Below are 144179 nucleotides of genomic sequence, written 5' to 3' on the forward strand. Positions count from 1 at the left end.
ACATCAAACTGAAAATGTGATGAATGTTAAACTGAAATAATGTCACACTGGGGGGGGATATCTGGTGGTAGTGGTGGTGTGGGTGGTGAGGTTTAGGTAGAGATGATGGTGATGATGATGACGTGGGACACTGAAATATCACTAGCAGTTGAATACAAACAGTAAAATCAAGGTATATATCCACAAAGATGTTGGCGCGTTCTTTCCTTCGTTTGTCAATTCAAAACAAACATTAACAAGTCGCGTGAGGCTAAATTACTACATTTAGTCAAGCTGTGGAACTCACAGAATGAAACTGAACGCACTGCATTTTTTCACAATGACCGTACTCCGCCGCTCGTGCAAAACGCAGTGAAACTGACGAGCCTGTTTAGCGCGGTAGTGGTTTCGCTGTGCTGCATAGCACGCTTTACTGTACCTCTCTTCGTTTTAACTTTCTGAGCGTGTTTATAATCCAAACATATCATATCTATATGTTTTTGGAATCAGGAACCGACATGGAATAAGATGAGATGAAATGGTTTTTAAATCGAAATTGAAAATTTAATTTTGATCATAAGTTTTATATTTTTAATTTTCAGAGCTTGATTTTAATCCAAACATAACATATTTATATGTTTTTGGAATCAGGAAATGATGAAGAATAAGATGAACGTAAATTTGGATCGTTTTATATAAAAAAATAAATATAATTTTCGGATTTTTAATGACCAAAGTCATTGATTAATTTTTAAGCCACCAAACTGAAATGCAATACCGAAGTCCGGCCTTCGTCGAAGATTGCTTTACAAAAATTTCAATCAATTTGATTGAAAAATGAGGGTGTGACAGTGCCGCCTCAACTTTTACAAAAAGCCGGATATGACGTCATCAAAGACATTTATCGAAAAAATGAAAAAAATGTCTGGGTATATCATACCCAGGAACTCGCACGTAAAATTTTATAAAGATCGGTCCAGTAGTTTACTCTGAATCGCTCTACACACACACACAGACAGACAGACAGACAGACAGACACACAGACAGACACACACACACACACACAAACACACACACACACACACACATACACCACGACCCTCGTCTCGATTCCCCCTCTATGTTAAAACATTTAGTCAAAACTTGACTAGATGTAATGTAGCCGTGTGGCGATTTCATGTACTGTTGTCCCTCTCTTTTACTCCCTGTCTATTATCTTCCCCTGACCCAAGTTGTGTCTCCCGCTAGGATTATTGTGTGTTGTAGCTAATTGTAGGTGTGTATGGAGGCTGGTTTCTTATTGGTTGATTGTTTGAACGGGTGCGCGGGTGAGTCAGAATAATAGTGTGGGCTAGAAGAGTACCCGGTGTGATTTCGAAGTGTGAAGACGTGCCAGTGTGTGTATCTTGGATTGTGATGTTTTAGTTGTAGATGAACGATGTTTGTGTTTCTGTAATAATCAATGCAAGTAGTGTAGTTTGGGCCATTATAACTGTATTTTGGCGAAGGAGTGATTCGAGGATTGTTTAGAGAGACTTTGTGTGTGTGTTCAGTTGAACAAACGTTTTAGAGCTGGGTTTATATCAGCGAGGTGACTTTCGACCGGGATCGTAATTCAAGTTCCGACGAGTTGTGTGCGGCTGTATATTGAGGAAGGAACTACAATGCTTTCTGGTGTCAGCTTTCTGGTGTACGTTAAATAAAAGTCACGTTAGCGCAACCTCTGTCTTGGCGTCTCATTTATGCTTCCTGGCCTATTTTCCCCCTTCCACTCCACCCTATCACAGTAAAAACGAGACTTACAGAGAATTTCTCAAAAATGATCAGCATTCAGCCGCCGGCTCATGCTGTGCTCATTTCTCATATTTCCTGGACATTGTCTGTTATCATGTGCTAACAGTCAGCATATTAGAAATAACTTTTATGATTGTGTAAGCTGAGAATATAGTCTTCTTTCATTACATACCAGAAACATCTCTGTGCTGTTACTGTTTTACAGTTACTACAGTACATACTAGTTTTCATTAATTATTGTACAACCTGTATGTCTGCAATCACGCTTTGTCTCCTTCGTGTTTCAGTGTCGTCAGTGAGTATGACGTAGGCGAAGTGTCACGATGGTACAGAAGTAGCCAGTGCAGCGGACTGCAGAACGTCTTTGTCGGAGATCAGCCACTCTACCCACCATGTCAGCCAGATACCCCACCAGGCATACCCACCTTGGGTAGATACCCGTTTGTGGTGAGCTGCAATTGTGTGTGTGTGTGTGTGTGTGTGTGTGTGTGTGTGTGTGTGTGTGTGTGTGTGTGTTTGTATGGGTGGATGGGAGGACGGTTGGGTGTGTTTGTCATATAACAGAGGACGGCGTGAGAAGATAACCAGCACTTTGTCCACTGACAGTATCCAAGTACGATGCTCACAGCATTCTGCAGACGTCTTAGAAACAAGACTGCAAATAATACAATATACTTCTTCTCAGTCGTTCGCTCAGACAACTCCGTATTCCGGTATCTACTGGCATTATATTGGTTCAGGGCGCACGTTACCAACCGGGTTGTAGCCAGCCCAGGTGTTGGATTGGTTGAAACTGAGATTTGTTGTGATTTCAATGAATCAGATTTGTTCTCTCCCGTTTTGGATGGCACCCACTTTCGCGTCGTGCACCGCAGCCCAGGTGGCTCCACAAAGGTCCGTGTGTCAGCAGGCCAGCGCTGGTGTGCACGAGAAAGTTACCAGCTGGGTGGGAGCCTAACACGTGATCGGATTGCTTGAACTTGAGGTTTGTACATGTTTATCATTTCAACCAGTCCGACTCCGCGGCTGGCTCCAACCGGGGTTGGTAACTTTCTCGTGCACACCAGCCCTGGTCTGCTGACACGCTGAGATCTTTGGAGAGTCACCTGCGTGCTGCTGCAGTCATCAGGGTAACCGCTTGCTCGTGAACACCATCCCTGGTCTGCTGACACGCTGAGATCTTTGGAGAGTCACCAGCGTGCCGCTGCAGTCATCAGGGTAACCGCTTGCTCGTGAACACCATCCCTGGTCTGCTGACACGCTGAGATCTTTGGAGAGTCACCTGCGTGCTGCTGCAGTCATCAGGGTAACGTAACCGCTTGCTCGTGCAATTTAGCACTGGCCACTGCTCGTAAGTTTCGGCGTGTCGATTCACAGTGATCGTCTTTTATACAGGGTCCGTTCCCATACGTGAAGAAGAGCAAGAACCCGTGCTGGCGGCAGGGCGGCAAGCTGACGTGCGTTCCTTACTTCTTTCTGGTGGGGGTGAGCAAGAGTGGCACCACGGACCTCATCAGCAGAATCAACAAGCACCCTGACGTCATCAGCACTGTCAAAGAGCCGCACTGGTTTGACAGGATGCGCTACCACACCACTTCCTATCATTTCGGTGAGCTTGCAGCACTCCAAAGTCACAGTCTTTCTCGCGTCAACAGTTAGGTTGGGCCTAACTATCTCACATCTCATGTACTACAGTGTCGGTGAGCTCGCACTCTTAAGACACAGTTCTTCCTGTGTCAACATTTAGGTTAACTATCTCACGCCCTACAGTGTCGGTGAGCTCGCACTCTTAAGACACAGACCTTCCTCTGTCAACATTTAGGTTAACTATCTCACATCTCACGCCCTACAGTGTCGGTGAGCTCGCACTCTTAAGACACAGACCTTCCTCTGTCAACAGTTAGGTTAACTATCTCACGCCCTACAGTGCCGGTGAGCTCGCACTCTTAAGACACAGACCTTCCTGTGTCAACATTTAGGTTAACTATCTCACATCTCACGCCCTACAGTGTCGGTGAGCTCGCACTCTTAAGACACAGACCTTCCTGTGTCAACAGTTAGGTTAACTATCTCACGCCCTTCAGTGTCGGTGAGGTCGCACTCTTAAGACACAGACCTTCCTGTGTCAACAGTTATGTTAACCATCTCACGCCCTACAGTGTCGGTGAGGTCGCACTCTTAAGACACAGACCTTCCTGTGTCAACAGTTAGGTTAACTATCTCACATCTCACGCCCTACAGTGTCGGTGAGGTCGCATTCTTAAGACACAGACCTTCCTGTGTCAACAGTTAGGTTAACTATCTCACATCTCACGCCCTACAGTGTCGGTGAGCTCGCACTCTTAAGACACAGACCTTCCTGTGTCAACAGTTAGGTTAACTATCTCACGCCCTACAGTGTCGGTAAGCTCGCACTCTTAAGACACAGACCTTCCTGTGTCAACAGTTAGGTTAACTATCTCACATCTCACGCCCTACAGTGTCGGTGAGCTCGCACTCTTAAGACACAGTTCTTCCTGTGTCAACATTTAGGTTAACTATCTCACATCTCACGCCCTACAGTGTCGGTGAGCTCGCACTCTTAAGACACAGTTCTTCCTGTGTCAACATTTAGGTTAACTATCTCACATCTCACGCCCTACAGTGTCGGTGAGCTCGCACTCTTAAGACACAGTTCTTCCTGTGTCAACAGTTAGGTTAACTATCTCACATCTCACGCCCTACAGTGTCGGTGAGGTCGCACTCTTAAGACACAGACCTTCCTTTGTCAACAGTTAGGTTAACTATCTCACATCTCACGCCCTACAGTGTCGGTAAGCTCGCACTCTTAAGACACAGTTCTTCCTGTGTCAACAGTTAGGTTAACTATCTCACGCCCTACAGTGTCGGTAAGCTCGCACTCTTAAGACACAGACCTTCCTGTGTCAACAGTTAGGTTAACTATCTCACATCTCACGCCCTACAGTGTCGGTGAGCTCGCACTCTTAAGACACAGACCTTCCTCTGTCAACAGTTAGGTTAACTATCTCACATCTCACGCCCTACAGTGTCGGTGAGCTCGCACTCTTAAGACACAGACCTTCCTGTGTCAACATTTAGGTTAACTATCTCACATCTCACGCCCTACAGTGTCGGTGAGCTCGCACTCTTAAGACACAGACCTTCCTGTGTCAACATTTAGGTTAACTATCTCACATCTCACGCCCTACAGTGTCGGTGAGCTCGCACTCCTAAGACACATACCTTCCTGTGTCAACAGTTAGGTTAACTATCTCACATCTCACGCCCTACAGTGTCGGTGAGCTCGCACTCTTAAGACACAGACCTTCCTCTGTCAACATTTAGGTTAACTATCTCACATCTCACGCCCTACAGTGTCGGTAAGCTCGCACTCTTAAGACACAGACCTTCCTGTGTCAACATTTAGGTTAACTATCTCACATCTCACGCCCTACAGTGTCGGTAAGCTCGCACTCTTAAGACACAGACCTTCCTGTGTCAACAGTTAGGTTAACTATCTCACGCCCTACAGTGTCGGTAAGCTCGCACTCTAAAGACAGACCTTTAAGCTTCAAGGCCAACATCTTTACCACAAGGCCATTTCTTCTATTATTCTTTGATGATGTGGTGTTTCTGAACAAACTGGGAGCGGAAACTTACAATCTGTGTGTGGTTCAGGTGCACCTTCGCCCCAGGACTTCGGAGTCTACACTGGACACTACACTAAAGTGTCGGCCGCAGTTGAAAAAGACATACACACATCTGGAGAGAGCGTCAAGATATGCGGTAATACAATAGAGATAGGCTGTACCTTCATTGTGCCTTAAATAGTTAAGCATGCCCTGTAAGCATACAAAAAAAAATGACAGTTGGACAGAGTCGAGATGTGCGATAAAGGTATTCTTCTAAGAGACTGAATAAGATGTACTTTTATAATTATGAGCTTATCGTAAGAATGTGTTTGTCTGTGAGCAAGTGTTTATAAGCAAACGTCTGATGACGAAGCAGCTGGTATTGGTTAATTGGGTCTATGAATGATGCTCGACACGTGCTTTGGTCAGATTTTCTTTCTGTCATGTTTGCCGACTGTAGACTTTGTGAGTTTGTGAAAGTGTTGCTTTCTACGTGACACTGTTCTCTCACAGGTGACGCAAGCCCAAGCCAGTTCTATGACAACAATGAATGGCCTCTCTACTCAGGGAACGAAGGTTGCACTGAACCACGAATTATTCTGGCCAATCATTTACATCATCTGAATCCTGACGTCAAGATTATTCTTATAATACGACATCCTGTGGAGAGGTAAGGCTGCGCACACTGACGAAAACACTACTGTTTTATTGAACTCCTCAATAAATTGATACCCGTATGCAGGTATAGGCTGCGACGCCAAATATAAGCCGGTAGGGCCAACATGAATTTGTGTGTTAATATAACATTTCTCTCAGTATGCAGCAAGATTCTTTTTCTGTGAGGATTGGGATGAGAAAAGGGTTGTTGCTTAGCCCATTTTTCATCGTAAAAAAAAGAAGGAAAAGAAAAAGAGTTCGGTTAACAGGACATTAAAAAAGTATATTTGCTCAGATTGGTCATATTTTGGGACTTCTTCTTCTTTGTTCATGGGCTTAGACTCCCACGTACAGTCGTGTTTTTGCACGAGTGGAATTTTACGTGCATGACCGTTTTTACCCCGCCATTTAGGCAGCCATACGACGTTTTCGGAGGAAGCATGCTGGATATTTTCGTGTTTCTATAACCCACCGAACTCTGACATGGATTACAGGATCTTTTCCGTGCGCACTTGGTCTTGTGCTTGCGTGTACACACGAAGGGGGATAAGCCACTAGCAGGTCTGCACATAAGTTGACCTTGGAGATCGGAAAAATCTTCACACTTAACCCACCAGGCGGCCGCGGCCGGGATTCGAACCCTCGACCTTCCGATTAAGAGGCTGACGTCTTACCACCCCGCCACAGCGCCCGTCATATTTTGGGACAAAATGGATACTTATCCTATCATGCGTTCAAAATTAAATATCCAAATGTGCGAGGAGATTTTGTATTGTATCAAGGTGTAATCCAGGCTGTTAAAAAATATCAGAGAAAAATCGGCTTAGAATTTGATAAACATTTTATTATGACAGAGCCCATTGTGTGGAAAATGTATTTGTAAAGGTAAGACACGACTTATTTACAAAAAAACTGATTGAACATGTTACGGTCCCAAAATATATCGAAAAATGGTCTGAATCTTTAGACTGTTTGTTAGATAAGAAGGCTATTTTTCAATATGTTTTTAAAACAACAAAAGACACTTGTCTGAGATGGTTCCAGTACCGATTATTGTACAGAATTTTGCCCACAGAACGGTTTCTATTTTTGCGAAAAATTGTGGATACGTCATTGTGTACTTTTTGCGGTAGAAATGAAGAAACCCTTTTACATATGTTTTGGGAGTGTGATAAAGTGCAGACTTTTTGGATAGAATTCGTAAATTGGCTAAAGGTGAACTGCACCCATTGTGACAATTTAAAACTGTCTATAGAACTGGTTCTTCTTGGAGTTGCGAACAATGTAGTCACCGATAAAGCTTTTGATGTGTTAGTAATCTGTGCCAAACACCACGTATATATTTCCAAAATGAACAAAAAGACCCCTCATTTTCAGACATTTAGTAGAAATTTTAAGCAAAGATTTATTTGTGAAAAGTATAATGCAGTTGTGAATAATACAGTAGATAAATTTTACAAGGATTGGCGCCTGTATATACATGTTTTGGTGTAACCCTTAGGTTTTTTCCTTCTTAAATCCTTTTGATACGGCGACCACCAAGCCCTGAACATCCCCCCTCCCCCACCCACATGTATGTTGTATTTGTTCAAGTGTTCTTCTGTTGTATGGTTCTGTCCCTTTGTTTTGGTGATGTCCTGTAATGCACAGTGTATACAAAGTATATTTGCTTATAGGTCAAATCCATTTCCTTTGAAAATACAGAATTTCTCGACAGATTATATTCGCGTTACCTATTCGACAACCAGCCTCCACGACTGAGGAGAGATCCGCCTAGTCCCGAGAAGTTCCACAACTACGTCATTGATGGCCTGCGCAAGTACCGTGACTGTTTCAATCGGTGGTCGGCTGCGTCACTGTGTCTATAACAAGTCGCTCTCAGAGTCTGTGCATAAGGTCCGCTTCAATTTGGATGTTGAGCTTGTCAAGTACAGAAATTGAATTGGCTCATCAATTATGGTTAACAGAAATGAATTAATCATTGCTCTAAAAACACAAAACAAGCCAATCAGCGGGCTCGATTAGTTTCCAAATTCAACCAATGCGGACACGCACCTTATTCTCGAATAGTTAGGTCACAAAGAACTTAAGTGTGTAAACTAGATAATTCAAATCATCCAAATGCTTGGGATAATCAAATAAGACGTGTTCTAATTGGTTGAATTCTAAAACAGAGGTAGCTGGTTGGCTCGTTGTGCATTTTACATAGAACGCAGTGCACATGCACCTAATTAGTTAATGTTAATAATAACTGATGAGCCAACTCGCTTGGCATAGACTGAGGGGTGTTCGGTTTAAAGGGGCAGGGCTGTGGGTCGAAGTGAGGGATAAACCATTCACCCCTTCCAGTGTGAATGATCATGACAACCATAACACAATAAAAACCCAAGCATTTGTAAAAAATATGAAAGGGTAATTTCACTTGAACGCACACCAGAACTCAACAGTCTGGCTTGGCTCTTTGTGGAGTGGGAATGCTATGCTGAATGTATTCATATCTTGACACTGGTGTCAGTTACAAAATTTATTCGACGAAAATATATCGCTCTGCACAGAGCATTGCGAAACTTTTGAATGTTAGTATTTGTTCAGGCTGAAGAATGAATTTGTCTGACGTAGAAGACTAATGGTTAACATGATAGGTTACATTACAAGGAAGGTACCTTTACAGGGTGAATTTACTGTGTCATTTCTAACAACTGTCCAACATATTTGGGGCGTTTGTTATCATGATAATAATAAACATACAAATAATAATGATGATGATCGATGATAGCACATTTATACTAGTGCTTCCCTAGCTACAGCTCGGAGCGCTTTATAATTGTTCCGTGGAAGAGATTAAACTTTGCTATCCCACAACTTAAATCGTAACATATGGTGATTTGTTGTGCAGAGACTGGTCTTGAACTTACACTATGCAAGGTCTTTTTTTAATCGCTTTATGATGAAAACAGTATATTTTGTCATTTCGGGATAGGGCCTACATAGAATATATTGGTACAGTTGTGTCTGCGTCATTTTCTGTATCTTTTTCAGTAGTGCGTACTAAACAGCAAGTATGTTTTACCATAGACCAAATAGCCTGGACCGCCAACTCGTCACGTGACCCTTCGAGGTTACGACTCTCGACTTTCAAGGGCGCGTCGCGTCCGGTTTGAAAGGCCAGCGATTCGAAGACAGTGAAAAGAAAGCACGCTCCAGTTATTTGTGACAATGGGAGGTGACAATGAACTGGATTTTCCAAAACTCCAAACTAAACTTAACAAAACTCATCGAAAAACATGTTCCATATGCACTTTTGCTGAGTTTATTTTAACATTTTCAGAACTTACCTCGGCAACTTCGTCCATGTTTACAATCGACACCGGATATCACGTGCCCCTGATTTCTGAAAGGCTTGTAAGCGTAGGTTCGTAAATGCGAGAGGCCGCTACCTCGTAATAGAGAGAAAGAGCGGAGAGAGAGCTAGTTGTCGGTCCAGGATAAATGGTCTTTGGTTTTACTACCTTTTTTTTCCCCAGCTACGAATCCAAGAAAGCTTATACCCAGTGTTCCTAGAAGACTGGCTGCGAGTGATACCACGGAAACAAATGCTCCTTATTCGCTTCGAAGACTATAAACAGAACATCACGAAGGAGCTGATTAGGACATATCAGTTTCTTGGGCTTGGTAAGCAGGGTCTATTATTTCTTCACCTATAGTCAGTGCGAATGAAAACTTTCAAGTAAAATGTGCAAGATGGATGACGAAGGAATATTTTGAAAGAGAAAGAGAGGGCGTATGTTTCGAACTTACTGAAATTCGAAACAAAACACCCACACAAACAAATTCAAACGATGTGACATGGAAGTTACTGCCCTCATGTTTAGTATAATTGACTTGACTACATTTTACTGTTCTTTTCATATTTCATATTCTTATATTTTCGTTGTTGTGCATCTTCTTTTTTCGTTTGAGGGCAGCAACTTCCATGTCACATCGTTTGGATTTGTTTGTGTGGGTGTTTTGTTTCGAATTGTTGCAAGAGTGGGCTTTCAAATTCATGTATAGCCTTTTCCTACGCCATGTTGGGCAGTCGTACTCCGTTTTCATGTTTGTGTGTGCGTCTGGGGTTGTTTTCCTCGAAAGTAATAATGTGGCAGAATAGTTTGAATCCTGGTCAAGAGTGAGGCGTCTTCTGCACATTGCTTAGAAAAAAACGTGCTCTATTTTGAACTTGAATAGGAAGGTTTTATCTCACAAAATAATGATCCTTTCTTTGATATTTGATCACGCTTTCGATTTACAGACCTCGGTTCATTGATTTTATATTCAGTTGAGAGACAGACAGAGACAGAGAGACAGACAGAGACAGAGACAGACAGAGACGTCAAGAACTGCTGCTGAGCTAAATATGTCCCTCTCTGTCTCAGATACGGGAGTTGTCAGCAACAGACTTGATGGAATCGTTTCTCAAGAAATCAAAAACCAAGGAAAACTCAAGAAGAAGGTCGAGCCAATGCTTGAGAATACGGAAAGACTTCTCAGCGAATTCTATCAACCCTTCATAACTCGTCTTTCGGGTCTGCTGGAGGACAACAAGTTTTTGTGGAAGGATTTGAAAGCTGGGACGTGAACTATTGTTTCCTTTTGGGAGTGTGTGTGTGTGTGTGTGTGTGTGTGTGTGTGTGTGTGTGTGTGTGTGTGTGTGTGTGTGTGTGTGTGTGTGTGTGTGTGTGTGTGTGTGTGTGTGTGTGTTATTGCGGGCGCGTGCTTGCGTGTTTGTTTGTGTGTGCGTGTGTGTGTGTGTGTGTGAGAGAGAGAGAGAGAGGGAGAGAGAGATTTTGGAACAATTGTCTTATAATGTAAGAGTTCCTGTTTTCGTGTTTGCATGTGTCCTAAATTCCCTATGATTAGGGTGAACGGGTTGTTAGCCCGATTTCTGTTTGTTCTCTCAGGACCGAGCGATATGTCTTTCGCTGTAACGGCGAGTTCTGCATTTACGTATGCTTCTCATATCAAGAGCGGTCTGTACAGTCATGTACGAGTAACATGACCATTGCTGGTCGTTGGGTTTTTAAAATCAGGGTTACCTGGTTAACGTCTTGAGAGAGAGAGAGAGAGAGAGAGAGAGAGAGAGAGAGAGAGAGAGAGAGAGAGAGAGAGAGAGAGAGAGAGAGAGAGATTATGTAAACTTCTAAAGTTTTAACTGGTAAAAAGTGTGCATTGTCATCTGTGCCAGTGACAGATAACAGAAAGTAGTCCGTGCTTGTTCTTCCAAAATTCCCTAGCAGAAGTGCTCCATTTTGTGTCCATTATATGTTGTGCATTACAGCGAAGAAAACGGGTGATATATTGAACGAATAAAATCAACGAAAGCTCATATGATTTTTATGTGTCATTGATTTATTTGTTCCTGGCTTCCTCTTCTTTGTGTTTGTCTCTGAAGATGTTACCGTTTTAATAAGAGGAAAGCGATTGATGAAAGTTCTGTTTGGAAGGCACATTGCTTCACGTGAAAACTGTTCAGCTCACCATCGCAGACAGGGCTCCCCACGGACGCCCCTCCTAGTGCGTCCCGGGACTCCCACTTTCTATTTTTAGAGGGTCCATGGACCCCCACTTCAGAATTGTAGAGGGTCCCAAGGGTCCAAAAGCTGAAAAGTTCCTGTGTACTTATAAAACATTGTGGTCACGCATAGTGTACTGTAAAGTGTCTTTTTCATTGAAATATAGGTTGACACGACAATCCAACAATACTTTGATGAATGGAACACACACACACACACACACACACACACACACACACACACACACACACACACACACACACACACACACACACACACACACACTTTCCAATTAACTTCCTGTCCTTTTTATATTTAGTCAAGTTTTGACTAAATATTTTAACATCGAGGGGGAATCGAAACGAGGGTCGTGGTGTATGTGCGTGTGTGTGTGTGTGTGCGTGTGTGCGTGTGTGTGTGTGTGTACGATTCAGACTAAACTACTGGACCGATCTTTATGAAATTTGACATGAGAGTTCCTGGGTATGAAATCCCCATACGTTTTTTTCATTTGTTTGATAAATGTCTTTGATGACGTCATATCCGGCTTTTCGTGAAAGTTGAGGCGGCACTGTCACGCCCTCATTTTTCAACCAAATTGGTTGAAATTTTGGTCAAGTAATCTTCGACGAAGCCCGGGGTTCGGTATTGCATTTCAGCTTGGTGGCTTAAAAATTAATTAATGACTTTGGTCATTAAAAATTGGAAAATTGTAAAAAAAAATAAAAATTTATAAAACGATCCAAATTTACGTTTATCTTATTCTCCATCATTTGCTGATTCCAAAAACATATAAATATGTTATATTCGGATTAACCCCTTGACTTCCGGAACTATTTGAGGATATTGGTAAAAAAAGAGTGTTTTGATTTGAGAGTGCATAAAAACTGTTAGGATAACAGTAGGGGAAAGAAACATATATGTATGTGTAGGTATATGATTGGAGATTCCAATAATACCACAAATTACTCAAAAGGGGCAGACAATGTTTTACGCAAGGGGCGGATAATCCAATTTATTCAGTTTATTAGTGAAAATATAGACAAAATGCTATTTTATGCTTGTAAATATTAAAAATATCCAGTCAAAACTAATGTAGACATTTTTATTGGCCTTTTGTCAGCATAGTTGAATGATTTTAGTTTTGAGATATGCCTTATTCATTTTTTTTGTTTTTGCAACAGGTTAGTCATAATATGAGATTTTTGACGATATTTCTAAAAATAGGGTGTGTTGAATTGAGATTGCATAAAAACTGTTAGGACAACAGTAGAGGAAAGAAACATCAATGTACATAGAATACTCACGAGGAAATGTTGGATCTTCCTGACGAGAATTATCAACTGTGTCGGTTCTTTTCCTACCTGTCCCACCCCTCCCACCCCTGCCTTGTCCCCTTCTGCCACGCCCCCTTCCACGCGACGTGGATGGTTGTACAAAATCATCATTATCACTCTCACTTTCGTCACTTTCAATTTCCCTTTCATTTTGAACAATGTCTCCCTCGCCTCCCACCACATTTTCATCTTCACTTTCATCTCCATTGCCGGGAATATCCATCAAAATACGAACAGCTTCCTCAACAGTATAGCGCCGATTCGCCATGTTAGAGAATCGAACCAAAGATGTCCAGAAAAACGCAATAAAATCCGTCAAAATCAATCGAATTCACTCAAAACAGCACCCACATGGAGGCAGACATCTTGGCTATCGAAAACGAGGCAACTGCGGACTCTCGGTTGTTTCCCCTGAGTAACAGGGCGTCCGACTGCTGTGAGGGTCCGACCGCGCTTAAATGCGCGGTCGGAAGCGAAAGGCTTAAAAACAAGCTCAGAAAATTAAATATATAAAAATTATTATCAAAATTAAATTGTCCAAATCAATTTAAAAACACTTTCATCTTATTCCTTGTCGGTTCCTGATTCCAAAAACATATAGATATGATATGTTTGGATTAAAAACACGCTCATAAAGTTAAAACAAAGAGAGGTACAGAAAAGCGTGCTATCCTTCTTAGCGCAACTACTACCCCGCTCTTCTTGTCAATTTCACTGACTTTGCCATGAGCGGTGGACTGACGATGCTACGAGCATACGGTCTTGCTGAAAAATGGCAGCTACTTGACTAAATATTGTATTTTCGCCTTACGCGACTTGTTATTTTTTATGTTTTCTTTCTTTCTCAGTAAACATAATGTCAGAATAAGATTTCAAAATCCAAATACACGATGTTAATGTTCAAATATGAGTTGTGCTTGCTATCGCTACCTAGGTGTAGTGATCGTCAACAAGCTGTCTTGGCATGCCAACACTTGACTAAATATTTTAACATCGAGGGGGAATCGAAACGAGGGTCGTGGTGTTTGTGCGTGTGTGTGTGTGTGCGTGTGTGCGTGTGTGTGTGTGTGTAGAGCGATTCAGACTAAACTACTGGACCGATCTTTATGAAATTTGACATGAGAGTTCCTGGGTATGAAATCCCCATACGTTTTTTTCATTTTTTTGATAAATGTCTTTGATGACGTCATATCCGGCTTTTCGTGAAAGTTGAGGCGGCACTGTCACGCCCTCATTTTTCAACCAAATTGGTTGAAATTTTGGTCAAGTAATCTTCGACGAAGCCCGGGGTTCGGTATTGCATTTCAGCTTGGTGGCTTAAAAATTAATTAATGACTTTGGTCATTAAAAATCGGAAAATTGTAAAAAAAAAATAAAAATTTATAAAACGATCCAAATTTACGTTTATCTTATTCTCCATCATTTGCTGATTCCAAAAACATATAAATATGTTATATTCGGATTAAAAACAAGCTCTGAAAATTAAATATAAAAATTATTATCAAAATTAAATTGTCCAAATCAATTTAAAAACACTTTCATCTTATTCCTTGTCGGTTCCTGATTCCAAAAACATATAGATATGATATGTTTGGATTAAAAACACGCTCAGAAAGTTAAAACAAAGAGAGGTACAGAAAAGCGTGCTATCCTTCTTAGCGCAACTACTACCCCGCTCTTCTTGTCAATTTCACTGCCTTTGCCATGAGCGGTGGACTGACGATGCTACGAGCATACGGTCTTGCTGAAAAATGGCAGCTACTTGACTAAATATTGTATTTTCGCCTTACGCGACTTGTTATTCGTATGTTTTCTTTCTTTCTCAGTAAAGATTATGTCAGAATAAGATTTCAAAATCCAAATACACGATGTTAATGTTCAAATATGAGTGGTGCTTGCTATCGCTACCTAGGTGTAGTGATCGTCAACAAGCTGTCTTGGCATGCCAACACTGACCAAATCTTGAAGAAAGCGCACACGCGCATGTACTGTCTAAGGAAGCTTAGATCGTTCTCTGTTCGTAATGACATCCTGCAGATGTTCTATCTGTCCACTGTTGGTAGCGTGTTGACATATGCATGTGTGTGCTGGGGGGGTAACCTTAGTAAACAGGATAGTGACAGGCTAGAAAAGCTAGTCAAGAAGGCTGGATCTGTTGTAGGCAGGAAACAAGAGACCATTGAATCAGTTTGCCAGAGACGACTGACTGACCGACTGACCTCAATTTTGGCTGACGAGACACACCCACTGAAACCTGAATTTGACTCTCGACGCATTGACAGGAGTGGTAGACTGAGGGCTATGGTTGCTAGAACGTCACGTTTCCGCAATTCTTTTGTTCCCAGAGCTATCCATGCTTTCAACCAATCACATGTTAGAGGCCTCTATCATGTTTCTCTGTCATAATTATCACTGTACTCTGTTGCTGGGTTATCTGTAATGTATGTATTTTTAGTAACTGTATTACCGTACGCACAATAAAGGAAATCGAGTCCGTCCCTGTAAGAAATGTTAAGTCCTTTGTACTGGAAACTTGCATTCTCCCAGTAAGGTCATATATTGTACTACGTTGCAAGCCCCTGGAGCAATTTTTTGATTAGTGCTTTTGTGAACAAGAAACAATTAACAAGTGGCTCTATCCCATCTCCCCCCTTTCCCCGTCGCGATATAACCTTGAACGGTTGAAAACGACGTTAAACACCAAATAAAGAAAGAAAGAGTCCGTCCCAGGACCCGCTCTTTTAAAGATTAGTACGTCCCGGGACCCCCTCGATACATTTCTAGTACGTGTTTTCGGCTTCTAGGGCGCAGGGACGCGCGCTATGGGGAGCCCTGGCAGATCTAGCAAGGCTTTTATTTGGGGTAAGTCGAACCTTCCTTTGGCCACATACCAAAAACGAACACCCTGACTGCTTGCCGTAGTGAGTTGACATTTTTAGATGAATTTATTTCTTGAAAAGCCACTGGTTGCATACATTTTACAAACTTAATTCATAAAAAAAATCCCGCTGTGCATCCATGGTGTTGATTTTGGTACGTGACCAAGTGGAGGATAGTCTTATCCCATTTAAAAGCCAGGCCAAATCTGAGACGTTGAGCCGAGGTTGGTTTGTTTGTTTGTTTGTTTGTTTGCTTTACGCCCAGCCGACCACGAAAGGCCATATCAGGGCGGTGCTGCTTTGACATATAACGTGCGCCACACACAAGACAGAAGTCGCAGCACAGGCTTCATGTCTTACCCAGTCACATTATTCTGACACCGGACCAACCAGTCCTAGCACTAACCCCATAATGCCAGACGCCAGGCGGAGCCGCCACTAGATTGCCAATTTTAAAGTCTTAGGTATGACCCGGCCGGGGTTCGAACCCACGACCTCCCGATCACGGGGCGGACGCCTTACCACTAGGCCAACCGTGCCGGTCTTTGAGCCGAGGTGTTTTCACCAGAAGAAGTGTGCCTTTCAGGGCCGGACCAAGTTCGTTTGAGGGGAGGGGGGGGGGGGGTTTCCAACTGAAGGCAGGGGTCCAAAGTCCACATTTTTTTCTCTCTGAGAGGTACATTGGATGGCCAGGGGGGGGGGGGGGGGGTCAGGAACCCCCCCCCCCCAGATCCGGCCCTGCCTTTAAACACATTCGCCCGGGTCTTATCAACGGTGCCTTCTCTGCCGTGTAAACAGTCAAGTGCATCACGTCAGATCTGTCATGGCTTTTACACGAAGAGTTAGCTTCTATTTGAACACATGCAAGAAAACAATCAAAGCTTCCTCAAGTGCAGCGAGGATGCTTTTGTTGTTGTAATTAAATTAATTTAATAGATTGACATTGGTGACTGTTCAGAAATTAGTTCATAACTTGAAAAATCCCAACTCGGTACGGACAGAAATTAGCTTGCTGTGCATGTTTGCTATGTGTCCATGAGGCGGACGGATGCTTGTATTTAGTGTACTGCGCGCATCCGTGATGTATTCACAATTCAGGTCTGGTGCATCATAAATGTTCAACGACAACGTAAAAGTCCGAGCTGTGAATAAAGCTGAATCATTGCTTCGAGTGCTTGTGGGTGAATTGTGCCTCTGACGTCACACAGAGAAACACGGCTTCCGAGAGCTTTCGCTTTGAAGAGCTTGCACTCTTATTTCACGTTGATTTTAACTACAATACTGCTGTTAATGCCTATGTATAATACATCTAGTTCCTATCTAGCTAACGGCCACGAACAACATTCAACCCTGGGTGGTGACAGGTGCGGGTTGTCCCGTCACATCAGTGTCACCACCCAGGGTTGAATGTCGCACTTACTGGATTGCATCGGTAGTTTTGTCCTAATTACAATGCTATAGTAAATTAATCATGATAAAACTGCCGATGCGTTGATTCCTTTCAGGGCAATGGACCAGGGCTGATACCGTTTAGCCTGGGCTAAAATTAATGATCTTACCTCGATCAACTCGTGCATCCGTGGCGCATCGACACATCATTATGGAAAGCCGTTTGGCTCATAACCTATACGCGCGTAATAAATAATTCATACGCGCGTAATAAATAATTCATACGCGCGTAAGAAATGATTCATACGCGCGTACTAAATAATTAATACGCGCGTAATGATTGATTCATACACGTGTAATAAATAATTCATACACGTGTAAGAAATGATTAAATACACGTGTAATAAATATTTCATGCGCGTGTAAGAAATGATTAAATACACGTGTAATAAATATTTCATGCACGTGTAAGAAATGATTAAATACACGTGCAGGAAATAGTTTATACGCGTGTAAGAAATGATTAAATACACGTGTAGGAAAAGATTTAAATACAAGTGTATTTTAATCATTAGATACACCTGTAATAAATTAAAACTTGAATCGGAAAATATACGACTTGCAAAGCAACAACTCTCGTCTATTCTACTTCCGGTTCGCGCGCGATTGATCTCTCAAAATGGCGACGCCGCTAGAGGGGATTTTTTTGGATCAGACCCGCCGAAAGGTGAACCATTGCATCAATTTGTTGCAAACCTTCTAAAGTGACATTGACGTTTGCTGCTTCCGCCATCTTGAGCTGTAAGCGTGCAAAGCGAGGCGATGAAGACGCATAGAGTGTTTTTCATGTGGATTCCCAGTCCGAGTTTTTAAGTCGCTTAACCACGTGACTCCTGCATTTTTAACGCTTGTATGAAATATTTATTACACGCGTATTTATTCATTTCTTACACGTGTATGAAAAATGTATTACACGTGTATTTAATCATGTCTTACACGTGTAAGAAATGATTAAATACACGTGTAAAACATTGTTCATACACGTGTAAGAAATGATTAAACACGCGCGTAATAAATAATTCATAACGGCGCGTAATAAATAATTCATACGCGCATAAGAAATGATTCGCGCGTTATAATTAATACGCGCGTAATGATTGATTCATACACGTGTAATAAATAATTCATACACGTGTAAGAAATGATTAAATACACGTGTAATAAATAATTACACGTGTATTTAAACATTTCTTACACGCGCATGAAATGTTAATTACACGTGTATTTAATCATTTCTTACACGAGTATGAAATATTTATTACACGTGTATTTAATCATTATAGCATAAGAAAAAAGATAAATTACACGTGCAATAAGAAATAAATACACGTGTATTAATCATTTATTACGCGTGTATTTATGTTTTATTACACGTGTAATGGTTATGAGCCAAACGGCTTTCCATACATCATCGACGTGTCACGCTGGTTTTCATACCCATTTCGTTGTTCCGCCTGATTTCATGTCAATCAGTAGAAGGGTTACTCTCCAGAGCTGGGTACCCTTTGGTGACATGTATTCTCAGTCCTTTAAACAATTATAACATATATCAATGTAGCAAAGTGCACTTCGCTACCCTAAACACTCTAATCATCGCATAGCGAAACAGCCTTGTGTACAGTACAAACGGGATAACCCATCCCATAGCAGACGATACGATGATGCGCGCGCACCTTGCCGGCGCAAATTCTAATACAATACCTTTCTTTATATATCTACCTAACTTCTATCTTTCAAAGTCCCTTTTATCTTTGATACGGTCCTAATTATATTTAGGTTTGCATCGAAGTCACTGATTAGGCTGGATGGCTGCATATTATTGTGTTATTTACGATAATGCTTCGAACTGACCAAAGCGTCACTCTGACCTTGACCGGTTTTCATGTATCGTTGAGAGAAATTGATTCTCACAAACTCATCTTTGTCTTTTCAATCATTGTTTTGTCATTTTTGTATCACTATTACATATCCCGTACCTATGTTGCATATGATTTTAGTTTGTTTATAAGGATTTGGTTGTAATGAGTGATGCTTGGTTCCTCTGCAAAGATTGCTAATTTATGCAGACAGGTACTCGCGCAGGAATTTAGCCGATTCCATTTACTTTCGGACTTTACCGCTTCGTACTAAGTCAATGTATAATTTTCCCCCAAGTAACGCATATCATGATGTTTGTCTAGGGTTCTTCTTTTTATCTGTATGATTTATGAGTTTGTCCATTATTCCAGTTTAGAGAGTTTTGTAATTTTCCGCACTGAAGTTGGTTCAGTGCCTTCACTAGGACCATTGTTTTTGCATCCTACTAAATAAATATAAGTTTTTACGAAATGTGATCTATTGCAATGGAAAGCTAAAGGTCGTAGCTTTAATTTGATGTATTGTTTGTTATGATTGGTTATGTATTTGTTTAAATAACGTAGGGTAAAGCAAGTGTAAGAAACACAGATTCCGTGTTTCTGGCCGTATTCAGTCCGATTTTCATCGCCGCCGGACGGTGCTTTCTGTGCAGTCCGCGCCGGGGCTATAAGTATAGGCCGGACACCGGCATGAGATGCATTCGCTCCTAGCAGCTGAACACGACACTACACTTGCTTTGCTGTCTACGGGTTTCGCCTTCGGCCTCTACGTTTCCTTGCATTGTTTTCTTGATTAAAAAGTTGAAACAAGACGCTTGGACTTGGGCTTCGTGTCTACTACTACCCTTCCACTCCTCCACTACATTTGGCGCTGCGCAGCAGGGTACAGAAGCATCAACTGAAAGAAGACAGTACAGGCAAACATGGCGGACGAGGCAAACACCCCCAACCTGCGGCTCTGCAAGCTGAGGCGTTTCACCGGCGAGGGCGACTGCGCCGAGACTTTTATTCAGGAGGCCAAGCTGATCCTGCAGCTACAGACGGTCCCTGCACTTGCTGCAGCGGCATGGATCCTTGGAGCGCTGGACGGAAGGGCTCGACAGGAGGTCATCAGGCGACCAGCAGCAGAGGTCAACACGCCGGCCAAAATTTACGCCATCTTGGAGCAGACGTGGGGCGACCAGCGAGATAGTGTCGCACTGGCTGCCGCTTTCCACAGGCGACAACAGGGTCTCGGCGAGTCCGTTAGCGAGTACGCCAGCCACCTACGCGCTGCGTGGGCCAAGACCAATGCTGCCGAGGCCAACACACTGAACGACAATACGCTGCGCAAGACCTTCGCCACAGGACTCCACCCACAATCCCTGAAGCGTGACATGTGCCGCTTCCTGCGAGAAAAGCCGGCCGCCACCTTCGACGAGGTCACCAGCGAGGCCATGCGATGGATGCGGGAAGATAGCCCTGCTGAAGCAACAGCTGAACAAGTCTTCGCTGCACCGGACCCCTCCATCGCAAGGCTCGAAGCACGCATCGCTGCCCTCACCACGGAGACAGAGTCCCTCAAGCTACAACTGGCGTCACAACCACCACCTGCTGCACCGACGTACCACCATCACCAACAGCAGAACCATCAACCCCAGTGCAACTGGTGTGGCAGAGTCGGCCACCGGGAATCCGACTGCTTCCAGAAACAGCGGTACCACAACAAACAGCGGCATCGGCCCCGACCACAGCAACAACAACAGCACCAGCAGCATGAAAAACTTTTAACCCCCGCTGTCACAAAACATTCAGCGGGGGGTAGGAAGAAGAAGACATCACTCACCGGCCAGTGTCCAACTGCTGAGATCTCAATCAACGGACGCCCGGCCGAAGCTCTACTCGATACAGGCAGTGAGGTGACAACCGTCACCGACACATGGGTGGCCCAGCATCTCGCCCACTGCGACATCAGTGCCTGCCACGTCACCCTTCGAGCTGTCAACGGCGCTGAAGTTCCTTACTCCGGGGTCATCGTCGTCGACATCTCCATCCTGGGCCACCTCTGCAAGGATGTTCCAGTCCTTGTCGTCAAGGAGCCCACCGAGCCGTTCATGCAGAACCGCAAGAAGCGACTGCCGGTCTTGGTGGGCATGAACGTCCTTTCAACTTGCCTGCCCCAGATGTCCAACCTCCCTCCTTCCCTGCAAGCTGCTGTCCGGGAAGTTCGACTAGATCGCAACTCAACACGTGGTCTAGCTCGGACTTCTACTCCCTGCTCAATCCCTGCCTACTCCATGGCCACAATCCGGGTTACCAGCAACCAGAGGTACACTCGGCAATTGCTGGCTTCTCCTCTTTCCCATCCCCTTCCTGGCGGTCTGCTGACTGTCCCCACCTTGGTCGCTGGGGACCCCTCCTGCCGGTTCATCAGGATTGCAAACCTCTCTCCTGAGGACAAGACGCTGCCTGCCAGAACGCCGATCGCCACAGTGCACGCCACGGACACAGTCGAGAGCCAGTCCGACGTCACCTACAGCGCTACAGTCAACGAGCTAGTCATCTCCACGCAGCGCCTGTCTTCAGGAGACACGAAAACACCGGCACCAGCTCCATTCCATCTGCCAGACTTCGATGGAACCAGCAGCCAGAAGCAACGCCTCGAAGAGCTGCTGAGCAAACGAGCTGACGCGTTCCAGACCACCCCAGCAGACTTGGGCTACTGCGACGCCGTCCACCACAAATTGAGGACGACAGACTCCAAACCTGTCGCCCAGCCTTACCGCCGCATTCCCCCAAACAATTTCAAGGAGGTGCAAGAGCATCTGAAGGAGCTGCTCGACCGCAATATCATCACAGAGAGCCATAGCCCTTACGCTGCCCCAATCGTCATCGTCAGGAAGAAGGACGGCTCCATCCGCCTCTGCGTCGACTACCGCCGGCTCAATTCCAAGACAGTCGGCGACGCCTACCCGCTGCCACGAATCCAGGAGTCCTTCGACGCACTGGTGGGGTCTCAGTACTTCTCGACCCTCGACCTGGCCAGCGGCTACCACCAGATTGCGATGGACCCGGCGGACCAGCACAAGACGGCGTTTGTCACCCCCATGGGCCTCTACGAATACACACGCATGCCCATGGGACTCATCTCTGCCCCAGCCACGTTCCAGCGTCTTATGCAGACCACGATGTCAGAGTTCTTGTTCCAGTTCTTGCTCGTCTACCTGGACGACCTCCTCGTCTACTCCAAGACCTTTGACGAGCACCTGGAACACCTCGACCGCCTGCTGGAACGTCTCGTCAAGACAGGCCTCAAGATCCGACCAGACAAGTGTCAGTTTCTTCGCCGCCAGGTCACCTATTTGGGCCACACAATTTCGGCAGAGGGCATCAGCTGTGAAGCCGGCAAAGTCGACGCCGTGGTCAACTGGCCTACGCCCACGACCACAACTGAAGTCCGCAGTTTCCTCGGGTTCGCAAGCTATTACCGGCGCTTCATTGCCAAGTTTTCGAAGCTCGCGGGTCCTCTGCACGACCTGGTGGCAGAGGCCGAAAAAGGCACCAAGAAGAAGAAGAAAACAGACCTGAGGCACCTCTGGCAAGACACGCATCAAGTCACTTTCGACGCCATGAAGCGAGCCCTGACCTCGGCCCCAGTCCTTGCCTACGCTGACTTCAAGCAGCCTTTCATCCTGGAGACAGACGCCAGCCACGACGGACTTAGCGCCATCCTCTCCCAAGAACAGGAAGGACGACGCAGAGTCATCGCCTACGCGAGTCGACGATTGCGGCCGACGGAGAAAAACCAGGCTGCATACAGCAGCATGAAGCTGGAATTCCTGGCGATAAAATGGGCAATCTCCGAAAAATTCAGACACTACCTGCTGGGGGCCACATTCACCGTCCTCACGGACAACAATCCGTTGGTCCACTACAAAACGGCCCCCCTCGGAGCTCTGGAGCAGCGCTGGGCAGCCCAACTGGCTCAGTTCAACTTTACGATCGGATACCAGCCAGGGAAAACAAACCCCGCTGACGCCCTCTCCAGGATGCCCCCGTCTTTTCCCTCTCCCACGACGTCCACCTCTCTCCCCCCTGAACTGGCAGCAGCGCAGCAAGTCTGCTGCGAAAGACAGTCCACCGTCAACCCAGACGTGGCTCCCGCCTTCCATCATCCAGACACAAAAGCAGAGCCCGAGACAATCTTCCCTCGGCTGTCGTCCACAGAACTACAACGGCTTCAGAGGGAAGACAGCACCATCGGGCCTGTTTTAACGACCTGGCCCATCAAACCTGCCACAGACCAAGACCGTCAGCTGCGCAGTCTTGTACAACAGCACGACCGTCTCTATCTGAGAGACGGCGTCCTCTATAGAAAGGTTACTGACTCCATCCACGGGCCCCAGTTCCAGCTCGTCTTGCCGTCAACGCTCCGTCCAGATGTCCTAGCCATGTTACACGACAACATGGGTCATCAGGGCTACGACAGAACCATGCAGCTTCTTCGGTCCCGGGTCTACTGGCCAGCAATGTACAGCCAGGTGAAGCAGTACCTCGACAACTGTCAGCGCTGCTGTATGGGTCGTCTCCCCTCGACGACCCACACCACTTCTACGCCTCTGCTGGCCAGCCGCCCTCTTCAGGTCCTCGCCGTGGACTTCACCAAGCTAGAAATTGCCAGCGACAACCGCGAGAACGTCCTCGTCCTCACTGATGTCTTCAGCAAGTTCACACAGGCGATTCCCACCAGGAATCAAGAAGCTGCGACGGTGGCGAAAGTCCTGGTCAACAACTGGTTCCAGCGCTTCGGGGTTCCGGAGCGAATCCACAGTGACCAGGGCAGAGACTTTGAATCCAAACTCATAAAGGAACTCTGCGACATGTACGGCATCAAAAAGAGTCGCACCACACCGTATCATCCGCAGGGCAACGGCCAGTGCGAACGGTTTAACAGGTCAATGCATAACCTGTTACGCTCCCTGCACCACGAGCAGAAGACCAGGTGGCCCCTTCATCTCCCGGAGCTGGTCCAGGCCTACAACAACACACCCCATGCGTCCACGGGCTTCGCACCACACTTCCTGCTCTTCGGGCAACAACCCAGGCTGCCCGTTGACGACATGTTGGGCTTCCCAGCCCCAGCAGCCAGCGGCACCGTCGACTGGGTGCGGCAACATCGCCTGCGTCTGACAGAGGCTCATCAGAAGGCATTTGACCACCTTCAACAGGCGGTGGTCAAGAGGACAGCGCTCACTGACAGACGCGCTGCAGACCACGGCCTCAACGTTGGCGACCACGTCTACCTGCGGAACCGGGTCCTGGGGCGCAACAAAATCCAGGACTATTGGAAGCCAGACATCTACAGAGTGACCTGCCGCGTCGCTGAACATCAGCACGTCTACCTCGTCGCGCCTTTAGCTGGTGGCGCGGAGCGAGCGGTCAATAGAAAGGACTTGCTGCCAGCCTCCGAGACTCTTGACAATCAAGACGAAGATACACCGTCTTCGGCTACCTCAGTGCCGAGTGAAACAGACTCTGAGAGTGACAGTGATGACGAACTCTGGATCACGCTTCCAAGGCCCAGACCTGCGGCTCTTGCGGGTCCGGCTGTGGTTGCTGTGCCTCCTCCTGCACCTGTTGCTCAACCGGTACCAGCACCTCGCCGGTCACAACGAATTGCTTGCATGCAAGGTAACAATTAACTTGATTTTATTTTTTGAATGATCGTTTACTCGGTAGGCTGAATTTGACTGATTCAGCTAAAGAACAATTCTACTAGTACTAGCATTCAACTGGGCTAAATAATGTTTTGCACATAAAACTCGCGAGTGTATCGTAACCCATGTGTATCGTTGCGATTTTTTTCCCCGTTTTCATCACATATTATTTCTGGAGATCAGTAAGGTCTGAGTAGTAGTCGGTTAAAAGTCCAAAGTTAAGCCCTCAGTGCCATTGGCCCGTAAAGCTACCTATTTACGATTTAGGCGCAGAAACCCCCACAATTGATGAACGGGAATTATGGTTGACACATATATTTTGGGTAATGAACTCGTATCTAACTCATGACGTGGTGATATAGTAAGATGCCTTTACTGTAAAGCCGTGAGCGAGAGTTTTTGTGAGTGTTGAGCTTGTGCATACAAGAGCGCACATTGAAAGAGAAACCCTATATTATCAACTAAACGGGTTGGTGGGGATGAAGGTTGCATTTTTGTATGGTAGTGTTGAAATTGTGTTACTTTTTCTCAGTGGAGAAAATTGACTGTCAAGATGATTGAACCATATGCCTAAGTCATCTCATTCCCATTTTGTATTGCCATGGTTTGATAATTGTAGAAATGTTTTCCCATGAAATTCCTTATTGTTTGCACTTTTATGTTTTTGACGCAGTACTTTGATCATATGTGAGACACTTTGTAAAATGCAGGCCTCACTTTTGATTTAGCAAAGCTGGTACTGATCACGAGAACATGTTTTTGTAACTGTCGATTTTCTCAGTGACATATGTGAAAGTCATAGGCAAAGTTTTCGCAATTTTTCTCTTTTTGGATAATCTAAGATGGTTTGATAAATTCAGCCCTTAGGCTTTCCTGTTTTTCTTAAAATCAGCGCGGCCGCTGATATGTAAAAGAGTTGGGGGGGATGTAGCAAAGTGCACTTCGCTACCCTAAACACTCTAATCATCGCATAGCGAAACAGCCTTGTGTACAGTACAAACGGGATAACCCATCCCATAGCAGACGATACGATGATGCGCGCGCACCTTGCCGGCGCAAATTCTAATACAATACCTTTCTTTATATATCTACCTAACTTCTATCTTTCAAAGTCCCTTTTATCTTTGATACGGTCCTAATTATATTTAGGTTTGCATCGAAGTCACTGATTAGGCTGGATGGCTGCATATTATTGTGTTATTTACGATAATGCTTCGAACTGACCAAAGCGTCACTCTGACCTTGACCGGTTTTCATGTATCGTTGAGAGAAATTGATTCTCACAAACTCATCTTTGTCTTTTCAATCATTGTTTTGTCATTTTTGTATCACTATTACATATCCCGTACCTATGTTGCATATGATTTTAGTTTGTTTATAAGGATTTGGTTGTAATGAGTGATGCTTGGTTCCTCTGCAAAGATTGCTAATTTATGCAGACAGGTACTCGCGCAGGAATTTAGCCGATTCCATTTACTTTCGGACTTTACCGCTTCGTACTAAGTCAATGTATAATTTTCCCCCAAGTAACGCATATCATGATGTTTGTCTAGGGTTCTTCTTTTTATCTGTATGATTTATGAGTTTGTCCATTATTCCAGTTTAGAGAGTTTTGTAATTTTCCGCACTGAAGTTGGTTCAGTGCCTTCACTAGGACCATTGTTTTTGCATCCTACTAAATAAATATAAGTTTTTACGAAATGTGATCTATTGCAATGGAAAGCTAAAGGTCGTAGCTTTAATTTGATGTATTGTTTGTTATGATTGGTTATGTATTTGTTTAAATAACGTAGGGTAAAGCAAGTGTAAGAAACACAGATTCCGTGTTTCTGGCCGTATTCAGTCCGATTTTCATCGCCGCCGGACGGTGCTTTCTGTGCAGTCCGCGCCGGGGCTATAAGTATAGGCCGGACACCGGATGCATTCGCTCCTAGCAGCTGAACACGACACTACACTTGCTTTGCTGTCTACGGGTTTCGCCTTCGGCCTCTACGTTTCCTTGCATTGTTTTCTTGATTAAAAAGTTGAAACAAGACGCTTGGACTTGGGCTTCGTGTATCTACTACTACCCTTCCACTCCTCCACTACATCAAATTGCAACTGGAATGTATTTTCTTTACTTTATTTCATTAATGGACTGGGTGGCCGAGTGGTAACGCACTTGCGCTCGGAAGCGAGAGGTTGCGAGTTTGACCCTGGGTCAGGGCGTTAGCAATTTTCTCCCCCCTTTCCTAACCTAGGTGGTGGGTTCAAGTGCTAGTCTTTCGGATGAGACGAAAAACCGAGGTCCCTTCGTGTACACTACATTGGGTTGTGCACGTTAAAGACCCCACGATTGACAAAAGGGTCTTTCCTGGAAAAATTGTATAGGCATAGATAAAAATGTCCACCAAAATACCCGTGTGACTTGGAATAATAGGCCGTGAAAAGTAGGATATGCGCCGAAATGGCTGCGATCTGCTGGCTAATGTGAATGCGTGATGTATTGTGTAAAAAAATTCCATCTCACACGGCATAAATAAATCCCTGCGCCTTGAATATGTGCGCGATATAAATTGCATAAAAATTTTTTTTAAAAATTAAAAATAAAAAATCCCTGCGCTTAGAACTGTACCCACGGAATTCGCGCGATATAAGCCTCATATTGATTAATACCCCATTTAGATAATAATACCGAAATTCATAGTATACATTTTTGTCTTTTATTTAATGTTAGTATTTAAATCCATGTCGCATCCTCTGGTTTTCATGCTACGGGAGTGATGTATTTTGCAATGCTTGTCATTTACTGAACGTAGACCATCACAATATGCAGGTATTTCTAATTCTTTCTCTGCAGGCTAATGATGTATCACGAACCTGTATTTATTAAATAAATCAATTTGTATGATTAAAATGTCTCGGTAAAATAAAATAAAATATCACACTTCGTAACCTGGTTTCCACTGGTACACAGCTCTGGAGAAAAACCACGAGGCGTGACGAGGCGTTTGGTTCGGAGCGCAGGACGGTAGCATAATAACAGTATGATTTTTAGATTTAGTCTTCTTCTGCTTCTTCTTCTTCTTCTTTTTCTTCTTCGTTCATGGGCTGAAACTCCCACGTTCACTCATGATTTTTGCACGAGTGGGTTTTTACGTGTATGACCGTTTTTATTCCATTCAGGCAGCCATACACCGCTTTAGGGGGAAGCATGCTGGGTAAGTTCGTGTTTCTATAACCCACCAAACTCTGACATGGGTTACATGATCTTTTCCATGCGCACTTGGTCTTATGCGTGCGTGTACACACGAAGGGGGATAAGGCACTAGCCGGTCTGCACATAACTTGTCCTTGGAGATCGGAAAAATCTCCACCCTTAACCCACCAGGGAGGCCGCGGTCTGGATTTTATCAAAAGGCAAGTTCTGATGGTGAACCCACGCAACTTATGACGAACAACCACACTCAACTTGACAAAGCGAGCACAATTAGAGCGGCAAGCAATGGCTTCACACAAACACACGCACGCACACGAGCACACGCACGCGCACACACACACACACGCACGCGCACATAAGCACACATACACGCACACGCGAACACACACACAATCTCATACACACAAACACACACACACACACACGGCACACACACACGACACACACACATACACATACACCGCGGCACTCACACCCATACCCATTCACATATGCATGCACGCACACACAGACACACGCGCGCGCGCACACCCACACACACACTCACACACACGCCTCGCACAGATCCACACCGGTGACACTGTGACGGTTCCCCTACGCTTTGTGTCCGGTGCCCTGACCCTTTGTGTTCGGTTCCCACTCGGTTCCCACACGCCAAAATTCGCGGACAAAACATCCATTTATGGTAGTATTAGGCAATGTTGCTCTCTGAGAATGGTCTTGTTAGATCTGTGAGTGTTTACACTACATGCCTAGGTGCTGTTGGATTGAAGGTTTTTGATATTTTAGCCGTTATTAGGTAGAATGCCTTCCACTTTACTGCAAAACTGCATAATTCGTAGCATCGGCAAGAAATATCCTACCAAAAAATGCCTGCTTGGAACTGTCGTTGGTCCAGCAAAAAGTTCAACATGTCTGTAGCAGACAGCCCAAGTTTCAAGATTGTAGGGCCATCCAAACAGCCGTAATAATAAAAACAACAAAAGTAGTCAGTGAAATTGGCTGTGTTCGGTCCCCACACACTTTTGTGACGTAGGCGTGACGGTTCCCATAATTCATTGTGTCGGTCCCCACTTTCTGTGTCGGACCCCACTTTCGACCTAATTCTCTGTGACGGACCCCACAACCAGCCTATTTTGTGTCGGTCCCCACACCTTCTTGGATTTATGACTTGCCGGTTACTTGTATCATTGTATTCATTGAATCTAATTGTCTCGGAGTTATTTTTCAGCAAAAACCGGCAAGGCAGCACCTTTTGTGATACCAAGTAAGTCAGATGACATCAGTATGTGTGTGTGTGTGTGTGTGTGTGTGTGTGTGTGTGTGTGTGTGTGTGAGAGAGAGAGAGAGAGAGAGAGAGAGAGAGAGAGAGAGAGAGTGAGAGAGAGAGAGAGAGATTGACACCTTTCCAGATCACTCCGGTTATGCGACACTACCGCGAGCGTCACTACCGCGTGTCACACTACGGCGAGTACGACACTACCGCGTGTAACACTACCGCGTGTCACACTACCACGAGTACGACACTACCGCGAGTATAACACTGCCGCGTGTCACACTACCGCGCGTACCACAACCGCGAGTACCATAACCGTAGAGAGAACGCATGCAAACTTACTTCTTGTGAGTTTGTGTTCTAACGGCTTTGATTGGAAGCAACCCATTCTATATGTATTCTGATAGTGTGTTCTGATCGTTTTGAGTTCTTGGTTAGCATGACAAACATTGAATTAGTGTTCAGAGAACAGACCAGGCCTTTTTGACTCACATGCGAAGCAAAAGTGAGTCTATGTACTCACCCGAGTCGTCCGTCCGTCCGTCCGTCCGTCCGGACGTCCGGACGTCCGTCCGTCCGTCCGGAAAACTTTAACGTTGGATATTTCTTGGACACTATTCAGTCTATCAGTACCAAATTTGGCAAGATGGTGTATGATGACAAGGCCCCCAAAAACATACATAGCATCTTGACCTTGCTTCAAGGTCAAGGTCGCAGGGGCCATAAATGTTGCCTAAAAAACAGCTATTTTTCATATTTTTCCCATTTTCTCTGAAGTTTTTGAGATTCAATACCTCACCTATATATGATATATAGGGCAAAGTAAGCCCCATCTTTTGATACCAGTTTGGTTTACCTTGCTTCAAGGTCAAGGTCACAGGAGCTCTTCAAAGTTGGATTGTATACATATTTTGAAGTGACCTTGACCCTGAACTATGGAAGATAACTGTTTCAAACTTAAAAATTATGTGGGGCACATGTTATGCTTTCATCATGAGACACATTCGGTCACATATGATCAAGGTCAAGGTCACTTTGACCCTTATGAAATGTGACCAAAATAAGGTAGTGAACCACTAAAAGTGACCATATCTCATGGTAGAAAGAGCCAATAAGCACCATTGTACTTCCTATGTCTTGAATTAACAGCTTTGTGTTGCATGACCTTGGATGACCTTGACCTTGGGTCAAGGTCACATGTATTTTGGTAGGAAAAATGTGTAAAGCATGTGAGTCGTATGGGCTTTGCCCTTCTTGTTGTTTTATATTTCAAGGAAACATTTCAACCTTTGCCTTCAGCCATGGAAGTCATAAAATGACACGCGGTAATGTTATACTCGCGGTAGTGTGACACGCGGTAGTGTTATACTCGCGGTAGTGTCGTACTCGCGGTAGTGTCGTACTCGCGGTAAGTTCTGTTTCCGTACCCGCGACAGCGGCAGCGACAAAAGAAAACGCGCGCAAACGCGTGACGTGTTTCCGTACTTGCGTTTTAAACATGCGGTAAAATCTGTAAACTCCCGCGTTGCCGCGCGACAACGCGAAAAAATCGCTCCAGGACCCTTTCAAAAAAATCGCGTCGCTTGCCGCTTGTCGCGCCGCTAACGCGTCGCGCGTGTGGAAACACTCCTGGTCATTTTCTATGTGCTTGATTTTCGTCGCACCGCTGGAAAAACGCTATCGCGGGTACGGAAACACAACTTTAGTGTGAGACGCGGTAGTGGTACTCGCGGTAGTGACGCTCGCGGTAGTGACCAGCACCCGATCACTCCACATAAACGCTGGTTCTGGTTGCATTGTGCCGCTGACATACAGCTAATAGGATTTTTACACCCCCTATGGGTGTGTATAGGTTTCACTCGATGTGTTTGTGTTCGCAAGTAGATCTCAAGAATGAACGGACCGATCGTCACCAAACTTGGTGAACAGGTTCTATACATTCCTGAGACGGTCCTTACAAAAATTGGGACCAGTCAAACACACGGTTAGTGAGTTATTGGTGGATTAAAATTATACAAGGCCTGGTATAGACGGACACCCCCGTTGGTCAAAGGGAAATAACCATTCTCACTGCCACCAACTGAGAAGGTTATTTCCCTTTGACGGGGGTGTAGTTCCTATCGGAGGAATTTCTTGTTTTAATCCTTTTGTGGTATTGCTGATGATGCTGAACATGTATTTTACTAGTTTACCAATATGTATCTTTGACCCTGATAGCCTACGAAAACGGAGCAATCATGGCCCAACATTGGCCCAATGCTGAATTTATTGGCGCGGTGTTGAGCCTTAGTCGGGCCGTTGTCGTAGGCTGTCAGGGTTTATGTAGCCTTGTTCCATTGTATTCTGACTGTCATAAAGTAATTAATTTTAAGAGAAAGCAGTCATGAACACAAGGAGCTGGGAAAAGTTGCCTCTTACAACAAGCGTGGATAAAGACACATACTTGACACAGGCAAGTACTCTTTTTTTTTTCCAATCACCACTAGAAGTCCCTGGGCAGCATTTTGCTCTGAAAACTGAATCTCACATACGACAGGTGGATCTTTTATTTTAAAAATGTGCCAAATTGCATATCTCCAAGGCCTTAAGACTAAGAGTAGATATTGGGAAGGCCAGTTCAAGAAGGTGTGGGTGGATCAACACATAATTTGCTGGTATACTGGGAACCGTCCCAGAGATAAATAATGTTATATATTATTTGTGGCATAAACTAATAAAGTTAGTCTCTCTCTCTCTCTCTCTCTCTCTCTCTCTCTCTCTATACGTGGGTGTGGATGTGTGTGTGTGTATGTGCGCAGTCTTTGCTTTCGTTTACAATTATTCTCTGTATATGTTCCAAGGACAGGTTGGAAGATTAGGCTAAGCCTAAAACCTTTATCCTTATGTAATAAAGTTCTGAGTTCTGAGTTCTCTCTCTCTCTCTCTCTCTCTCTCTCTCTCTCTCTCTCTCTCTCTCTCTCTCTCTCTCTCTCTCTCTCTCTCTCTCTCTCACACACACATACACACACATACTGATGTCATCTGACTTACTTGGTATCACAAAAGGTGCTGCCTTGCCGGTTTTTGCTGAAAAATAACTCCGAGACAATTAGATTCAATGAATACAATGATACAAGTAACCGGCAAGTCATAAATCCAAGAAGGTGTGGGGACCGACACAAAATAGGCTGGTTGTGGGGTCCGTCACAGAGAATTAGGTCGAAAGTGGGGTCCGACACAGAAAGTGGGGACCGACACAATGAATTATGGGAACCGTCACGCCTACGTCACAAAAGTGTGTGGGGACCGAACACAGCCAATTTCACTGACTACTTTTGTTGTTTTTATTATTACGGCTGTTTGGATGGCCCTACAATCTTGAAACTTGGGCTGTCTGCTACAGACATGTTGAACTTTTTGCTGGACCAACGACAGTTCCAAGCAGGCATTTTTTGGTAGGATATTTCTTGCCGATGCTACGAATTATGCAGTTTTGCAGTAAAGTGGAAGGCATTCTACCTAATAACGGCTAAAATATCAAAAACCTTCAATCCAACAGCACCTAGGCATGTAGTGTAAACACTCACAGATCTAACAAGACCATTCTCAGAGAGCAACATTGCCTAATACTACCATAAATGGATGTTTTGTCCGCGAATTTTGGCGTGTGGGAACCGAGTGGGAACCGAACACAAAGGGTCAGGGCACCGGACACAAAGCGTAGGGGAACCGTCACAGTGTCACCGGTGTGAGATCATGGCCCGACTGAGTTGCGTACATGTTGCCCGAACACGCCCACCTCTCCCAGAACGGACACACCAAAACAAACTGACGCTATCTAGCCTTCACGTTATTATCACAATGTCGTACGACTTCGCACATCACATAAATTTTGCCCGGCTGAACCCTCTTACACCACCGTGAGACTGATATCTATTACTTCCACCCAGTTTTTTCAAAGACCCTTCCTATTTGTAAGCATCAAACGGCCCCAACAATACCTAAGACCATTCCTATTTTTAAGCAGCAAACTGCACAGAAAGCACCACGATCACACGAAGCCGGATATAGTTCATCAATGGTTTGAATCGTATCTCAAAAGGCGCAGCTCAGTTATTAATGAACCACACCTATACTTGAGCCGTACGGTATACGTACCCACAGATTTATTGCGTTTCTGAGCAGCCGAAGGAGAGTGAAAGGGGAGGCGATAAGGTCCCTCACAACCAGACTGATTGCATAAGCCAGGGGGCATAACCAGTGGGGGTCGGTCGTGGTGTATAAAGTCCATTTAGACCACGACCTTACCTCAGACATCACGACCGAGATATTCTGCTGGACAACTGTTTTGCGTGTGTGAGGTAAGAAGTTTCTTTTTTTTTGCCCTGTGGGATAAGGTTCCTTTTTCCCCTACCTAATTGCGCTTGTGACATTGTTTTTTGTTTTGTTTTGTTTCGTTTTGTTTAATCTAGTTTTTTGATCTCTTGAGTAGCTGCGGTTTGTATGTGTGTGTGTGTTTTAAATCTTAAAAACTCTATTATTGTTTACCTGGTTTTTTTCCCTGTTCATTATTCGTTCCTTTTTTTTTGTATAATGTTTATGTCTTTTATGCTGTTACGAGTATCTACCGGTAAGTTTCTTGTCTTACAATCTTGGGCGTTACAATATTCGCTGCGTTAAAACACACACACACATCAAGACAGGAAATATTGTATGGATAATAAAACAAAATAAAACAAGATTATAAACAAAGAAGCTTTGAATTGTAAGCTCATCTTACCCTTTAGATGGTAAATGCAATTACGGTATCAGATTTTTTTTTTATAATTCATGTAGGTAGTGAAAAGTTGGTGTCACTACGACGTAGTGTTTCCTAATCTATAAAAAAAATATTTATAAGGGGTATAGTACTGCTGCTCTCTCTCTCTCTCTCTCTCTCTCTCTCTCTCTCTCTCTCTCTCTCTCTCTCTCTCTCTCTCTCTCTCTCTCTCTCTCTCTATTTAACAAGGGATGTAGATACTCCAAAGCCTGTTGCCACCAGAAATAAAAATAAAAATAAACCACAGACACAAAAACACTTGGTAGATTACGTTCTTACAGTTCTCCAATATATTTTATTCTTTAATTTGCGCATTTTCATCGAAAGTTTTCCACGGTCTGGATCCGTATGAGCATTTAGTTGCCTAGTAAAATAAAATTGGGGCATTGTTCCTCTCATGACTATTCCCGAAGACTCTTCTTTCCCTACCTTTCCCTATGTTCACGTTTACATTGTGCATAGTGTGTTATCACAAAACCCTGATTGATGACAGACAAGACTATAGTTGTGTTTTTGTTTGTTTGTCAGTTGTTGTTGCTTTTAGCAGAGACATAGTTCAGGGGTTCATGCAAGACCGATTTAGCTTTGATCTGGTTATCTGTTTATTGGTGCTCGGCCTACCCTTTAAAAACCAGTCACATTTAGACAAAACGTAAGCGTGTCCAGAATGAGGCACATGACGTAAGACCAACTTGGCCCTCAATCCTAGTTAGTCTGGAAGACCAACATGTGTGCAAGGCCTTTTCCTTAGATTTCAATTCAGATCAGTGTCATGGCATAGTTATGACATTTTCGATCTCTGGACTCTGGCCTATCAAGGAAAGCGTGAGTTTGTCCATGCGAAAGCTTACACACATGTCATATTTACAGAGAAGTCCTACGAGTCCTATTGGCGTATTTTCCCTTGCCATTGAGTAACAGGGGCGGACGAGGGGGGGGTTTCTGGGGTTTCCGGAAACCCCCCCCCCCCCAGCCAAAAAATAAAAATATTTTTGTGTGTTTTTTTGGGTTGAGTTTCAATTTTGTGGGTATTAATCAGTGACAAAATCTGCTGCCTGGAACTGGTAATGATCATCCTCAGAATGCACCAGCTTGCACCATTTTGCATCCTTTTTTTCAAAATTTTCCGGGGGGGCATGCCCCCGGACCCCCCTAGCAAGCTAGGCGCTTCGCGCCGTCGGCTCGGCGCTTCGCGCCGTCGGCTCGGCGCTTCGCGCCTTCACACCCATATCTTCACAATATACTTTTGGAAACCCCCCCCATAAAATGAACTGATCCGCCCCTGAGTAAGCTGATACACTACCTACCAAACCTAGCTAGCATACCTGAAGGCACGAGCAGATACAATGGGAAACTCAGACGGTCAGACAGATACATTGAGACGTGGACTCGTAACTTTTTGACCTTTCGCAAACCAGTCTTGCGACAATGACCTTATTTCGAGGAACCCACAGATTACGGAGGTCCAGAGAATGATAATGTCACTCACAAGGTGAATTAAAGTGCGCTAAGAGTTTTTCTTCGTCTTCTTTTTTTTATGAAGGTTGGGTAGGTTCAACCGTTTGCCGAAGACAAAAACTGACTGAATATGAAAACTTAATCACCAAGTAAGCAGACCTTTTCTACAAAACAACAACAACAACAACAACAACAACAACACTGCAGTAATGAGTTGTAGTACTGGCAAACCCCAAAATATATGCCCCAAAAAAGTAAAATGGAGAAAATCGTTTTAGTCTGCAAAAGTGCACTTCTATAGAAGTGGGGTGGGGCAAAAGGAGGAAACACTGGGACTGATCATACTACCGTATTTTACGGACTATAAGGCGCAACTTTTTTTTCTCAATCTTGACCCCTCAGTGCGGCTTATTGAACAGAAGCGCCCTATGTGTGGTTAAAATAGAAATCCCTGGCCAAGTTTCATCTCAGACAGCAAAGTGACCGCCTGAGTTACAGTCGAACAACTTGTGAAAATGCATGTTTCAGCTACTTGGTACTACCCTGGCCAAGTTTCCTCTCAAGACATCAAAGAGACCGCCCCATAGGTTAAACTCGGTCACTGACCCCCGTGCAGGGAAAGTTTCCTCTCTCAGATATGAAAGGGGAACCACCTCTCATAGCTAAAACTGGGTCAATGACCCCGGGGAAGAAGGTCAGTGTCTGTAAACAAGGCCACCCAGCTATCACAATGAACCTGCCTTTGATCTCGCCGCACACATAGAGCACAAAATAATATTTCCACTCTGTATTCTTCCTTTGATGTGCGCCAGAAGCGCCTAATGTGATGTTTTTTCTCAAGTTTACCTCAAAAATGGGGGTTGCGCCCTATAGAAGGAAGCGCCTTATAGTCCCGAAAGTACGGTAAATTATTTGCCGACCATTTCCCTTTTTTGTTTCTGATTGTTTAGATTTGTTGTTGTTGCACATGAACATGAACAGAGATTTTTTCTCTTCAGTTCCAAATATACGTTCAGAATTCACGCGCATGAGCAGCACTAGCCTTAGAATAAATGAAAGTTTGAATTCGAAGTTTGATTACCTGTGTTTATGAATGGACAGATGGACGAATTAAAGACATCTCGATTCTTTGCTTTGTGCCCAGCCACAGGAACTTAAAGAAAGCCAAGATGCGAGTACTGTTGCTGCTTGCCTGTGCTGTGGTGTGTGCCTTGAGTGCCCCTGCAAGCCCTGATGACGTCACACAGGACCGGCCCTTCATTGCGCTCATCAAGGACATCGAAGCTCAGCCTTTCTTCAGGGTCAGTCAAAAAGACAAGACTCCAATGATTCAATTAGCCCTGTATGAGTTATAGTGATAAGTGTGGAATACGCTTACATACATTGTGACAAGGGTGGATGATGATGATGATGATGTGATGATGATGATGATGATGATGATGACGATGATGAGTATGACTTTATGACGACGACGACGAGGATGATATGATGCTGCTGCTTCTGCTGATTATGATGATCAGTGATGACGCATGTGACGAAGAGTGAAAATGATGATGATGACGATGATGACGACGACGATATGATGATGATTGCTTGGCTGTTGCAGGACTTCTCGCAAAGCTACAGATTACTGACCTTCGAGATGGTGACGGCTGCAGAGTCTGCCAACCTGGGGCCTCTGATCGAGCGACTGGGCGACGTTCAGCTCCTCAGATATATCAACCGTAAGTCCATGGAGACATGTGTGCCCATCTACAGTATTTGGGGACAGCGCGGAGACCATGGGGTGGCATGCACTAGAAAGTACACAACTGGGTGTGACCCACGCTCTGAACTGATCGGATTGTTTGAAGTGTCATACAAACTTCAGTTTCAATCAATCCCACAGAGCGCTTAGGTCCCACCCAATTGGACCTCTTCTCGTGCATACCATCCCATGTAACCTCCGGCATTTTAAGCTGTCACTCTGTTTTTGGCTTTTTTTCTCTCTCAAAGTTAAGTACGATCACTGCATTGCCACATGCACAGCTGTGCATAGTGGTACGTGTCTAAACTGTTCAGTAAAAGTACTCTTTTGCGCAACTTGTGTCTTCATGTCCCTGTGTCGGGTTCAAGTATTGTATATTTCCAGGTATGGTTATATGCCTTAAAGAGATAGTGGCTGTCTACAACATTGCAGTACTGTAGAACACCCCACCCCAATGTAGTGTACACGAAGGGACCTCGGTTTTTCGTCTCATCCAAAAGACTAGCACTTGAACCCACCACCTAGGTTAGGAAAGGGGGGAGAACATTGCTAACGCCCTGACCCAGGGTCGAACTCGCAACCTCTCGCTTCCGAGCGCAAGTGCGTTACCACTCGGCCACCCAGTCCAGACGCACCCCGATTTAAAGCGTCTCCCATTTAAAGGCATTGATTTCTCAGATTTTCTGTTCACAACCTCTGTAAGCTTAAGTCCATTTTACGACTGCTATTTTTTAATACCAAGTATTCTTACTTCTTACAGGGGAGGGGGGGGTTTTTCTAAATTAGAGGTTACCGCTGTAGTATCAAGAGAAACGAAAATATTGTGCCGTGTCGTTGGCGAGGTTCCTTGTTTTTATGTGTTTGCCGGTATTACATGCCTTGTCATTTGTAGGAGGGGTGGTCAAGAAGCCGTTATTACGTGTACCATTTTTGACACCTGTTTGTGATTTCAATGTTTCAGTTCTGCCAAAAGATTTTTCATACAAATTCATCAATTACGCCATAATGGTAAGCGTGTGCGTGTGTAGTGTAGTGTAGTTTTGTGTAGAGTAGTGTAGTGTTGTGTTGTGTGTGTGTGTGTGTGTGTGTATGCATGCCTGTGTGCATGCGTATTGTGAATGGTGTGCAAGCTCTTTGACAAGCGAAAAGCTGACATTAGGCTAAATTGTCATGAGTGTATAATGTTGTGTCGAGTTTGTTTCACGTTCTGTTTAGAATTTGACCGAATATAATGACTGTTCAAATAAAGAATGTTTGATTTTTGCCCCTGTTATTTTTCAGCATTTGGAAGCTGAAGCTGGCCCTGCCAACGAGTCTTTCTTTAAGCCTTAACTTCATCATCTGTTCTGCATCACGCACCAGTGAGTATCTATCTGACTTTGCTGAGGTCTTCTCGACTGCTCGACTGATAAGACCGCAGGACTATAGACAGATAGACTGACGAATATGTACAGGGAAACGGGTGTTGTATCACCGATAAGTCACATAAAGAGGAGGCATAATTATAATTGACAGACACAGACAACTACACACACGCAATTTCTCTCTCTGTCTCTTGTCACACTGATGCACACACACACACACACACACACACACACACACACACACACACACACACACACACACACACTCTCTCTTCTCTCTCTGCCACTTTCTCTCACTCCCTGTCGCTCTCTTCACATACACACACACACACACTTTGTTTAGAAAACTCAATCAATGTGATATAGACATGACCAACTCGTCTGGAGCAAGTGTCCTGTTAAATTACCAGAGACAGACTTTAAAACTGAGATTTTATCAAGTTTTGTCTGTTCTATATTTGTCAGACAGACTCTTTGAGGTTGACTGACATATAAGGACACTCTTCTGTTTTTCAGTGCAAATCTGAAGTTACATCATCCATGTGTGGGCATCACAAGTTTAGATTAAGAAACATCACTTGTTAACACATTGTAACTATATAAAATCTTCAGGGGCGGATCAGTTCATTGTATGGGGGGGGGGGGGGGGGTTCCAAAAGTATATTGTGAAGATATGGGTGTGAAGGCGCGAAGCGCCGAGCCGACGGCGCGAGGCGCCTAGCTTGCTAGGGGGGTTCGGGGGCATGCCCCTCCCCCCCCGGAAAATGTTGAAAAAAAGGATGCAAAATGGTGCAATCTGGTGCATTCTGAGGATGATCATTACCAGTTTCAGGCAGCAGATTTTGTCACTGATTAATACCCCAAAAATTGAAACTCAATGTAAAATAAAGAAATGCACCATAACAATATTTTTATTTTTTGACTGAGGGGGGGGGGGGTTTCCGGAAACCCCAGAACCCCCCCCCCCCCCCTCGTCCGCCCCTGATCTTTATTATTTATTGATGTCAATAAAGCAGTTCACAAATCCTCCAAGAACAGTTGTTCTCAAATGTATGTGTGTGTGTGTGTGGGGGGGGGGGGGGGGGGGCGTGGAAGAGGGTATGCATTGAGGTTTCCTTGTTCTTTCCTATTAGACATAGCTTCAGTTCTTGTGCATGTTGTTGCACTTTTAAAAAATGTGTGTATAGAAATTAAGTATTTAGGTACTCGAATGGAATCCATTTTGGAAGACAATTTGTTCAAGCTTTGAAAGTATGCCTTTCATCCACTTTATGGGAGTCTTGGATTTAAACACACACACACACACACACAGACACAAGACACACATGCAAATTTATGCGTATATTTTTTTTTACAAGTTATGCTTATATTTTGCCATAAACATGGAGATATGGCACAGCTCTCTAATCTTCTTCTTCTGCGTTCGTGGGCTGAAACTCCCACGTACACTCGTGTTTTTTGCATGAGTGGAATTTTACGTGTATGACCGTTTTTACCCCGCCATTAAGGCAGCCATACGCCGCTTTCGGAGGAAGCATGCTGGATATTTTCGTGTTTCTATAACCCACCGAACTCTGACATGGATTACAGGATCTTTTCCGTGCGCACTTGGTCTTGTGCTTGCGTGTACACACGAAGGGGGATAAGCCACTAGCAGGTCTGCACATAAGTTGACCTGGGAGATCGGAAAAATCTCCACACTTAACCCACCAGGCGGCCGCGACCGGGATTCGAACCCTCGACCTTCCGATTAAGAGGCCGACGTCTTACCACCCCGCCACAGCGCCCGTCGCTCTCTAATCTATTACAAGGTTTACACACAAAAATAGTCCGGTAGAAACATTGGCACCACAAAAGTAGTTGAAAGCTTTTGTACTAAAGGAACTAAACTCCTTCAGAAGCCTGTTCTCTTTAACGATGTACATCACAAAGGAGAATTCAATGCAAAATATACATGACAGACAAATTGCAGTGCGTAACAGTTTTTGTTTTGCATAAAAAGTGATGACAGTTGTAAGCCACTTTGTCACAGAAATGTCTGTCGACCATTAATCGACGTAACATTGACATCTGAAAATGTTGATCTTCATCTTTAATTTTGTGACGTCACTTCGAAAGGAGTTATTTCTTTCTTTCTTTATTTGGTGTTTAACGTCGTTTTCAACCACGAAGGTTATATCGCGACGGGGAAAGGGGGGGGAGATGGGATAGAGCCACTTGTTAATTGTTTCTTGTTCACAAAAGCACTAATCAAAAAATTGCTCCAGGGGCTTGCAACGTAGTACAATATATGACCTTACTGGGAGAATGCAAGTTTCCAGTACAAAGGACTTAACATTTCTTACACACTGCTTGACTAAAATCTTTACAAACATTGACTATATTCTATACAAGAAACACTTAACAAGGGTAAAAGGACAAACAGAATCCATTAGTCGCCTCTTACGACATGCTGGGGAGCATCGAGTAAATTCTTCCCCCTAACCCGCGGGGGGTTCGAAAGGAGTTGATTCCCGAGATTGGCAAAGGGATTTAATACATGCAATTTACAGGAATGATATGTAAGAGTTTTTGTTATACACAAAAAATAGAAATCAGATTTGTAGGTTGCAGGAATGATATGTTTCACGTGTCAACATATTACATGTATACAATAACCTGGTTTGCTTACACCCTTGGCTATTATGTGATAACATGATCATTGGACTTTGTTTGTGATTGTTATAGTAAAAATTGATATAATGACCATTTTTGTCAAAAATTACAGTTTCCAAACTTTCACACAGACACTGCAGCACGTAAAACCGCAGAAAACACAGCTAAAATTGGTGTCAAACATCAGGTACTCACATTACAACCCATAACAGTATTCTTCTGTGTGGTAATCCATAAATAACTTCTTGTAGAGCTTCCAGAACACTATCATTTGAAAACAGCAGGTCTACGAGTTGATGTCCGACTTTCGTAAAACTAAAAACTACATAAAATTAAAAAAATTAAAAAATCCCTGCGCTTAGAACTGTACCCACGGAATACACGCGATATAAGCCTCATATTGATTGATATTGATTGATTTCGGCCGCCATTTTGAATCTTATAGATCGGAAAAAACAAAAAAGTTTTGACCACGTGGTACTAACTTATCTGAACAGTCAATGGGAAAGAACTGTGTTTAAACCCCTACAAGAAGTTGGACAGTGGTTACCTCCCATTTAGTTTTCACATTTATTTATTCATTTATTTATTTATTTGGTGTTTAACGTCGTTTTCAACCACGAAGGTTATATCGCGACGGGGAAAGGGGGGAGATGGGATAGAGCCACTTGTTAATTGTTTCTTGTTCACAAAAGCACTAATCAAAAAATTGCTCCAGGGGCTTGCAACGTAGTACAATATATTACCTTACTGGGAGAATGCAAGTTTCCAGTACAAAGGACTTAACATTTCTTACATACTGCTTGACTAAAATCTTTACAAACATTGACTATATTCTATACAAGAAACACTTAACAAGGGTAAAAGGAGAAACAGAATCCGTTAGTCGCCTCTTACGACATGCTGGGGAGCATCGGGTAAATTCTTCCCCCTAACCCGCTGGGGGTATTTAGTTTTCACAAATGTCCTGAAAAGTGCTGATGTACATGCCACGTACCTAGTACGTGTAGTGTATGGGCGTATAACAAACCAAACATGACCACGTACCTAGTACGTGCTGGGCAGTGAAAGGGTAAAAAGAGAAACAGAATCCGTTAGTCGCGTCTTACGACATGCTGGGGAGCATCGGGTAAAATTCTTCCCCCTAACCCGCGGGGGGCTTTTTGCGATATGAAAGAGTCTCCTTTCTGATTTTAGCTGTAGCTTTCCTCCTGTCATTTAATAATATATATATTATGTATATGTTTTATCACACAAACAACATCTCAGAAACAAAGGGAAGTATACTTTCTTAATACAGACAATACTTCAAAATTAGATTAATGGGAACCAACCTCCTGGCACCTGATAGATTAAAAAGTATTGAAATCAACAAACAACTTTCATCCTCAATTGTTCATGATTCTAACATGAACAGAAAAATGTGTAACAGGAACACCATTTGTATAATCTTGCAGATCTTACAAATGTTTGCTGCAAAAGATCTGTTTCCTCACATCACACACAAAATAAAACAGCTTGAACAGGTATTTTGGTTACAGGAAAGTCAGTGGTATAATAAGGTCAAAAGAAATTATGCACTTTGTATTATGAACATCACTTACATTTATATGTACAACACATCTTTGATCTTTCTTTCTTTCTTTATTTGGTGTTTAACGTCGTTTTCAACCATTCAAGGTTATATCGCGACGGAGGGAAGGGGGGAGATGGGATAGAGCCACTTGTCAATTGTTTCTTGTTCACAAAAGCACTAATCAAAAATTTGCTCCAGGGGCTTGCAACGTAGTACAATATACAGGGTGACACAAAAAAAACAGAGCCCACCAAAAGTTTAATATTTTCTGAAATAATCAGCCGATTCTTTTATTTTTTCAGGTGAGCCAAGCTGAAATGATGTTCTAACAGCCCACCAAGTTTGAGCTTCAAGATGTCATGGACAACGGAGCATAAGACATTTATAGTCGAGGCCTATTTTCGGTCGAATTCTATCCAGACTGGTCAGCCGCAGATGTGACCCAGAGTGGTCCCCCTATTCACCGGACTTGAACCCCCCAGATTTTTATCTGTGGGGGTACCTCAAGGACAGGGTATATGGCAACAACCCCCAGACCATCCCTGATCTTAAGGCAGCAATAACAGCAGCTGTAAGAGCGATCCCACATCTGCGGCTGACCAGTCTGGATAGAATTCGACCGAAAATAGGCCTCGACTATAAATGTCTTATGCTCCGTTGTCCATGACATCTTGAAGCTCAAACTTGGTGGGCTGTTAGAACATCATTTCAGCTTGGCTCACCTGAAAAAATAAAAGAATCGGCTGATTATTTCAGAAAATATTAAACTTTTGGTGGGATAGATCTGTTTTTTTTGTGTCACCCTGTATTACCTCACTGGGAGAATGCAAGTTTCCAGTACAAAGGACTTAACATTTCTTACATACTGCTTGACTAAAATCTTTACAAACATTGACTATATTCTATACAAGAAACACTTAACAAGGGTAAAAGGAGAAACAGAATCCGTTAGTCGCCTCTTACGACATGCTGGGGAGCATCGGGTAAAATCTTTCTCGTCCCAACCAATATGGGACTCCCCCTAACCCGCGGGGGGCATCTTTGATCTTGCATTCTGATTCATATCACTTAATAAAATTACTACATCGCCTAATCAAATAACCAGATCAAATGCACTTATATGTATTGGTTGGATTAGGCACTTACACCAAATATTGAATTTAAAGCAAACAGACATTTTTCACAGAAAAAAATCATCATACAACTCAAGCAAAGCAAATCTGAAAAATGAGGCTATGTAACACCAAGTGGTACATGTACATATATTTTTGAGCTGGATACATTTTACAACAAAATCAAAAAGTATAAAAACACACAAGAAGAGGTAAAATAAATCAGTGTCATAATATATCACCCATGTATGGCGTAGAAACTTTAACCAATCAGCCTTTAGAACACAGATGGACTTCATAAAAACTTTGTTCTCCTTTATATTTGTTATTAAAAAAAAGCAAAACAGTTTTGCATTGGAATTGTAAGGCGCTTGGAGCTATACATGGTACTTGTGCTTTTGAAAACCTATTTATCATCATTATAATTATTATCATTTGTATTGTTCTCAAATTATCAGTGCATGTAATATAAACAATGCAATCATGGAGGGGTATGAAACTCAAATTTGACGCAAAAGTTTCATGTTTCCGAATGCAAGTGTACTCCAAAATTGTATTCCTCTGTCCCATTCATACAGAAAAGTCAAAAATCCATTACAGTGGAACCCAATCCCCCCCCCCCCCCCCCCCCCCCCCCCCCCCGCCCCATTTAAACAAAATTTATTATTACACTTTTTGTCTTTCTTTTTGCTTGTTTGCTCACTGGCTTTCATATCAATCTTGCTCTCTGTACTTGACAACCGCCTCGTAAGATGGTGGAGGCTGGGAATGAGGGTGATCCCGTCCCCTCGCTGCAGAGTGTGCGGTATCTGTCGTCCAGACCTCGACATCCCCCGTTGAAAATGGAACACCTTCCCCCCACCTGTCCCAGTTCTCCTCGTTACCAAAGTCAAGGTCATCGCTACGACGGAGAGGTGCAGCAAGGGCCGAGGGCTGCGGCTGGAAGGGGGAGGGGACGACATGCACGGGGTTGTTCCGAATGGCAACGTATGGCTCGTTAACGTTGATCACTGGGTGAACGATTGTGCCCGGGGCCGACACTAGATGACAATCAGGGACGAACAGCTCGTCCAGGGTCTGTGCACTGTAGACATCTGAAATTAGCACAACACAACAAATCTCAACATTCACGTTAAAGTGAAATCTCTCTTTTACAATTACAACAGGACAAATCTCAACATTCTGGTTACAGTGAAATCTCTGTTTTACAATTACAACAGGACAAATCTCAACATTCTGGTTACACAGGCAAGGTATGAGCCGACTGTGAGCCCCTCCGTAGGGACGGACTATGCGGGCGTTGGTCGCACTACTCCGCCCCCGCCTGGTAGTTTTATCAACATATAAGGGGCAACCGTGACTGTTTATTCCAAGTGGTCAGAACATCCGGCATTGGAATGTCTGCCCTTCTTTTTCCTTTCCTGCGTCTCGTGGAGGGTGCGGCAGAGAGCACCAGGAAAGGAGAGGAATAAAACATAGTTTACTAGATGAATACCCGCTTCGCCGGGTAGCCGGCTTTGCCGGGCAAATCCCAGCATTCTGGTTACAGTGAAATCACTGTTTTACGATCACATCAGGACAAATCTCAACATTCTGGTTAAAGTAAAATCTCTCTTTTACGATCACAACAGGACAAATATCAACTTTCTGGTTACAATGAAATCACTGTTTTACGATAACAACAGGACAAATATCAACTCAGTGGTTACAGTGAAATCACTGTTTTACGATCACATCAGGACAAATCTCAACATTCTGGTTAAATTAAAATCTCTCTTTTACGATCACATCAGGACAAATCCCAGCATTCTGGTTACAGTGAAATCGAAAATTTTTATCTAAATTTTGATTTGATTAATATACTTACCCGAATCACATGATTAGCATTGACCCACTTCGATGCATAGGTTATGATAAAAGCTACCCCGTCTAGGTATAAGGGGAGCAACCCCAACTAAAAAAGTGACTGCACCAGCATGACTGACACCCTGGGTTACGTCCCATGTAGCCTACTACGTCATCAATGGTGCTGGTCACGTGATACCCCTTCAATCGACTAATTGAACATCAAAAATCGTGCGGGGCAGGAGGGAGGGAATTACCCATGTGATTCGGGTAAGTATATTAATCAAATCAAAATTTAGATAAAAATTTTCGATTATAATTACATATTCTTACGCCGAATCACATGATTAGCAGATAACTCCAACCAGGCGGTGGGTAAGATCAAAGAAGTTCAAACCCACTCTTAAAATCTGGAGAGGCATTGTCCCGCTGCCACCAAAGCAGGAAGGGACCTAGATCCATCGTTACAGATAGATCCATACTGCCAGAAGGCAGCAATGTCTCCCTATTAAACTGATAAAGACAAAAGCCGAGCACCAGTAAGCTGTGTGCAGGACATCATCCAACCTCCCAGACCGTAAAACGGCCGAGGAGGAGGCCCAGGCCCTGGAAAAAGAGCTCGGGCTGAGCCTAGGGGAAAGATAGCCGAAAGCTACGCCAAGGCGGAGGGGAAGAGAATCCCTCGCCAAAAAACTGGCCCACTGCCAAACATCAGGGAAAGAGCCGGTGAGAAAGAAAACATCTAGCTCACTCTAAAACCCTTGCCAGGAACTGGCCCACTGCCAAAAGACAGAACGAGGACCGAGAACCAACCTAAATGACAGTCGCAATGCCGCTCAGGCAAAAAAGCGAAAGACAGCATCAGAGAGCCCGTAAGCTGTGCTCAGCACTTCTTGCCATCTCCTGAACCATAAAGGGGCTCAAGTCTTGAATAACCCGAGCCGAGTAGAGGGGCAGACAAGCTGCCCCCCCCCCCCCCCCCTTACTATTGGAAGGAAAAGCCAAAAACCCTGGAAACGACAAGCGTAAGGTTGACCGATCATAAATGAAAAGCACCAACCTTCCCCAGGACCGTAAGACAATCATGCCAAAGAAAAAGCCTTGGCATGGAGAGAGGCCCGAAAGGCCGGAGAGATAACGGTCAGCTCCAGAGAGGAGTGACCTGTTTCCTAGAAAGAGAGAGAGACGTCTGAGTACAAAAAACCAGAGTCAAACTCAAAGAAAAAACTCAGAAGAGACGGTCACCAGAAGTCCACTACCAGACCATGCAGAAGCACAGAGGGAGGTAAACAGAGGAAGAAGCGGCCTACGAAAAGTGTAAGCCGCCAGCAGAGCGGAGAACGCGATGGCCAAAGCCTGATGTGACCGGTGACTCTAACCAAAATGACTAAAGTCAGAGTGATCACAAAGCAGTCTGCTTGTAGGTAAACGAAAGAAAATCAAAAACCCAAAACAGAAACGAGGCTGGAAAGGAAAAACAGAAAACTGTGAAGCTAACCAGCCTTAAGACTCCCTGAACGAGAGTTCACAAGAAGAAGGGCCCGAAGAAATTTCGCGGCCGACCGAGCCCAGAAAATTCCTGAGTCTGGCTGAAAAACCAAACACGTCTGATACCTCAGAACCGAGAATCAGACACGGAACACAACAGGCAAGAGTCCGTAATAGTTGCCAGCGGTAGAAGGGTGACCGTAACAGGCAACCCACCCCACCGGAAGTCGACCCGACCCGCCTCCTGGCAGGATGAGGTAAAAGAGGAAGACACAAAATCTAGAGACACGGAGACCGTAGTCGCCCATGCCAGGCAGGAGACTATTACACGGGCTAAGGCTGAGAGCCGTAACGCCCGTAGACCCGCCATCAAAGATGCTGGGCTGAAAGCCCGCACCAAGAAACCAGAAAATTAACTAGACCTCTACCGAAAGGGGAGGTTTAGCCAATAAAGCTGAGAAAAGTGATAGGCCACAAGAATGACCCCTCACCATGCATTGCTAAAACCAATGCAAACTCAGTAAAATCTGAATGTAACCTCCGAGGCCACCTCAAGTAAACCTTAAGTTTGGACGAAACACCAGAACAAGTCCGATCGCTAGAGAAAGACAGAGTCAAAATCGGCGAAAAGCCCACTAGGACCAAGTCCAAAAGAGTAGACAACAACCACCACCACCAACGGATGAAATGGCTGTTGCACCAGCCGAGGCTGAAAAACCCGGATGCCCTAATGCAGGCTGTTGTTCCCAAAAAATACAGACTAAGACGTCTGTGCAAGGAAGAACCTCTCCGGATAAACCTGAGCTGAGGACTTAGCCTGAAAAAGCTGAGTCTGCTTAGGTAGAGCCCGTTTTGCTGCTTCAAAGCTTGGAGAGCAAAAGAAGAGACCTGAAGGTCCCTACACATCTATATCTCCTTGGAGGCCAGGAGGCCAGGGAGGCCTTGGAAGCCAGGAGACTTAAGAGGCCAGGAGGCCTTGGAGGCCCGGAGGCCATGGAGGCCAGGAGGCCTTGGAGACCAGGAGGCCTTGGAAGCCAGGAGACCTTAGAGGCCAGGAGGCCTAAGAGGCCAGGAGGCCTTGGAGACCAGGAGGCCTCAGAGGCCAGGAGGCCTTGGAGACCAGGAGGCCCGGAGGCCTTGGAAGCAAGGAGACCTTAGAGGCCAGGAGGCCTAAGAGGCCAGGAGGCCTTGGAGGCCATGGAGGCCTTGGAGACCAGGAGGCCTCAGAGGCCAGGAGGCCTTGGAGGCCTTGGAGGCCGGGAGGCCCTAGAGGCCAGGAGGCCTTGGGGGCCAGGAGGCCTAAGAAACCAGGAGGCTTCAGAGACCAGGAGGACTTGAAGGCCAGGAGGCCTTAGAGGCCAGGAGGCCGAAGAGAGACCCATCCACCGAGGGTGAAGAACTAAGGGTGTCTCATTGATTCCTCACAAACTAGGAATGGGCGAGGAACAAGTCCCGTCTGTACATGACCGTATGGGCATTGTGCAGAGAGGAAGGACTTCTCCGTTCTAAATTCGCCCTAGCAAAAGTGGAGAAAGCATCCCCTGCGTCCTGCTCTAAACTGAGAGTAAAGGGCGCAAAGAACTCCGTAAAGGAGTGTCTCCGAGATGGAAGCAAGTTCCAAAAGCTGTCTGCCCACTTCCTCAGAGGGGAAGAGAGTCTGCTCAGAGAGCAGGGGACTCAAAACGTTCCCCAAAGAAGAAGTTCCGGCGTGACCGGCAAAGGTGCACGCAGAGGGGCAAAAGACGACAGCAAATTCCGGGACATCTTGGGCAAAGGCAACCTCCTCTGAGCCGCTAATGTCCCGAAGCTGGGAAGGCCGGAGCCTGAAGCCCCTTTCCTGCAGGTCAACGGCCAAACTTCACCCCTGACTAAGAGGAGGATGAGAGGCGTCGAAGACCAAAGGCACAGGAAGTGAGGAGAACGGCAGAACCCACTACCGAAGTGTGTGGTAGCTGCTAATCCGCCTGAGGCAGGGAGCCTGCAAGCCCAAAGGGCACTGCTGACGAAAAAACCAGACTCAAACCAGATGGGACCATAGCAGGTCCACTATCCAGTGAGCCCCCACTTCCGGCCGGAGCCAGAAGCGCAGAGGTCGCGTACGACCACCGCCGTAAGGCAAGGTTCGAACTGAACGTGCCAGTAGCCTGTGCACTAACCAGTGAACCGATACCTCCAGCCGGAACTGGAAGCACAGCCGTCGCGTAGGGCAAGGCTCGAAACCGGACGTGACAGCAGTCTGTACACTAACCAGTGAACCTACGCTTCCGGCCGTAACCAGAAGCGGCGCTGTCGCGGACAACTGCTGAAGTAGGTAAAGGCTCGAACCAGAAGTGACAGCAACCTGAGCACTAACCAGTGAACCTACACTTCCGGCCGGAACCGGAAGCCCAGCTGACGTTGACGACTGCTGACGTAGGGTAAGGCCCAAACCGGACGTGACAGCGGCCTGTGCACTGCCGGTGAACCTACACTCCCGGCCGGAACCGGAAGCGCAGCTGCCGCGGACGACTGCTGACGTAAGGCAAGGCTCAAACCGGACGTGAACGCAGTCCGAACACTAGCCAGTGAGCCTTTTACTTCCGGCCTGAGCCGGAAGCAGCTGTCGCGGACGACTGCTGACGTAAGATGTGGGACGCACCGGACGTGACAGCAGGCTGCGCACGAGCGGAAGAACCACTGCTTCCGGCCGGAGCCGGAAGCCCAGCTGTCGCGTACAACTGCTGGTGTAAGGCGGGGTTCGGTCCGGACGTGAACGCAAGTCGCTCACTAGCCGGTGAACCCCTACTTCCTGCCAGAGCAGGAAGCCCAGCTGTCGGAACCGACTGCTGGAGTACGGAGAGGTTCTGACCCGACGTGAACGCAAGTCGCTCACTAGCAGGAGAACATCCGATTCCGGAAACCGGAAGTGCAGCTGCCGTAAACGGCTGCTGCAGACACCAACCTTGAAGTGGCCGGATCCCCGGAGGGACATGCACTGTTGCGCTACCGCAAGCGGAAGGCAACCAATGCCGGCCAGGAAGAGGAGAAGAAGATCCCCAAGGGACCGTCCAGAAACATCGCGGTGGACAGCAGCCTGGTCCGGAGAAGACCCAGCGTCTGAAGGAGAGAACGTCGCCTAACCCCCAGGCGGGGGGCAGAGCTGGCGACGAAGTCCGCCGAGGCAAACCTCGCGAACGAGGGAATCTATTTCTGGAAATAAGCAAAAGATAAGTGCAGACCCCAGAGCCCGAGACTCTGGAGCCGAAACAGACGTAAAACGACAGCCTTGGAGGCCAAAACGGACGGCAGAGAGCCAGACGGCCAATCGTCCGTAACATAAAAAACGGCACAGAACAACGTAAAAACTTGCCTAAAATTGTGCCAACATGAACGACAAAGGCGTTCTTCAAAATAAGAGGCTGCTGAGGGATAGAGCTTAGCAGGGCCCAAGCCCTAACCCTCAGCCTTAGCTCCCTCTAATTCTCATTAACGGCCAAGTAAGCACCGAGAGAAAAATAATAAAACGACTGAAACTAGCAAAGTCCGAAAGGACGCCAGCCTTTCAGAAGCCAGCAAAGAGGGCAGCTAAAACCAGTTTAGGAGCTACCAAAGGCAGCTAAACAACTAGCTATACGAAGAGTTAAGCGTCCGAGTACGGACGAAAAATCAACATAACAACAACATGCTAGCTAAAAATGGCGACCAAGGAGGAAGCCACAAGTCTGAAAATAATAAAGTCCGTACAGACACAAACATTTCAGAAGCAAGCGAGCAAAAAAGATAAGCACGTACGTAAAAGCTACCGACGGCAGCTACAAAGCAAGCTACGACAGCGTTAATAGCCCGAACACGGCTAAAACAACAGAAGCCAGCCAACGTGCTAATGCAAATGGCGACCGTGAGGAAGCCAAACAACCGCTGAAAACTTCAGAGTCCAAAGGACATGCGAAATTCACAGCAGAAACAATAAAACATACAAGAAAATATGAACGATCTCACCAGCTGCAAGCCAGCAAGAAGTAGACGGGGGCCGAGGCCGGTGGGTGCCGTAGACACAAAACCAGCCAGAGCAAAAGCGAACACAACCGTCACCCTTGAGTGATAGTAGTCGATTGAAGGGGTATCACGTGACCAGCACCATTGATGACGTAGTAGGCTACATGGGACGTAACCCAGGGTGTCAGTCATGCTGGTGCAGTCACTTTTTTAGTTGGGGTTGCTCCCCTTATACCTAGACGGGGTAGCTTTTATCATAACCTATGCATCGAAGTGGGTCAATGCTAATCATGTGATTCGGCGTAAGAATATGTAATTATAATCACTGTTTTACGATCACATCAGGCAGGACAAATCTCAACATTCTGGTTAAAGTAAAATCTCTTTTTTACGATCCCATCAGGACAAATCCCAGCATTCTGGTTACAGTGAAATCACTGTTTAATTACGATCACATCAGGACAATTAATCTCAACATTCTAGTTAAAGTAAAATCTCTCTTTTACGATCACATCAGGACATATCCCAGCATTCTGGTTACAGTGAAATCACTGTTTTACGATCACAACAGGACAAATATCAACTTTCTGGTTACAGTGAAATCTCTGTTTTACGATCACAACAGGACAAATATCAATTTTCTGGTTACAGTAAAATCTGTTTTACGATCACAACGTACAGGACAAATATCAACTTTCTGGTTACCGTGAAATCTCTGTTTTACAATCTTCAGACTAGTTCATTTTTTTCAGATTCCCTCTGTTATATAAGGCCAAAAAAAATAATAGGTGTGGTTACGGTAACATAGCCAAAAAAAATAGGGTAGGAAGGTAGGCAATCACTTTTTTTTTTTTAACTTTTTTTTTATAATGTGTACAAATTAAACCTACTTGACAGGGAAATAAGTGTGCGACTCGGGCGCTTTCGCTTTCATTGCGTTTTCTGCACTCGTTTACTTGTTTTTTGTGTGTATTTTTTTGACAAACGTAATAAAAAGTTATAGGGTCGGCCCCCAAAAATAGGGTAGGTCGGGTTACCGTAACCACACCCTTTTTTTTTTTTAGGCCTTACAGTCAAATCTCTGTTTTACGATCACAACAGGACAAATATCAACTTTCTGGTTACAGTGAAATCTCTGTTTTACGATCACATTGTACAGGACAAATATCAACTTTCTGGTTACAGTGAAATCTCTGTTTTACAATCTTCAGACTAGTTCATTTTTTTCAGATTCCCTCTGTTATGTAAGTCTCATTTTCCCACTGTGTGCATTCTGAGAAAAGAAGTAACATATTGGTGGGACGACTGCATGGTGACACCTTTTGATGATAACTTTATTTCTTGGCAGTGTCAACATTTTTGAATAAATTAACTCTTGATTTAAACCAAGAATTTTACTCCGACTCTTTCCATCACATACCTGAGTTGTTCTTTGCTACTGGTCACAAGTGGGGGTCAGCTCACACGGACGCATTTTTGGCTCACGTAAGTGTAGCCTATGCGATCGTAACTTTGTCTGTCTGTGCGTTTGTGCGTTTGTGCGTGTGTGTGTGCGTGTGTGTGTGTTTGTGCGTGTGTATGTCTGTGGTAGAAACTTTAACATTTCCGAGTCTATGTGTGAGTGGTTATCCAAGACTACGGATAAAGCTCGCATAAGATTACGTCACGGTCAAAAGTGTTTGACGTCAATTAATGCATCATGACGGCATGCCTCCCTGTAGTCTTTCTCTCTCGCGTGGTGTGTGTGGTCTCGGTCATTGTTATTTTGAGCGGGCCGAGACTTTTTGGCAGTCGTGTCCCTGTAAGTAGGCTACATGCAGATCGACAGACAGATCTAGATCTAGTGTCTCTCTTTCTTGCACAGTGTCACCTAAGCTTACTGTGTGTGTGGGTGTGTATGTGTGACGGGGTGATTGAGTTTGTGTTACTGTTTGTCTATTTCTTACGTGAGCCTTGAAGGCTTCGCCTCTTGTTCAATACAGTCTAGGGGAAAAACTGGCCACAAAGCACCCAGTACATGCCAGAGAGATAGGAGAATCGCCACAATCAAAGAAAATACCACAGTCACTCAATATATATGGAAACATTAAGATTTACTGTGAAAATGCTAGCAAAAATGGCGACCAAAAACAGGAACGCACACTAGGAGTGTCTTTGCCGACTTACCTCCCATTCTGTGGTGTTGATAATAGTCGTGTCTGTGCTGTTTTTGTTTAAATAGTACCTAAGAAAACTGATGCAGTTCTTGAAATGTTGCCATTTATTGTTGTCTTTGTGAAATGCGAGTGTGATCCGAGGCGTAATCTGCATACGACTGATGTCACACTTAGGGTACCCCACTTCGATCAGCTTAACATTCAAAATGAGCTTCGAAGTAGAAAAGCAGATACACTACCAAAACACTGCATAAAAGATCTACACGACTGACCCAGAATCAATGAAATTTACCTCCTGTATAAAATATCCCAATCAAATTTGTTCACGCCGTCACACATGAAACGCATATGTTACCCTCGACTTCGATTCAAAGTAACTCCACTCAGACTGAATTACCATCGAAACGCAGATAAAGAACTGATTCGGAAATTACACACCAAACACATTTATGATATTTTACACACAAATTTCAACTGTGTCGTTTCGTGATTAACAGCCATAAACAAACAAATGTGGCGCCGTCACGTCGCCACGGAGGGAGAAACGCAGGTTACCAAGAGATTGTTTCCGATATACCTGTCTGATTAAAATCATCGTTTTTCACGAATGAAGGCTCTTTGGCAGATCCGGTGAATTGGAAACTGTCTATGAATGTTTCATTTAATGTCAAATGCGTACATTCTTGTCAATATTGTTACCTGAAGCCATGCGTTTTTCATACTCCACCCCTACCCATGCTAAGTCTATTTCAGAACTCCCACAGGCCATCTCTTTGAACAATATTGACATCAAGTTCTCGGATACATCCCGTGATCTCGGAGTCTTTTTTTTTGACAAAGATCTTAGCATGAAACAGCATGTATTCCAAACATGTAAAGCAGCGCGAATGGAGATCCGGCGTATAGGTTCCATTCGACAGTACCTTACCGAAGACGCAACCAAAAGACTAGTCTGTTCCGGCATACTCTCTAGATTAGACTACTGTAATTCACTGCTCGCTGAATGTCCCAAATCTGTCACCAAGCCCCTGAAACTAGTCCAGAACGCTGCCGCTAGACTCGTGTTTCGAACACCAATGAAACAAAGCGTCACGCCTCTACTCAAACAGCTACATTGGCTTCCAGTCGAACAAAGAATTAAATACAAGATCTGCTGCATATTCTATCAAATTGCCACGGGCACGGCTCCACAGTACCTGTCCGATCTCGTGCAGAAAAACAATCCTGAAAGGGTTGTCCGCTCTGCCTCCCAAAATAAATTTGTCAAAGCTCTTAAGTATCAGAGGGACGATCATGGTGGCCGCTGTCTTTCAGTCGCAGCTGATCATATCTGGAACAAACTCCCTTTGTCTCTACGTCTCAGTCCATCTCTGCCTTCTTTCAAAGCAAATCTCAAGACTCACCTCTTCAGAGAAGCATTCTAGAAGGTTAATGTTGATGATGTAATTGTCGCGACTCTGTGAATGTGCACTTTCGGATGAACAATGTTTACTGTGTGTGTGTGTGTGTGTGTGTGTGTGTGTGTGTGTGTGTGTGTGTGTGTGTGTGTACATGTGTGGGTGTGTGTGTGTGTGTGTGCATTATAATTGTTGTGTATACTGAGAGTTCGTTCCTGTAAGAGCCTCTGGATTTTTGTAACATTTATGTTTTTGTTTTTGGGTTTTGTTGTAAAGTGTTTATGATTGTGTTCTATTCCGTCAATGGCGTCATTCTGGTAATGATGTTGTTATTGCTTTTATAAAGCGCTTTGTGTGTTCGAAAGCGCTATAGAAATCACCATTATTATTTATTATTATAGATGAAGTCAATGGTCGTGTTATCCTAAAGTGACTTTTGTTAGCATAGAACTTACCGTGCTTCATTGACTGACAAGACTGGAAAAAACCTACAATGACTAGTTAATTTCACTACGCGACTGCAGATCTGCAAGGAAACTTATTGCAGGGGAAATAACTGAAGACGAATAACCGGAGTAACTGTTCTTCAGCGAATTGCTGTAACGGATCTTTTTTTTTTAGATCAGTTATTCTCTGTTTTTCCGGCGTCTGCTACTGCTGGTGAGTAAGTCTTCAGTATAGTGTGAAAGTCACATCTATTTCGACTGTGTGCATCGATCGGACGTGTAGTGAAATGTTGATCTCTGATGATTTGGCAACATAATTTCGCTAAATGTACTTCGAGTATATCTGAGAAAGAAACAAAATAATTTTGACCACTTTTCCCCCTTTCTGTCACCAGTACTGCATGAAGAACAACTCACCTCTAAGAAGTGCCTTGTGGCCCCTGTAGTCATTGATACCAGTGGAACACTTTTTGCAGATCCACACAAACAGCACTATCAGCAAAACCAGCACTATCACGCCGAATATGGTGCAACCAACAATGATTCCAATCCTGAAAGCAACAGTGGCATCTGTTAGCTATTACCTCAACTGACAATCACTACATTGGGGTGTGCACGTTAAAGATCCCACGATTGACAAAAGGGTCTTTTCTGGCAAAATTGTATAGGCATAGATAAAAATAGACAACCAAAATACCCGTGTGACTTGGAATAATATAGGCCGTAAAAAGTAGAATATGCGCCGAAATGGCTGCGATCTGCTGGCCGATGTGAATGCGTGATGTATTGTGTAAATAAATTCCATCTCACACGGCATAAATAAATCCCTGCGCCTTGAATATGTGCGCGATATAAATTGCATAAAAATTTTTTTTTTTAAATTAAATAACAAAATTTAAAAAATTAAAATATCCCTGCGCTTAGAACTGTACCCACGGAATACGCGCGATATAAGCCTCATATACATATATTGATTGATCAATAACAGATTTATATCATCAAGGCGCTGCATGAGTGAGTCACTCCCGTTTTAACAGTTCACTGCTCACTATCTCAGAACTGCTCACACTTTTACATGGGAATTAAGCACATATTCCCTCCACTTAAACACATACCAACATCCTGACTTCCTGTGCACAGTGTGAATTTTTTATGAATTAATTTTGCAGATTGGTCACTCTAGTGGTTTTTGAGCATGTCATTAATTCATCAAGAAACTGTCACTCTGCACATGCAGAAAACATCCAGGCTGTTTAATTTTGACATGTGTCCAAGTGGCCTGATGGCATTAATTATCCCATGTAAAAGCCTGGCTAGATCTGAGATGGTGAGTCCCATCGTTTACACGGGAAAACCTGTTACTGTGAATTAATCAGCGGACAAGCTAAACTAGCATTAACTTGATATTTATAGCTCTCCGTTTATTCCCTCAGGACAGCAATCCTCACACAGAAACTGCTTTTTTTTATTCCTTTTTTTTTGGGGGGGGGGGGGGGGGGGGTGGGGGGTCAAAGAAAAGCTGAATTCTTGGGTAAAAGTAAACAGAGAAAGTAATTAATACAGACCTTCCAAATAAAAATCATAACATTTAAAATCATTTGAATTGATTTAAAAAAAACCGGGTATATAACATGCAAACAGAACAGCATTTGGGGGGGGGGGGGGGTGGGGAGGGGGGAGGGGGGGGGGGGAGGGGGGTGGGGAGGGGAGGTACCATTGTACCAGTGACTCTCTTTGTAAACTTACTCTGTGCCAGATAAGCCTTCATCAGGCTGAGGGCAGCAGACTTGGTTGTCTTCTTCCCCACAGCATCCATAGCTGCACTTCACTGACCACCGAGTCTCCCATTTGCTGCTATAACCATTGTAGTAAGCTTTGCAACAGTGGGTACGTAGGTCTGAAAACAATCATTCTTTATGCTTGAGTGTTGTTGATGGCTCTCATACTTTCAGCTCACACACACACACACACACATGCAGGCACGCACAAACTCATACACACACACACAACACACACGCATGCATGCACACACACACACGCTCGAGTGGTCAGTTGATGTCTCATACCTTCAGCTCACACACACACACATGCAGGCAGGCACGCAGAAACTCACGCACACACTCTTTCTGGGAGTACCTGCAAGCTTAACATATATTATATATTCTTGCTCTTTGATACAATCTGGAAGGGTTAATGTCTAAGAGAAGCAATAACCTATTGAGATGAAGGAAGAATTTCACACATTTTACGACAAAACGTATACAGCTTCCCGTTGCATTTAAGTATTTTTTTACACTGAATAATGTATGCATGTTTTTGTTTGGTTGAGTGTATGATCACCTATAACTATTAACTAAATCATTCACCTCATTGACAAGAACCATGCAATGGTCATTATACTCACACTCTTCCCCCAAATATGTCTGGGTTTCATCCTCTCTACAGACAAAGGCATCTGAAACTGAAAAGAAATCAATATTATGCAGATTGCAGTTGTAGCAAGAAGTTCCCATTAATGCCCAGGATCACACAGGTAATCGGGAGAGAGAAGAAAACCGAAAAGTGTGGTCTTACAGACAACTTTGTTTAAAAAAAGGGACTGAAATTAAAAAAGAGGGGGGAGGGGTGGGGTAGTAATTTCACATGAAGACAGCCACAAAATAATCAATAACTTTACCACAAACTTCCTAAAAGCTTTTACAATCCGAAGAAACATCTAAGATTGAATGTACATTAAATAGCATCTGTCTGGGAACCAGAAACATTGAATTTTTTCGGCCCTAATTGAATCCAGAATTATACTTATCTACGGTAAGACCAATGTCATGTCAGTTTGAAGACACTGCACTTCGAGCATCCTTCTACATGTACTTTGGCGCATCATAAATATATAGTCTGGCCGTTTTCAATTGTCTCGATAAAAGTGGGACTTTTTGGCAGAAGTAATTTCATAACTGCATATATGACTCCTATGTCAGCAAAATCTAAGGTTTCAATTCAATCTGCACAAAAAAAGAGAGGCTGTTCATGTACGTTAGATAATTAGTCTGGTATTATGTTCAAGAATTATAAGTGTCCCAAATTCAAGGAAGCTGTTGCAAGGTAACAAACTTCACAGAGGGAAAGCATACGTACGTGTTGGAAGATTTAATTTTTTTCTTTGATACCTCAAACCTTGTCATGAACAATTAATAACAACAAAAAATGTACTCACAAGACATTAAAGCACGGAGAGTAACACAATACACTGCATATAATTTTATTATAAGCACGGACAGCAAAAGAATTGGTCAGTACTTTTGTATAGTTATTTTGTTCTGGCACTTAATTCTCACTTGCAGGCACGTCCTTTATGATAAATGTTTTTTTAAATCTTTAATGTTATGTTCAAGGGACATACAATTACTGTTAATGGAGAGAGCAAATACTGTGGGACGCTGTTGTTGAATTGTACCTATTTGGAATGATGCTCGTATCCCATGTAAAACCCTGGGCAGATCTGTGGCTTCAAGTAAACACGGAAGAGGTGACGGGTGTGATGAAATGAAAATGAAAATACATGGCAGTCACGGGACAAAGAACCTCTAGATTCCATCAGACATCCCTACTGCTGGTTCCATAATTGAAAAAAACCCATGATTAACAACAGTTCAGTTTACAAAAGTAGCCAGTAGCATAGACCTAAATCAAGGGCGGATCAATTCACTTTGGAGGGGGGGGGGGGGGGTTACAAAATGACTGCGAAGATACAAGTTGACGGCGCCGAAGGCGCCTAAGCCTCTAGGGGGGGTCCGGGGGCATGCTCCCCCGGAATTTTTTTTTTATCCAAACTGACCAAAGAAGCAAAATAGAGCTATCTGGTGCATCCTGAGCCAATAAATTACCTCTTTTTTGGGGGGGTGGGGGGTGGGGGGGGTTACGTAACCCGTGTAAACCCCCCCCCCCTCCCCCCCCAGATCCGCCCTTGTAAATATAGGTCCCTGCCAGTAGTAACACAGAAAAAGATTTGGAGAAAACACGTAAACAACTTGTAAACACTTGATCGGTCTAAATCGTTTTGTCCTATAGCTGCTTCAAGATGACAAATACAAGGAAAATCACATTTACCTCTCAGAATGCTTACTGAGTACAGAGAAGTCGACACGACGAACAACCATACAGTAGATCCCATCTCCTTTGCCGTCAAGATCCTGAGTAAAATCCGGCAAGAATGGAAGTGAAAGTATGTCGCAATTTTCATAACAGGCGAACAGAGTACAGTCCCTTGCGAATATCTCAGTCTCTCTCTGTCTCTCTAAAGTAGCAATCAAAGTTATTCTGCTAAATTAAAAACATACAGCACTCAGCACTCTAAGTAAAAACTGACAAACATTGAAATATTCTGCCACTAAAAAAGAGATTGCTTTACAATAGAGCAGTGACAATTAATGCACAACATCGTGAACAGCGAAGAGCACCTCCTATCATGATTCTTGTTTCTATTAATTCACGGAAAAAAAGAAAAAAAAATGCCACACAAAAATCGTCCCTCTCCAAAGAATTGATCTATTTCTTGAAATCAATCCTGACGTCATTTGGCAGTAAGGTCTTGAACTCTCTACCTAAAGTTTCAAGTGAAAAAGGTCACAGATTATCAACAACAAAAAAGAAGGTTTTGTTGCATCATACTAGAATCTTTTGTTGATTACATTATTATTATATTATTTAATGTGTTTTTAATATTTTGTATGGTACATTATACAAGAACACTTTCATACCAGGGAAATCGATACCTCATGATAATTGTGATACAAGATCTTCAGGATTGCGTGCCCATACAATATGTGTTAATTGCAAATGATTGTAATATATTGAGTTAATTGTTACCATTTGAATTTGTTTTTTGGTCTCTCACTCTCTCCTTATTTTTTTTCGGGGGGAGGGGGGTACCTATGGCATGCTTGCTCCTATCATTTATACAAATATATTATACATATTCGGCACAATGAACAAATTCCCGCTTACACAATTATGTTCACCGCGTCATACATATTTGTTTATTCTTTTACGTGAATTAAGAGAATAAGACGCTACTTTCCGTCAACACGTTACACGGAGAGATGTGCTTGATTGTGTCCGTATCTTGATGACTATTTCGGTATTATAAAAAAATAATAATCTACCTTTAATAATTTTATATTACTTTTGATCTACCTTTCTTGTTTTTTTATTTCGGTATTAATTTTTGTGTGTAATAATGTGTGTGTGAGTGTGTCTGTCTGTGTGTGTGAGTGTGTCTGTCTGTGTGTGTGTGTGCCTTTGATTAAAAGCAATGAATATTCACTCTTTCACAACCTATGAAAACCCAACAAGAGTTATTTCTGAACATTGTTTATTGCCATGCTTGATTTTTATTTCTAATTGCTGCGTCTGTTGTTCCGCTTCTTGGTGTGAATTTAATGCTCCTTTGTCATATATCTGTTTGCTTTTCAATCTAACTTTTAAATGAGCAAATATCTGAGATGTTGGGTTCAATGCCGGTGTCACGAACTGAAACCTCTGCTGAACAATCGATACTTCTCATTGCGGTCAATGCGCATGCTCCAATCTTGGACTTAAAAAATGCGACCCTTTGACCGAACGAACCATGAGTTAGGGTTAGGGTTAGGGTTAGGATTAGGGTTAAGATTAGGGTAAGGGTTAGGATTAGGGTTAGGTAGTTCACGACCTGATTAATCTCCCCATGTTAGCGCATGCGCAATGATCGCAATGAGAAGGATTGTTCAGGCAGAGTTTTCAGTTCGTGACACCGGTTCACTGAGTCTGTGCACTTGTGAAAGTGAAGTAACTTATACTTTCAAAGCTTGAACGTATTGTCATCCAAAATGAATCCCATTTGATTATTTAAAGTTTTATTTCCATACATGCATTAAGAAAACTGCAACAACATTCACAACAAGAATTAACTGAAGCTATGCCTGACAGGAAAGAACAAGGAAATCTCCATGCATCCCCCTCCCCCTCCACACACACACATACATTCGAGAACAAATGTTCTTGGAGGATTTGTGAACTGCTTTATTGACATCAATAAATAATAAAGATTATATTATTACAATGTTTTAGCAAGGGATGTTTCTTAATCTAAACGTATATGCCTTTCATTCACTTTATGTGAGTCTTGGATTTAAACACACACACTGACACACAAAAACAAGGTACATATGCAAATGTATGTGTATATTTGTTACAAATATTCTGCTTATATTTTCCCCATAAAGATGGAGATATGGCACAGTTCTCTAAATATATTACAAAGTTTACACACAAAAAAAGTCTGGTAGAAAATTGGCACCACAAAAGTAGTAAAGCTTTTGTACGAAAGCAACGAAACTCCTTCAAAAGCTTGTTTTCTTTAACAATGCACATCACAAAGGAGAATTCAATGCAAAATATACATGAGACAGAGAACAATTGCAGTGCGTAACAGTTTTTGTTTTGCATAAAAAGTGATGACAATCTTAAGCCACTTTGCCACAGAAATATCTGTCGGCCATTAATCGAAGCAACATTGACATCTGAAAATGTTGATTCATCTTTAATTTTGTGACATCACTTCTAAGGAGTTGATTCTCGAGATAGCCAAAGGGATTTAATACATGCAATTAACAGGAATGATATGTAAAAGTTTTTGTTATACAAAAAACAAAAACAAAATAGAAATCAGATTTGTAGGTTGCAGGAATGATATGTTACAGTACGTGTCAACATATAATCATATTACATGTATACAATAACCATTTTCCTTCTGCACGGTGCAAATGTGCAGAAGATGGCCAATTATTGGCCTGAACTTAGGCCATGATAAACAAAACATCTGACCTTTTCAACTCTTAGATTAGAGCAATAATCTTTTAGCACTGCAGTATTTTAGTTCTACATTTCATTCTTTTTGTAAAGCAATTAAACTTGGCCAAAAAATTATTGCAACAAATTTCGCACCCAAATTAAAGCAAGGCAAATCCAGCAAGTCATTGCTAAAGTGCAGCACTTTTTGTCATGATACCTATAAAAAATGATGCAAAAAGTCCCGTTTTTAACCGCTCTTGCGATCGACACCTGCATCAGTAGGAATAGCATAGCACACTCAATACGCAAGCTAGCTAAACAAATCAACCTATTCAGGGTAGATAATTGATTTGACTTTTTTCTCGTATGTAAAAGTCGCAACGTTTTGCCTATTGTGATTTAATTTTTGTCGATTTTTAATTGGGCCCTTCCGTTTTTGTGTGGTTGATTTTGAGGGTACCCTTACTTGAGCTGCAGTCACGTGATCCCCGTAAAAGATATCTTTAATCCAAAAAGTGATTCTGATAGTCAAGTGAACGGCCTTAACTGACATATAAAGTTTTAATGAAATTACACAGGAATTAATGCTTTAATTTGGGTGCGAAATTTGTTGCAATAATTGTTTAGCCAAGTTTATTTTTTATCACAGCTAGCTTTCCATGTTCAAAGACAAATACACAGGGTAATGTAACAAAAATTTAATTTTAAAGGCACAGTGCACACATATGCAGCCTCCCATAAACCATCCAATTCTGATCACTGAGCTCCCCGAGCCTCTACATACAGTACAAACATACTTCCATTTGAACGCTCACCGAACGTGAACATCCTGGCTGCTTTCCGTCAGGAGTGAGACATTTTCAAAGACTTTATTTTCGTGGACTGTCTGATCGGACAATCAGACCCCTCGTTTTGGCTATAGAACTAACTTTTAAAATATAAATAATAAATTGACAGCTTGTAACACAGTTCACGCAAGGTCGTGTCTCAAAGCAGACGATTTTTCTGCATAGCGCTCGCTTTCTTTGAAGCCAACCGCCGCCGATAAGTTCAACAGCCAGTCCCATTAAAATCACAAACTGATGACTAAATTGTGAAAAAAGGAAAGTGTGTGACACAGGTTCACAATGGCTCAGGGGTTAGATAAACCACAAAATTTGGTGCGTGCAGGTTTACGCAAGCTAAATAGCAATTCAAACAAACTGGTACTAGACAATCCGGCTGCATGTCCATGCAAAAATAAATTCTTTGAAAAATGCTCGCTCTTTACGGAGGGCACCTAGGATGTTCTCAAGAGGTGAGTGTTTAAACAAAAGGGTGTTTGTACTGTGTGTAAAAGCCTGGCAGTGTCTGTGACCAGAAACTGATGGTTTAAGTGAATCTGAGCGTGCCTTTAAAATGCAATATATAAAAAAAAGCTTTTCCATGTAAATATAGGGGTGGAAAAACTCAGAACGTACAGTGGTACCTGCGATGAAAGGACACCCTTTGGACCAGCAAAAAGTGTCCCTACATTGCAGGTGGCCTGTCATGACAGGTTTATTTTGGTGGAGATAATAGAAAAAGGGACCTCAGAATGTACGTGTCCTTTTAAGGGAGGTGTTCTCTCATAAGAGGGGCCACACGTCGCAGGTACCACTGTATGACCATTCATAAAATATAAACAGATGCTTCATCACACAAACTTCATCTGATTAACCAAGGGAAGTAAATACTCTCAATAGGTGACTTGCCCTATCGGCCAGCCCCACGAAAAATCTGCGATACCTTGCGTGGCCTTGCGAGATCTGCCAAAAAATGCGGGCATGTTTTGATAGCTCTGTGAGAGATAGCGTTTCAGTTCAGACACTTCGCCTTGAAAATGGTGAATTTGCACTGTGCAGCAGTTGCATGGCTGCAGCAATGATAGCCGAAAGAATAATCCTAAAGTTTGTTCAAAGTACCCAGGCATGGCCCGTACACAAAGGAAAGACGATCAAGTTTTTTGATTCTTTTACAGAAGCCAGAGAACACTAGCACTATAGTGAAGCGATGGCTGAATTCTCTTCAAAATTAAGTGCCATCCCAATACTCCGTTGTCTGATCAATAACTTTATCAGCTTCGGTTTCTTGTATCCTGAATATTGTATTTTTCTCTCTTTGAATTTGATGTGATTTTGCAACTTTGGTACTTGCAATCGCACGAAAATTCCCACTCGCGGTAGCCATTTACTTGTGACAGGGGAGGCTACCGCTCCTTTCACAGCAGACTCTGCACCCGAGTTGTTGGCCTTTAAATCAACACCTCTGGATTGTGGAATTCTGTTTGTGATGGGGTCTGGTGGTTTCCGATTGTCTGTATGTTCAAGGAAACCTTCGGGTTTGCATAACAGTTTTTACAGGGCTAAGAAATTAGCCCTAACATTTTCAATCCTGTTTGATTGCACTTCGCCTCCCGAGGTGATCGTAGTGTTTCGGCACTCGGTTACATCCTTTAGATCAGTGAACGATAACTTTTGAGAGCAAAAAAAAAAAGACCGCACGGAAGAGAATCTTCCTTCTCTTTCGCACAGAAGAGCTATTCAAGCGGGGTATTGTGCAAGTTGGCTATACAGACAACACTTCAAAGTGAGAGTTATGGTACATGAGAGATTCAAAAAGCCATTTGGAAAAACCTTGCAGACCTTACAAATGTTTGCTGCAAAAGATATGTTTCCTCACATCACACACAAAATAAATCACCTTGAACAGGTATTTTGGTTACACTCACTGCCTGACAGTCAGTGGTATCATAATAAGGTCAAAAGAAATTATACACTTTGTATTATGAACATCACTTACATTTATATGAACAACACATCTATTATCCTGCCTTCAGATTTATGCACCCAATCAAATTACCACAGCAGTACCTGCAATGTGTGGACCCTCCCATGAGAGGACACCTCCCTTAAAAGGACACCTTCTCTTGTCCCTTTGTATATTATCTCTACCAAAGTATACCTGTCATGAAAGGCCACCTGCAATGTAGGGACACTTTTGGCTGGTCCCAAGGGTGTCCTTTCATCACAGGTACCACTGTACATCACCTAATCAAATAACCAGATCAAATACCCTAATAATATGTAATAAGACACTTTCATGCCTATTATTGAATTAAAAGCAAACAGGATTTTTCAACAGAAAAAAATCATCATACAACTCGAAGCAAATCTGAAAAATGACACTATGCAACACCAAGTGGTACATATATTTTTGAGCTGAATACATTTTACAACAAAATCACAAAATATAAAAACACAAGAAGAGGTAAAATAAATCAGTGTCATAATTATCACCCATGTATGGGGTAGAAACGTTTACCAATCAGCCTTTAAAACGCAGATGGACTTATTTATCATCATTTATAATAATTACAGTAGACTTAACCACTATATCGCGGTCTTTGGGGTCCAAAGATTTGAGATCGCGATATATCCGATGATTATTATATTTTTTGTCTTTCTTTTTGTTTGTTTGCTCACTTGCTTTCACATCAATCTTGCTCTCTTTCCTGGACAACCGACTCGTAAGATGGTGGTGGCTGGAAATGAGGGTGATCCCGTCCCCTCGCTGCAGAATGTGCAGTATCTGTCGTCCAGACCTGGACATCTTCCGCTGAAAATGGAACACCTTCCCCCCAGCAGTCCCAGCTCTCCTCATTACCAAAGTCAAGGTCATCGTTACGATGGAGAGGTGCAGCAAGGCCCGAGGGCTCCGGCTGGGAGGGGTCGAAGTCCACTGGGTCGTTCTGCCTGGCGATGTACGGCTCCCTTGGAACGTTGATCTCTGTCAGCACAACAGAACAAATGTCAACATTCTGGTTACGCAGGCACGATATGAGCCGACTGTGAGCCCCTCCGTAGGGACATATAAGGGGCAACCGTGACTGTTTATTCCAAGTGGTCAGAACATCCGGCATTGGAATGTCTGCCCTTCTTTTTCCTTCCTGCGTCTCGTGGAGGGTGCGGCAGAGAGCACCAGAAAAAGAGGGGAATAAAATATAGTTTATACATGCAGCAGCAAAAAGAAAGGGGGACATTTTTCTTGGACTCTCGGGGTAGATGCTAGACAGTAACAGCGAGACAGCAAAAATATTTTTTAAAAAGCCCTTCACCCTCTTTCCCTTTCGCTTGGTCTCATGACTGTACTGTGTACACTGAAATCACTGTTCACATCCGGACAAATCTCAACATTCTGGTTAAAGTGAAATCTCTGTTTTACGATCACGAAAAGACAAATCTCAACATTCTGGTTAAAATGAAATCACTGTTTTACAATCACGACAAGACAAATCTCAACATTCTGGTTAAAATGAAATCACTGTTTTACAATCACGACAAGACAATTTAAATCTCAACATTCTGGTTACAGGGAAATCTCTCTTTTACGATCACATGAAAACAAATCTAAACATTCTGGTTAAAGTAAAATCTCTGTTTTACAATCTTCAGACTAGTTCAATTTTTTCAAACTCTCTGTTTTATGTCACATTTTCCCACTGTGCACATTCTGACATAAGAAGTTACACATTGGTGGAACGCCTGGTGACACCTTTTGATGATAACTTTATTTCTTGGCAGTGTCAACATTTTTTAATGAACTCTTGATTAAACCAAGAATTTTACTCAGACTTTTTCCATCACATACCTATATGAATTTCCTTTTGGCGCCTGAGGTCTTTGAAATGAGTGGAACACTTTTTGCCGATGAACACAAACAGCACTATCAGCAAAACCAGTACTATCACGCCGAATATGGCGCTGCCAGCAATGATTCCAATCCTGAAACAGTGAAAGTAACAGTGGCATCTGTTAGCTTATTTCCTTTAACTGACAATCACAGAATGAACTTTGAAAGTCAATACAACACATGTAACAGATTTATATAATAATTGCGCAGTCCTTCTCGTGTTGACTGACAGTTCTGCTCAGTATCTCAGATCTGCTCATGCTTGCTTTTACATCCCTCCACTTGAACACATACCAACATCCTTACTTCCTGTGCACAGTGTGAATTTTTTATGAATTAATTTTGCAGATTGGTCACTCTTCATACATGTCAACCCCTATCAATGTTTTCCTGTATCACATTACCAAAAAACTGTATCATCAGGCCAAAAAACTACATAGCGCGCGGCACCGCGGTATTACCGCGTAAGGCAGAATTTGAAAGTTGTGTTTATGGTAGTGAGGTGCATGGTATAAAGATCAATCAATTTCATCATAAAATGCCAATCAATACTGATTTCAGTGCTTCTGTTCTGATAATGAACTAAAATCAGTATTGATTTGAATTGTATGAAAAAGTGATGTGTATTGAATATGCTTTCTTATTATCATTTCATGATTTATCTATAAACTATAATGAACACAGGCAAAATCCATTCTTCACATTCCTGATTTTATGTCCAGTCCCGGATTTTCCCGAATAGTGCAAAAGTTTCCCGATTAAAAATTTTTCGAGTATAGTTATATAATGACCGGAGTGTATTTTCAAGCGCCTGTACTCGGCGTAGTTTCACTTCTGAAATCTCGTTTAGCGCGAGGCTTCGTCACACAAACGCTGTGATCAAAATCGAAACTAAACGAGAATAGGCGAGATTTGTGGCTAGCGCATGCGCTTCAGTCGAATGTGGATGAGAAGCAGAAGAAGCAGCAGCAGACGACCACAAAATGAAGAAAACAACGGTCCAGCGCCCGAAAGTTCTTGTAAAATTTGAAAAGAGTTACAAACAAGAGTATGACTTCATCTCCGAATCGACAAGACGCGGCATACATTTCGCGTTTTGCACCAAGTGCCGCGAAGATATCAGCATCGGACATGGACTCGGAGGCCGGGGGGATATTGAAGCTCATTCAAGAACAGCAAAACATGAACGGAACTGTGATCGGAAACCGATCTCACGCTTTCGTCCAATCGGAATATTTCTCCCCCCCCTTTTTTTTTACAAATGTCATTTTTGAAATTTCCCGTATCAATGAAGTTTTTCCGTATCAATCCCCGTGATACGCCGTATCACTCGAAAATCACGAAAAATCCGTATCCGATACGGGAAATCCGTATCAGTTGGCAACTCTGACTCTTGTGGTTTTTGAGCATGTCATTAATTCATCAAGAAACTGTCACTCTGCACATGCAGAAAGCATTCAGGCTGTTTATTTTTGACATCGGATGTGTCCAAGTGGCCTGATGGCATTACATTAATTATCCCATGTAAAAGCCTGGCTAGATCTGAGATGGTGAGTGAGACACATCGTTTACACAGGAAAAAACCCTAGCTGTTACTGTGAATTAATCAGCGGACAAGCTAAACTAGCATTAACTTGATATTTATAGCTCTTCGTTTATTCGCTCAGGACAGCAATCCTCAAACAGAAACTGCTTTTTTGTATTCGTTTTTTTTTTTTTTTGGGGGGGGGGGGGGGAGGATGTTTGGGGTGGGGGGGGGGGGGGGGGTCAAAGAAAAGCTGAATTCGTTGGTAAAAGTAAACAGAGAAATTAATTAATACAAACCTTCCAAATAAAAATCATAACATTTAAAATCATTTGAATTGATTTAAAAGAACCGGGAATATAACATGCAAACCTAACAGCATTTGGGGGAGGGGAGGTACCATTGTACCAGTGACTTATTCTCTTTGTAAACTTACTCTGTGCCAGATAAGCCTTCATCAGGCTGTGGGCAGCAGACTTGGTTGTCTTCTTCCCCACAGCATCCATACCAGCACTTCACTGACCACCGAGCCTCCCATTTGCTGCTATAACCATTGTAGTGAGCTTTGCAACAGTAGCGACGTTGGTCTGAAAACAATCATTCTTATTGAGTGTTGTTGATGTCTCTCATACCTTCAGCCCACACACACACACATGCACGTAGGCATACACAAACACACGCATGCCCACACGCATGCCCACACACACACAAACATGCATGCACACACACACGCAGGCACGCACAAACTCTCACACACCCACACACCCACACACACGCTCACAAACACACCCTCACACATTCATGCACATACGCTCACAGTCACACACACACACACACAAACACACACACGCATGCACACACACACACACTCACACTTTCTGTGAGTATACCTGCAAGCTACATGTTCTCGCTCTTTTGTACAATCTGGAAGAGTTATGATTTCTAAGAGAAGCAATAATTGACCTATTGAGGCGAAGGAAGAATTTCACACATTTCATCATAAGATGTACAGCTTCTGTTTTTTTGGTTACATTTTAGTATTATATTTTAACATCGAACGCAGAAGAAGAAGAAGTATTATATTTTACACTGAATGGTGTATTCGTGCATGTTTTTGTTTGGTTGAGTGTATGATCACCTATAACTATTAACTAAATGATTCAGCTCATTGACCAGAATCATGCAATGATCATTATACTCACACTCTTCTAAATCCCCGTTGTAGTTCCGGGTTTCACTTTCAACATCATCTTTACAGACAAAGGCAACTGAAACTGAAATGAAATCAATATTATGCAGATTGCAGTTCTAGCAAGAAGTTCACATTATAATGCCCAGGATCACACACGTAATCGGTAGAGAGAGGAAAACTGATAAGTGCGGTCTTACAGAAAAACTTTAAATAAAGAAAGGGAATAAAAATTTAAAAAAGGGTGTGTAGTGGGGGGGGGGGGGGGGGGGGGGTGGGTGTTAATTTCACATGAATTAAGACAGCCACAAATAAATAATCAATAACTTGACCACAAACTTTCTAAAAGCTTTTACAATCTGAAATGAAAATTAGGCCAGAAAAAATCAAATGTTAATTTGTTCCTGATGAAGGGCAAAAATATTAGGGCGGGGTGTTGCACGGTTACTTATCTTTTTAAAGGATTAAAGTTTTCTTTTTTTCACCAGCACATATATTTTTCATTGGCCAGAACTTGCTGAAGCTGTGTCCTCTGGTTGTTGGAAAAGAGTATAGCTTTCCTGGTAAAGTCTGCAAAATCAAGTCTGTAATTTTTGTAATTTTTACGAATTTTATTATCGTTTTTGTTTCTTTTTTCCTTTTTTTGATGGGGGGGGGGGGGGGGGGGGAGAGTAATAAGAAACATATAAGATTGAATGTGAAGGATAACATCCGTCTGGGAACATCGATTTTTTCCAGCCCTATATATATATAATTGAATCCAGAATTTATACTTATCTACGGAAAGACCATGCAATGTCATGTCCGTTAGAAGACACTGCACTTCCTGAGTAAACAACGATAGATCCTACACAACCACACGGCTGTCTAGGCTTTAAGTTTAACGTGGCACCGAGCATCCTTCTACTTTGGCGCATCATAAATATATAGCCGTTTTTTAATTGTCTCGATAAGAGTTGGAATTTTTCGCAGAAGCTAGTAAATAAAATATAATCTGCATGCATGACTCCTCATGCAGTCAGCAAAATCTACGGTTTCAACTCGATCTGTACAGAAATGAGCAAGGCTGTTCATGTACCTTAGATAATTTGTCTGTCCCAAATTCAAGCAAGCTGTTGCAAGGTAACAAACTTCACAGAGGGAAAGCAGTGTACATAATTGTGTTGGAAAACTTAATTTTTTACTTTGATACCTCAAACCTTGTCATGAACAATAATTAAGATAACAATAACAAATGTACTCACAAGATAAAGCACGGACAGCTAAAGAATTGGTGAGTACTTTTGCATTGTTATTTTGTTCTGGCACTTAATTCTCACTTGCAGGCACGTCCCTTGATATATATATATATATATAGAGTTGTTCTTTGCTACTGGTCACAAGTGTGGGTCACTCTCACACGGACGCATTTTCAATACAGTCTAGGGGAGAAACTGGTCACAAAGCACCCAGTACATGCCAGAGAGATAGGAGAATCGGCATGCACAATCAAAGAAAATACCAAAATCATTCAATAGATCTATATGGAAATATTATGATTTACTGTGAAAATGCTGGCAAAAAGGGCGTCCAAAAACGGGAACGCACACTTGGTGCGTCTTTGAAGACTTACCTCCCGTTCTGTGTTGTTGATAATAGTCGTGTTTGTGCTGTTTTTGTTTAAATAGTATCTAATAAAACTGATGCAGTTCTTGAAATGTTGCAAATTATTGTTGTCTTTGTGAAATGCGAGAGTGTTCTGAGGCATAATCTGCATACGGCTGATGTCCCACATAGGGTACCCCACTTCGATCAGCGTATTACTCCAAATGAGCTTCATAGTAGAAATTAAGCACCAAAACACTGCATAACAGATCTACAAGACTGAGCCATAATCATTGAAATTTACTTCCTGTATAAAATATTGCAATCAAATTTGCTCTCGCCGTCCCACATGCAACGCAGGTTACCTTCGCCTTCGATTCAAAGTAACTCCACGCTAACTGAATTACCATCGAAACGCAGATAACGAACTGATTCGGAGATTACACGCCACACATTTATGATATTTTACACACACATTTCAACTGTGTTGTTTCGCGATAAATAGCCATAAACAAACAAATGTGGCGCCGTCACGTCGCTTCGGAAGGAGAAACGCAGGTTACCAAGAGATTGTTTCCCGGATACCCGTCGGATTAAAATCATCGTTTTTCATGAATGAAGGCTCTTTGGCAGATCTGGTGAGTTGGAAACTGTCTATGAATGTTTCATTTACTGTCAAATGCGTACATTCTTACCGGCACGGTTGGCCTAGTGATAAGGCGTCCGCCCAGTGATCGGGAGGTCGTGGGTTCGAACCCTGGCCGGGTCATACCTAAGACTTTAAAATTGGCAATCTAGTGGCTGCTCGCCTGGCGTCTGGCATTATGGGGTTAGTGCTAGGACTGGTTGGTCCGGTGTCAGAATAATGTGACTGGGTGAGACATGAAGCCTGTGCTGCGACTTCTGTCTTGTGTGTGGCGCACGTTAAATGTCAAAGCAGCACCGCCCTAATATGGCCCTTCGTGGTCGGCTGGGCGTTAAGCAAACAAACAAACAAACAAACAAGCGTACATTCTTGTCGATATTGTTACCTTTGGGCTCATAAATGAAGTCAAGGGTCGTGTTTTCCTAAAGTGAGTTTTGTCAGCATAGAACTTACTGTGCTTTGATCATTGACTGAGAAGAATCTTTCGATGACACTAGTTCATTTCTACGCGACTGCAGATCTGCAAGGAAACTTATGGCAAGGGAAATAAGCTTAACTGAAGACGAATAAGCGGAGTAACCGTTCTTCAACGGATTGCTCTCACTGATCTAAATATTTAGATCTTGTCGTCTGCTAGTCTGCTAGTAAGTAGTCTTCGGTCGTGTGAAAGTCACATCTATTTCGACTGTGTGCATCGATCCGTGTAGTGAAATGTTGATCTTTGATGATTTGGCAACATAACTTCGCTAAATGTGCTTCGAGTGTATCTCCCCGTTAACCATCTGAAAACGTCTTTTAACAAGACCATGTTTTGACAGCCCAGACGGGGAGGATCCTCGATAGCTCACAGGGTACATAATGTTTTCCACCGGTTTTTTTAAAGAATCCTTTCAAATTTGCTATTCCAAAAGTACCCTATGACACGACTCGAGTGGCAAAGAACATTCTCTGCAATTCCTGTCTCAGTCGGTGCAGCCGTTTCGAGTCCTATCGTCATCATACAAACATACACACAAGAACCAGCTTTAAAAGTTAGATTATGTAAGAACCATATATAATTATATGTGAACCAGTGATTGTTTCTTATACATCAGATACTACAGTATTTCTGCTTTATGAAAAGCTATATTTCAAAAACAAAACTGGAGATTTGAATTTTTACCACTTTTCCCCCTTTCTGTCACCAGTACCAGGGACCTATATTAGATGCCAGGACCGGAATGCATAGCCCCTCCATAGGAGCCTAAATTGATGACGTCACTGCAATAAAGTCTGTGGACTCCATAAAGTCTCTTATTTCTAATGCATGGACCGCGCATAGAGCCTTATGCCATCCACAAAGTTATAGCAGGCCCCTCCTTCCAATAAGAGTTATAGAACCGGCTATTGGAGCATTTAAAATGGCGGCTGCTTTCATGCCGATTCAGGATGAGAAGAAATTTGAGAAGCAACCGGATCTTTCTTGACCGCCTACATCCACTGAATCGTTACGATGACGTGGAACTGTACAGAAAATTCCGCTTTCGTCGGCAGGACATTCTTGCAATCACGGATGAACTGTAAGAGCAACTCGAACTGCCGAATCGAAAGGGTGCATTGCCGCCGGTTCTGCGGGTTATCTTGACTTTGGGTCAGTACAGTTTTTACGCGTGCGGATCTTTTCAAGATGAGTGTGGCGAACTGATTGCGGTACATAATAATAATAATGATAATAATAATAATAATAATAATACGGGAATTTATAACATCAAACACAGCATGCAGAACCAGCAAGAGAGTGACTTATACCTTATGGCGAGGGTACCGGAATGGATATATATATATAGTTTCCAAACCACGAAAGCCAAGTTTTTTCAGGAGACAGGCTTTCCAACCTGTCTGCGGCAAATGGTGTAAAACTGACCCGCCGCGAAGCATCACAAAGCTTGACGCATGCGCAGAGACACAGGATGACGGGGAATCCCTTCCACTATATATCTACGAGTGTTAAAAATAGAGCCGCTCTTATAGCTATTGCAGGCACTATTTGACCTCATGCATGCGGGCCGCTGAGTTCTATAGTGCGTTTCATAGCTATGCCCTCCACAGCGCTACGAAATCCTAAAAGTATGGAGGGGCTATATATGCATTCAGGCCCAGTACTGAAGAACAACTCATAGATATATATGTTCCTTATCTTTTATGTTACAGTATGATGTTCAAGGGACATACAAATACTGTTAATGAAGAGAGCAAATGTTGGACGCTGTTGTTGAATTGTACCTATTTGGAATGATGCTCGTATCCCATGTAAAACCCTGTGCAGATCTGTGGCGGTGTACATGATGTGATAACATGAAAATGAAAATAACAACTTCGACTTGACAGTGGACAAAGAACATATTAATAATGAACCTCTAGATTCCATCAGATACATACTGCTGATTCCATAATTGAAGAAAAATAGGATTAACAACCGTTTAGTTTACAAAAGTAGCCAGTAGTAACGCAAAAAAAAGATTTGGAGAAAACACTTGATCGGTCTATAAATCATTTTGTCCTAGCTGCTGTAGTTCGACAAATCGACAAGGAAAATCACATTTACCTCTCAGAATGCTTACTGAGTACAGAAAAGTCGACACGACGAACAACCATACAGTAGATACCATCTCCTTTGCTGTCAAGATACTGGGTAAATCCTGAATGGAAGTGAAAGTAAGCTTATATGTCGCAATTTTTATAACAGGCGAACAGAGTACTGTCCCTTGCGAATCTCTGTCTCTGTCTCTCTCTCTCTCTAAAGTAGCAATCGAAGTTATTCTGCTAAAACATACAGCACTCAGCACTCTAAGTAGTCTAAGTAAAAGATGACAAACAATCCTCACATTATTAGGCAGCAAGGTCTTGAACTCTCTAACTAACTTGTTATTCACCATGAAGTAAAACAGGTTAAAAATCACAGACAACAAAATGGTTTTGTTGCATCAACTTAATTAGAATCTTTAGTTGATTACATTATCACTATATTACTTAATGCCTTTTCTATCTTTTGCATGGTACATTATAAAAGAACACTTTCATACCAGTTACCTCATAATAATGTGATACCGGATCTTCAGGATAGTCCGCATATGTTTATAGCAAATCAGTCGGATTGTAATATATTGAGTTATAAATAAGTTGTTACCGTATGAATTTTTTTTTCTCTCTCACTCTCTCTTAATTTTTTTTAGGGGGAGGAGGATGACATGTCATACTAGCTCCTAATCAGTTGAGCCCGGAGAGGCTATTCAGTTTTATCATCATTTATACAAATAGTATACATATTTTGCACAATTAGCAATTAAATTCCCGCTTACACAAATATGTGAACCGCGTCATACGCATCTGTATATTCTTTCACGTGGATTAAGGGCAGTTTTTCACACATAGTTATGCTTTGGCAGAATGCTTTTTTTGTGTGTGAAAAGTTTCTCAAAATAAATTCTCCATTGCGCTCATCAGCACGTTCCAAGGGAGGTAATATAGATACGCTCAAGGAAATCGACCATAATGTTGTCCCACGTGATCTGACGTCACAAAATGGATCCACTTTGGGAGACAGTGCGAGTTGAGGTTTATGCTTCATTCACCCGCGAGACATCAACTAAACCATAGCTTTCACCATGTAAATCACAAAAGTAAGTAATTGTGTGGTTCTCTTTGAATCCGTTTAGCACACTGCTATATCGTTAAGAAAGTATTATCTGGTACAGATTTTGAGTCGGAGCGCCATTTGTTGAGTCTGGCGTTAGCAACAGAAGACGCCACTTTCCGTCAACACGTTACACGGAGAGATGTGCTCGATTGTGTCCGTATCTTAATTAATATTTCGGTATTTATTTTCGTGTTTGATACTGTGTGTGTGTGTGTGTGTGTGTGTGTGTGGTGTGTGTGTGTGTGTGTGTGTGTGTGTGTGTGTGAGAGAGAGACAGAGAGAGAGAGAGAGAGACAGAGAGAGAGAGAGAGAGAGAGAGAGAGAGAAAGAGAGTGTGTCTGTCTGTCTGTCTGTATATATGGCCAAGAATCTGTCAAGGAGTCCAAAAAGTGTTACAATTTTTAGACTTTTTTAAACCTCCTTAAATTTACATGAATAAACATCTCGGTATTCCTGTCCTTCAATTGCAGCATTTTATTTTCCAGTCAAGTGTTCGGTTTATCAAATATTTGCAGATAAAGCACAAATGACTGTATGTTACATTTACACCATAACATAATTTCAAGGTGCTGTCATTTTCTTAGGTTCAGCTTTAGGCAACTGTTTCACTATCCAATCGGACCAATATTGGCTTGATGGCTGAATGTAGAGTTGATCTGTACTAAAGCAACACTTGAAAAAAGTTTCTCCTGTCTCAATATAAGCAAAATCATTTATCCGTTAGTTACTTTACACCATAGCCCAGAATCAAAGTTACAATTCAACATTTACCTATTAATACACTGTTTTTAAAACAATGAAATTCTCTATGGAAGTGCAGAAAAGGTTCCAGGAAATGTTCATGTCATAAATGATTTGTTTTGCAAACCTTAACCTCAATCATCAGGTTATTACTTAATTTGAAAAAAGCACGGTCAGCGGTGTAGAAATTATTATCAAATCACCCTCTTTAAATATTTTTACACTATTTTGGTCTGCATTTTTTTGAGTTACAAACAAGAAATCATAACAAATCCTTTTCACGATAGAATAGTCAGGTTGGTACTCCACTACGGTACCAAATGTTGATTTTACCCATGATCTGTACGTTACTTTACACCAAACAGCAAGTACAAGGTACTGAATTTACATTTAATGGGCTATGCTCACATCAATTGAACAGTATTTCTAACTTGTTTGTTCTAAGCTACCTGTCTCAAGTCAAAATAAAGGGTTAAATTAATGGTTGTGCCTTTTTGGTTGTGTGTACATCTTTACACAAAAGGATGGTGTAAAGTAACATACAGAAGGCTCCGAAGATCTGCAGGTCCATTTGAAGGGTAATTTATCTTTTATTTAGCTCATAAACCCTCAACAGACTGTTATGTGCTGTTTTTAGCATTATTGTGTGCTGCATATGGTCTCAGTAAAAAAACAAGGTGATGTATGTTACATTTACACCAAAATGTCCCAACAGTGGTCCTTCTGAGGTAAATTTTGTCATTCAGTGTGCTTGTTTTCATGTTGAAACAAAGGTTTGGTCTTGCTGGTTGTTCTTAAGCACTGATAAGTTATCTTCTGTCTCTAAAACAAATTCATTGTCATTTTCAAGTATTCTCAGTATGTACGTTACATTTACACCCTTGTCAGATGGCCTCACTTAAGTCTCTTTACAAGCCAACAGGTGCAAGCACTAGGAATCCTGTGACCATAGTTTAACTACCAGGTGTCTGAGGTATAAGAAAACACACACTTTTGTGTATTATGGCATTATTTAAAGACTGTGACAAAACTTGTTTGGGCAAGTACATACAATTTCGTTTACACCAAACGCATATTTTTAACTTAGAAGTACAATTAAATTACATCAAACACAACTTTTCGCTCAGTTTAAAAAAAAATACAATCATCCTACCTAATGACTTTCCCCTGCAATGATTTTTAAGTGAGTTTGACCAGAAACATTTTTTTAAGATAGTTTCCCTTTTTTCATGATTATTTACACCAAATGTAACGTACTGACCAGCTAAAAAAGAACGTTCAAAATCCAAAACCTATGTTCAGATCAAACTTTCATTAATCTAACATATGTTTCTCCATCCATTTCTGGACCTATTTAAAATTAGATTGAGATGATTCCCTTATCAGTAGCTTGGTTATTCAATGCCCAATGTACCATGCGTTTCGCGTAACGCCTTGTGTGCCCCAAAAAGTGCTTTTTTTCTTGAACAAAGTCAATTTTCTCAGCATCCAGACGACTGACAGACATAAATTTGGTATGGATAGAATCTGCATGAGGAATACTTCATAACTGTATTGTTTATATTGTAGTCATTTAAAAACAGAATAAAATACAATGTAATAAAAGTATCCAGAACAGGATTTTTGCATTTGGACACCTTGACAGATTTCTGACCATATATATATCTGTTTGTGTCTGTGTGTGTGCCTTTGATGTTCACGCACCTGCAGCCGAATGGACAGAAGCTGAGTACACGTAGGCTACCCCATTAGTCTTCTAAAAGTACTAAATATGTATGCATGTAAACCACCACACCAGGCGAACCATTTTTTTGTGGTTTGTTTCTAATTTCAGTTTTAAGTTTGTTTGTTTTTCTAATTTCAGTTTTAAGTTTGTATGTTTGTGTTTTGTATCACACTTGATGCATACTTTCTAAAGCAAAGTTTTGATCGATGAGCTAAATTACTGGATCTGGCGTAAATTAAGTCATTCAGTGAAGGATTCTCATTTTCATACATGTATTTCCAGGTAACTGTACCGCAACACCCATCATGGATTCGCACACTCAGCTCCATCCTTGTTCAAAAACTTTCAAGAGAAGAACCTTTACTTCTTTTGTGACAGGAGTTGGGTCAATTTTGCAGAATAGAAGACAGGTTTTTAAATTCAGCACTGGTTAAGCTTCACTTAGATGTACTCCATTTTTGGAGGGGGGAAAATCAGCAAAACCAGCACAATAAAAGAAAAGAAAAAATCAGTGGAAAGTAGCATAACCATTAAAGCAGAATCATGGGGAACAAGTTTGGTTGTGGGGAAAAGTCCCTGGACCCCGACTCGGCATGGAAACTGCAAAACAAAGAAATGGCGGAGAACCCCATGTACAAGTTTGCCGATCTGGCCAGGGGCGGGCGACTCGTAAAAGCTTATGTGGATCATGGCCCGGATCGAGTGAAAGAGATCGCGCGTACTGAGATGGTACACTACCTGTACAATGGCGGAAAGGGAGATACTATCAGCAAGGTGGATTACGTCAGATGGTGTGCCATGATGAGAGCCAAAGCTATGGTAAGTATTTCTTACCCCAAAGGTTGCCTGTCAAAGGCACAGTCCTTCCCATGTAAACGATACAGCTCACACATTAAGTTCTGCTCACTTGTGAAAGTGAAGTAACTAAGTAAGGAATCTCCCTGGCTTTATTAAAGTTGAAAACTGTGTGTGTGTGTGTGTGGGGTTTTCTGTTCGTGTGTGGTTTCTGTGTGTATGTGTGTGTGTGTATGTTTCTGTGTGTGTCAGTGTCTGAGGTTATTTGTGCCACTCTTTGTAAGTTGTTTCTATGTGTGTAGTTTTGTTAAAGGCATACTAACGCACTCCCGTGTTTACAAAGTGTAGTTTGCCCACAATCGATGTCAAACGCACCATAAGACCATATAATGACGATACGTCACCATGCGCGGACCATAATACATGCATTACAGCTTGTTCTAGCCTCTGAAAAAGTGAGGATGTCAACAAAGCCGCGGTGTTCTCTCCCTTGCATCAACGTTACATGTGTTGCCAAATCTATAAATAGGACGATCCAGATCAAAATGAAAATTCAAATATCTCAACATTTAAGGGGTCCTAGACCACAATATTTTGCAGGGAACTTAATTTAGTCTGTCTCCAGCTGTTGGTAAAGCAATTAGCGTGTATAGTCATCGAGTACATATGGCTTTAAACACAATGATGGTCACGAAGTGAGAAAGGCTATTTAAACATAAAAGTAATGATCATAAGTTGAAAAAGGCTAATGGCTTTGTGGATTCTTCGCCAGCACAATGTCTTTTCTTGTCTTCTTGTTCTTCAAATGAAAACTATAACTTTGTTAGCATGATTTGTTGCCAAGCTACATACAGTCATAAAGTATGTGCATAAAAGGATTTCCTGAAGGAAATGGATTTTGCTTTCAAAGTATACAGAGATTTACGTCACAAAGTGTATCAGTTAGTAACTCTAGCCACAGGTTTTCTTCTGGAGGAGGTACACAAGAAGAAAATACACGAGGCATGACATATTTTTCTTGTCCACAGGGGGAAAAATATGTGGAAACAAGCGCTGAGGAGCTGCTGGCAAACTTCAAGGAGGAAAAATTCAACAAGTTTGAGCCTCACGAGGCCTGCTGGGACCTGTTCAAGCGGGGAGGGGTGGGGGAAACCCCCTTCCACATGGTTTACCTGATGGACACACCTGTTCACTTTGAGGTGGGCAAAGCCCTCCTGGAGGTCTTCCCCAAGCTGGCCCTGGACGTTTATGAAGGAGAGGAGTACTTTGGTGAGTGAGTGCTAGGAGCAAGAGAGAGTGACTGAGACTGAACTTTATTTCACAAGGATAAAGATTTAACTTTTAAGAAGTAAAAAGAATGTCTTTTTTACCTGATCCAAACGAGTTGAATTTTAGTCTCAGAATGCACTAGATTGCACAGATTTTAATGTACCATTAAACAAATTTTCGGGGGAGCATATGCCCTCGAACCCCCCCAGAAAAAAGGGATTTCCTCGTTTTTCATCACAAGAGAGTCCCACCCCTGGTTTGTGTAGCTCGATCTCCTCCTGGCTGAGTAGAATAAGACTGTCTCGGCCTCCACTTGGTCACATACCAAAATTAAACAGCCTTGGTGCTCTCTGTGCACAGTAGGAATATTTTGATGATTTCATTTTTTTAAAGCCACCAGTAGTTGTTGTTTTTTGTTTAAAAAACAACTCAACTCACCACGGCAAGCCATCAGGTGTTGAATTTTGGTATGTGTCCAAGTGATGGGATGGTCTTATCCCATGTAAAAGCCTATGCCAGATCTGAGATGGTAATCGAGCTGAACTATTTTCATGGGAGGAATGTGCCTTTTACTTTTAGCACATGGTTAGCCTGTTTTATGGTGATAACATTACGTGTTTTACCATTCTCTTATGGTTGGGTGCTGCCCAGAATAGATTATCCAAGAGAAATGTTTTGCTTTACTAGCTTTGCTCTTGCAGTTTTCCTGTGTCACACTCATTCACGTAGAATAGTGATACTGATTGTACAAGCCACAGAGAATGTGGGGCTACAGACTCGTTATTGACCAACTGCCATGAATGAATTGGAAGGAAATGACCCCCCTTGACTCTGTTCTGAGTGTTTGACCATGATCGATCAGGATTCTTTGTGCGCAAACATTTGTCAAATTTGTATGTGTTTTTCTTTATTGAACAGTGATATGTTTTCATAGCAAACTCATAAAATTGTATACATAAGGAAGGAGGTGGGGGGGGGGGGGAGGTGTTAAGGCTGTCCTGAATTTACTTCACAAATTGATTTTACTGCAAATTCAGAGCCAGAGTTTCTGCAACAAGCTTTGTGAAGTAGACTTCGCAAAGTTGACTTCGTCCAATTATGAAAATATTAGGTTTGAGGGCGTGTGTATCAAGGGGAATGTTTGCCACTTTATGTGTTTAAGCGAGCAGATGAAGTAATAGTATATTATAATATAACTGTAAATGGCTTGCAGTATGTAATCATATAATGATATATATTCATGGAAACAGCTTACAGGCAGCATTCTTATTACTCATACCACGTACAAGTGGAACAGTCCCCCCAAACATCAATTTTTCAGTCAGTTTTTCAAAGTCAGAGAGCGCGGAGGTGTCAATGACACAGGTTTCTAAGAGGGTTACTACAGTCGAACCTGTCTTTAACAACCATGCAACCAAGGGACTGACCAGTCAGCCCTGAAAGTCCCTAAAATGGATCACTCGCCTTTCGCTAGTGATCCTAAAAATGTACTAGCCAGAGAGCAAACTTTACTAGCCAAACCAACAATTTGTTTCAGCAACTTGACTCGCATTTGGCGAGTACATGAATAATTCTACTCGCCAGTTACATGTTTCTACTCGCCAGTTACATGTTTCTACTTGCCACTTTCAGGCCTGGACCGAAGTAGTCGTTTTAGACAGGTGGTCGCTATGGAAAGGTGAATTAATTAGAAAATATCTTGATGGGCATCCTGTCAGGTGGTGGTAATGGGCAGGTGGTCATTATCGAGAGGGGGTCGCCTTGGCAGGTTCGACTGTACAAGTCTTTGCCTGGCACTGCCTGAAACTGAGAGCTCTCTGGCTGTGCATGGTAGCAAACTTTGCCTGTTATTGATCTTGTCTGTTGATTTGTAAAATGATTTTCCACCTTGCAGGGCTGCCACTATAGTGGGCCCAAGCATTCAATTACATGATCTGTGCGCCTCAGGTATTGATGGCAGCGGGAGGAAAATTGGGGTGGTGTGAGGGTGGATTGGGGTGGTGTGAGGGTGGACGCCAAAGTGGTGGTTGGTGGGGGGGGGGGGGGGGGGAGTGTGGGGGTTAAGTGGGGAAGAAGGGGGAAATTGAGGGCAGACTGTGTTTAGGAAGGTGTGTGGCAAACAGGTTTGTGGTTTAGTGAAGGTATAGTCATGCATCGATTGCTGCACTTGAATGTGTCCTGTATGGATACCTGTGTGTGAGTGTGTGCGTGTAGGTTTTTGCATGTGTGTGTGCTTGTGTGCATGTTGTTCATTAGTGCATTGTTGTGAATGAACAGATGAGGAGAGAGAGAATATTAAGAGAGAGGAAGAATGTATGTTCTGTTGGTGATCAAAAAGGATTGCCTGGGTCATGCACAAGAGAATGCAAACACTCTGAATATTATAAGACAGGCTTGACTCCACAGAACAGTACAGAGTTATATCTCTAATAATATTAGACACTAATCTAATTAATGCAAAGTAAGACAGCCGCAATAGCCTAATGGATAAGACGTCGACCTCCCACGTGGAATTGTTGAGTGTTTGAATCCCAGCCGCACCTGGTTACCGGTTAATGGTGGAGATTTTTCCGGTCTCCCACTTACTCAACTTAATTGCAGATATGCTAGTGCCTAATATTCCCCTTCGTGTGTACGTGTAAGTACAAGACCAAATATATGCGCGGAAAAGATCCTGTAATCTGTGTCATGATTATGATGAGTTTGGTTGGTTTTTAGAAACATGGAAATTTATACCCAGCATGCATCCCCAAAACAGTGTGGGCATGGAAAAAAATGATTAAACATGTAAAAAAAATAACACACACAAAAACACTCCTGTAGTTCAGGTGGTTTCAGCCCGTGAACACAGAAGAAGAAAGCAAAGTAAATATTAGAATAGAAATGCAATGGAGGAGAAAAAGTCCATGCAAATTGACCGTCATGATGGTGGTATTTGCAGAGTTTGAAATCAGTGCTGTGAATTAATAATGACCTGCAAGTCACCTCAAGGGTTATGCATGGTTGCTGGCCCTGGCAGGGTAACAAAGCTTATAGTTTGTCCTAATCCTCCCACAGGAAGTTATGTCACTGTGGTTAGCAGTTCAAGGGCATGTGAGCAGCTTAATTCAGCATTATGGTACACTAATGTGGAAAGTTTGTGCCTTTGTTTGTTTCTGTATATTGACTGTACCACCCTGCACAGATATAAATAGAATACACAAACCGGGATAAGAGGGATTATTGATAAGTCCACTGCCAATGTGTACGCACTCAGCCCATAATGGCCTTCCAGGAGAATAACTGAGAAAAGTCACGTTAAGATTATGCATACACTTCCACCCAGTTAGAATACCAGAAGGGTGCATTTGGTAGGCCGTAAAAATTAACGGCTTAGTTGCAAACATTGGGGTTTTAACATTAATTGTGATCTGAGCTATAATCCCTGTGGCCTTTGTTTTACTAATCCCGTTCCTGCCAAGTTTAGTTAGACTGTGTAACATACTCCCACTTCTATTTCTTGCCTGATCTTTGTTCAGTCAAGCATTCACAGACGTCAGTGGTCTTTGGTGTCTGTGATCCACCGGATCAATAGAAGCTTAAATTTGCCCTTTTATTGATCTTAATTTGAGCAACAATTCAGTGTTTGCCGATTACAAAAATTGCTGCTGTTTGCGTGTTGTAGTAATCAATCAGTGGTTCACCAGCATTGGGGATCAAATACACTACTTGTTGCAAAACATACAGTATATTATTATTAAACTTTTTTCTTTTTTTTTTTAGATTTTTCACAAGCCAGACTAAATACTCTGTCAGAAGTACAGCGGAACCCCCATTTTAAGACCACCCAATTTAAGACTCCCTCCCATTTCAGACCTTTTTTTCTCAGACTTACTGTTTATAAGCTCTGTGGAGGTTTTAAAAGGGAGGTTCCACTGTACAGTATATTTGAGAAAAAACAAACAAAAATACTTTTTGAATGTTGTAACTTCTTCCCTGGGCTTATACAAAGAATATCTGGGTGGCCCGGTACAGGACTCATGGTAAAATTCTCTGTTTCTCAAAGAAAATTGTATATATGGTCGAAGTCTTTTTGTAACACAATAGTCATCCTTTCGATCTTCACATAGCGCGCAATGCATTGAACCTAATTCATAGATTGTGTGCTTGCACTTGGAAGGAATCGTGTTTGTTTACAACTGAGGCAGTAATTAAGGAAAGTGTGTGAAAGAGAAAAGCAAAAGGATATATATGTTTTATTGAGTTAAAGCTTAATTGGTCCCGTTTCAATGTAGAGCAATTCATTGTTATTCCCTCAGTTGGACTGCACTTTGGCAGGAGGGATCGATCGAAGCAGCATATGTTATGAAATGGTGAGAAATACTAAGCATGCATTCAGAGGTTTTGTTGGAAAACAAAGAAACAGAATTATACTCCAATGTTCTCTGATATTGACAGTCATGGCGTGATCATTCTGTACCAGTTATATATATATATCCACAACTGAAATTAGAATGAACATTAACAAATTGGCATGAACTGGCGGATCAGCCCTGAAAGTCCAACAAATGGTGTACTCGCCTTTGGCTAGTGATTCTGAAAATGTACTAGCCAGAGAGCAAACTTTACTAGCCAAACCAACAATTTGTTTCAGCAACTTTGCTCGCATTTGGTGAGTAGATGAACATTTCTACTCGCCAGTTACATGTTTCTGCTTGCCATGGCGAGTAAAATACTCACCACTTTCAGGCCTGCGGATTCTGTTTCTTAAAGGGTTATTCACATGGAGAACATAATAACTAGTTATTGACAAGAACTGATGCTTATTTTGATGCCAGCAGAGCAATGTACCTATACAGTTTTGGGGACTAGATCTTGCAACTTATGAAGTTGTTTCCTCAACTCTTACCCCTGGGCCGTATTGACGGGTGTTGCCTCTCGTAGCTGAAGGGGTCTAGATGTCTACCACAAGTGGGTGTAATCCCTGTAGGTGGATTTCCTGTAGGCGTTTTATCTGTATACAAAAGGACGATACCACTCAATCTCACGCCAAGCGTGTGACTGCCCCAAACCAATTTGAATTACCCTAGCTTTACTAATATTCCCCTTTTTATTTAAGCTGCATTTTCTTTCATATAGTTATCAATTTCACCTTTTTGACTCACATGCGAAGCAAAAGTGAGTCTATGTACTCACCCGAGTCGTCCGTCCGTCCGTCCGGAAAACTTTAACGTTGGATATTTCTTGGACACTATTAATTAAGTCTATCAACACCTGATGTGGCCTGATGGTGTATGGTTACAAGATCTCAAAAAACATGTGCGGCAACTTGACCTCACTTCAAGTTCAAGGTCACAGTGGACGTAATTGTTGTCTTAAAAACGACCATTTTTCACATTTTCGCATTTTTTTCTGAAGTTATCGAGAATGGCAACCTTAGCTATGTATGCTATACAGGGCAATGTAAGCCCTATCTTTGGACACCAGTTTGGTTGACCTTGCTTCAAGGTCAAGGTCGCAAGGGTCCTTTAAAGTTGGATTGTATACATAGTTTGAAGTGACCTTGACCTTGAACTATGGAAGGTAACTCTTCCAAATCTACATATGTGTGAGGGAAATACATTATACTTACAAAAGTGAGTCTATATACTCACCGACATCGTCCGCCTGTCCTTCCGGGCGTCCGGGCGTCGTCCCCCCCGTCCGTCTGCGAAACCTTTAACATTGTATATTTCTTGGACACTATTAAGTCTATCAACACCAATTGTGGCCTGATGGTGTATGGTTACAAGATCTTCAGAAACATGTTTGGCAACTTGACCTCACTTCAAGGTCAAGGTCACAGGGTCCTTCAAAGTTGAAATGTATATATTTTGAAGTGACCTTGACCTTGAACTATTGAAAAATATTGTTTTTCTCAGTTTTATTGTAAAATTATTCTGAAAGAAAGATCAAGGTCTGTTCAGCATGTGAGTCGTGTGGGCTTTGCCCTTCTTGTTTTTAATAAAAATTGCAAACGGAATCGAATTTCAAAGAAATACCCCAAAAAGATAGAAAAACGTCAAATTCTACCGAAGTTGCTAAGCCGATCACGTGACTTTCAGAGATCGGCGAATCGCTACAGAAGATCCACACGGGAGTATTCCCTAATATACACAGGGAAAACACCTACAGGAAATCAACCTACAGGGAGTACACCCACATTTGGTCGACATGATAGACCCCTAATTCTGACCTTGTGTATGGCTAAAGAAAAGTCCTTATTAGTGGGTGCATGAGTGTATTGCACTGCACTTTCAGACATGGCCTAGTGTTATTTCTTATTGATCTCTTGAAGAAACTGTACAGGAAAAGGTTGATACACAGAAATGCATCAGCTGCTTTGTACAGACTGACATTCTATTCAGCAGCCTGACTGATGACAGCTAGCCCCAGGCTGTATGGAATAGCTTCACTGAGTATTTTAGGATTTCCTCAATTCTTCAATTTGGTATTTGGTATATATTACTGTCCTTGGATAGCGGGCGGGCAAGGACAGAAACGGCGGTTGAACGTATGCCGATAGTGGCTTTAAGTTTAACTGGTTTGAAAGCCGGCCACGCTACTGGCTATTAAGCTCTCCCCCCCCCCCCTCTCCCGCAATAGATGCTTTCGTGGGGTGGGGGGGAGGGACTCTGTGAGGATTTTTATATATGCTGTGAAAGAGCGCGCCACTGACCTGAGTGAAGTCAAGTGAAAGCAGCAAATGCATGATTTATGCAGTGTTGCTTGATATGACCTTTTTTTCTCAAAATCATGCTTCACATTTGACCTCATGTTTTTTTGCGGTAATGATCACTGGTGCAGCCTGTAGTGATTGCTGATACATTATATTAGCTTGAGGGCAATTTGTATTTTGCTTGAGGTATCATGAGTTTCGGAAAACATGCGTGCAACGATAAAATACTATAGGCCATCAGCAGCAAATAGTGGCTACAATGCGCATAGAAAGGAAAGCGCATCATATCAAGCTAACATTGTTGAGTATTCTGTATATATACACGTGTCATGTGTAAAGAAAAGATTGTGTTGAAACAATGTTCACAGTGTTTTTATTTTCAGATGCTAAAATTCTAAAAATTGCGTATACAGTAAAACCTGAGTCTAGCGGACCCTTGTTGTAACGGCCACCTGCTACATACGGACAGTTTATCATGGCACGAACACGATTTCAACAATAACTAACCTTTAACGGGCGGACACCTGCCACTTACGGACGCGGACACGATTTTTCGGACCGTAGGAAGTGTAAACACTGTCACAAACGGACACAACGTACATAAAAACGCAACTTCGAAAACTCGACTGTTATGCAGTCAGTGCTCGGCAGCCGTAGCCGTAGCACAAATGGTTGTTGATTGGTTGTCCTGTCCCTTTTCTGACCAATCAGTGGCTTGTTTAGATGAAGACCCACTTTCGCTCACTCACTTTCGCTTCGCTCACTTTCGCTTTTCCGCATTGTGGATACAGTCACAACCAAAAGCAACAGTAGACTACTGTGTTTGAAAATGGAATCTCCAGCAGGAAAAAGAAAAGCGTTGACTTTAGAGCAGGGTGTCGCTGCCTTGAAAAAACTAGATAGCGGCCAATCATGCCGAGATGTGGCGAAGGAGATGGGATGTGGTAAAACACAGATCGCGAGGATCAAATCGGAAAAAGAAGACGTGATGAAGGAGTGGGAGTCAGGTGCGCGAATCGACCAAAAAACTGTGAAACGTCGGAAAACGCAATATGAAGACCTGAACAACGCGGTATGGGAGTGGCCGTATGGCAACCATTTATCATTTACCACTCCCCCCTTCCCCCCTCCTACTAATCTTTCTCTCAATCTCTCTTTCTCTTTGTAAGCAATCGTTCGAAGGAAACAATAGTTAACACAGCTAAATTTCTGTTCCATGCATTTATGCTGAGACTAGAAAAACTGAATGAAACAAGAGCTGACCCAATTTGGTCGAGACACACTGCGGAATTTCCCGTTGAATGACTGATGAAGAGTCAGCTATTTTTAGCTTTGTGACGTCCGACTTGCGTAAGTTTGAATGCACAGTGTGTGTAGGGAACGGGGTAGGTGGGGGGGTGGGGGGATGTTGTTGTTGTTTGCTACATGTATCATTTGTTTACTCACATTTTCAGTGAGTCTCATGTTCAATCCAATAAATACATACTACAGGACTGACAAAAAGTGTCTTGTTCATTTTACGTGCTCTTTGTAAAATATTGCCCCGGCCCCTCCACCTGTGAAGAAGGGACACCTGTCTAATAGGGACACTATTACCATTCCCCAAGGGTGTCCGTTAGAGACAGGTTTTACTGTACCATTTTAATGGGCCAGATGTCAAATCCAGAGGAAACTGCATGTCATAATGGGGAACAATAAATATAAAATCTTTTAATTTTTTTGTAACAGGAGAGAGCTCTCTGCACATAGCGGTGATTCTGGATGACTTAGATGCGGTGCAGATACTGGTGAAGAACGGTGCCGCTATTCATCAAAGGGCCACTGGACGTTTCTTCCTGCCAGAAGACCAGAAAAAAAAACCACCTGCCAAAGAAACAGATTACTCCGGTTAGTGAGAAAGAGAGATTGTGTTTGTGTGTGTGCGTGTATGTGTGTGTGTTCATGTGTTTCTCTGTCTGTCTTGGTCTGTGTCTGTGAAAACGTGCATTCTTTGTCTCCATCATTAGTGTAAATGTTGCATTAAAAAAAAAACCACCTCACATTTGTGATGTGTGATAGCACGCATACATGTATATCTCGGTGACTCAGCCAGAACATATTAATTTCATGGACTGTGAGATAGCAAAATATAATTCCACAAAGCAACAGTTATAAACTCTTCTTTATTCATTATCCCAGGTTACTGTTACTATGGTGAATATCCACTGGCGTTCGCTGCGTGCCGAGGCAGCATAGGGATCTACGACTACCTGATAGACCATGGCGCAGACCCTAATGCTCAGGACTCGTTCGGCAACACTATCCTCCATATGGTGGTCATTCACGAGCAGTCGGTAAGAAGCAGAATCTGTTTTGCACACTTTTTTTCTGTTTGCTTTGCCATTACCTTTTGTTCTTTTTTAAATCACTTCTTCGAAATGTTCTCCTTTTTGTGTGTGTGTTGGGGTGGGGGGTGGGGGTGGTAGTGCCTGCACATTTTGGCTGTTTTGAAAGGGAAAATTGGAACGGGTTTTGTTTAAAATTTAATGATATACATGTATATAATTTTTTTTATTGTAAATGTTTTGTCATTAGATTTTTTGTTCTTTGATTGCAAATTTTACTTGTAGGATTAATGCAGTACAGGTTAACTGTGCCCTCTCAGCAAGCCAGTACTTTTCTTTTTCTTTGAAGAAAGGGCATCAAGATGGGGGTGGAAGGAGGGGGGGGGAGAGAAAGGAATGGATGTATACAATTATCTACCCTTAAACAAAGCTTGCTTCAACGGAGTTGAACACTTCTTGGTCCAACGTCTCCTTTTGTCTAGATTGACAAACCCAAAGATTTGACTCTTTCCGGTGCTTTGCATACAAAAAAGAATTTTCTATAGCTCAACTTTGAGCTTTTGGGCCTAGAATAATAATAATAATAATAATAATAATAATAATAAGGCTATTTATAAGGCGCAAATCTTAAAATAGTTCTAAGCACCTTACAATCAATCTTAAATATAATAATCTTAATAACAGCAACAAAACACATAACTGCCTAACAATCAATCTTCTTCTCTTCTCCTTCTTCTTCTTCTTCTTCTTCTTCTTCTTAATAAATTCTTCTTCTTCTTCTGCGTTCGTGGGCTGAAACTCCCACGTACACTCGTGTTTTTTGCACGAGTGGAATTTTACGTGTATGACCGTTTTTTACCCCGCCATTTAGGCAGCCATACGCCGTTTTCGGAGGATTCTTCTTCTTGCGTTCGCCGTCACACCATCAGTTTAGTCTGCGAGACGAATGACGTCCTGGCTTCCAGGTCTTGTCTGCTCCCATAGAGTTTGGTGCGGAGAGGGACTGATGCTGGCCACACTTTGTCTCTGATTGGTTTGAGTTGGGGGCATGTCATTAAGACATGTTCTGGAGTCTGGTCTTCCAGACCACAGGGACAGGTTGGTGATGGGGTCAGCTTCAGCTTCCTGAACATGTGGGCGTTGAGGCGACAGTGACCAGTTCGTAGTCGCATGATCACTACTTGCTGCCATCGTTCTAGGAGATGATATGCGTCTCTCGTGGATTGTGGTCGCATTGCTGCCTTCACGAGGGTTTTCTTTTCAGCGAAGCTGACCGGGTTGTCTGGTTGTTCCTCCCTGGCTCCGAGTTTGGCGAGCTCATCAGCTGTTTCATTGCCTGGAATTCCGCAGTGTGCTGGAACCCATTGCAGGACTACTCGTCGAGTCTTGGCAAGCTCCTGGAGTTTCTCCATCAGACGAGGAAGTTTGTTTCCTGCAAGGGCTTCCAAGGCAGACAGTGCATCAGAGAGGAAAACAACTTGGGGGCATTCGCTTTCCGAGTCATGAATCATGGAGGCTGCTTGCATGATGGCCTGAACTTCTGCTGCATAGTTTGAGCAGTACTTTCCTGTTGGTATCCCTGCTGTAGAAGTGTGCCCCTCAGGAGATCTGACAAGTACACCTGCTCCTCCATTGGCCACGGCGTTTGTTGCTGAACCGTCTGTATATGCGTGAATCCAGGCGTCTTCAGGGTACCGTTCAGCAATCATGGCGAGTGTTAGGGTGCGCCTGGCAGTGTCGTTCTGGGAATCTCTTGAGGTAACGTAGGGGACTGTGGTGGAGATCTGAAGATTCTTGTAGTCTTCATTCCATGGCTGCGGCAGATCTGAGAAACTGATTGGTAGTGCTGATGGAGGTACAGAGGCTTGGTGCTCTCTGGCAAGTCTCTTGCTTTCATGTAAGAAGCTGCTGCGCTTGAGGCGGTTCTTTGTCAGGTTATCCATCCTCTTCTTCATCGGATGCGCAGGCAGGCACTTGAATTTCTCTGTCTGAACCATGACCTTGGCGTCTCTCCTCTGACTGAGGGGTTGAATGGCAGCAACTTCTTCCATGGTCTTTATTGGTGTGGATCTCATCGATCCAGTAATGATCCTGAGGGCTTGGTTTTGGACCCTGTGTCCAGTGTCTGCTGGTGGGTCTTTGCTGCTGTAGACCAAGCTGTGGAGCCATACTCAAGATGGGGCCTGACTGCTCCCTGGTAGACTCGCTTGAGTATCTCTTCGTTTGCTCCCCAGCTGGTTCCGGCTAGCTTCCGCATGATGGCAAGCTTGCGCCTGGCCTTTGCTTCAGCATTGTGGATGTGGGGTTTCCAGGTCTGTTTCTTGTCAAAAGTGACACCAAGATATGTTGCCTCGTCATCACTTCTCAAGGGTGTGTCACCAAGCTTGATGGTTCCAGTCTTTTGTTTTGAGGATAGGGTGAAGAGTGTTGTGGAGGACTTTTCCTTGTTGATGGCAACACACCATTCATCTGCCCATGCCGCCAGCCGGTCAGCAGCCAGTTGCATCCTGTAGGTGGCAGTTGTGGCGTATTCCTCCTTGCACCACATCACCAAATCATCAGCATATAATGCAGCGTGGATACCTTTGGGAAGAATTTGTACAAGGTCATTGATGAAGACCAAGAAGAGTGTAGGAGAGAGGACTCCTCCTTGTGGGACACCATGTCGCAGTAGTATTTTCACAATCAATCTTAAATATAACAATCTTAATAACAGCAACTATACATATTTAAAAAAACTCAAACAAAAAACTTTAAATGAATGGAAACACAATCTCGTACACAATACACAATTCAAATAAATCGATCGTTATCAACTAACAATCACAGATCATCGCTACACATAATGATGGTAAACTCTTGTTTCAGGAAATGTTCAGACATGCTGTGCGTCATCATGTGCGTCAGTCAAGAACAGACATCTTGAACAAGCAAAGCTTGACCCCGCTGACCTTGGCAAGCAAGTTGGGCCGTGCTCACATTTTCAAGGACATGCTCGACCTTGGCAGTATAGTAAGTTTAATGACTTTTCCTGAGCGTTGCATTGCATGTTCATTTAGTTATTTAATTGCAGACTAAGGTCGTCATGTTTTTGTGTGTGTTTTTTTTATGTTAAATTGTGATTAGAGATGCATGATTATTAACTTTATTTCTGGAAATGAAAACTCCTGCCAAGTTTTTGTTTGTTTCACTGAAAATGTCCTTTTTGTGCTTTTCAGGAATTTTGGCGGTTTAGCAACGTAACTTGTTCAGCTTATCCGTTGGCTTCCATAGACTCCATTGGACCAACTGGAGATTCAAGTAAGTGCCAAAGAAACTGCTCTGAGAGTGGACTAGGACATTTGGTTTGTTGATAATCGGCCAGTGAACTATTCACTGAAAAACCTAAAATCTGGTGATAAATTTGTGAAAGAATTCTAGAGATCTTATCGTCACGCTCATAAGAATAATACCTATCTCAGTGTTAGGCATTTTTGTAGTGAAACTACAGGGGAAGCAACTGGAAGGGTATCTGTCATGTGTTAGAGAGTACAAACTCTCGGACCTATCGGAAACCATTGCCACGGTAACATAAGCAAAACTGCAGATCTCGTTTCTTGACTGTGGCACTATTCTTTATGATACAGGAAGACTTGTTTTGAGAATGTGAGGAATGCAACTGTGGGTTGTTATGCAGTTATACTGATTGAAAATATTGCTGCCAGCTCTTTATCTCACATTTATCCAGCTGTCAGTACTCCAGATAGGCAGTTTGCAACTTTTAACTAAAATGAGATGGGCAGATTATTCAGAAACCAGAGAAGGTTTTTTGCGATTTTCTCAAAACACCAAAAAATGACATAGGCAATTATCTTATGAGCGTGACATTATGTTAGATTAATAATTTGTCATTGATTTGAAAGCAAGATTTTTTGGGCATGTTGAGTGTTATTTTGTACAGCCGCTCAAAGTCCTACCAAAGTAGAGTGGACCAAAATCCACAGGAATGTTACATATTGTATCGGTCATTGTATAGTGTAACGGCGGGTCGTTTTATATACACTTACTTACAAAGCATAGTTTTGGTGTCTTGTTGGGTCAGGTTGGTACTGAATAATGTTATCATCCACCCCCTCCCCCACTTGTTGTTTAAAATTAATCCTGTATATGACCTAAAATTAAAAAAATATATAAAAAAATTAGAAAAGGGTGTCCTAGGAGGGACTTTTAGATTAGAGTTCAACTTACAAACATTATAAACAGAACATCTTCTTCTTCTTCTTCTGCGTTCGTGGGCTGAAACTCCCACGTACACTCGTGTTTTTTGCACGAGGGGAATTTTATGTGTATGACCGTTTTTTACCCCACCATTTAATCAATCAATCAATCAATGACGCTTATATCGCGCATATTCCGTGGGTACAGTTCTAGGCGCTCTGCAGTGATGCCGTGTGAGATGAAATTTTATACGGCCAGTAGATTTAGGCAGCCATACGCCGTTTTCGGAGGAGGCATGCTGGGTATTTTTGTGTTTCTATAACCCACCAAACTCTGACATGGATTACAGTATCTTTTTCGTTGCGCACTTGGTCTTGGTGTACACATGGGGGTGTTTAGACACCGAGGAGAGTCTGCACACAAAGTTGACTCTGAGAACTAAATCTCTCGCCGAACGTGGGGACGAACTCACGCTGACAGCGGCCAACTGGATACAAATCCAGCGCGCTACCGACTGAGCTACGTCCCCAACAGAACATAAAAAGATAAGGTCTTTAAAGGGGGAGGGGGGGGGGTCTTAAAACGGGGGGCTTAGAAGCGGGTACTGAATGACCTTGTAATGCTGGCAGATCGGTACTCGGCGCTGATGATCATCGTAAACGGGGAGACGGACGAACATCTGGACATGCTGGGGGGAGGAGTCATACGACAACTGCTGGACGACAAGTGGAAAACTTTTGCCAAGGTGAGAACAGGCTTGAGTCTCAGTGTAGTGATCTGAACTTTCTCATGGGCCCAACTTTCTCATTTAGCTAGTCACGGTGTAGTGATCTGAACTTTCCCCTGGGCCCAACTTTCTCATTCGGTCACTGTGCATATATGCAGACATAAAAGTGAGATCTCGGATCGTGTTTGTGTTGCGCCTATCTTTCTCCCTTTCAACCATCTTTCATGCAATCCGTTGAGCCATGTTTGGTTGCGAGTAAACAGGAAAATTGTTGTTAAGCTCAAGAAGAGGAGGAATAAATGTGTGTGTTTTTCATGTTTATTTTGTGTAATATGCCACAGGCTCCTTGTGGAAGAAGGAAGTTATTGTTGTTGTTGAAGCAGTTACAGTGGATGAGTGCATGTGCATAAAATGTACATTTACAAAAACGCGAACCAGATTAATTCAACCATTCATAGTCAAGGACTAATTACATGTAACTTTTTCAAACATTGAATACTGTATCCTTTGCCAGTTATATTTGATTTCTACCAGACCTGTTGGTTTTTGCGTTGTTCTGTGTGTCAATTGAATGGTGATGATTTTTATTGCAGAGACGATTCATAGAGCGACTGATCATTGCGTTTGTTCACTTGATATTGCTGAGTGTGGCCATCTACACGAGACCAACAGGAGACAAACTGCTGAGTTACAATGGCTATAAAGATGCTGTGAGTGCAAAATCACCCCCCCCCCCCTACCTCCCGCACCCCTTTCCCTGTCTGGTTCTCTTCATCTTCCCCTCAGCTGTTAAAAAGGTATTGATTTTATATATCAGTCTCTTCAGCCTTCCCTGTAGCAGGGGGAAAGTCAATACAACTATTTTTTTTGATGATGACGATAAAGGAGTTCGGTACATAATTATTGTCCTGAATATACTATAAACTCACAATACCTTAATATTGTTACAGCAGTCTAGACGCTGCTGCCGTTTATAACTCTGGATGCTGATGAGACAGAGTTGGTTGCAAAATGATGTCAGTAGAAGTAGGAGTAGCGGAATTCTGTCATGCTGAAACCTGTATCACAGTGAGACTGAGGTGGTTCATGTAGTATTTGTCGAGCTAATCATTCTGCTACCAAGAAATAAATGTTCAATGTTTCCTATTCTCAGACTGACCCTATTTTGCAGACTTTACAAGAATTTCCTGCCAATAAAGAATGCCAGATGCTTGTGTAAATAAAAAAAATAATAAAAAAAATAAAAAAGTTATCAACCTTAATTCTGACCCTATTTTTTTCGGGCCTTAACCCCTTCACTGCCACAGTATAACAGCATTTTGGTATTGCTGTGCGCCAGGGCAAAATGTTGCTTTCTTCAGTATAGGTTCACTAATCTGTTCACTGCTCGATCATTTATTAAGATATCTTTTAGATCTTTGGCATGTGTTTTGCTTATACCCTTGGCTATTATGTGATAACATGATCATTGGACTTTGTTTGTGATTGTTATAGTATAAATTGATATAATGACCATTTTTGTCAAAAAATGACAGTTTTCGGACTTACACACACACATTGCAGCACATAAAACCACACAAAACACTGCTAAACTGGTGTCAAACATCAGGTACTCACATTACAGCCCATAAAAGTATTCTTCTGTGTGGTAATCCATAAATCACTTCTTGTAGAGCTTCCAGAACACTGTATCGCTTGAAAACAGGTCTACAAGTTGAGGTCCGACTTTCGGCCGCCATTTTGAATACTACAGATCGGTTCGACACTTCTCAGAAAGTTTTCGCTACGTGGTACTAACTTATCCGAACGGATAAAGGGAAAGAACTATGCTTAGTAACCCTACAAGTAGTTGGACCAGTTTTCAATATTACCTCCCATTTAGTTTTCAGAAATTTCGCTGATGTAAATGTCACAAACCGAAAATGACCACGTACTTAGTACGAGCTAGGCAGTGAAGGGGTTAATTGGCATCAGGAATAACAATTTTATTTATTTTGGCCTTATTTAAAATTTGTATATATATATTATGTTAACTCCACTGTTGCGTTTTCTCTGTGCAGCTGCGTTACTTTGCTGAAGTAGTGGTGTGCGTGAGCTGTCTGTTGACTGTTGTGCTGGAGGGCATTGAGCTGGCCATACAGGGACTCTCGTCTTTCCTCAAGAACTGTGTAAGTGGAAGAATCAGTGTTTCATTTCATTTCATTTACTCTTATTATCCCAATTCTGGGAAATTCGGGTCGCTTCCTCTCAGTGGAAAGCTAGCAGCAACAAGAGTCGCGCTACCCAGGTGTGTGCGTGCTTAGATGTATTCAGCCACCTGCACTTATGGTAGAATGACCGAGGTCTTTTACGTGTCACTGTGGTGACAGGGGGGTGGAACATGGATACCGTCTCTGAGTCTGCACATAAAGTTGACCCGTGTCCGTCCCTGCCAGGATTCTAACCTGTGACCTTAGTATCACAGGTCAAGTGCTGGACTACCAACTGTGCTACCCCGGTGAGGAGGTGCTTGTTAAAACGGCAGAGCCAGAATTTTTACAATTTTAGACCTCTGAATCTCTTTAAAAACTATTTAAAAAAGTACAGATGGAGCTACAAGTGTGTGTATTAATTTAACCTTTCGCTGTCTGTAGGACGTCAGCTGATGTCGTGTGTAAACTGCTTTACTGGCAACAAACCTTTCAATAAACAACAAAAGAAGAAGAACAACAACAACAAACAAACAATTTGTGTGTGGTGTAATCATTTAAACATCAAGGGCACACTGTAAGATGTCAGTACAGGTAAATACAGGTAATGCTTCATGTACACATATTTAGTGGCAGCGAAGAGGTTAAAAATTAAGGTTTAAAAAAAAAACACCAAATGCGTGCCTGTAAACATTATCATTTTTTGCGGGAAGTGTTATTATGTTAACAAGTAATATGCTCTAGGATGTATCAATGTCAATTTTTTTTTATTGTTTAAAAAGAATGTGCTGCAATTTTTACAGTCACACGCACCGGACCAAGCTGTATACCTGCTGTCGTGTATTTCGGTGTTGGCGTGCATACCGTTCCGAGTGTTAAAAATGCCAAACGTGGAGGACATCCTGCTCATCATTGCGGCTCCAGGCTCCTGGTTCTTCCTGCTCTTCTTTGCTCGGTAAGCATGTTTCCTTGGTATTTTTTTCCAATTACGTTGGATTGCTATTTGTGTTGGACCCTTTTTCTCCTATAATGCTGCCTTCTTCAAACCGTTGCCCATAAATATATCATGTTGTGTTTTTGCTTCACAATCCTTCATAATTGCTTTTAGAGATTTTGCTTCTTGGTATTCTTCGTGTTTGTTTTATATTTGATTCTTTCTTTCTTTGTCTCCGTGTTTCTTCTCTTGCTTTTGTTGATTTTTTTTTAGATATTTTATGTGCTTTTATTGCTGTTTGTAGGCTTACCTGTGTCATTTTTTTATATGTGTGGTTTGTTTTTTTAATGTATCCAACAAGCACCCTTTACACTCTATTGTTTATTTTCATAGAGTGGCAATGTTTGTCTACCTGCGCTTCTTCGTCTGTGAATTAAATTACATTCTTATCCCAACTCACATCAATGCAATTTACTTCAGTCTAGTGCTAGGACGCTGAATCGTCACCTTGGTAACAAGGGGAGGTAACCCTAAAAAAAGAGCGACCTTGACCCTTTAATATAACGAAGTCTCGCGTGACTTCCTGACCTTGCCGCCATCTTTGAATCATACTCATACTCTCTTCAGCGCTCAGTGGACACGGACGTGTTCGTTTTCGCTCCAGCTTTTCAGCCGTTTTTGTCTGATGCTGCTTGTGTCAGACCCACACCTTGGTACTCGTGCACGTTCCTCTGCTCTCTACGTGTGTTTGGGGTGAGCTATTTTGATATTTTCATTGATAGTTTGACTTAGGTTTTGCCAGCGCTTAGCTGTTGTTTACACTTTTCACCCACCATGTCGGTTAGTGGTAAAAGGAAACTCTAAGCCAGTGGCGGAGCCTTCTCCTGTCAAATAAGCCTCCCCGTAAATCGAAAGCCTGTGCGAGTCTTGCTGTGATTATCGTCTCAGATCTCTTGTCAAATCTTCTTTCGATTTTATTATTGACATGCCTGAATTTTCCATGCCAAATTGCCTTCGGAATCAATTACAGTCGCTTCAGGTTCTAGCTCTGTTAGTGATAAGCAAGATGTTTCTGTGTTTTTGCGCTCAATGAGCTACTGTTGACATGCCTGTTTTTACCCATGCCAAAATTGTTTTAGAATCAATTACAGTTGCTTCAGGTTCTAGCTCTGTTGGTGATTTAGCTAGATGTTTGTGCCTTTTTGCGCTCTCTGAGCGCCCAGATTTCAGCACTTTCAGCAGTATTTTCGTCGACCAAGGCAGTACTGCTGTCTTTTCCTCCTGGTGTTGGCGATTCCCGTTCCCTGGGCAGGGGGCGTGTTCCTCCTTTGGCCACAGTCACGTCCGCTGACGTGCATGCGTCTTTTGATGGCAGCGACGGTTTTTCTCTTCTGCGTTCTCAGGCCTCCTCTGGTGGTCGGCCTGTTAACGATCAAGGTATTTATTCTTCGTTAGTAGCCGGGTTCTCCGGCCAAAGCGAAGATCGTATACTGGAGCAAGTAGCCACGCCGGTACGCCGCGCCGTGAGTGAAAGCCATCCCAGTGTGATGCCGCTCCGTAAGCTCGAGCGGATAGCACAGGGGGTGAGCCCAGATACGTGTTCGGTCTCACCGAACAGGGGACTTGCGTTCGTTGTCACCACCGCATGGCGATCGGTAGGTGCGGCGTCGCAGCATTCCCCGCTTCCGTCCGCCAGGGCGGAAGCAGTCCCTAGGGACACACTGCGTTCGTTGTCACCACCGCATTGCGTTCGGTAGGTGCGGCGTAGCAGCATTCCCCGCTTCCGTCCGCCAGGGCGGAAGCAGTCCCTAGGGACACACTGCGTGGGTATCGCATCCCTCGCGTGTCGTCTCTTCCGGGCAACGCTTCGCCTGACTATAGTCAGGGCAGAAGTGTTTTGCCTGGTTGCACGGATGTGCGGGACTTTGAGTCGGATTTCGGTGCTTCCGTTCAGGAAGATGAAGATTCTGACTTCCGGATGCCGCTTAAACTTCCGCAAGCAATGGCTTTGGCAGCGGAAGTGGCTTCGCGGTATTTCGAGGAGGGTGTTGCAACATCTGTTGGTTTGTTTGCACAACCTCCTTCCGCTTTCGGGGATTTCCGTTTCTGTTCTGAGAAGCAGCAGTTCCGTTTTCGGGAATCCCCGTTGGTAGCGTTTGAGCTTTCTAAGCTACTAGCTACTGTTCAGCATGGCGGTGCGTTTCACGCTGTACTGCTGTTAACAGCTCTTGGTCTGGCTCCTGTTTCAGCGCAGCCTTACCTTGCTTCTTCGTGTTTAGCCTCAGCTTTGCCTGCTGGTTTGGCTAAGAAGTTTACACTGCCGCATAACTCAGTCAGGTTGATTGACTTGTTTGCCTTGCCTCGTTCCGGTCACACCGGAACTTGCAGTCGGCAAGATGGATACAGCAGAGACAGAGTATTCCCGTTTACGGAGAATTCTCTTTTGTCTTTGGAGGAGACTGGCTTACGCTTGCTTGAGTTATTGTCTCTCTCTGAGTCCTTGCAGAGATCTCTGTCGAGATCTATCGCGTTGTCATTGGACTCATTCAAGTTTGATGGCGATGTGGTAGAGAAAGACGTCGCTTGTCTGTTAGAGAAGACGGCTACAGTAGAACAGTACGTTATACTGAGTCCTCTCTCTTGCTCTGAGGGAATAAGCACCTGATCTTTTCGAGTTCGAAAACTTTGCAAAGTTTTTTTCTCGTGTTTATCTTCTCTGCGCTTGTCAACTTCGAGTTTTGTCGTGACGCACGGGAGATGGAAGTTATGACGCTTCTAGCCGCTTTGACTAAAGTCTACTGAGCAGCGGAGCCTCCCAGCGCTTTTATTTGCACATTCCGTGCACGCGGCAGGTTCTCCTTTCCCTCTAGGATTTAAGATTTAGAGTCACTTTTGAGTCACTTTAATCTTTTCCTTTTCAGAGGTTTGCTTGTCTGGTCAGCCATCGCTTGGCTCAGGTTACAAGTAAGAGGCGGATCTACTCCGCTCTTTGTTTTTGTGGCTCATCAGGGGAGTGTTCGCACGTTTATGCTACGGTGCTTTCCTCCCCATCTTCTGGGAGGAGCCGTGAACTGCTTCAGCTTGCCACTTTTGCCTCATTTAGGCAAGGTAACAAAGCTAAGCAAACACACTTAGGGTTAGACCCTCTGCCTTAGGCAGCTTTGTGGTAGGTACGCCCATCTATGGTGCGGCATATCTCTTATTTTTCACCTTCTCGGGTGAAGCTGCTAAGGCCGCTAATTTTTCGCCTCAGTGGCGGAAAAACAAGGCAAGCTGTTAAAACAATCTCGGCTTTTACGGTTTACGGAATCGCGCTTTCTCTTTAGAGTCATAAGCTTTGGGTTCCGACAAATCGCCAGAACATGTCCAAATTTTTGGCTCACATTCTGACTCAAAATCTCTATTAGGCTCGCTGAGCTACTGTTCGTAGCCTCTCAGTCGGGTCTTTTCCGGCTAAGCCTACCTCTTGAGGCGACTTTCGCTGCGCAGCACAAAGGACTCGCAGAAATTCCTTAGTTTCAGCTTTTCTTTCTGAGAGGTTACGGAAAGAACTTAATCATCATCATGTGGCTAAACTTAGGTTTGGCACAGAAGTCTTGAGCATTGGGGTGGTTTTTCTCCCACACGCAAAAGAAGGTGACTTGTTGTTTATGTTTTGCCAGCAATGAATAGAATCACATTCCTTGAGGTCAGTGTTTCTTCTTTGGCATTACGCCTTGCAGGGCTTTCTCCCGCGAGTTAACAGGCTACACTCTCGTTGTAGCCTTCACTGCGACGGCCCCTGGATTTTTCTTAAATTTGCAATGTGCTAGGAGTTTTCTCCTACATCGCAGAATGGTACGCATTTGTTCGCCCTGTTAGATTCTTTAGCCTTCTCGGCTAGGCCGTCGAAGTGACGTCACACGTGTCACAGTATGGCATACAGGCGCCCGGTTTTACCGCGCCTTCCCCTCTGTTTATCCGAAGGTTGAATCTTGGTTTTTCATTTCAGGGATTCAGCTTTGGGTACTTTCTCAGGTCTTTCTGCACGCTTTCTAAGCGTCAATTTAGGCTGAGCCAATTTCGCTCAAAGGGCAGAGGGAGGGTACAGCTTACCTTCCCCTCAGCGATTTTTCCCAACTTTAGGTTTCTAGTACTTGATTTTCCAGTTAAGGAAACCTTGGTTTTATACGGAAGCCGTATTCTATCCCTAGGCCAGTTCTCTTACTTTGAGATTATTTTCTCAAGGTTTTTTGAACTGACTTCATGTAATGCCTCTAATGTTACGGTCATCGGGAAACTGAAATTTGAAGACGCTCACGCACCCTCTCTCGGGATGGGAGCTTAGTCTAAGAGCGTATCGGGTTACTGATACCCTCGCGGCTTTTCCCAATTGCGGGCTGGGCTATCATAGTACTAGCATGCAATCAGGTTTTTCAATACTCCTTACGTTTCACTCCTGATTTTGCAATAGGGAAAGTTTACCCTCATCTTTGTAGCCTCGGCTTAGTCTTTTTCGTTTTTCAGCAAAGGCCGCAATTCGGTCTCGTTCTGACCACCGAGGTTAAGCGTCATCGGTCTCGGTTGCTACCGGGACGGGTGACCGTTTTTGAATATGGGCCTTTCAGGCATTCTTTCTAACTTTCAAGCTGTGGCCTTATGGCTTCAGCTATTGTACTGCTGTTTACTCACACTCGAACTCAGTGGCGCTTTGCTCCCGCGAGGCATTCTTTTCCGGTTAACAGAAGTTCGCCCTCTTTATTTCAAGCCACGGTGTAGGGAGATGGGTACTTTGCTCTCTCTGACACCACTCCCTTAGCCATCGAGGACAATGGTTGTCTTCTCTGGGCTTGTTTTCCTATCAGAGCTTCATCCTTTTATTTGAAAGGATCAGTGGCATTCTGTCACACTCCCGCAAACGGGTCCTTCCTCCTCACTTGTTAGCCTTTTGAGATAAGGCAGTAAGGTGAAGGAAAAGGGGGGGGGTGAGTGTATTTTGTATCTTGGACTATTCTCTTTTGAGCTCTGTCCAGACGGTTTGTTAGAACATGGGCCTATTTCTGTGCCTTACGTGAATTAGGCTATGCTTCTCCCTAATCTTGTCAGTGTGACTTGTTTAGCTCGCATTATAAGATGACAGGTCTCTTTTCTCAGAGAGACCATATACTGGATAGGGTTCAATACAAAAGACCACTTCAAGACAAGTCTGGGTCTTTTGGTTTCGGAGTTTTAATGCTCCACAGGTTTTGAACCGCTGCATTCTGCTAGCCTTCATAAACATTACGTGAAACGTTCTTCCTTTTCTCCTAGCTGCAGCGCGCAGAGGTAGCGAGATTCACACACTCTTTGGCTTACAGTGTTATGTAGGTTTCAATAGAGGCTCTCTACCTCACTCTGTTTCTGGCCAGACTTTTTGTCAGGCATCAACAACTAGGACAACCATCTCTGATGGTTTTTATAGTTTTCCTCTTTCTAAGATTCTTGCCATAGGCGATCCATTGTTATGAATCTGATCAGTTATCTCATTATGCTCCTTCCTGTCCTTTACAGGAGGTTTAAAGGTTCATAAGCAAAACTACTCTTATCGTTTTTGATCACAAGGGTAGACAGGTTCTTATCTACGTTGGTGTTCAAATTAGTAGGATATCCCGAGGTCCTTGACTTCTTCTACTGGATATCGTAGGAGCTCTCTATCATCCTTTACCTGCGTGGCTTTTGCAGCGCGCGGCGTTACGGTTCTAACGCTCTTCAAGCAATGGTTGCAGCTGGGTATATTTTTTTGCCTAGCTTATAGATTGAGCAGCCCACCGCCTTTATTAGCAATCTGCATTTATGTGAGTTGGGATAAGAATGTAATTTAATTATAAATTTTAATAATAAATTTTAATTTGATTATATACTTACCCAACTCACATAGTGAATACCCTCCCACCTGCCCCGCTTTTGAGGGTTTTGTGGTTTCCTAAAAAAAAGAGGGGTTTTTCTGTTCGCTTTCGATCGTATGAGTATGATTCAAAGATGGCGGCAAGGTCAGGAAGTCACGCGAGACTTCGTTATATTAAAGGGTCAAGGTCGCTCTTTTTTTAGGGTTACCTCCCCTTGTTACCAAGGTGACGATTCAGCGTCCTAGCACTAGACTGAAGTAAATTGCATTTATGTGAGTTGGGTAAGTATATAATCAAATTAAAATTTATTATTAAAATTTATAATTTCTCTTGCGCAGCAGTTTCGAATTCAGGTGCTACAGCTTTTCTTTGCTATCCGATGTTATCCTCACTCAGATTATTCAGTATTTCCATCCAATTTCTATGTAACAAAAAACAATGGAACCCCCGTTTAAACACTTCAAGTCGAAGTCATTACCTCCCTTTTTGAGACCTTGGTTTTCAGATTTTCTGTTTATAACCTCTGTAAATTTACCTCCATTTTAAGGCTCCCTCCTTTTTAAGACCTGGTTTTCTCAAAAGTGTTGGCAGATCTTAACAAAAAAGGGGGGAGAGGGGGGGGGGGGAGTCCACTGTAGCACCACCTCTGCTGTGGCTTACTGGTTTAAATATCGGTTAATTCTCACCTACTCTTTGCCTTAATGTGTTTTGATTTGTTATTGTGTCTTGTAGTTGTAACTATGATGTTGTCTTTCCCCCTAGTGTGTTTATTTTTATTTTATTTTAATTTACACATTTGTGAATGGCTGTTATTGTTTCAGAGGCATTACATTGACTGGCCCCAGCATTGTCACTATGTTCCTGATGGTGCAGAATGACCTGCGCCGATTCTCTATCATCTACCTGATCTTCCTCTGTGCTTTCTCCCAGTGTACTCATTCCCTTTTCCTCAATGTCTTTTCCTTTGCTTGCTGCAGTTGTGTGTGCATGCTCACGTTTGTTTTGTGGAGTTTTGCACAGGAGAGCGAGACAATTTAATTTTTAGTATTGGAGTGATAGAAAAAAAGGTTTGATATTGTACTTATTTGTTTTAGTGAAAGAATTATATAATGCTTATCGATGAGAAGTGTTTTGTTAGTAGATTTATTACGATAGTATGTGTCGATCGTCTGTCGTCAAACACTATACTTTGTGCCACTAGAAGTCTTGTACAATGCAAACGCCATAGTTTTCTGTTTCTCTATTTGTCTGTCTTTGTGATTTTGGCTAAAAAGCTCAAATAACTGATAATGGTATAGTACAGTGAGTGCATGAGCATATAACACGGACAAGAAAAGTTTTGCATGTCTTATCTTCGGCTTTCTTTGTTTTTAACACTTTTAGGAAAAAAAGCATGTGAACTCCTGTTTTTTGGTTTTTTTTAATAGCTAATTTACATCATGTTCCAGTTAGTTTACAATTTGCAAGATCTTTCAGCAGTTCATTAAGAATTGCTTTTCTCATAATATAACAGTTTGCATGCAGTGAGCATTCATTTAATTCCTTTTTTGTGTGTGTGCATGACTTCTGTTTTATTTCCATGTTTGTTGCATGTGTAATATGTGTTGTTTCTTTGTTGTTGAATGTTTGTTGTTGTTGGGTTGTGGTGTTGTTTTTTTGTGGTTTTTTTTTTGGGGGGGGGGGGGGGGGGGGCATTTTGAACTTGAGATGACATTAATATATTTGGCCCACTTAGTGGACACCGAATTATCGTTTTTATATACTTCTCATGAATCCATAATGTGACCTACAAACGTGTGTTTATTATCAGCTTTGTCAAAATGGTGTAAAGATAGAGATTTTCACTCAGAGATGACAAATGTTCTTTGATAGCTGGTGAAGCCAGTGTGTCACTGTTGCAGCTTTCTGTGAGAGGATGGAGGTTGTCCAGTAATAATTGCTGTTTGTTCGTCTAGATGTTTTAGTTGTGTTTTCTTACTCAATTCTCCTTTCTCTTAAGTTTGACATAAATGTATCATTAGTCAAAAAACGATAATTGTTTATTTATGGAATGTCAAATGGTCGACACAATAAAACATTCATTCAAACTTCAACCTCATGTGGCTCCTGTTTAAACATGACCCTAAACAATGTGTCATGTATTTCAGTAACCCCCCGCGGGTTAGGGGGAAGAATTTACCCGATGCTCCCCAGCATGTCGTAAGAGGCGACTAACGGATTCTGTTTCTCTTTTTACCCTTGTTAAGTGTTTCTTGTATAGAATATAGTCAATTTTTGTAAAGATTTTAGTCAAGCAGTATGTAAGAAATGTTAAGTCCTTTGTACTGGAAACTTGCATTCTCCCAGTAAGGTAATACATTGTACTACGTTGCAAGCCCCTGGAGCAAATTTTTGATTAGTGCTTTTGTGAACAAGAAACAATTGACAAGTGGCTCTATCCCATCTCCCCCCTTTCCCCGTCGCGATATAACCTTCGTGGTTGAAAACGACGTTTAGCACCAAATAAAGAAAGAAAGAAAGTATTTCAGTATTACAGTGGTATCTGCAATATGAAAGGACACCTTTGGGACCTGAGTCAAAAGTGTCCCTACATTTCAGGTGGCCTGTCATGACAGGTATATTTTGGTCAAGATAATAGAAATAGGGACAACAGATGGTGTCCTTTGTTGGGAGGTGGCCTGTCATGACAGGTATATTTTGGTCAAGATAATAGAAATAGGGACAACAGATGGTGTCCTTTGTTGGGAGGTGGCCTGTCATCAGAGGGGCCTCACATCACAGGTACCACTGTATTCAATCGCACCAAAACTCTTCTTACTGTTTAAAGCACAGATTGTTGTTAGCTGATTAAATCATGCACTGTCCTTTTTATGAACAGCTCGTCCGTGTTTTCTTAGCACTGTGCACAAATCTAACCCTGGGGTGTGTGCGTTTCCGTTTGTCTTTGCAGTGGTGCCCGACTAACAGGCCCCTTTGTCACCATGATCTACAAAATGATATCAGGCGATCTCCTCCGTTTCTCCATAATTTATTGCATATTTTTGGTGGGATTCACACAAGGTATGCTGTAAATTTGAATAGATTGTCAGATATGCCAATGTTAGGAGAAAAGTCAGACATTTGATAAAGTAATGCTAATTGCGGATTAAGTGGTTGAATGAGTCGACCCGTCAGCATTGAGGAATATGGGTTTCATGTTTGATACTACATGTACTTACTGGGCTTTCAATTGAGACTTCTCCAAAATATTGCTGACAAATCTTATTCGAACCCTTGATTATATTCTGTTGTTTAGTTTGCAAAACTGTGAATAAAACTAAGAAAAGCAGTGTTTATAAATTCAAGCAGGATATTGTGTAACTGGTAGGCTTTCTTATGTTGTAAAGAATATTAGAGTGAACATCTCAAGATGGTGTTTTCATTTAGCAGTAAGTAATCAGCTAGGAAGAGATATAACATTGGTTTTGCTGTTATACTAGTGTACAGTCAGATTATATAGCCACCGGCATGATTCATTTGTCGAGTCCTCACTTGCTGTCATGTTTTTGCAGGTTTCTACTTCCTGTTCCGGGATGTGACGAGCGACAACTCTGATGTCGCTAAATTTTCCACACTGCCTGACACCATCCTTAACCTTTTCCAGATGACCTTGGGAGAGTTCAAGGTCAGTGTTTGACCTTTTTGGCTTACAGTTTCTTTTCAACTGTTGGATTCTGCATTGTTTATATGTGACCCTCCACTACGAAATGAGTCGCATGTCACCTCGCGCGGTTCTGCGCTAGGCTTAATATAAGTCCGGGGAGTGTCTGGTAACAGTGTGAGGGTCAACTTAGTCACAGGCTTATAACTCAAACAGAGTTTTTGCTCTTTTCTAAAACGGTTTTCACCACTGGATAGAGCAAAAAACTCTTTAGGAAAATGTAAGAATATGAAAATCATGCAAAGGTGACATGCGACTCATACCGTCGTGGAGGGTCACATATTTGATGACAGATTTCATGCAAAATGAGAATTGTGTGTGCTTCTGCTATATAAAAAAACGCTCGCGCTGGACCCGAGTACTCTTCAGATTGGCTCGCTCCCCCAGTATGAAAGTTTTTGTCTTGTGCACGTTTAAGACCGAGTGATTGATCTGTGTGAATTACAGGCATTCCCTTTGCTATATAAATACATTGCATGCGAGCCGAGGATGTGCGTGGTGACTGGCCTTTCTCTTTTATTTGTAATTTGATCACAGTGAAAATGCACACACACACATTCACACACACACACACACACACACACATACTCTCTCTCCCTCACTCCCTCTCACTCTCCCTCTCTCTCTTCCACACACACACACACACACACACACACACACACACACACACACACACACGAGTACAGACTCATGCACGCGCACGCGCACACACACACACACACACACACACACACACACACACACACACACACACAGTAACACTAACACATGTGCACAAAATGAACACACACACCGCGCGAGAGAAAAAGACGTCAAAGACATTTGACCGTGACGTAATCTTTTTATGACGCTATATTTCTCGTCAATGTGTGACGCGTTCGGCTGTTCTATGAGACTGCCTGGCTGGCTGTGGCTCCGCGAATTCCCCCCGCCGCCAAGTCGTTTTTTTGTGGTTTATTTCGCATTTAGGTCCCAGGTAACATTATGAAGTTTTAATACGATCAATCGGACCTATTATCAAGTTAGTGTATCAACTTTTGAACGAACTGCGCCCAGTAGTTTCCCAGCAATAAGCTGTTAAGTTGAGACACACACACAGACACACAGACAATTAAAGTCTGCTGGACCCTTGTACTAGCGTACTCGGGGATAATATGACATTGTTCTCAGAGCCGTCCTGATTTTGAGTAAAATTTGTACAGCAGTCCCTCTCATGAACGGACATCCTTGGGCCATAGCAAAACTGTCCGTACATTGCAGGTGTCCGGTCACGGGAGGGGTGACCACACCACCCCCTCCCCCATACACTCACACAGAGACACACAAACAACAGGATTGAGTCTATGCTAATCACTTCTTGTGGCTACTAAACAATAAACTCCTAATACTTCTTTAAACGTTCTGTAAAAATGATTTGTATGAAAAGTGTTGAAAAGAAGAGATAAAATAAATCCTCAAGGCAGTGAACACACTCACCATGCACTGACATACGAAAGCAGCCACACAAACACAGCACAGAGGAGCGTGTGCAGATGCTAATTTGCAAGAATAAGCTTGAAAACCAGTTTGAATAAATAGCAGCAGATAGAGCTGCATGTCATAATCATGTAATTTATTTTCATCTTGTCTGGGCTTTATTGACTGCATGCCGATCATGTGGCATGGCAGTGACTTTTCACTCTTCAGTCGGAAATACACTGTACATAACACAGCTCCCACTCTCCCTCACTAATGCCTATCCCAAGCCGTGACAACTGATGCTTGGAAATTGTGTGGAAGAGTACACCTCTCTATTTCTCTCCAATGCTCTTCCTGCTGACATGCAGTGACACCGGACACCCCACAGAGTTTAGCCAGGTACCCCTCCACCCCCCCTCTCCCTCTCTCTCTCACTCCCTCCAGTCACGTACTGTTTGGGGCTGTGGCCAGAGAGGTCAGCTCCAACTGTTCACTCAGAGCAAAACCAGTTGACTGTGTCATAACTTTTGACAAAGCAAGACAACTGAAGGGATCACAGATTAGGCAACCGACTCACTGAGGGGAAACAAGAGTATCTTGTCAATGAAAGAGGTTACACACAGACACACGATGCTGAGAAATGTGGCCGGTTTTTCACTCTCTTTTGCTCAGGACCTTCATCCACTGTGGTTTCTGTTGTTTACGTCCAACAGACAAGAATAAAGAGCACAGTGCAGTTTCATGTTGGCATCTTCGCATGTACTCCACTCGATCCTGACCAAAACTACCCCCCTCCTGATGGGTACAGGTGCACTCAAGTTACCAAGAGCCGGACTGCTCTGTTATCGATTTTGTTGTGGTGAAAATTTGACGATGGTCTGTCCGTACATTGGAGGTATGACCTGCTGTTGGGACCGAAAATGAGTGTCCGCGTCCACGTTTTGCAGGTGTCCGTTTAAGGGGGGGCAAATATAGAAGGAAAACACTCCGTGCCGAGCAAATGTGTCCGTACATGTCAGGTGTCCGCTCACGCCGGGGGCCGTACATTGCAGGGACTGCTGTATGTAAATTGTAGTTTACACAATATTTGTGTAAACTGAAGACTGGCATTAAACAAATATATATAACTAGAATGAATACCCGCTTCGCCGGGTAGCCGGCTTCGCCGGGAAGAGGTACTTAGAGCCGTACGCCGGCTTCGCCGGGTCCGAACAATGGACCCACCAAGCTTAGGTCCCTCCCAGATTCGTGGAATGGGAACAGCACGAAAATGATTCAGTGGCCATAATGCCATTCCTGACCATATCAAGTCCCATCCTTGTCGACGAATGTAACCGTGTTAATCACCTTTGGAGGCGAACTCCACTCAAACAGGATTGAGCAATTTATAGCTTATCTGTAAGCCCTTTTGAACTGTTATGGCTTCTCAAAGGAAGGCCAGTACATACAAATACACAAAAGCCGCCAGACCACATCACAAACAGAACTGAACAATCCCCAGGTGTTGCTCACATAGAGAGACACACACACACACACACACAAACACAGAGAAGCCGTATATATAGAGAGATAGATGACAGTGTATTTTTCGCGTGGCTATAAATTGATTCGACCTTTGCACTTTTACAGTGAGGATAATTTACGGGTCCAATTTACGTTCTGGACACTGCGGTGACCTTCTAAAAATAGTAACAGAACGCCGGGAATATCCGAAGACGCCCCACTCATACTATAGTGCACCATACGAAGGAAGGGAGGTAAACGCTGAAAACCTGGAGAAGATGAGAAGATAAGGAAGAGTTACTTATAATGGTGAAATGAACACAAAAACCAAAATCGGTTCTGCGCTGCGCGCTGAGAGCACGTGTTGAAATATCTCATCGATGATATTGTGTCCGGGGTGTAGCTGAATACGGTGTCCAAATTTGAAAAAGATCCACCGAGAACTTTGGCTTTGGTGTGTCGGTATGGGGGCCCGGGTAGCTGAGGTGGAACCAAAATAGCTGAGGTGGAACCAAAATCGGTTCAGCGCTGCGCGCTGAGAGCACGTGTTGAAATATCGACCAGGTTGTGTCCTGTCCCGGGTCTACCTGAATATGCCCACCAAATTTGAAGCAGATCCATCGAGAACTTTGGCCGTGCATCGCGAACTCACACACAGACACACACACAGACACACAGACACAAGTCGTATATATATATAGATTCAGATTTTTTGTTGTTGGTATGCACATAAACACATACAATGTAATGGAAAAAAAAGGTAGATTGTATGATCAGATAACTGTACATTCACTGTTTTGTGAGCTTCATGATTTGTGTGTTTGACACGTGTATAAGAGCTGATTCAGCTTCTTACAGAAGTAGAGCCAAGCAATTTGTTAAGTATTTAAAATCTTACGCATAAATGTATTTGTCTACTCTGTATAGCACACATAGTAATTTTGTCAATGTACACGGCATTCATCTACTGACGATATCACCATTGGTGGTTGTTTGTTATAAGGTCTTACAGAAAAAGGCATCAATGGTAAGAGTGCAGAGGCGGACAAGAGATAAATCATACAAGCAAGCACAATATAAAAGTTGCTTAGATTTGTTTTATATAAAGAGACCAAAAACTACTGTTCTCACGAAATTTACAATATAGGACGTTTCGACCCTAGGGTCTTCTTCAGGGCAATAGAAAATGAAACAAAGCAGAAAAAAGAAGACAGACAATGGAACAAACAAGAAGAACGGTATATATCAGAACTAAAATACCAAAACTACGGACAGAGCAACAGCAGAGGCGATTTTTTGGGATTAACAAACGTCCAACACCTGCCCCTCAGTCAGACTGTACCTTTAGTTTTCATTAATTAGTCTTATCCATTATTTACTTATATACAGTGGAGGTAAAACATACAATTTGAATGGTTTTAAAATAACGTTACATTCTGTTTTGTGTGTTTGACACACGTATGAAAGATTCAGCATCTGACAGAAGTAGAGCCAAGCAATTTCTTTGGTATTTAAAATCTTATTTAGAAATGCATTTGTCTACTCTGTGTTACACATATAGTTATTTTGTCTATATGTTGAACAGCACAAGGCATTCAACTGCTCATGATACTTACCATTGACAGTTGTTTGTTATAAGGTCTTACGGGAAAAGACATTTGTGTACTGTGTATGGCACTTAAGTTTTTGTTCTTATGAACATTTTGTTTTTCTATGTGTTGAACAGTACAAGGCATTCAACTGCATGATACTCACCATTGGCAGTGGTTTGTTATAAGGTCTTACAGAAAAAGGCACTTGTCTACTGTGTATGGCACTAATTGTTCTTATAAACATTTTGTTTGTCTGTGTGTTGAACAGTACAAGGCATTCACCTACTCAAGATACTCACATTGGATGTTTGTTTATTGTAATTAAGTTCTGAGAGAAAAAGGCACTACTGTGTACAGCACTGATTTTCATGAATGTTTTCTTTGTCTGACAGTACGAGGCGTTCAATTACTCGCGATACGCGCCGCTGACAAAGATCGTGTTCGCCATCTTCATGCTGCTGGTGCCCATCCTGCTACTGAACATGCTGATTGCCATGATGGGCAACACCTACAATCAGGTCATTGCCAAGTCCGAGAAAGAATGGCGCAGACAGGTGAGACATATGACCTCAGGTTAATGGCCAACGAATGGTTGTGTGATGCATCCACAGCGTGTTGGCGTACATACATGAGCTTGTCACATCTCGCTTGTCGACCTCAGTGAGATGCAAGACTATGTGAACAAATCAAAACACTGTTCCCCGGTCCCATGCCCAAAGTTTGAGTTCTGATGTCACAAAGAAAAAGGAACCAGATTTATGGCAAGATGGTAGTATTGTATGTTAGTGATGTGTTGTGCAAGGTCTGTTTTATTTTCCTTTTTGTTTGCCAGGGCTAATGCGCCCTTTGCAAAATTCTAACATTTCATATTACACTGTAGAAATTGAAGTACAGTAAAACCTGAGTCTAGCGGACCCTTGTTGTAACGGCCACCTGCTACATACGGACAGTTTATCATGGCACGAACACGATTTCAACAATAACTAACCTTTAACGGGCGGACACCTGCCACTTACGGACGCGGACACGATTTTTCGGACCGTAGGAAGTGTAAACACTGTCACAAACGGACACAACGTACATAAAAACGCAACTTCGAAAACTCGACTGTTATGCAGTCAGTGCTCGGCAGCCGTAGCCGTAGCACAAATGGTTGTTGATTGGTTGTCCTGTCCCTTTTCTGACCAATCAGTGGCTTGTTTAGATGGAGACCCACTTTTGCTCACTCACTTTCGCTTACTTTCGCTTTTCCGCATTGTGGATACAGTCACAACCAAAAGCAACAGTAGACTACTGTGTTTGAAAATGGAATCTCCAGCAGGAAAAAGAAAAGCGATGACTTTAGAGCAGCGTGTCGCTGCCTTGAAAAAACTAGATAGCGGCCAATCATGCCGAGATGTGGCGAAGGAGATGGGATGTGGTAAAACACAGATCGCGAGGATCAAATCGGAAAAAGAAGACGTGATGATCTCTCTCTCTTTGTAAGCAATGGTTCGAAGGAAACAATAGTTAACACAGCTAAATTTTTGTTCCATGCATTTATGCTGAGACTAGAAAAACTGAATGAAACAAGAGCTGACCCAATTTGGTCGAGACACACTGCGGAATTTCCCGTTGAATGACTGATGAAGAGTCAGCTATTTTTAGCTTTGTGACGTCCGACTTGCGTAAGTTTGAATGCACAGTGTGTGTAGGGAACGGGGTAGGTGTGGGGGGGGGGGATGTTGTTGTTGTTGTTGTTGTTGTTTGCTACATGTATCATTTGTTTACTCACATTTTCAGTGAGTCTCATGTTCAATCCAATAAATACATACCGTACTACAGGACTGACAAAAAGTGTCTTGTTCATTTTACGTGCTCTTTGTAAAATATTGCCCCGGCCCCTCCACCTGTGAAGAAGGGACACCTGTCTAATAGGGACACTATTACCATTCCCCAAGGGTGTCCGTTAGAGACAGGTTTTACTGTACAGTGGAACCCCCCCTTTTAAGACCTCCAAAAATCTGACAAAATCAGGTCTTAATAAAAGGAGGGAGTCTTAAAATGGGGGTAATAATACAAAGGTTATGAACAAAAAGTCTGAAAAAACAAGGTCTTAAAAAGGAGGGAGTCTTTGTCTTCTTCTGCATTCAATATTTATGGCCGTCATATCTTCAGGTGGTGGCTGCCAAGGGACGTCTTAAAGGGGGGGGTTCCACTGTTCATGTATTGTTTTTCTAACATTCTACCCATTTAATTCTTTGTCCACCCACTAGTGGGCCAAGATCGTGGTGGTTCTGGAGCGGGGCTACTCCAAGAAGAAGCTGCTGCAGTTTCAGCAAGACTACTCAGTCAAGCTGGCGGGGCCGCCCAAGCACCAGCTGGGCGAGTTCTGCAACGACACCATCGAGCAGCGGGCACTGGTGGTCATCAAGTCCTCCAACAAGACCCGCGCCAAGACCATCAAGACAGCCATCATCAACTGGAAGGTGAGAGGCAGAGTCGGGGTGGAAGCGAAGGATGGGGGGAAGAGGTTGGAGGGAAAGCGCAGGGATGGGGATGTATACTATGTATTGTTTATAAAATGTTAACTATTAATGCTTGTATTGTATGATGGATTTGTAAAGCGCCATGAGACTTATCTGACGGTGAACAGTACTATAGAAGAATGTTTTATTATTATTATTATTATTATTATTATTATTATTATTACTATTATACGCGGATCTGTGGTATATTCAAGTTTTAGTCGATCAAAACACAAGAAATAGCTCAATTTGGATGTCCGAACTATAGAAATGTGTCAGCTTTGAGGGTGGCCTAGACCCCCCCGCGGGTTAGGGGGAGTCCCATATTGGTTGGGACGAGAAAGAATTTACCCGATGCTACCCAGCATGTCGTAAGAGGCGACTAACGGTTCTGTTTCTCCTTTTACCCTTGTTAAATGTTTCTTGTATAGAATATAGTCAATGTTTGTAAAGATTTTAGTCAAGCAGTATGTAAGAAATGTTCAGTCCTTTGTACTGGAAACTTGCATTCTCCCAGTAAGGTCATATATTGTACTACGTTGCAAGCCCCTGGAGCAATTTTTTGATTAGTGCTTTTGTGAACAAGAAACAATTAACAAGTGGCTCTATCCCATCTCCCCCCTTTGCCCTATCCCATCTCCCCCCTTTCCCCCGTCGCAATATAACCTTGAATGGTTGAAAACGACGTTAAACACCAAATAAAGAAAGAAAGAAAGAGGGTGGCCTATTCCGAACCCTGGGCAAGTTTATGACACAACACAATGAGGAATGAGATTTATGGGCAAGTTCCATCCTTTTTCCATTTGGAACAGCAAACAACCACAATCATAAAAGCCCTCTTAGAATAACTACATGTTGCCCTACATGCCAACCGGCATAATGGGAAGTAAGTAAGTAAGAATAACTACAGGATGCAAAGCAAGAGTAGCTGAAATAAATGGGGAATATAGGGCCAGTGAAGGCAGCTGAAAGTTCTGGATGATAAAGTCACACTTGTTTATAATAACCACTCAAGGGACCGAGCAACAGTGGTGGTTATGGACAGGTGGTCGTTAAGGACAGGTGAATCATACTATATAGATAAATAACATCAAAAACTCGTTGAACATTTATGGTCATAATAGAAAGGTTGTTGTTATCAAGAGGTGCATGGTCTCCAGGGGAGGTTGGACTGTAGTTGTTATTTGTGAAGACATTAACACTCATGTGCACATGTGTGTTTCAGCGCATCGGCAAAGAAGTGGTGCGACAGCGACGGGAGTGGAAGAGGAAGGGAAGCAAAGGTCAGTTCAACGTCAACAAGCGGCGCGGCACCGTGGCGCTGGAAGATATGGGCATGCTGAACCTGTCCGGTGCCGTCAACCAGCTGGCCTGGGAGAAAGACATGGACTTCAACAAGGGGGGGCAGCAGGACGGCCTCAGTCCTCGTTCCCCGGGACCCTCACAGCTCTCTCCCTCTCCGATGCCTCAGCCGACGCAGCTGGCCTCTGTGGGTCAGGTGATCAATGGCGGGCCGGGTCTTCCCAACGGCACGGCAGCCGTGCGTGCGCAGCACCAGCAGGCCGTGTCGTCCACGCCCACACGCCGCGCCCGCAACCTGGTGTACAACCGTGTGGCCCCCCTCTTGCCCCCCCTCACTCAGGAAGACAGCAATGCCTCAGGCGACACCGCAAAGCAGGACAGTAACAATGCATCTGCTGTCAGAGGACCCAGTGTCATGGCTCTGGACCTCAAATCCATTTCTTCCTTTGGCGGGGCAAAGGAGCATTCCATTCCGGAGGAGACCCCCCGCCTGCTCCTCTCGCCCAAGAAGGAGCCAGGGATGGGAGGATTCAAAGACTGTGACTCCAGCCAGCAGTCACCCAGAAAAGAACGCTCCTCCTCCTTGAGCTTTAAGGATGTTGAAACCATTGAACAGTCACCCAGGAAGGAAGAGTCTGGTTTTAAAGACGTTGAGGCCGGTCAGAGGTCTCCCAGAAAAGAACAGTCGTCCTCCGGCGGTGTGAAAGACGTGGAGACGGGGCTGGCGGTGGAAACGGCACACACACAGTCAGAGCTCGCCACTGCCACCTCCAGCCCACCGCGCTTGCGTCGACACAAGAAGAAGAAATCCAAGAGCCACAAACGTTCCAGGGAGAGCACGCCCCAACATTCCCCCTCTCCCCGCCCTCCTGCTAATGACTTTGACTCCCCAGATCAAGGTCAAGGACAGTAGTGACGTATGATACCTGCTTGTGATTTGTTTTTCCTTACAAGTTAAATCAAAAACAGAGATGTGTGTGCACTTATATGTCTACTCTTACTTTAGGCATGGATGTTAACTTTTGTTTCTTTTTTAACCTTTGCCGTGCTTCCTGGGTTCACCTGTACCCAGAGACACACTAAAATCATTGTAACTCTGGAACCATTAAAGGTATCGTTTTGAAATTTTAAGTATCTCTCACACACCTAATTTGCTCTCTGTCTGCAAATTTTTAGTGTGTACATGACAAAACATCAGAATTAATTGATTATGATAATTTACATAAACACTACCGATGGCGCGGGTTCACACATACCCATACTTTTAAAGAGTAGTAGTGATTGTAAATATCCCTCTGCCGACGGCGCGGGTTCTGCTACACCCATAATTACCAAAGCGGCGGAACAGTGTCTGTCTGCCTGTTTGTCTCCAAGAGACTGTCTGTCTCTCTGTTTGTCTGTCCGTATCTCTCTGTCTGTATGTCTGTTGTCAGTTGCTCTGTCTGTCTGTCTGTCTGTCTATCCGTCTATCTGACTGTCTGTCTATCTGACTGTCTGTCTCTGTCTCTCTCTCTCTGTCTGTCTCTCTCTCTGTCTCTCTCTCTGTCTCTCTCTCTCTCTGTCTCTCTCTCTTAGTCTCTCTCTCTGTCTCTCTCTCTTAGTCTCTCTCTCTGTCTCTCTTTCTTAGTCTCTCTCTCTCTCTTTCTTAGTCTCTCTCTCTCTCTTTCTTAGTCTCTCTCTCTCTTAGTCTCTCTCTCTCAGTCTTTCTTAGTCTCTCGCTCTCTCTCTTTCTTAGTCTCTCTCTCTCTTTCTTAGTCTCTCTCTCTCTTAGTCTCTCTCTCAGTCTTTCTTAGTCTCTCTCTCTCTCTTTCTTAGTCTCTCTCTCTCTCTTAGTCTCTCTCTCTTTCTTAGTCTCTCTCTCTCTTAGTCTCTCTCTCTTTCTTAGTCTCTCTTTCTCTTTCTCTCTCTTAGTCTCTCTCTCTCTCTCTTTCTTAGTCTCTCTCTCTCTTTTTTTTAGTCTCTCTCTTTCTTAGTCTCTCTCTTTCTTAGTCTCTCTCTTTCTTTCTTAGTCTCTCTCTCTCTTTCTTAGTCTCTCTCTCTCTCTCTAGCTCTTTCTTAGTCTCTCTCTCTCTCTTTCTTAGTCTCTCTCTCTCTTTCTTAGTCTCTCTCTCTTTCTTAGTCTCTCTCTCTCTCTTTCTTAGTCTCTCTCTCTCTCTTTCTTAGTCTCTCTCTCTCTCTTTCTTAGTCTCTCTCTCTCTTAGTCTCTCTCTCTCAGTCTTTCTTAGTCTCTCGCTCTCTCTCTTTCTTAGTCTCTGTCTCTCTTTCTTAGTCTCTCTCTCTCTCTTTCTTAGTCTCTCTCTCTCTCTCTCTTAGTCTCTCTCTCTTTCTTAGTCTCTCTCTCTCTTAGTCTCTCTCTCTTTCTTAGTCTCTCTTTCTCTCTCTCTTTCTTAGTCTCTCTCTCTCTCTCTTTCTTAGTCTCTCTCTCTCTTTTTTAGTCTCTCTCTTTCTTAGTCTCTCTCTCTCTTTCTTAGTCTCTCTCTCTCTTTCTTAGTCTCTCTCTCTCACTCTCTCTCTTTCTTAGTCTCTCTCTCTCTCTTTCTTAGTCTCTCTCTCTCTTTCTTAGTCTCTCTCTCTTTCTTAGTCTCTCTCTCTCTCTTTCTTAGTCTCTCTCTCTCTCTTTCTTAGTCTCTCTCTCTTTCTTAGTCTCTCTCTCTCTCTTTCTTAGTCTCTCTCTCTCTTTCTTAGTCTCTCTCTCTCTCTCTCTTTCTTAGTCTCTCTCTCTCTTTCTTAGTCTCTCTCTCTCTCTTAGTCTCTCTCTCTCTCTTTGTTAGTCCCTCTCTCTCTCTCTCTTTCTTAGTCTCTCTCTTTCTTAGTCTCTCTTTCTCTCTCTTAGTCTCTCTCTCTCTCTCTCTTTCTTAGTCTCTCTCTCTCTTTTTTAGTCTCTCTCTCTCTCTCTTTCTTAGTCTCTCTCTCTCTCTTTCTTAGTCTCTCTCTCTCTCTCGCTCTCTTAGTCTCTCTCTCTCTTTCTTAGTCTCTCTCTCTCTCTCTCTTAGTCTCTCTCTCTTTCTTAGTCTCTCTTTCTCTCTCTTAGTCTCTCTCTCTCTTTCTTAGTCTCTCTCTCTCTCTTTTTTAGTCTCTCTCTCTTTCTTAGTCTCTCTCTCTCTCTTTCTTAGTCTCTCTCTCTCTTTCTTAGTCTCTCTCTCTCTCTCTTTCTTAGTCTCTCTCTCTCTCTTTCTTAGTCTCTCTCTCTCTTAGTCTCTCTCTCTCTCTTTCTTAGTCTCTCTCTCTTTCTTAGTCTCCCTCTCTCTCTTTCTTAGTCTCTCTCTTTCTCTTTCTTAGTCTCTCTCTCTCTTTTTCTTAGTCTCTCTCTCTCTCTCTTTCTTAGTCTCTCTCTCTCTTTCTTAGTCTCTCTCTCTCTTAGTCTCTCTCTCTCTCTTTATTTGTCTCTCTCTCTTTATTTGTCTCTCTCTCTATCTTTCTTAGTCTATCTCTCTTTCTTAGTATCTCTCTCTCTCTCTCTTTCTTAGTCTGTCTCTCTCTCTCTTTCTTAGTCTCTCTCTCTTTCTTAGTCTCTCTCTCTCTTTCTTAGTCTCTCTCTCTTTCTTAGTCTCTCTCTCTCTCTCTTTCTTAGTCTCTCTCTCTTTCTTAGTCTCTCTCTCTCTCTCTTTCTTAGTCTCCCTCTCTCTCTTTCTTAGTCTCTCTCTCTCTCTTTCTTAGTCTCTCACTCTCTTTCTTAGACTCTCTCTCTCTCTTTCTTAGTCTCTCTCTCTCTCTCTTTCTTAGTCTCTCTCTCTCTTTCTTAGTCTCTCTTTCTTTCTTAGTCTCTCTCTCTCTTTCTTAGTCTCTCTCTCTCTCTCTCTCTCTCTCTCTCTCTCTCTTAGTCTCTCTCTCTCTCTTTCTTAGTCTCTCTCTTTCTCTTTCTTAGTCTCTCTCTCTCTCTTTCTTAGTCTCTCTCTCTCTCTTTCTTAGTCTCTCTCTCTCTTTCTTAGTCTCTCTCTCTCTTTCTTAGTCTCTCTCTCTCTTTATTTGTGTCTCTCTCTCTCTCTTTATTTGTCTCTCTCTCTATCTTTCTTAGTCTATCTCTCTCTTTCTTAGTATCTCTCTCTCTTTCTTAGTCTCTCTCTCTCTCTCTCTCTCTTTCTTAGTCTCTCTCTCTTTCTTAGTCTCTCTCTCTCTTTCTTAGTCTCTCTCTCTTTCTTAGTCTCTCTCTCTCTCTCTTTCTTAGTCTCTCTCTCTTTCTTAGTCTCTCTCTCTCTCTTTCTTAGTCTCCCTCTCTCTCTTTCTTAGTCTCTCTCTCTCTCTCTCTTTCTTAGTCTCTCACTCTCTTTCTTAGACTCTCTCTCTCTTTCTTAGTCTCTCTCTCTCTCTCTCTCTCTCTTTCTTAGTCTCTCTCTCTTTCTTAGTCTCTCTCTCTCTCTTTCTTAGTCTCTCTCTCTTTCTTAGTCTCTCTCTCTCTCTCTCTCTCTTTCTTAGTCTCTCAGTCTCTCTCAGTCTCTCCCTCCCCCTTTCCCTCCCCCTCCCCTGCAAGAGGTCGGTGAAGGGAGAAACTCGATGCAACCACTGAAGTAGCGCTGTGGGTTTCCCTGAACCCACCCCGTCGTTAGAGAAATAAACGGTAAAAACCCTCTTTCAAATGTATGGGTTCAGACAAACCCGCATCGTCGTTAGAGGAATAAACGGTAAAAACCCTCTTTCAAATGTATGGGTTCAGACAAACCCGCATCGTCGGGAGTGTGTAGTCAAAAGCGGCATCCGGCAAAGGTTAAGAATGACACATTTATGTACATGCGCAAAACCAGCTGTGTATAAATGTTTTATTGAAGAATTCATTTTAGTCAGAGGTTACAACTGGAGCAACAGTTTATTCACAATCCAGTCAAATGTTTAATGGCATTATGCCACTATGTTTTTGAAAAGAGACGTGGTTCGTTGGTTGTACTGTAAGACTAAGAGATCTGGTTTTTGTGAGCCCTGTTTGAAGACCAAGGTCTGTAATGCTTTATTCTTTCTCATAATAAAAATTTCAGGCATGTGGCGTTTCGATTAAAAGTAATTCTTGTGAACTATTGAATACACTGCTCAAACAGAGGTTGTCAGTGCTATTTTGGTTTACATTATAATAGTTTCTTTTGCTAAAACTGTGCCCAGAATGCTGTTAGATTATAATGTTCAGCTGTATACAGCACACTATTTTTGGAAGTTTGATATGAATCATCTTCTATTTTGATATTGTAACCTGGTGAAAACCACAAGAATTAATGCGCAGCAGTGGTTGTAGCTTGTCTGTTTGGGAATGAAGAATTGCAGAGTACTGGGGGATAACTGACAAGCAGAAAACAGAAAATTATGTTGGCAGTGTTGTTGTTAATTGTTGCTGTTGAGCTTACTCAGGTTAAAGACTGGTATAGCCACTTGGTACAGAGAAGGTCACGACTCTGTCATCCAAGTATATGTACAATGTTTTCAATCACCCCACCTTATAGATGGCCATACTTTGGCTTCTGGGGATTTCAAACCATGATGAAGTCGATATATTCTGGAAAAAGATCGTGGAAGGCAGGTCCCTCTAAAACTCCTAAGTTTGATGCCTAAGCTTGCATTTATTGTTATCTCATTTTCTAAGCTAGTATTTTAACTAAGCTTTGTCCAATGCGAAAAGAAAAGAAAAACATTTTGGAGCCAAGATTTCTTCAGTTCTGCATCTTTTATTGTTTACATATTGTATTTTGAGTGTACAGTTTAGAATATTATTGTAGTCTTCAGTATTGGCGTTAACCGGTAATTATCGGTATTTTACCGGTTGAAATGAGGAAATACCGGGAAAAAATTGGCTGCCGGTATGACCTACCGATTGATTTTTAGAACTACCGGGTTTTTTTTCACTGGTAAAACAACAAAAGCAGTACTCTGAGTTGGACTCTTACTGGTTCCAATGACCAGCCGACCGTTTTTTTCTGGACAGTTTGCATCATAAAAGTTTGTGTACCGGTTTGAAAAAATACTAGCGCCATCACTGAGTCTTCTTGTAGTTCTAATATAGTACATGTACATAGTAGAGCAGAACAGATTCTTGCCAATATTGTTTTGAAAATTGTTATGATTTTGTCAGTTTCAGAGGTGTGAAGTGTGACATGTCAAAGATATAAGAGGGATGTGTGCTTATACTGATCGTGATTGGTTTGAGAATGAATCAGCATTTTGTCAAGAACAAGATATTTTTAGTGTGGTGTACTTCAGTTCATTTTCACTGCTGCCTGCATTTTGTGTGTTTTTTCTCTCTAAAGTTGTTGACATTTAGGTGTGTTTTGTTTTGAACTGGATGTTTTACCACAAAACTTTTGCTATTTAAAGTGCATTTAGTGGAGTACTGCTGCATCTGTAATCAAACCCATTTACATGTCGTATTTGTTGTTACTGCTGTATATGAATTTGTATTGTCATATATATTTCATTATATTGTACATTACACATAGATATATATATGTGTCCGACCAAAGCTTTCAGCGTATGTGACATTTTCCGTCCTTAATATGCCAATGTGATATTTGTGGCTTTTACAACATGCATTTTACATCATTTTCAGTTGCTCAGAGAACACTGCATTTTGCGTTGTGTACAGTTTGTTAGAACAGGCTTGATAATTTAGATGGCACTTGCTTGCTTAGTTAGACCATTCTGTACAGAAAATTACTTTCCATTTAAAAAAAAATGGTGAAACAGCAATGACTTCATATCCCAAATGGGCGGATATGCAATGACGATCGACAGTAAGATGTCTTCTCCATTTCAGTCTTGGCGATCAGGAGCTTCCAGCGACACACATACAGCCTAATCTCCCTTTGATTGTATCACTATCAGATTTGTGAATGTCCCTTGTATTAGGCATTCACAACTGTAATTGTTCTCCCGAGCACAATTAATGCAGGTCTACTGTTGCACATTTGACGTTGTGATATATGTCAACATATGAACCGTCGTATTCACGTGGCAGAATAATCGATACGATGATTATGGCCGCCTAACGGATGATGAGTTTTATTTTTTTAAAGGATTTTTGACTATTCTGTATGAATATAGTGTTCAGAACAATTTACCATTTATTCTAACATATATCTGAGAAATATAGGGACGTAAGCGCTCTAAATGCATATGACATGTACTAGAGTAAGTGATAGTCGAGCAGAACCAGTCTCCTGGCACCTGCAGAATAACAAGCATTGAAATGAACAAGCGACTTCAATCTTCGAAAGCGCTTACATCCCTTTGTTTCTCAGATCCCAAAATAGCATTCTGATTAAGCTTATACGAAAATATCATTTTTACAGGTATAGGAGCAATTTTTGAAGTTAGCAAAGCCTCAGAGTGTGGTCACACAAGACATGTTGTGTATTTTAGCAGGAGATTAAATGACACAACGTGAAACTTTGTAGGTCAAACATAGAAACTTAAATATTGAATAATTGCCAGACTCAGGTATCCACGAGCTTTGTTGGTTTTTATATTTAGTCAAGTTTTGACTAAATATTTTAACATCGAGGGGGAATCGAAACGAGGGTCGTGGTGTATGTGCGTGTGTCTGTGTGTCTGTGTGTGTGTGTAGAGCGATTCAGACTAAACTACTGGACCGATCTTTATGAAATTTGACATGATAGTTCCTGGGTATGAAATCCCCGAACGTTTTTTTCATTTTTTTGATAAATGTCTTTGATGACGTCATATCCGGCTTTTCGTGAAAGTTGAGGCGGCACTGTCACGCCCTCATTTTTCAACCAAATTGCTTGAAATTTTGGTCAAGTAATCTTCGACGAAGCCCGTACTTCGGTATTGCATTTCAGCTTGGTGGCTTAAAAATTAATTAATGACTTTGGTCATTAAAAATCGGAAAATTGTAAAAAAAAAAAAAAATGTATAAAACGATCCAAATTTACGTTTATCTTATTCTCCATCATTTGCTGATTCCAAAAACATATAAATATGTTATATTCGGATTAAAAATAAGCTCTGAAAATTAAATATATAAAAATTATTATCAAAATTCAATTGTCGAAATCAATTTAAAAACACTTTCATCTTATTCCTTGTCGGTTCTTGATTCCAAAAACATATAGATATGATATGTTTGGATTAAAAACACGCTCAGAAAGTTAAAACAAAGAGAGGTACAGAAAAGCGTGCTATCCTTCTTAGCGCAACTGCTACCCCGCTCTTCTTGTCAATTTCACTGCCTTTGCCATGAGCGGTGGACTGACGATGCTATGAGTATACGGTCTTGCTGAAAAATGGCATTGCGTTCAGTTTCATTCGGTGAGTTCGACAGCTACTTGACTAAATATTGTATTTTCGCCTTACGCGACTTGTTCCTGTTGTCGAAGTGATACCTTGTGTGTCCTAACCCAAAACCAAAATAGTTCAATGTTAGCTATCAGTTTTACAGTTGCAGAAAATAATGACGACTATGCTGGAGATATTTTCAAATGAGAAATCGGAATTAAGTTCACTTGTTGGGAAGCAGGGGTCAGGTGATGGAATGAAAAATGAAAAGACAGAAAAATAAATTGCAAAGTGATGGAGATTGGAGTGGGTAATTTTGTTGCTCAAGCATGCACTCAATTATTCAATACGGTTTTCATGTGAAGCACATATATACTTGCATTGGAAGTGAAATGCTGTATACCGGTAACTAATGATTCAAAAACTCTCTCCACATTTTTTATCATGATTCTTTCAATTCACATTACCTGTTTGACAGGAAGAGGAATTAATTTGGAATCAGAGCTGTTTTAATCAATTTATGTTAATGACAAATATTAATTTTAACCGGACACAGATTTTTGGATTGGATTGGATTGGATAAGATTTACAGTCCAGTGAGGTTACCCTCATGGAAATTCGGGCTGCTTTCTCCCCGGGGAAAGCGAGCTGCCATACATACGGCGCTACCCATATTTATTTTTTTCCTGCATGCGTGTATTCATGTTTCCTGAGACTTAATGCCGTGTGAGATGGATTTTTTTTAACTTTATTCCAAGTCCCACGGGTATTTGATGGACATTTTTATCTATGCCTATACAATTTTGCCAGGAAAGACCCTTTTGTCAATCGTGGGATCTTTAACGTGCACACCCCAATGTAGTGTACACGAAGGGACCTCGGTTTTTCGTCTCATCCGAAAGACTAGCACTTGAACCCACCACCTAGGTTAGGAAAGGGGGGAGAAAATTGCGGCCTGACCCAAGCCTGAACACGCAACCTCTCGCTTCCGAGCGCAGGTGCGTTACCACTCGGCCACCCAGTCCTAGGCTACTTTATACTGAAAAGATATGGTTGTGAGATGTGTTATTGCTCATTGGTGATTTAAGGTAGTTCATGTGATCATGTATTTTTTTACTGAAGATTTTCAGATGACTTTGGATGTTGTACATATAGCATTTTTAGTGGTTTTGTGATTGTTTTACTCTACAATAGAGCAATATTGTTAAAAATCAAAAGTGCTTATACGAGTATACACGGCCTACAAATTAATGCACATTTTATCTGATTATTGGTATGTATTTTGGGGCTTGGATTTGATAAATGATTTTTTGTTTTGATGCATTTTTATTTTGTCATGGTGTTTAGATTTGGGTTACTTTACAAATAGGTGGTTTTTCATGTGTGTGTGTGTGTGTGTGTGTTAAAAACGATAAAAGCAAATGAATCTTGGCTCCCAAAGAAACCAGTTGATCTGCATTTCAGGCAGACAAACCAAATCTGTTCATGCTTTGGTAATGTTACATCTTTGCTGACAAAACTTGTCAAAGAAGATACCTATTGGTTGGTCTGACGATGTTAAGTCCTTTGTACTGGAAACTTGCATTCTCCCAGTAAGGTAATACATTGTACTACGTTGCTACTGTAGCCCCTGGAGCAAATTTTTGATTAGTGCTTTTGTGAACAAGAAACAATTGACAAGTGGCTCTATCCCATCTCCCCCCTTTCCCCGTCGCGATATAACCCTTCGTGGTTGAAAACGACGTTAAACACCAAATAAAGAAAGAAATAAAGTTGGTCTGACTGATTGCATTGTATGTTTGCATACTTCATGTTCATATGGTTCATACTTTATTTTCATTCGATCTCAGTAGTATTTCATGAAAGGGATGGGGAGTGGAGAACTAGGGGTGAGGAGAGAAATTTGCCGGGCTGGCTGGGCTTGTTGTCATTGCTTGTTCTAAAGCATGAAGTTTGTAATTGGGTTTGTGTGTGTTTTTTTTACAACTTTGTTTGGAGAAACAACCCATGACCAATTGCAATTTGACTAGTTATTCACAAAGTGACTTTCCCTCAATCAATAACTAAAGATTTGATTAAGCAAAACGTTATGAGGGTCTGTTGACAGTCTCTCAGGTTTTTCTCAATCATTTTTGAATTCTTTCTTTGTTCTGTTTGTGATTTTCACACCTTCAGTACAACATTCTTTTGATAAATCATTTTTATTGTTTTGCAACATGGTTGTGTTTGTAAAATGTTTGAGTGCAAAGTCTGTAAGTTGATATCTCATTTAGTCCATGACTTCTGTTATACAAACAAGACAGTTTTATTGTCTGCAGCATGTTCTTCAGTGTATAATTTCAAGATGTCTGTCAGCAAAATAAAACACGTTTTGAGGCAGCTTTTCTGAGAAGATAGTCAATGAAAATTTGTGTGTGTGTGAATATTTGGTATGTGTTGTGTGTTTCTCTCTCTCTCTCTCTCTCTCTCTCTCTCTCTCTCTCTCTCTCTCTCTCTCTCTCTCTCTCTCTCTCTCTCTCTCTCTCTCTCTCTCTCTCTCTCTCTCTCTCTCTATATCTCTCTCTCTCTCTCTCTCTCTCTCTCTCTCTCGTTATTTGGTTTTTGTTTGGCTGTTTGATTTGTTGATTGTGTGTGTGTGTGTGTGTGTGTGTGTGTGTGTGTGTGTGGGAGACAGATGTTTCCTACATTTTATATTTGTTAACATTAAAAGTAACAGAAGATATTTTATGTGACTCTTAAACAAATGTTGTGTGTTTACAAATCCAAATGGTTGTGTTTAGTTTTCAGGTATTCCTGCTTGTACAGGTTTTATTTCTTTCATGAATTTACCCCAGGTGCCAGCTTTTTGCACCCAAAAAACATTGCCTGTTGTGGATTACTGCTGATAAAAATGTTGAACTTAAATTGTTCTTCTGTTTACATTTATTCAAGTTTTGACTAAATGTTTGACCATAGACTGGGAATCGAGTAGGATGGTGGTGTGTGTGTGTGGGTATGTGTAGAGCGATTCACAGAAAACTACTGGAAAGTTCTTCAAACTTTACATAAAAAGCCTTCCAGATGATTTCCCTAGATGTATTTTGTTTTTTTAAATTTTCGATGAATGTCTTTGATGAAAATTGTATCTGGTTTTTTACAAAATGTTCAGGTGGTACTAGATCTGTAACGCCCTAATTTTTTAGTCACATTGATTAAAATTTGGGTCAAGCAATCTTTGATTGGGATTGCATTTCAGCTTGAAAACTTAAAACTTTAATGAATGAGTTTGGTCATTAAAATTCTAATTTAAATTTAAATTTCAAGAAGAAATTTAAAAATGATTGCATTGTATTCTTTGTCATTGAATGAATAAAAAAAATATGTAGAATATTTGTCATGTTTACTCAAAAACTGTGTTAAGAATTAAAGAAAATCGATTTATGTGAAGTAGGTACTATGTTTGCATGTGTGTGTATGTGTAGAGCAATTCCATAAAAACTACCGAACATATTATGTTTATGAAATTTTACATGTGACCTCTGCCAGGTATTTTTCCCAGTCTGGTGTTCCTCATTATTCAGAAAAATGTTTTTTAGGTGACCTTATTTTTCAATTAAAATGATTGACATTTTGGTCGAGCAATGTTTGACTAGGTCCAGACTTTTGGATAGTATTTCAACTGGGAAGCTTAAAAATTAGTTAATGAGATTGTACTTTATTTTTTTTAAATGCTTATAAAAATTGAAATTTCAAAAAGATATTCAAAATTGATGGCATTGTATTCTGTATTCCCTGAATCAAAAATTATATAGATATTTCATGTTCACACTAAAATTGTGCACAAAATTGAAGAAAATTGATTTATGCATGTTTTAATCTCTCCCCGGTACCTGCTTGACCGATCTCGGTCTTCGGGTTGTCAGTGTTGCCTTTTATTTAGTGTCAGGCCAACAGATTGACTTAATGTTTTGATATAGCTTGAAGCGACTATTTTTTTTTTCCCCATTTTTCTTTTTTGTTGAAAAAATGTTTTGGAAAAATTAAGCCATGACATTGTTTGAACCCCCCCGCGGGTTAGGGGGAAGAATTTACCCGATGCTCCCCAGCATGTCATAAGAGGCGACTAACGGATTCTGTTTCTCCTTTTACCCTTGTTAAGTGTTTCTTGTATAGAATATAGTCAATTTTTGTAAAGATTTTAGTCAAGCAGTATGTAAGAAATGTTAAGTCCTTTGTACTGGAAACTTGCATTCTCCCTGTAAGGTAATATATTGTACTACGTTGCAAGCCCCTGGAGCAAATTTTTGATTAGTGCTTTTGTGAACAAGAAACAATTGACAAGTGGCTCTATTCCATCTCCCCCCTTTCCCCGTCGCGATATAACCTTCGTGGTTGAAAACGACGTTAAACACCAAATAAAGAAAAGAAAGAATGGCCCCGTATTGGATTTTGTACCAATCATTCCATTTTTCTCTCTAATTTATACCGTGATGTTTAAATCATAGGAACAGTCAAGAAAAAACAGATGTAATTGTCAGTTGGACATTACTATATAATTAAATGGGCACATATTTGTGTCTGCCTGTGCCATTTTCTTTTTTTGGAGTTTGTTAAAGATGGGAAAGTTGCATTTGGGTCAAAGGAAAATTTACTCACAAGAATACATTGATTTCAAAAGAAATGCTGTTTTAGTTAAATAAGTACATGTGCATGCGGTTTTTTTTTGGTTTCAATATTTGCCAAAAAATGTGCATAAAGCATTTGTATGTTGAATCTTAGTGTATATAATAAAATAGTACAAAAATGAGTCTTCTTTATGTTTATTTGTGAGTGAAATATTGAATTTATTATTTCAGTGTAAATGCTGGTGACATCAGCACAGAGAATGTTAGACCTGTTAATGTAAAAATTGTTAACAATAACCACTGTTTAACACATGATGATGATCACATTATGTAAGGTTCTTCTGCGGACATCTTTAATTTATTGTCACACAACTTTTGTTAAATTCACTGTTGTCAATGCGATAAACATGAATCTTTTAGATAATCTAAAGCGGCATTCTAAATGACTCAAGGGGTGGTGTGCACAACAAAGTTTCCAGCTGGGTAGGATCCAAGCACTGGCTTGGATCAGTTGAAATCGAGATTTGTTTGTTATTTCAACCAGTGCTTGGTTCCAACCAAGGTGAGCACTCAGTTTCTCAAGTACACTACCACCGTGCTGAAGTCCATAGAACTTCAATCTGTGGTTTACTTTCGTTTGTTTTAGCTTGTTTGTTTATTCATTGATCTGAAGTTGTTTACCAGATAACCTGCCGCTCAGGCAGCTGTGAAAAGTCAAACGACTTTCAGAGCCTGTCCACAATCAGTCAATTACATGTATCTTTTATTGTGAATACAGTGGAAGACTCTCTTTCAAGACCCGATCCCCCCTCCCAGGCGTACAACATTTGTGACCCTCCACCACGAAATGAGTCGCATGTCACCTTTGCATGATTTTCATATTTTTACATTTTCCTAAAGAGTTTTTTATGCTCTATCCAGTGGTGAAACCCGTTTTAGAAATGAGCGAAAACTGTTTGAGTTATAAGCCTGTGATTAAGGTGACCCTCACACTGTTACCAGACACTCTCCGGACTTATATTAAGCCTAGCGCAGAACCCCGCAAGGTGACATGCGACTCATTTCGTGGTGGAGGGTCACATTTTTGTTTCTGTAATCTGGGTGGCCTTTTTTGTTTGTTTGGGTGGCCCCCTTTTTGACTCACATGCGAAGCAAAAGTGAGTCTATGTACTCACCCGAGTCGTCCGTCCGTCCGGAAAACTTTAACGTTGGATATTTCTTGGACACTATTCAGTCTATCAGTACCAAATTTGGCAAGATGGTGTATGATGACAAGGCCCCCAAAAACATACATAGCATCTTGACCTTGCTTCAAGGTCAAGGTCGCAGGGGCCATAAATGTTGCCTAAAAAACAGCTATTTTTCACATTTTTCACATTTTCTCTGAAGTTTTTGAGATTGAATACCTCACCTATATATGATATATAGGGCAAAGTAAGCCCCATCTTTTGATACCAGTTTGGTTTACCTTGCTTCAAGGTCAAGGTCACAGGAGCTCTTCAAAGTTGGATTGTATACATATTTTGAAGTGACCTTGACCCTGAACTATGGAAGATAACTGTTTCAAACTTAAAAATTATGTGGGGCACATGTTATGCTTTCATCATGAGACACATTTGGTCACATATGATCAAGGTCAAGGTCACTTTGACCCTTATGAAATGTGACCAAAATAAGGTAGTGAACCACTAAAAGTGACCATATCTCATGGTAGAAAGAGCCAATAAGCACCATTGTACTTCCTATGTCTTGAATTAACAGCTTTATGTTGCAAGACCTTGGATGACCTTGACCTTGGGTCAAGGTCACATGTATTTTGGTAGGAAAAATGTGTAAAGCATGTGAGTCGTATGGGCTTTGCCCTTCTTGTTTTTCTTTGCTTTTATCTATTTTTTTTTATATTTTTGAGTCACTTGAGAAAAAGTGACTCTATGTAATCGGTCAGTGTTAGTCTGTCCGGCCGGCCGTCCGGCCGGCCGTCCGTAGACACCACCTTAACGTTGGACTTTTCTCGGAAACTATCAAAGCGATCGGGCTCATATTTTGTTTAGTCGTGACCTCCAATGACCTCTACACTTTAACGATGGTTTCGTTGACCTTTGACCTTTTTCAAGGTCACAGGTCAGCGTCAAAGGAAAAATTAGACATTTTATATCTTTGACAAAGTTCATCGGATGTGATTGAAACTTTGTAGGATTATTCTTTACATCAAAGTATTTACATCTGTAGCCTTTTACGAACGTTATCAGAAAAACAAGGGAGATAACTAGCCTTTTCTGTTCGGCAACACACAACTTAACGTTGGGCTTTTCTCGGAAACTATAAAAGTGACCGGGCTCAAATTTTATGTGAACGTGACTCATTGTGTTGTGAATAGCAATTTCTTCCTGTCCATCTGATGCCTCATATAATATTCAGAACTGCGAAAGTGACTCGATCGAGCGTTTGCTCTTCTTGTTAATTCTGTATTTATTTTGTCCATTTATTTGTTTGTTGGTGGCGGTTGTTTTATTTATTTGTGTTGAGTTTTGGTTTTGTTTTTGTTTGGGGGGGGGGGGGGGGGGGGGGATAAAAGACAAAAGGCATAACAAAACAGCTTTTCTGAAACCGTGCTGTGCATTTTCGTTATCGATATAATTTTTGTCACACTATTGAGGGGGACTGGTTAAACAGCCGTATTATGACTGTATTGATTTCTTTTTCACTTTGTTGTCAGCAGGCATACTAAGCAGCCTACATCTAATGAGACATTCTATTGTGTTGTGCTTAATTTTAGAATTTAAAAAGTAAACTTTAGGTTGTGCATTGCAAGCAGAAGAGTTGACCAGAACACCCCCTTGTCTGTCAAACACGCACGCTCCCATACTGGCAATCGCACCTATACATGCACAAAGGCTAAGGTTTAAACACACACACACACACACACACACTAACACTAACACACACACACACACACACACACACACACACACTAACACTAACACACACACACAGAGGTAAACATGCGACAAAAAGTTATTAACATGCACAATGAGACAAACACATACACACATTCAATATTTTGAACAAATGTTATATCCATTCAGCAGCAATACATGTATACAACGTAAGTAAAATTGCTGCGAGACTACTTACAAAATAAATAAATATCTGTTTTACTGAAACAAGTTTTGACATAGTTTTGTTTCTTGAAGCCCTGCGCATAGAAGCTCCCATTCTTGATATGTGCAGTGCTTCTGGTGTTCAGTTTTTCTTTCTCGAGCAAACGCTTATTCATATATACACGAACATAATAAGTTAGTTTCCAAAAAATCCGCTCTCTCTCTCTCTCTCTATCTCTCTCTCTCTCTCTCTCTCTCTCTCTCTCTCTCTCTCTCTCTCTCTCTCTCTCTCTCTCTCTCTCTCTCTCTCTCTCTCTCTCTCTTTCTCTCTCTCTCTCTCTCTCTCTCTCTCTCTCTCTCTCTCTCTCTCTCTCTCTAATTCTCTAATCCCATCGCAACGCGGGCCCCCACCCCCTCAGCAGTTCATTCACCAGTCATGTAACCACACTTGTCTACCCCTTGTCTAACTTGTATGCTTGCCTCAGAATTGCAACCCAAAGACCTCCAGCCGTCTTACAGTGGGTTTCAGTCAGTGACTCCGTCAGCATGTGAACAAGGATAGTCCATTAATCGCGACTTTCATTTCGCCAATTAAGGCATTCTGTTGCGCGTAGTTACTGTCACGGTTTTGCTGACAGTCAATCAATGTCAGCGACAATCAAACTTGAGTTAGAGCTGCTGATCAAACAAGTGTTCCTGTGTCATTTCTTGAACGATGTATAGCGATGTTTACTAAATTGACAAATGTTCCGCGCTTTTTAGTGGTCATCTAGCGCTGTGTGGTCAGGCGAGAGAGGCCAAAGTGCCGATGGTGAATAAAGAGATGAACAATCCTGTCTGGCATCGTGGCAGAAGGGAAGTTGTTGCAACATTCATCAAAGTTGGTGACATGGAAACCGGAGTAGCGGCTCGGGGGTGTCAAGTCAAGTTCATTCTTTGGGCTGCATCAATCTACAAAAGAAGAAAGTATGATTTTTGTTAAATAAAAATTGGCGTAAAGGCAGTCTAGTTTAAAAAAATTATACAAAATGGTAAAAATGACGAGTGGTTTTCTGGCACCTTCAAATACAGCAGATTAAAAAAAAAAGTAAACATTAAAAAGAATAGTGGGGTGTGTTTGATTATTTGCCTTGCTCGTATAAACAATGTTTAATAAAAGTGAGAAAAAAAAAGGTACAGACAACTGAATCTTCTCTCTGTGTTTAATATTGACATATTAGTAATACCCAGTGCAAGGGAGGCGTCAGTTGATGACGACAATGGCAACAACCACCCGACGACAACACCAAAAAGAGTCATACAGAAACAAAAATTCCTATTGCAAATGAGATGCGTTTTGTTCTTGCGGTTTATTTTATTTATTTTTTTTTAACAGACGCCAAAGAATTGCTGCCACTCGATTTAGAGTATACTGAACTAAACTAACATTTAACAGAATTGCAAGGCCTGATATTTTTTTTATTTTCTTCGAAGTTGTCGATGTTCAGTTTTTGATTATTGTTTAAATCTCATTTAGTTCCTCTCGGTTTTATTTTTAGTTTTCAGTTTGGTCCACAATGATAGGATAGTTCTGGTTTTGTTTTCTCAGTATTGCTTTCTTTCTTCCTTTCTCTTTTTCTGTCTTTCCTTTTTTCTTTATTCCTTGTTTTATCTTTCTCGCCAAGTCAGAAACTATCGGCCAACCATAAACTAGTCAGTTTCACACCCAGCAACTTATCACTGCCAACCAGCAGCGCGCGCAGACAGGCTTCGGACATGCGCAGTCAGCGGCCACGTGCTGGCAGCTCGCGCGTTGGTCCCAAAGAACAAGTGCCTCCTCTGTCCTCGACCAATGATGATAGCTCTTCACGAACGAATTATCTTGTCCTCCCAGCGGGGGAGGGACAATTGAGTGGCTAACCCGTGAAGTGGGCGGCAAATTGGCGCAATAGGAGGTCCGACTCTCGAGTGTCATCAAATATGGCTTGGTGATGGTAATCGAGGGTCGGGCAGATTAGCTGATCAATTTCACGCGAAAGAAACGATTTATTTTGCGTTAAGAAGCTTTTGGGTGTTGCTGTTGTAGCCGGACAAGTGATGCAACTGATGCAGCAGCAGGGCAGTAAAGCGATTTACAAACAATTTATCATTGCTCCACCTGTAGGTGGTACCAACATTGGATGCCAGCCAGTGAATAATTATTAAGTGTTTTGGCTAATTAGCTCTTATAGAGATGAGTTTGGAATGCCGGTTTCTTACACGTTATTGGATAGTTTTCTAAATGAAATAGTTAAGTGTTGCTGATTTTATTATTTATTCTTACATTTTTTTCCTGTTCATCTTGCATTCGAACGGCGATTTTTTTCTTCTCTGTTTTAAATACATAACTGAATTGTTTAATTATACAGTATAAAATCTATTCTTAACGAAGCATCCATGTTTTTGTTGTTGTCGAATAGCTGATCGATTTTACGCGAAAGAAACGATTAATCTCAACTACAGAGGTGTTGCTGTGGTGGTAAATATTATGTAACTGATGCAGCGGCACGTGGAGCAATAAAGCGAGTTAATAATTGAGGCTCCTTAATGACCTATTACCAATGCTCCACCTGCAGGCGGTTCGACTAGGATGAATGATATTTAAGTGTTGCGGCTGAGAGCAAATTAGTTGCGATAGCCGAGATGAGTTTGGAATTGTTTCTTCAACGTTCTTGGAGGGTTTTCTTAAACAGAGAATGTCCACTGTTGATTGTTGATTCATTCGTACATATCATGCTGTTCATCTACCTCTCAAGCTTATTTCTTCTCTTTTTAATCAGTTAACTCAGTGGTTGCTTGATTATACCAATACTTTTCTTACAGATGCATCCAGTTCCGTTTTTTTAATTTTTAATTTAATTTTGCGGATCAGCTGATAAATGCACACAGAGACGGACAAACAAATACAAAGAATCGGTTTATTTTCCGTTAACTGCATGAGAAACTGTCGGTAAGGCCTAAGCTATAGATTGTCACTGTTATAACTGATACAGATGCACGAAGCAGTAAAGCGATTTTAAAACAATCTTGTTAATTATATCAAAGTTAATCTTTCTGATGCAGTTGATCAGTGTTGCCGGTGTCACGATTTCATCTTTCGCCTGTGTACATATTTCCCCCTCGACATATACTCAAGACTGAAATGTTGTTTCCTGGTAAAATTAAGAAGTGAAATTATTTATGGACGAAAAGCATGTCCGTTTCTTGCATGTGAAGAAAATTGGTGGTAAAATTTAATAGATTTCACCCCCAAAATCGAATTATTCGAAAACGTGTACTGAGTGGTTACGTCCCTTGAGTAAGAAGGAAAACATTTTAGGATGAATCAAATTTCTAAGTTAAATAAAAACAAATTGGTTGGACAAATTTGGCCCCATGAATGTAAGGTACACAGGGTCGCTCATCAGTACTATCGAAGGGTGTTTTTTTGTTCAGTGTAGAGTTTATACTAGATCAACGAGGCCGAGAAGCGAAATATCAACACGGCGAAAGATGAAAACGTCACACCGGTGTGAAAAAAAGTGATTGTAACTGACACAGAAGCACAGTCGGAGCAGCAAAGTGATTCACCAACAATTTAGGGCACTTGATTATCAATGCTCCACCTGTAGATGCATGGGTCTAGAATGAATGATTTCTTTTTAGTGTTGCGGATGAGAGCTAATTAGTCCTGATATAGATGCATTTGGAATGGTTTGGTTTAAGCAAAAATGTATTCCATTTTAGTATCGCGACACATATACAATATTTGACATTCAGGATCCGTACTCAAGCATATAGTTTATAAATATTAGTGAATCCATTGGGAAATATAAAAAAAGTAAAGACGATTGCGGATAAAATCAAGACTTCGACATTTTAGAAAATCTATTTATTTATTTATTAATTTTACTGATTCATTCGTTATTTAATAGTGTATGTATTGTATTTCAATGAACTCCTTTATGTGTACAATATGACAAATTACACGAATTAGGCGTCGAATTTGTGTGCAACATTTCATCCACAATGACTTCTTACAGCAACGCTCAGACAATTAAACGTCTTTTTTACGTGCAGATAACAATTTGACCGGGCGGGTGTCAAAAATTCAAATCGAACAACGAGCGTACTCATAGAGGAACCGTTAAAATAAATTTCAACGCGGATAGGAAAAGGAAGAAACAAGATCAAACTCAGGCAGAACATAACACAAATCAGAAAACCGACGTTTTAAAGGAGCAACTGAGTGGCTGCCTGAAGAAGAGAAAGAGAGATATAAAAAATGGTTGTTGGGGAGGGGGGGGGGGGGGGGAGACATACAGTCTGAAAAAATACAGAAGGAGACTTTTTTCTTTCAGCAACGGAGTTAACGAATAGTGGAGCACAACAACAGATGAATTTTTTTTAAATTTGATCGAAACTCACCTTATAACGGAGCCACATCAGACGAATATTGCGAGGACCAAGCAGGTACCCGTTGTGACGTCGCTGTGCGCGGCAATGACGTGGGGAAGTCACACGGTGACGCAAATCCTCCCTGCCGGTACTGCGAATGTCCGTCGCCTCTCACCCCCACCCCTACTCCTGTCGCCTCCAGAAATCCCATCTTCACTGCAGCATTGTCACACACGCCTTCGTTTTCAATCAAAGCCCTCGGCATTGTGGCGTGTCCAGAAAAATAGCCACCCGTGGGAGTTGACGACATCCAGGAACGTCCGCAAGAAGGAAACGGAGAACTGTCACCAGCGGGCGACGTGAAACTGAACGCATTCCCGGGAACGAAACCTTCGTCAGGTGACTGGGTGGGAGGGCAGGAGAGGAAGTGAGGATAGCTCGGGGTGGACGGGTAGGGCACACCCTGGAAGGACGATTCTTGTGTTGGTGGAAGATGTGTCGAAAAGGATCCCGCTTCCTGTCTCTGTGACTCGTTGAAGGAAGAGAAGTAGCCTTCGTCACCTGCACTCCTGTCACCAAGAAAGTGCGGAGACGTCAAGAAAGCTGGGGACGTGAACATCTGCTGATGAAAAGTGACAGCAGGATGGGATGGAGGAGGTGGGGGAGAAAAATACGGCTGCTGCAGCTGCAGCTGCTGATGTTGCTGTTGTTGTTGCTGCAGAGGGAGGGCTTGGAACGGGTACCTCTCTCGCATGGCGTCATCCTCAGCCAGCATGTCGCCAAGGGCACGGATGTAGCGAGCGGCCAGACGCAGGGTTCGAATCTTGGACAGGCGACGATTGGAGACGGAGAACTCGGAAGGCAGGGCGCCACGGAGGTTGAAGAGGGCTCGGTTCAGACGGTTCATCCTGCCTCGCTCCTGGGAGTTGGCCAGCACCCGTTTCTTCTCGGCATCTTCGTCTGTCAGGGGAACTTTGCGTTCGGTCTTCTTGCGGCGTTTCTTCGCTGGAACGTCTTCTTCTTCGCCTTCTTGGCCGGATTCGTCCGAGAAGACGGCGAATTTGTCATTGTGGTTTTCGGTGTCTTCGCCCAAGAAAAGATCTCCCTCTCGAGAAAGATTATCATCACAGCTACTGTCGAAGGCGTTTAGCCTTTTCAAGCTCTTCACGCTTTGACCACTTTCCATTTTTGTTGTTTCTGCTCTGTCTCGCAGTGGTGAACAAAACGGCACGACTATAGTATTCACTGCCTGATCTGTAGGAAGCTATAGTTTAGTCAACCAGTTCCAAGACAAGTAAAAGATATCTAAGACTAAAAATACCAGACGCTGGTATAAAACCCCAAACGAACAGCTCTACGAGTAATTAACACCCTTTCTCTGACCAATCAGAACGGCGCGATTTTCCCGCCGTCTTTGATTGACAGGTAGAAGCAAGGAACCAAGAGAGAGCTACCGATAGCAGCATGCGGTGCTTAATGAGCTGGGGGCGTGGCTACAAGAAGAACGATCCTATTGTTTTACCAAACCAGCCGACAAAAAGAACTGACTGATTTTGTGTGTTTTTATTGCCCCAATATTGTCATTAACCAATTAACGGTCTAACTGGTACTGCGTTGAAGCCATTAAAAAAATTTGGTCTCAGGAAAAAGGTGCTTGTTTAGGTAGTATCGGAACAGGTAGAACAATGTAAACCTATATGATTTCTTCTGGTGATGCACGAGAGAGAGAGAGAGAGAGAGAGAGAGAGAGAGAGAGAGAGAGAGAGAGAGAGAGAGAGAGAGAGAAAGAGAGAGAGAGAGAGACGGACGGACGGACAGACAGACACACACACAGACAGACAGACACACAGACACACAGACGGACAGACACAGACAAAGAAGACTTCTACTATTGACTCTATGTTCTCATCTATCAGTATCTCCTCCGAAAGCGGCGTATGGCTGCCTAAATGGCGGGGTAAAAAAGGTCATACACGTAAAATTACACTCGTGCAAAAAAACACGAGTGTACGTGGGAGTTTCAGCCCACGAACGCAGAAGAAGAATCTATCAGTAAATGTGCCCCGGTGTGGCGATGTGAGATTGGCCACTCTGTCACCTTTCCCACTCGGCCTCGTTGATCTTTTATAAACTCCACACTGAACAACAAAACACCCTTCGATAGTACTGACGATCGATCTTGGGTACCTTACATTCATGGGGTCAAATTTGTCCAACCAAGTTTTTTTTATTTAAACGTAGAAATTTGATTCATCCTAAAATGTTTCCCTTCTCATTAAAGGGACGTAACCACTCGGTACACGTTTTCAAGAAACTGACATGCTTTTCGTCCTTAAATAAGTTCACTTCTTTATTACACCCCCGGTATAGGGGTGTGTATAGGATTCGGTCGATGTGTTTGTTTGTTTGTGTGTTTGTGTTCGCATATAGATCTCAAGAATGAACGGACCGATCGTCACCAAACTTGGTGAACAGGTTCTATACATTCCCGAGACGGTCCTTACAAAAATTGGGACCAGTCAAACACACGGTTAGGGAGTTATTGGTGGATTAAGATTCTACAAGGACTTATAGAGGGACATATTAATGGTCAAAGGGAAATAACCTTCTCGGTTGATGGCAGTGAGAATGGTAAGGACGGGGGTGTATTTCCTACCTCGGAGGAATTTCTTGTTTTACCAGGAAACAACATTTCTGTCTCGAGTATAAATTGAGTGGGAAAGGTGACAGAGAGGCCAATCTCACATCGTTACACCGGCAGTGAAAGGCCTCTCACTAAATTTGTGTGTGATATCTTGCCTTTGCCTTCGTATAGCCTAAACATTATAAATCCCTTTCAAATATCTCGCGTTATCTCTTGACAATTGTAGTAATTTTTTTTAAACTAATGAATTAGTGAATTGACAAATAAGTAAACACATCTGTGCAATAATAAATAAAATAGATGTTGAACTATTGTAAAAATCATCGATAAGGGTTGTAAAGCAGTGATAAGGCAAATAACAAAAATGTGTATGTCCGACTGCTACACTCTTTGTCTGCAAACAATTGAGCACGTACATGCATAACTACCCCCCGCGGGAAAGGGGGAAGAATTTACCCGATGCTCCCTAGCATGTCGTAAGAGGCGACTAACGGATTCTGTTTCTCTTTTTACCCTTGTTAAGTGTTTCTTGTATAGAATATAGTCAATTTTTGTACAGATTTTAGTCAAGCAGTATGTAAGAAATGTTAAGTCCTTTGTACTGGAAACTTGCATTCTCCCAGTAAGGTAATACATTGTACTACGTTGCAAGTCCCTGGAGCAAATTTTTGATTAGTGCTTTTGTGAACAAGAAACATTTGACAAGTGGCTCTATTCCATCTCCCCCCTTTCCCCGTCGCGATATAACCATCGTGGTTGAAAACGACGTTAAACACCAAATAAATAAAGAAAGAAAGAACATGCATAACTGGGTTTATAGAAACATAGTAAAACAAAGGTTTTTGTTGTAACACCGAAGACCAGACACAAACGGTACCTGATTCGCTAACCAACAACTTTAACTTTTTCTAGAACAACAAACCCAGTGTTCTTCAGTTTTTCCTTTTAATTAAAGGCACCGACTGAAGTGCCCTCAAATCAGAAACAAAAGACAGCCGAAATCAAAGTTGCGTTTGTTTCAAAGTCTCTTTCGTCTCGACATCCAAGAGCCGGAACCCAGCTCCCATCAAAGTTTTTACAACCTCTTAATCTCTTCATAAGCGGGAAAAATCGCAACACCAACTCCGAGTACCATCAGAACCAACAGGAGCGGGTGTGTTTCCCAAACGATTTAGCCCATCCTCATTGTCCGGCTATTAGTAATTGGCCAGCAATTAAGTCGATAAGCGAAGGAGGGTCGAGCGCGAGACGAGAGCCTGTCGCTATCCTTTGAAGTTTCGGTTGAATGTATAGAGACTCTCGAGAGCTCTAATACCGAGACTAATTGAGAGAGGTTGTTCGATATTGTAACGGGTTTGGGAAAGTCAAGACAAAGTTGTGTGTGTTTGTTTTCGGTGAGGTCGGTGCTTCTTCTGTTCTGTTGGTATGGTAGCTGATATGGAGGAGTTTGATGTTTTGAGCGAGTTTGGTGAATGGGGAAAGCGAGGAAAAAGGTCTTGTTTGTTTCAGGCTTTGGCCTCTTTGTGGCCGAAGAGGGGTCGGTCAGTCAGTTCTTTGAGGTCAGTTGTCTCTACTACACCCTTGTCCGCTCAGTTTTGCATAACAGAGATCGACATGAAATAAAGTGTATTGAAGAAAACCAGCGACGTTTTTGTCTCTATTAATTCTTTTTTTTGTTTAACTTTAAGAGTCCGACTGCCGAATTCGGGTGTCACTATACATGTGAATGTTTCCGCTAAGCTTATGTTGTTGTTGTTGTTGTTGTAGTTGTTGTAGTGGACTGGTGGTGGTAAAAGTTGTGATTTCTTGCCTTCCGGAATCACTCGAAGATTGGGAGCTTTAATCTTTAAAACATCGTTGAAGGGAGAGAAAAAACCCTGAAATAACATTTCAACTCCAATTTAAATTTTCTTCCGCCGCATCGAAGGAAAAGCCCTTACCGTACGTACCCTATATATACAATGCGATACAGTGCATTAGGCGCACCCCCGTTTATAGAAGTATAAACATTTTTTTAAACAATTACACGTAAAAGACGCGGTAATTTCTTTCTCAGTGCATGTGGGAGACATTCATGACTGCTTTATTTTGGGGGTTTAGAATAGAGATGAACGCAGAAATTAATATGTAAAGCGCTTAGAGAACGTCAAGCGCTATATAAATCTCCCCATATATATATATAGGCCTATGTATATATATTTTGCAGCGCAGACTGTTGTCTTCATATATTCATTCACTTAGAGCATAACAGTTATGAGCTACCCCGGTCATCTTCCAAGAAAGTTAAGTTTAAAATTCTTTGTCAATGTGTTGGCCGCTCAGCTCCATCGTCCACCCGAACCTCCACGATCTTATTTTGGTTTCTTTCTTCACTCTTTTGTTTTGTTTTGATATAGTTAAGAGTGAACATTTCTGTATTGGAATTATTTTTAATGTCCATGTATATTTAAAGTTTTTTTTTTTTTTTTTTTTTTGGGGGGGGGGGGGTTAAGAATTGAAATGATGGGCTCAATCTTTGATTCATTGGTATATAGGCACTTTTTATCCTTGCATTAAATTGTTAATGAAGCTGACGCATGGAATTGAAGAAAGAAACGGGGCGGGGATATAGCTCAGTCGGTAGCGCGCTGGATTTGTATCCAGTTGGCGGCTGTCAGCGTGAGTTCGTCCCCACGTTCGGCGAGAGATTTATTTCTCAGAGTCAACTTTGTGTGCAGACTCTCCTCGGTGTCCGAACACCCCCGTGTGTACACGCAAGCACAAGACCAAGTGCTTACGAAAAAGATCCTGTAATCCATGTCAGAGTTCGGTGGGTTATAGAAACACAAAAATACCCAGCATGCTTCCCCCGAAAGCGGCGTATGGCTGCCTAAATGGCGGGGTAAAACGGTCATACATGTAAAATTCCACTCGTGCAAAAAACACGTAGTGTACGTGGGAGTTTCAGCCCACGAACGCAGAAGAAGAAGAAGAAGAAGAAGAAGAAGAAGAAGAAGAAGAAGAAGAAGAAGAAGAAGAAGAAGAAGAAGAAAGAAACATTGGAAACCAACTAAGAAAGAAACAAACAAGTCGCGTAAGGCGAAAATACAACATTTAGTCAAGCTGTCGAACTCACAGAATGAAACTGAACGCAATGCCATTTTCCAGCAAGACCGTATACTCGTAGCATCGTCAGTCCACCGCTCGTGGCAAAGGCAGTGAAATTGACAAGAAGAGCGGGGTAGTAGTTGCGTTGAGAAGGATAGCACGTTTTTCTGTGCCTCTCTTCGTTTTAACTTTCTGAGCGTGTTTTTAATCCAAACATATCATATCTATATGTTTTTGGAATCAGGAACCGACAAGGAATAAGATGAAAGTGTTTTTAAATTGATTTCGAAAATTTAATTTTGATCATAAATTTTATATTTTTAATTTTCAGAGCTTGTTTTTAATCCAAATATAACATATTTATATGTTTTTGGAATCAGAAAATGATGAAGAATAAGATGAACGTAAATTTGGATCGTTTTAATTTTTTTTTCTTTTTACAATATTTAAATTTTCAGATTTTAAATGACCAAAGTCATTAATTAATTGTTAAGCCACCAAGCTGAAATGCAATACCGAAGTCGGGCCTTCGTCGAAGATTGCTTGGCCAAAATTTCAATCAACTTTTACAAAAAGCCGGATATGACGTCATCAAAGGTATTTATCGAAAAAAAGAAAAAAAACTCTGGGGATATCATTCCCAGGAACTCTCATGTAAAATTTCATAAAGATCGGTCCCGTAGTTTGGTCTGAATCGCTCTACACACACACACGCACACACACACACACACACACACACACACATACACCACACCCTCGTCTCGATTCCCCACCATTTAGTCAAAACTTGACTAAATGTAAAAAGCAAACAAACAAACGAACTAGGGATGTGGCTTCATTCAAAAGACAGAACATCACTCCTCTGTCTCTCCCCCCCCCCCCACCCCCACCCCCCAACCCCCCAACCCCCCTCCCCATGCACACACACACGCCTGAAAGAAAGAGAGAGAGAGAGAGAAAGAGAGAGAGAGAGAGAGAGAGAGAGAGAGAGAAAGAGAGAGAGAGAGAGACTGAGAGAGAGAGACAGACAGACAGACACAGTACAGACAGCCGGACATTGAGAGGCAGACAGACAGACTGACGGACTGACATACATAGAGGAAAGCTTACATAGCGTGTCAGTTTCAGCAGCACCAAACGATTAACAAAGAAGACTTACTACTGAAACGCTCCCCATGGACAACTCAAGCGCCCCCAAGAGTACACACCATTATCAGTCGGAACAAGTGCAATCTTTCACCTCCCCGCGGGCCGCACGTGCAATGAAACGATTTGTCTCCCCTTGAAGAGCTCTTAACTGCCTCTAATCGGGAGGAAACAACCTGGGCGAAGGACTTACGATGGAGGGTGCCCCCCCCCCCCCCCCTCGCCGTTCAGATCTCCACCCCCACCTCTGTTCACCCCGGCCCCACCCCCCTTTCCCCCCATCCCACCATGATGCTGAACTGACACGAGTTAAAGATATACAAATAATCAGTGGGTCTTTTGGGGTGTACAAATCTTGTCCAATATAGGCATTTAGACCTAACCGTGAATAATCCCCCAATTCACCATGAACCTGTGTTGAATTTATGCTGCCAAAGATGTGCACGGACATGGGATTGACTTCAGGCTTTTTTTTTTTTTATGAAAGCCGACAGGCGGAAAGCTCAAAGTTCATTCTGTGTGGTATTTTCATGAAGCTTTAAAAGTCGAAATGGTCCTCGTGAAGTTTCCGTGCATGTTGACGTGCACAAGGAAAAAGGAGCAATCAAGTGCAACCTCAGCCAACAAATTACCCAACTACCCTCCAAAAGCGTCATTTAGAAGACAAAGTCCGGCGTCTGGGGGGATCCGGGGGCATGCCCCCCAGTACAATTTCTTTAAAGACAAGGAAAATGGAGCAATCTGGTGCAATCTGAGCCATACTGTTTTTCTTATTTTTAAATGTATTTCTTTATTTCTTTAAAAAACAAAATTCCTTTTTAAATTCTTTTGGGGGGAGGGGGGTGGGGGGTATTCGGAAACCCCAGAACCCCCCCCCCCCCCCCCCCCCCCCAGGATCCGCCTCTGCAGCTTTTCAAAGGTAGGCTAGAATCAGAGTCGCAAAATCCCCACAATTCGCGCGATATCCAGAGTTACGACCCCTCGGGTCTCGAATCAGGGGAAGTTACCCGGGCACAAAACGGTGCTGCGGAGACGACAACAAGGGTTGACCATAACGGGTCAAAACGCTGCCACGTGGTGAAACGGGGGTGGGACATGGATACAGTCAAACAGTTGACCCGTGTCCGTCCCGGGCCGGATTCCTAACCGGCCGCGACCTTTAAGTCACGCAAAACTGTTTCAAACCATATTCAGAGAGAGAGGGAGAGAGAGAGTAGTCACCGACAGAGAGGGGAAGCTAAGAGAACAGAGACAGACAGACAAGGAATAAGATGAAATTGTTTTTCTATCGATTTTGGAAATTTTATTTTAATCATAATTTTTATATTTTTGAAGGGAGATAACTCAAATCAAAGTTATTTTTCAGCAAACTGAGTATGTCGTCGAAGTGAGAAACAAAATACTAGTAATAACATAAGACCAAAACATTATTTGGCAAACGAGTCCGTACCACGGAACCACACACACCAATAAAACAAACTCCACTAGCTGTTACCGCCCAACGAAGCATCCAAATATCGGAGCACGTAAAATTAAATTGAAAAAAAGCATGGCGGCTGCCAAACCAAAACACTGATCTAAAAATAGTCCGCTGGCGGAACAACTCTGTGATTCAATTAGAGAGAGATAGAGAGAGAACGAACGAACGAAGGAATTAACGAACGAACTTTATTACTCAAGGATGGAGATTTTAGGCTCACGCCTAGTCTTACAATCTGTCCCTGTTAAACTAAGATATAAAAATAAAGACAATAAAAGGACAATTGTCAATCGCAATCATACAGTATTAGGGGAAGCTAGGGCTCCTAATATGGACCGGCTCCTAATATGGACCACCTCTTGATCTGACAAACTAACAGCGCTAGAGCGCTAAAAACAATTTCATTCGCTGTATTCACCCTCTCTGGATAACTTGCACATGTCAAAACAGTTGCAGAAACACAAACCTCAAAACCGTTAGGCTTTTTCTCTTTTTTCACTTTTGG

At 42.5% G+C, this 144179-nt stretch overlaps 5 protein-coding genes across 7 annotated transcripts in view; 3 read left to right on the plus strand and 2 right to left on the minus strand.

Moving 5' to 3' along the window:
* LOC138964907 (uncharacterized) overlaps window positions 1–9286 on the plus strand; it is a 12284-nt gene extending 2998 nt beyond the window's left edge. Inside the window, exons 3-7 of the mRNA XM_070336976.1 lie at window positions 2061–2220; window positions 3169–3382; window positions 5452–5559; window positions 5919–6075; window positions 7780–9286. Of these exons, the coding sequence (XP_070193077.1) occupies window positions 2061–2220; window positions 3169–3382; window positions 5452–5559; window positions 5919–6075; window positions 7780–7930 (790 nt within the window). The 3' untranslated portion in view covers window positions 7931–9286. The remainder of the gene's footprint in view (window positions 1–2060; window positions 2221–3168; window positions 3383–5451; window positions 5560–5918; window positions 6076–7779) is intronic.
* A 24143-nt stretch (window positions 9287–33429) lies between these two features.
* Window positions 33430–39600, plus strand: LOC138963586 (uncharacterized). Its single transcript, XM_070335438.1, has 6 exons — window positions 33430–33646; window positions 36707–36863; window positions 37169–37286; window positions 38271–38317; window positions 38591–38670; window positions 39190–39600. The coding sequence occupies exons 2-5, from the start codon at window positions 36732–36734 to the stop codon at window positions 38639–38641; spliced, it is 348 nt and encodes a 115-aa protein (XP_070191539.1). The 5' UTR covers window positions 33430–33646; window positions 36707–36731; the 3' UTR covers window positions 38642–38670; window positions 39190–39600.
* Window positions 39601–44659: 5059 nt separating this feature from the next.
* On the minus strand, window positions 44660–74754 carry LOC138964910 (uncharacterized). 3 transcript variants are annotated; one of them, XM_070336983.1, is made up of 5 exons: window positions 74390–74527; window positions 57728–57784; window positions 57070–57220; window positions 55741–55874; window positions 44660–45110 (listed from the first exon to the last, which is right to left on the minus strand). In XM_070336983.1, exons 1-5 carry the CDS (start codon window positions 74451–74453, stop codon window positions 44731–44733), a joined length of 786 nt encoding a protein of 261 aa, XP_070193084.1. In that variant the 5' UTR covers window positions 74454–74527; the 3' UTR covers window positions 44660–44730. The 3 variants fall into 3 exon arrangements, with proteins under 3 accessions (XP_070193084.1, XP_070193086.1, XP_070193085.1); XM_070336985.1 differs by lacking the exon at window positions 74390–74527 and adding an exon at window positions 59431–59593; XM_070336984.1 differs by lacking the exons at window positions 44660–45110; window positions 55741–55874; window positions 57070–57220; window positions 57728–57784 and adding exons at window positions 62688–65958; window positions 66820–66953; window positions 68823–68973; window positions 69589–69660 and having other exon boundaries at window positions 74390–74754.
* Window positions 74755–75159: 405 nt separating this feature from the next.
* On the plus strand, window positions 75160–116037 carry LOC138964911 (transient receptor potential cation channel subfamily V member 6-like). Its single transcript, XM_070336986.1, has 16 exons — window positions 75160–75464; window positions 78231–78767; window positions 79772–80012; window positions 88438–88596; window positions 88888–89042; window positions 91902–92045; window positions 92252–92333; window positions 93860–93975; window positions 94551–94667; window positions 96018–96125; window positions 96950–97101; window positions 105895–106004; window positions 106496–106608; window positions 111590–111751; window positions 113453–113665; window positions 114930–116037. Exons 2-16 carry the CDS (start codon window positions 78492–78494, stop codon window positions 115917–115919), a joined length of 3138 nt encoding a protein of 1045 aa, XP_070193087.1. The 5' UTR covers window positions 75160–75464; window positions 78231–78491; the 3' UTR covers window positions 115920–116037.
* Window positions 116038–135348: 19311 nt separating this feature from the next.
* LOC138965609 (neurogenic differentiation factor 4-like) lies at window positions 135349–136503 on the minus strand. The gene has a single exon (XM_070337788.1). The coding sequence runs from the start codon at window positions 136501–136503 to the stop codon at window positions 135349–135351; it is 1155 nt and encodes a 384-aa protein (XP_070193889.1).
* Window positions 136504–144179: the final 7676 nt, after the last annotated feature.

The sequence above is a fragment of the Littorina saxatilis genome, linkage group LG4 (assembly GCF_037325665.1).
Source record: "Littorina saxatilis isolate snail1 linkage group LG4, US_GU_Lsax_2.0, whole genome shotgun sequence".
In the NCBI taxonomy this organism is placed as follows: Eukaryota; Metazoa; Mollusca; class Gastropoda; order Littorinimorpha; family Littorinidae; genus Littorina; species Littorina saxatilis.

Bases quoted from the DNA above. Each gene is read 5' to 3' on its own strand.
- LOC138963586 (XM_070335438.1), top strand. From the start codon at position 36,732: ATGCGAGTACTGTTGCTGCTTGCCTGTGCTGTGGTGTGTGCCTTGAGT. The intron at 36,864-37,168 runs GTCAGTCAAAAA...TGGCTGTTGCAG, and splicing joins AAGCTCAGCCTTTCTTCAGG to GACTTCTCGCAAAGCTACAG. The intron at 38,318-38,590 runs GTAAGCGTGTGC...GTTATTTTTCAG, and splicing joins TCATCAATTACGCCATAATG to CATTTGGAAGCTGAAGCTGG.
- LOC138964910 (XM_070336984.1), bottom strand. From the start codon at position 74,720: ATGGTGAATAACAAGTTAGTTAGAGAGTTCAAGACCTTGCTGCCTAAT. The intron at 69,661-74,389 runs GTAAATGTGATT...ATTTCATTTCAG, and splicing joins CTCAGTAAGCATTCTGAGAG to TTTCAGTTGCCTTTGTCTGT. The intron at 66,954-68,822 runs GTAAGTTTACAA...TCACTGTTTCAG, and splicing joins GAAGGCTTATCTGGCACAGA to GATTGGAATCATTGCTGGCA.
- LOC138964911 (XM_070336986.1), top strand. From the start codon at position 78,492: ATGGGGAACAAGTTTGGTTGTGGGGAAAAGTCCCTGGACCCCGACTCG. The intron at 106,005-106,495 runs GTATGCTGTAAA...ATGTTTTTGCAG, and splicing joins TTTGGTGGGATTCACACAAG to GTTTCTACTTCCTGTTCCGG. The intron at 111,752-113,452 runs GTGAGACATATG...TCCACCCACTAG, and splicing joins AGAAAGAATGGCGCAGACAG to TGGGCCAAGATCGTGGTGGT.
- LOC138965609 (XM_070337788.1), bottom strand. From the start codon at position 136,503: ATGGAAAGTGGTCAAAGCGTGAAGAGCTTGAAAAGGCTAAACGCCTTC.